General features: G+C 40.6%; 2 protein-coding genes across 3 annotated transcripts; both read left to right on the forward strand.

Annotated features, from left to right (window-relative positions):
• Positions 1 to 2,849: 2,849 nt before the first annotated feature.
• LOC143288410 (PHD finger protein 12-like) lies at positions 2,850 to 42,157 on the forward strand. Of its 2 annotated transcripts, XR_013056091.1 has the most exons (16): positions 2,850 to 3,197; positions 3,381 to 3,562; positions 6,888 to 6,963; positions 11,945 to 12,200; positions 12,973 to 13,084; positions 13,940 to 14,072; positions 14,470 to 14,640; positions 15,053 to 15,190; positions 23,179 to 24,028; positions 26,094 to 26,210; positions 26,595 to 26,762; positions 28,723 to 28,818; positions 33,111 to 33,193; positions 33,707 to 33,928; positions 36,101 to 38,313; positions 39,341 to 42,157. XR_013056091.1 is itself a non-coding variant. In XM_076596845.1 (15 exons), exons 1-15 carry the CDS (start codon positions 3,150 to 3,152, stop codon positions 36,335 to 36,337), a joined length of 2,889 nt encoding a protein of 962 aa, XP_076452960.1. In that variant the 5' UTR covers positions 2,850 to 3,149; the 3' UTR covers positions 36,338 to 39,323. The 2 variants fall into 2 exon arrangements, 1 of the variants encoding a protein (XP_076452960.1); XM_076596845.1 differs by lacking the exon at positions 39,341 to 42,157 and having other exon boundaries at positions 36,101 to 39,323.
• A 15,910-nt stretch (positions 42,158 to 58,067) lies between these two features.
• On the forward strand, positions 58,068 to 114,997 carry LOC143287851 (uncharacterized). The gene is made up of 5 exons (XM_076596089.1): positions 58,068 to 58,205; positions 63,320 to 64,409; positions 92,186 to 94,864; positions 97,184 to 97,226; positions 98,641 to 114,997. Coding segments are annotated over exons 1-5 (3,951 nt in total). The 3' UTR covers positions 98,642 to 114,997.
• Positions 114,998 to 122,475: the final 7,478 nt, after the last annotated feature.

Genomic DNA, 122,475 nt, shown 5'->3' on the forward strand with positions numbered 1-122,475 from the left:
TTCGGTCAATCAACAAAACTGATTAGCGTTATCCTCACAGTGAACAAATATGTAGGATTGCAGAAAAACAAAATGTAATAAAAGTAAGACTTTGAGAAAAAAACAACAACAAACAAACAACAACAACAATGACAACAACAAACAACAACTAAAAATAAGGAATTTTATTATTTGTGTAAAGCAGAACCAAAGAATATGTGTTCCGTGTCCGAATGTGACACCTGACTTCATCTCAAGCACTACTAAACGTGAAATGCTTCAAACTTAATTAATTTTAAAAAATTCATTCACAGTCAATGTATACTTTGGTTTTTCAGAACTTGTGTGATGTAAAATGTGGCTGTTCTAATCAAATTTTGCAAAACAATAAGCGTGTAGGGACTGATATTTTTCGGATACAACAATGTTTTTCGTTCCACACTTCGTCTGTCTTGTGAACTGATAAACTACATCATTTTGTGATAAAACTTCACCAGACAGCAAAAGCCAAAATCAAGGTAATTTAAGGGGGTGATTTTCTACTTTGAACTTTGTTGTTTGGAACTTTTGATGCAACAAGTCTTTAACTGAAAACAGTCTTACTAAACTACATGCGTTGACTTGGTTCGAAATCTTACGCCAGTATCCGTATATTACCGTATCTCGCCATGTGTCAGAAACAGTGATTGTGTCTAAACTTAATCGGATGAGGGATAAATGTACAAACAAACCATAACAACGACGAAAAATTAACATACACAGTTTTTGTTTTTTGTTTGTTTGTTGTTGTTGTTTTTTTAATATAGCAACCACGGGGTGCGAATGAACATATCGGAGATTTCCGTGTGACATATGTACATCTCACACGCTGTCGGAAACAACACATTCTCTGAATCTATGCTCAAACACACACGATTGAAGGGTGTTTGTCAAACCGATTTATACTTTCCCACGATGAATCCGCATGATTTATGTGGAAACAGTTCTAATTTTGTTTACATGTATATTTTTATGGGGTCGTTTACATGCACAGAAGTAACACAGAAAAGCAGAACTGAAAATTAATATACGACGTCGACTGCATTTAAATAGTTGAATAGACTTTTTTTTTCAGAAAATGAGTGTAGGTGCTGCAGAAGATAGATGTGTTGACCACCTGTTGCAAGTAAAGAACGTGTAGTGTATTCATGAATGTGCTTGCCTTTGAATGAATAAAAATACGTCAAGAGGAACGGGTTGTTTACGTCTGTAACGCGGATTTTTTTTTTTTTTTTTTTTTGCGTAATATTTCAAACTTAATGTACCATTTTTACTGATAATCAATGTTTTATTATCGCAACGAATGAATATAGATCAGGTCTGTATGTACTGGATTTTAATCAGATTTGTACTTATTTGTTTCTGACCACTTCATGTTCAGACACATTGCCATGTCACAAAATGGCGCCGAAATTTTGGATGTTTTTAATAATGTTCAACACATTTAAGACAAGAACAAACTATATTCTCACAAAATTGTTGCAGACATTTCTCTAATGAATTGCAATCCTAATAACATGTGAAACATTTGAATAATCATTGTAAACACATGTTTATACTGAATCAGACTGAGAGACCCCCATTTCCAACAAAGTTCTGGAGACTGACCCATTTCATTTTCCAGGCAGATTTTGTCATATCTGATGCACTTCATTTTGCCACCTTCATACTCCAGCCAGATACATTTTCTTTCCCACGCTAAACTGACCTGTCTACTGCGCCAGGGTTCGTGAGTCACATTTGCAAATACCGCTTCATTTCCAAAGAAAAATATATATTTCTAACTTTCTTTTTACATCAAGACATGATGTTGGTCGATTTTGCCATCATCTGCCTTCCATGCTTTCTGAATTAATTGTCTGGACAGTGCTCCAACAATGTTCATTGAAACAAACCTGGTTAACAGGTATTGAGATATTCATATACTACACGTTAATAAGCAGAGCATGAAGTATTTCCAAGTTGTCCATTGCGTAAAATGTCAACATGATTGTTCTTACGAACTAAATGATCCCGTGCTGCGTTCGTAAATTCACCTTTGCAGTCAGTATAATACCGATTTCATTCTTTATGAAATGTCAGGACTGGTAAGAAACTGTAAAACATTCATAAAAGCAAATTTGCGTTTTCTACCAATTTAGTATATAATAGATGAAACTAAAAATGTTTGTTTCCTTTTGACCCCGAAGAGTTCTCTTATTTTCTGTACGGTATCTGTCATCAGCCGCAGTGACCTACAAACGGAGGTATAGGACAGCATCAGCGCGGCAGCAGTCAGCCACAAGTACTGTACCGCGCTAAACGCGTTCCTCTGGCGACCCCTTATACCGCGCTTGCGTAACTCTGGCTTGCTCTTGCCTTGCGGATTTTTGTAAGGCGCTCTCTCATGGCCAGAAGTGTGACAAATAATTATTAAAAACTAAAATCTAATCATGTTCCCGCCACCTACAGCGGTCAAGTTTATATCAGCGTGATCAGTATGATTTATTCTATTTTATCGTGAAAAGAATGGTTTTGTTGCAGACATTTTGACCATTTTCGTATCTGTCCTGGACTAAAATACCGGGAAGTATGATGCGGAAAAGATGCATGGCGTAATAACCCAGTTATTTACTGTTGCCTGTTCCCTGACAAATCACCACAAAGGGTTGGAGAACATAGTTATGAACTAGAACCGTTATGTTCAGGTACCAAATGATGATTTCTATCCCTTTTGGGAGATACAAGGTATTTGTTTTGCTTTTGCATGAGCAGTATATGACCAATGTCAGTACGCATGCGGGGCGGAAGTTTCCCGGATGTACGCATGCGCACAATGTTCATGTATTCATTTGCGCCAAGTTTCTGTAGCTGGACAACAAATGCATTTGCCCACAGAGACACTGTGGACAGGAAAATGCACAAAACATCAATGATGAGTAGGAAAAATGTTAATATCATTCAGGCTTAACATGAACGAAAAAGAAAACTTCGGCTGTTTGTTTTTTCTTCAAGACATTTAGGTAGAAACTGAGGGATGAGTTGGCACATACGCACTGCTGTTGATTTATCTGTGTTGCCAATGTCAATCTTTTTAGTTTCATTAGGCGATTAGTAGTACCTCAGATGCAAAGTTAGTGTGAAACGGCACAATGAATCCTGTAGAGTATGACCTCGATACCAGTGGGGGCATCATGGAGGTAAGTGTTTGGTTATATTGGTTTTTGTCGCCTGCTGAGGCGTAGCGCTCGGTTCGTTGTTGGCCTAGTCTCGTACTCTCGCCTGATAAAGAGGAAACGTCACAACATCCACTTGGAACTGAAAATCGCAGTGCGAGAACAGGAATTTTTGTAACATTCCAGCCCTAGTCTGTGGTGTTTCAGCAAATCCAGAAACTGGTTGCCCCGCCGAGCAGTGACGATTCGGCACGAAAGAGACGTAGAAACAGGACAGATCAACGCCGGCACGGCAAAACGGTCAACCATGATTGTTGCGATAGCTGCAAAGAAGGTGGCGACCTACTTTGTTGTGATCGCTGTCCTGCAGCATTTCATTTGCTGTGTCTGTAAGTATTACGTTTAGATTTGAAGGCAGGTTTTACCCCTTCCTGAAAGATAATCATGCTGTTAGCGGTAACAGTTATGGCACAGTTGCACAAGATGAGGCTTAACGAAAAATGCCATTGGTTGTGTGCAATCAAATGATTGGATTGCCAAAACACAGTTTGTGATGTCAGGTTCAAGACTTAATGTTGATGACAGGATTCCAGTGTTAAATGACCAGATGGTCTTCATTACATTGATTTTTTTACAAAGATTGTGAATTGTGTCCAGTTTATGAAAATGCTGAACTCGGATCATATGATCGACGCAGTCAGTATCACTATCAGTATCAGTAGCTCAAGGAGGCGTCACTGCGTTCAAATCCAAGTCACTCTGGGCTTCCCATTCCACTTTCAATTATTTGTATGAGGTTCATAGTTTTTTGAATCATGGCATGTTAGTTTCCAAGCCTCTGGTTAGATGATAGCCACTGGAGAGCATGTGTCACAGCTTCAACTTCCATCGTTAGGCTGGAGGTTGTGACTTTGTAGGCATCATTCTCTTCCCTAATTGTTCTTCCAAATTGTTTTGCAGTGAATCCCTAACTGGATTGGTCTTTGATGACTGGGCCATCTGTGTATATGATGATGTCCTCTTCTTTTTTTTTCTTCTTCTATGAGTAGCTTCACTTCTGCATCAGTTTTGCCCTCTGGCCATTCTGACATTGTCTTCCTAGATCGGGTGAAATGGCTGTGTTGAATAGATAATTGAGGTTTTTGAGGTTTTCCTCTCATTCTTTTGTTTCTTTCAGGTCTTGTTGTCGGCATACAAGCTGGATTGTGTCTTCTGCTTGCCCCATCCATGGTCTTCCTCTTCCTAGACAGCTGCCTTTTGGTTCCTTGGCTGCATCATGCAGTGGGTTTTGAGGGTTTTCTGAAGTAGGTCTTAACCTGTTCTGACTTGTTTCTGGCCTGCATTGAAGGAAGTTCAAGCAGGTATTGCATGGTCTCTGTAGGTGTGTCTTTTGTTCTTCCAAGGATCAGCCTCATAGCTCCATTTTGAACTCTTTCAAAATTTAAGAGGTTGCTTTGAGACGGTGTTGTTCGCCCAAGTCCAGTGAACAAATGGTACAGTGAAACATGTTGAAAAATTATACACTAGTCATAGTGAAATGTTTTATCAATATCAGCCATATATAACACCAAACAATCACTATAGGAATACATTGTTGTATCTCATGGACTACATCCAAACAGTTGCTACTTGTTTATGATTTTTTTTAAGGAACATGTTTTTTGTATCACTCATTCTCAACCACGTAGAGTTACACAGGAAAATAAATTAGTATCCATCTGAATTTCTCACATGTACAATAACAAAAGTAGCATATCTCTTACTGCCTTACAGCTTGAGAGTATACATGTTATTAAGTTTTGTTTGTTGTTGTTTTTTTGTTCCAAAAGAAACTCAAGAGGAACAAAAAACATAATGTATCTATAGGTAACCGCATTTAGCCAGCTAGCCTCGTCAGCTGTGTTTATGAATGAGACCTTTCCAGCAATCTCCTATATGACAGTATGTTAAGCAGTGGAGATGTCAAGATCATTATTTAGCCCCCACCCCCACCCCCCACCCCCAAAGAAAGAAAGAAAAATATCTTATCAGAGCTCATCATCATGTCTTGACTGGTGACATGAGATTTTCAGTAAACTTTCTTATATGACTGGCCATGGTGACAGGATGATCCTTTTGAAATTTAAAGCCATATCCCAAAGCCACAACATGCACCTAATAAAGAGTAATATAAGGCCTTGTGTAAGATCACCATCAAACTTGGCACAGTGATCATGGTTGTAACAAAAAACCTGTAGAGTCAAGTTTAGAGATTAGAGTTCAGGGTCATAAGATAGCATAATGAGAAAGATATAGATGAGTTTGGTCATCATCCATTTATTATCAAAGTATTCAGACTTGGTATTGTGGTTCGCTGGGTTAGAATATAAATGCCTTCAAGTTCAGAAGACGTCAAGACCACAGTAGTAGAATTAAAGATGTCAAGATTGTATGCTTTATGCTGTTAAAGTGTCCTTTTATTTCTATTCTGTACTTAATTGATATGTTAAGTGGAATATCAAAAATGAGTCTTGGACTGTGAAGGCTGTGCCATTTTTGTTATTTTTTTTAGTAGTATATATGCATGTGTTTAAGGACAAAGACAAAAAAGAAAGAAAAGAAAAAATTAAAGATTGTGATAGAACCATGTCACAAGTATTTAGGAACTTACGGTGTTTACAGGTATTGAACACAAACACTCCGACACTCAAACTCTCTCTCTCACGCGGTGGAGTGTCCTTGGCAAAGAGTCAAGTTTAACTGTCATCAATTCATAGAGAGCAAAATATTTTGGATACAGCATGGCAGTGTTCACTGCAGACCTGTCAGTTTTGAACACAACTTTTTGAAGCTGTGAAGTGGACAGTGGATGCTTTGCCAGACTACAACAATGCTTTGTCAGGCCACAGCAGCAGTAAAAACCAAGTGCACAAGGAATTTGAAGCTGTTATGAAAAACACACAATGCAGATGAACTGCCCCTTTGAAAAAACAAACATTAATTGCTTTAAGAGTGACTAAAAATAAGATCTGTACATTTTTGTATTATCTGTACTTGGAACAAAGACAAACATTTCTTCTTCTTCTGCGTTCACTTGTATGCACGCGAGTGGGCTTTTACGTGTATGACCGTTTTTACCCCGCCATGTAGGCAGTCATACTCCGTTTTCAGGGGTGTGCATGCTGGGTATGTTCTTGTTTCCATAACCCACCGAACGCTGACATGAATTACAGGATCTTTAACGTGCGTATTTGATCTTCTGCTTGCATATACACACGAAGGGGGTTCAGGCACTAGCAGGTCTGCACATATGTTGACGTGGGAGATCGTAAAAATCTCCACCCTTTACCCACCAGGCGCCGTCACCATGATTCGAACCCGGGACCCTCAGATTGACAGTCCAACGCTTTAACCACTCAGCTATTGCGCCCGTCAAAGACAAACATAAATTGCATTAAGAGTGATTGAATATGAAAATTTTTGCATTATCTGTACTTGGGACATTGTGACATTGTTTAAACAAAAATTACTTATAACTTTTCTTCTTTTAAGTTCGCCCTTATTAGAATTGTGTTGTTGTTTTTAACTAGTCTTTAACAGTAATGACTGTCCGGGATTGCAATACAGAATGCATTAACTTGAGAAAGGTTTGTTCTAGTCAGAAAAGGATAGTGGACAAGCACTGTGATCTGAATTGAATGTGTCAAAATAATGCTGGGTATGTCCTTTGTTTAGTGACCCTCCACTTCATGAAGCTGATCTGCCACCAGGGGAATGGATATGTCATCGATGTCGAGTTACTCCAGCTGAGGTTGGTTAGCATTTGTCCAAATTTATTTAACCCAAAACAAAATGATCAAGTATTATACATGCTGATGCGTTTTGAAAGATGCTAGGGTGGGGTGGGGTGTGTGTGTGTGTGTTTGCCTTATAAAATAGTTAATAGGTTTTGTATGTTTTTTTACCCTACCTGGCTACATAGCAAGAAAGATTAACAATATAAGTGACTTATTAGACTTTTGAGAATAGAAGTGGATGAGCAGTAAAAAAAAAAAAAAAAAAAAGAAAACAAAAGAAAACCACCATAAATGCTTCTATGTTATTTGTCAGAAGTATTTAGAATTTGAGTTTAGAACTAATAGAAGTAGAATAGTAGTTAAAAAGAAATCTACCATTCATGCTTTAGGACTGTGTCTGCTGCTTCGAGTGTCTGTCACTGCACCAAAAAAACAAATCCCCCCCCCCCCACCCCCACCCCCAAAAAGCATAGTGAATTGATTTTTAAGGTAAAGAAATTCTTCTTGTGATATGTATGAAATGTGTTTTTTAAGGCATTTTCATTGAAGTAATGCCACCTGCTTCATTTATAAATGTGTTTTCTTGTGATGATTGGTTTGTTTACCGCCTGAGGACTGCTGAAGAAACTTGAATTTAGAATATGTTATTGTGTTAGATTTCTTGGATAGATCTTTAAAATCAGATGATGGTAAACTCCATAAATGACTTCAGACATATCAGTAAAATCTTTTTTTCTGTTCATGAGCTACAATACCCACACTTTTTATTTTCATCAGCGAGTGGGTTTTTACTTATATGGCCATGATTAACCCTGCCATACTGAGTATGACTTTGGTTACTGGGTCTTCCTCATGCATATTTGTTTCGTTTTTTTGCATGTGCGTACACATGAAGGGGATTAAGGCACTAGCAGATCTGCACATAAAGCTGACCTGGAAGATCAGAAAATATCTATACCTTTTTCCACCAAGCCCAGATGCTGGGATCAAACTTGGGAATCCAAATCCAACCCTTAACTGTTTGTTGCCTCCATCGTCAGCAAATTATATCTGTTGTATGCAAAACAGCATTTTAATCACACATACTTAACCGTGACCCAACTAGTGCAGACTCCGGCAGGGGTCTGACATTCCTGTCCTGTGCAAACTACTATCCGCCTATGCGGAGAAAATGAGAGAACTACGGCCGATAACCTCCCGGAAGTAGGTAACGTCCCCTTTGTCCCCCTGGTTATCGCCCTCTTTTTCCGGCAGCCATCTCGACACCTGTACCTGTGCAGCCAGCAGCTACCCTCCACTTCAGCAGGACACACTCAGAGCACCCAGGACAGCCACAATCATTCCGCATGGAATCACCTGCGTCAATCAGGGACTCCATCAGACAAGGCGACTGGGCAGTCTCCATAGACCTCACAGACGCTTACTTCCATGTCCTTGTTCACCCCAGGGACCGCAAGTGGCTCCGCTTCTCATGGGAAGGCAAGTCCTTCCAGTTCAGAGCCCTTCCATTCGGCCTGGCTCCAGCCCCGTGGGTCTTCACCAGAGTGGTCAGGGAACTATGTTTGGCCCTCAGGAGCAAGGGCATACGCCTGAGGGTCTACCTAGACGACTGGTTGATCCTCGCAGAGAGCAAGGCCCTCTGCCAGCATCACCTCAACCTCGTCAGGACCCAGTGCCAAGCACTGGGCTTTCTGATGAACACAGACAAATCGGAACTGGAGCCCTCTCAACAGTTCGAATTCCTGGGTATGGCGATCGATTCGGTATCAATGACCATACGTCCGGCCATGCCTCGCCTCCACAGGCTACACAGCCTCCTTTCTCATCTATCACAGGCAGCCTCGGCGTCAGCCAGGGAGCTTGCCTCTCTACTGGGCTTCATGGAGTCTCTTGCTGCACTGGTCCCCTTGGGCAGACTACACAAACGCCCATTTCAGCGCCACTTCCAGAACAGGTGGTCCCAGTCTTCTCAGACGTGGGACACCCAGATTCCTCTAGGCACATGGTTCTCACAGTCGACCCAGCGCTGGATGGACATGCAATGGCTCAACGCCGGGGTTCCCATCTCGAACCCAACTCCAGATGCAGAACTATACACAGATGCCTCCAACACGGGCTGGGGTGCCCACATGGAGAACCACACAGCGTCGGGGACTTGGTCCCCACAGCAGCAATCATGGCACATCAACAAACTGGAACTGGAGGCGGTCTCCCTTGCCCTCCAGCACTTCCTCCCCCACGTTTCGCGCAGGTCGATCTTGCTATGCACAGACAACACGACGGTAGCATGTTATCTGAACAAACAGGGGGGAGCTCACTCTCACCAGCTGTCCCTGCATGCGGAGACAGTCCTCCTCTGGTGTCAGGAGCACAACATCCACCTGACAGCACGACATGTCCCAGGCAAGCTCAACATTCTAGCAGATTACCTCAGCAGATCCCACACAGTGCTTCAGACGGAGTGGACCCTGTCACACTCAACACTTCAGCCGATCTGGGACCATTGGCACAAACCACATGTGGATCTCTTCGCCACAAGGTTCAACTTCCGCATCCCCACATACGTCTCCCCAGTCCCAGACCCGCAGGCCTGGGCCGTGGACGCCCTGTCGATCAGCTGGTCCAACCTTTCGGGGTACGCCTTCCCCCCACTGCCAATCATGGGAAAAGTCCTCAGAAAGGCAAGGCTGGAGAGTGCCGTCCTGATTCTCATCGCACCCCACTGGCCAGCACAGCCGTGGTTTCCCGACCTTCTCCACCTCACTCACGTCCCCCCACTCCGCCTTCACATCGGCAGACACTCCCTAGTTCAGCCCCGCTCAGGCATTCCCCACGGAAACCCAGAGGTTCTCAACCTACACGCCTGGCTACTGTGCGGGAATCTCTGTCAGCACTAGGCGCCTCTGATGACACAGCCGACCTCGTATGCAGGTCACATCGCAAAGGCACTCAAGGCGTTTACTCTGCACACTGGAATCGCTGGCTCTCCTGGTGCTCTACCCACTCAGTCAATCCCACACACCCATCCAACATGGACCTCGCCAACTTTCTCGCTTTCCTCTCCTCCTCCAAAGGCCTCTCCGCCTCTGCAGTACGCGTCCATCGCGCTGCAATCAGCTCCACTCTTCGGCAACTAGGCGGACCCTCTTTCTCAGATGACCCCCTGCTTAGGGCATTAGTCCGAGGGGCTTCCCTCAGCCACACACGTACATCCCCTCGGTCCCCTTCTTGGGACCTGTTTCTGGTACTACAATACCTCCGCAAGGCACCCTTCGAACCCCTTGCTATAGCTCCCTTCAAGCTACTCTCAATGAAGACACTCTTTCTCGTCTCACTCGCCTCAGGCAGACGTTGTAGTGAGGTCCATGCCCTCAGTGGCGTCACACAGGATATAGCCTTTGAGCCGGACGGATCTATCTCACTTAGGTTCCTCCCTGAATTTCTTGCCAAAAATCAGACTCCCGATACACCCTCTCCCATTCTTTTCATCAAACCGCTCTCTTCCATTCTAGCCCATGATGACGAGGATAGATTCCTCTGCCCGGTCAGGGCCCTGCGCATATACCTCAAAAGGTCGCGTCCTTTCCGAGCGTCCAAGCGACGCCTCTTCATTAGCTGGAACCTAGACCATCCACGTGACATTAGCAAAACGTCGCTGTCTCGATGGATAGTCAATGCGATCAAAGGTGCATATGCAGACGTAGGTTTGAGACTCGATGCCTCCTCAGCCAGAGCGCATGAAGTCAGAGCGTGGTCCTCCTCTCTTGCCCTGGCGCACTCAATACGGCTACAAGACATCTTAGATGCCGCCTACTGGAAAAATCCTGCCACCTTCATCGACTTCTACCTGAGAGACGTCGCACGCCTGCGGGATGATGGCTCAAGAGGCATCGCTTCTGTGGTAGTTGCACAGCAGGCTATCGCAGCACATAGACAGTAGAACAGGCTAGCCCGCCACCTTGTCGCGCTATTCTGCACTAGTTGGGTCACGGTTAAGTATGTGTGATTAAAAGGAAATTTTCTATCTAAAATTACGTTTGAATAACATACTTACCGTGACCCAAATTTAAGACCCTCCCGGCCTCCCCGCTTCCTGTTCTCCCTGCTCGCTGCGCTGCTGATGGCATATTGCCGTCAAAAGAGGGCGATAACCAGGGGGACAAAGGGGACGTTACCTACTTCCGGGAGGTTATCGGCCGTAGTTCTCTCATTTTCTCCGCATAGGCGGATAGTAGTTTGCACAGGACAGGAATGTCAGACCCCTGCCGGAGTCTGCACTAGTTGGGTCACGGTAAGTATGTTATTCAAACGTAATTTTAGATAGAAAATTTCCTTTTTCTACACTTGTCAGTTGAAATTACATTTGACCTTGTATTTAAATGTGAGGTCCTCAAGTCAGGCATGGATAAAGTTCTGTCATAACTTCAAAATGATGCAGCAAAAGCAGGGGTTATTGACCTTGACGTCTTAGGTTGGTGTCCACGTTTGTATGCCATCAGTTCTTGTATATTCTTAATGTTATACTTCTGTTGGCATTGTTTTGTCAGTTTTTATTGAATTTGTTGTACTTATTCAGCATTTTTGGACAGCAACTGTATGAGATTTTACTTGCATGACCATTTTGACTCTCATGTAGTCATCCATATTCCCATTTTGGGGTGTGCTCATACAGGGTATGTTCATGTTCCATTTCCCACTGAATGCTGACATAATCACCTGCATGTATATATGTACATATAATTTATATTATATTTACATTTACATATTTACATCTCCAGACCTCATTGTTTATTAATTACATGTGAAGGATTTGTTTTTGTTTTTTGCATAAGCAAGTCTGTGCATTTATTGTTCGGAGAGATTTAAAATACCAACTTCAGTCCTTAACCCGGCGCCTCACCCAGGAATTTAAACCCAGGACCCTCTTAGTTGGAAAGTCTAACACTTTACTGAGCTACGCCTGTTTATGAATTTGTACCAAACCTAACCTTGCAGGGGAAAGATGATGATGCAGAAAGCACCTCCAGCGGTAGTTCCAAGCGTTTGAAGCGGTCTGCTGGACCAGATGTTACCCCAGGTGCTGAACCGTCTGTCTCGACAGCAGTGATGCCAGTGGAGAAAGATGTGGATGATGCAGGGCCGGAGGGTGAAGGTGTGAACCCCTTGAGCATCCTCATCAAAGCTGCCCGCTTGATGAACCCTGTTCAGTTTGAACTGAGCAAAGACATTGCGTGCACCACTCCCTTGCCAGGTTGGTGGCTTGTTTAGGTCAAAGTGTAGTGAATGGATTTCATTGATGATATAAATAGCTGTGAAAGATAAGCACTTAACCCTTTTTCACATATATTTCACAGAGAAACTTACCCCGTGAATGAATGCAAGGGGGTTAAGGCATATGTTGAAGCCAACTGACAAAGCAATAATAATCATATTGAAATTGCCACTTTTTCAGCTCCATATGTTTTCAGTAGAAGTAATAGCATATTTAGGTGGTCACTGTTTCTGTTACCAGCATTATGCATCTAAGTATTCTGGTTTAAAATGCCATAGCCATGCACACATAGCATCCATTTCCAGTTCCTGTGTGGAAATTCCATATTTCCTGTTCGTGAATGTAAGATGAATTTATACCTCATGTGGGGAAAAAAAAGATGGATAATATGTTACTTTTATGGTTGCTAAACTTATGTTTACTGGTGGATAACTGAAATCAGGTAGAATGAATATAAATCAGGCAAACTAAACTATCTAGAAGTATTTTGAAGATGATCACAATTATATCACATTTGTCACAGTCATGCCTGCTGAAAATGAAAGCATGTTTGTAACAACACAGCAGTTTGAGGCATAAATGACAAACTGAGACATGTAATTGATATTGCAATTATTTTGATTTAAGGAATTTTCATGGGTGAAATTCTCTGTTCCTAAGCACATGACAAAGCTGACATTTTTTTCAATAACTTTATTTGCAGGCACTGACTAACAAGTGCATAAGCGATGAACTAAACTTCCAATTTCAGGGTCAAGTAAACATTTGTACGGGCGGAGGTACAGGCCGCCAAAGAAACAGGCTCATGAGCTGGATAATGGGATGGTGCCTTTGCCAGCTAAACTCTGCTTCACATGCTCTAAGTATGTTAACTGGCTTTTCAGGAATATTCAGGTTCTGACAGTGAAATTTTATTTTATTTTATTGTGTTGCTCATTTGTGATAATTGAATATTTTGAAATTAATTATTTTGAAATTCAGTTTAATTACACAGGCTGTGGCAACAATCAGCTGTTGATTAATATCTGCACATTTTAGATCAGGCTGAGGCAAGTCAGCTGATCATTATCCGTGCACTTTTTTTTTTTTTTTTTTTTTTTTTTTTTTTTTTTTTTTAAATCCACAACTGTTGTTCTTGAATTCCTGGTGTCATACACTCAAATTTAGACTTAATTCTACATGTATTGACAAATATTAAAACTATGAAGCTAAGTTCACACAAGACAAATCTTTAGAAATGGTGACTGTTGCTGGAAAACAGATACAAGATATTATCGGCTCTGGAGTAGAAAATAGTTGTTTTTTTGTTTTTATTTCCATCAGATGCAAAAATGAACATTGTTTAGCTTTTCACTCCCACATCGAAGAAGTGATAATGACCAAACCACCAGTTTTTGTTTTTTGGTAAATTTTTGTAGAAATCACACCTGTCATGGAGGTTTCTGCATTGATGAAGTGATAATGACCAAACCACCAAATCTTCTCTTTATCTTTTGTACAGTTATTTTTTTGGTAATTTTTTGTAGAAATCGCACCAGTCATGGAGGCTTTGCCTCTCGTGTCACACATGTATTGATTATTTTATACAAGCACAGATCAGTTTAGAAAAATTAGTTTTTACTTTTTTCTCCATTTTTGACAAAAATAAAGCATGTGCAGTAATAGTTGGCAGCAGATGAGCACACCAGTGATTGACCGGTGTTTGTGGTGACTGTCAGGAGTTGCCGCATTGGTCCATTGATCCAGTGTGACTACTGCCCTCTGTTGTTTCACATGGACTGCCTTACCCCCCCTCTCACGTCCCTGCCCTCAGGCCGATGGATGTGTCCAAACCATGTGGAACATTTCTTGGTAAAGCTTTGAAAGATTTGTGTTGTCGAAAAATGAAATGATTTAATTTGTTTTGTTGATTGATATTTCTATTGAAACTAGTTGCTGTGTTGTCTTTTTATGTATTTTGCTGTTCTGTTGAATGAAGGTTGAGTATTCAGATGCAGTTAAACTAAATTGAATATTCAAATACATTGGAAGTCTTTGTATGTTTGTGTGTGTGTGTGGTGTATTCTTTATATCTTCTTGATGTGTGATGTTATTTGCTATCTTTTTCTATGGTTAGCAGATCCTACATCTCTCTTTGCCTTTACTTATTTAAATTGGATAGAAAAAAGCTCTGGAGTTTTTGACATCTTTGGGGAAAATTGTGATATATTCTTGAGAAATGTTTATTGCATAACTTTTGTCTTTCCAGGATGAATATATGGTTCGTTCAAACAGTCTGACGGAACGAATCAAATTGTGGGACAGGTTCACAGGCATTGTTGACCAAGATACTGTCAAACTTGACTTCCTCAAACATGTGCATAGATTGAATCCACCGTTCCGTGTTCGGCGACCATTACCCCCTCGTAAGACTGTCCAAGTAAGTTATGTTGTCTGCTTAATGTGTGTAGAAAAACATTGTGGGTACTCAGCTCATATCAGATATTTATCTTACACATATGCTAAATCTTTTGAAGAAAAAAAATTACGCATGTGGATTTCATGGTGTTATATTTAAGACATACAGTGAAGTATGTTGACAGGAATAGTAAACAGATTTTTGAATCCTTAATTTGTGAAATGTTTGGAGGTTAGATACTTGGATCTGTAACAGTTTTTCAGCCATTTATTGTTAAAATTATATTAAAAATGCTTTTTCACAATAGTGGTAATACCTTGGTGGAGATGTATGTTCATGATGTTAAGTTGTTTACTTAATTTTGCTGTTGTGAATGTGGCGTGTTATGTGTGTTTTGTTGTTGTTTTTTTAAACAAAAACAGCTGGTTTACAGGTGCCGGATGCAGTCAAGGCCATGTACAGAAGCCCAGCAGCCAAGCTTCCCTTGGCTCCACGTTCTGCATTTACAACAGTGGAGCCAACAACAGATACAAAACATGCTATTGAAGTCTCACCAGAAGAACAAGAAGAGGTAAGTTTGGTCCTGATATTCTGTCCAAGGTTTATCTTCCCTGTATTGATAGACTGAGAGGCAGAAGAAAGTACCCAGTTAAAATATTAGTTAATGGAGTCTCCCGTTGGACTGACGGATGAGTAGGCAGGCAGGCTTATCTGTCGGTGTGTGTCATATGGGAGAAGAGGCTGATTCTGGATGCGCAGCACTTCCCACAGGTGTTGCACGGGAAAACATCTCCAGAAGTTGAGCACTGCTTCCTTCGCTCACGCTTCTCCTTAATGGCCAGCGTTCGATTGTTTTCAAACGTCTTTATACCACTAGAGCACACCATCCTCCAGCAAGAGTGGTCAAGGGCATCAGTTTTCCAGGAAGCGATGTCTATGTCACAGGCTTTAAGGTTTGTCTTCAAGGTGTCCTTGAAGCCCTTGCAGGGTCTTCCAAGTTCTCTCTCAACAGTACCTCAAACACCCTGGAGCTGGTGTGGAGTCGCCGCAAGTTGAAAAGTTTACCATCTGTGCGAAACTGAATGTAGATGCCCCGGTCACAGTCTTGGAAGGCGTCAATCAGCATGGCAGAGAAGAGAATGGAGAACAGTGTGGGTGCCAGGACGCAGCCCTGCTTCACTCCATTTACCACAGTGAACGGATCCAACATGTCAGTATTTTCCTGTACTCTCGCCTGCATGCCATCATGGAATGATGCAATCAGCTGGATTAGGCTCTCTGGGCAGCTGAACTTTAGGAGGATCTTCCACAGACCATGGTGGTTCACCGTGTCAAAGGCGTTAGTCAGGTCTACAAGACCCTGTGGAGCTCCTTTTTCTGCTCACGGCACTTCTCTTGCATCTGGCGTACAGCAAACACCATGTCACATGTCACATATTCCCCTACCTGAGCGGAAGCCGCACTGTGCTTCAGGGAGGACTGTGTTGGAGACATGGTCAACCAGCCTGTTCAGTATGATGCAGGCGAAGATCTTGCCAGCGATGCAGAGGAGAGTGATTACACAGTGGTTATTGCAGGATGTTTTGTCTCCCGTTTGTAGATGTGGACAATTGAAGCATCCTTGAAATCCTGGGGGACCTCCCCTCTCTCCCAGATAGACTGGAACAGGGCGGTCAGCTTCAACTGTCAGCACCTCGCCTCTATACTTGTAGATGTCAGCCTGGATTTTATCCACTCCTGGTGCTTTTCCTGATGTCAGCTTCAGGGCCTTCCAGGTTTCAGCCAAGGTGGGATGGGCAGCTTGTGAGTCATTGACTGGTAGCTGTGGGAGGGCTGCAATTACCTCGTCAGATACGGACGAGTCCCTGTTGAGGAGGGTGTTGAAGTGCTTTGCCCAGCGGGCAAGGATGTCTTTCTTGTCTGTCAGGAGGGTGGTCTGGTCCAAGGCTCGGACAGGGGTTGATCCTGTGATTCTCAGCCCATGCACAGCTTGGAGACCATCGTGGAAGGTCTTCATGTCATGAGCATCAGCAGCGGACTGAAGCTCTTCAGACTTTCTCTCCCACTAGGTGTTCTTCATCTCACGCAGCCTCTTCTGTACAAGTTGCCTGGTTTGCAAGAACCAGTCCTTCTTCCTCTGCCAGTCTTTATAGGAAATGTGATCTTGATGCCGTATGTGCAGTGTGTCCAGGAGCTTGGAGATTCCAGAGTCGTTCTCGTCAAACCAGTCTTTGTGGCTTCTCTGTATAAAGCCGAGTGTGTCAGCTGCTGCTGTGTACACAGCATCTCTAAAGGTACTCCATACCTCTTCTACATCGGTCGAAGCAGGAATTTCTTGGAGAGCTGCTTGGATTTGCTGCTGCAGTACGTCCTTGGTGATAGGGAGGCGGTGGATGTTCAGCTTTCAAGGGGGTTTCTGCCGGGTTGGTTGGAGCTGGTGTGCAGGTCTGATGTTCATCTTGCTGGACACCAGGTGATGGTCCAACTAACAGACTGCTCCTCTCATGCAGCATGTAATGGAAACATCACCTCTGTCCCTCTGCCGGAAATCACATAGTCCAGTATGTGCCATTACTTGGAGCGGGGGTGCATCCATGTGTTCTTGTATTTGTCCGCTTGTTGGAAGAGGGTGTTGGTGATGGTCAGTCCATGCTGCATGCAGAGCGAGAGCAAAAGCAGTCCATTGGAGTTGCGCTTGCCAGTGCCGTGCTATCCTAGGACTTTTGGCCACGAGGAGAAGTCCACGCCGATGCGGGCATTGAAATCCCCAAGGATGATTAGCCTGTCCTTTCTGTCTACCGCTGAAATGGTGTGGCTGAGCTCCTCGTAGAAAGCTTCTTTGATGTCATCAGGGTTGGTCATCGTCTGGGCATAGCAGCTGATGACTGTGGAGAAGCGATGCTCGGACAGCTTCAGATGCACGGTCATCAGCCTATTGTTTATCCCACGTGGAAGGCTGTCGAGCTGTCGTGCAAGTTTGGTTTGTATGGCAAAGCCCACGCCTGAGGTTCTTGGGGTGCCATCTGGCTTCCCAATGCAGTAGAAGGTGTAACCCCCTCCAACTTCCTCCAGCTGTGTTTCACTGACAAACCTGGTTTCGCTCAGGGCTGCTATGTCCACCTAGTAGCGATCAAGCATTCTATAAATGAGCACTGTGTGCCTTTCTGATCTGTCGTCTGTGTCTAAAAGGGTGCGAACATTCCAGGCACCCAGAGTCAGTGCATGACTCCTGGTTCTTTTCTTCTGTTGTTTTCGACCGCTAGTGTTGGATGTCCAAGTAGGGGCGGTTTCCTACTAGGTACTAGGCGTGGCAAGCTTTGTTTAGGGATCCTTTTATATCCCCTTCCCCATGTGGGGAGAGCAGTGCTGTCCCTAAAAAGGGCTGCTCTGACACAGTGGGAGGATACAGGCGCCGCATCTGTCCAAGTCTACGGCAGATGACCATCACCCCACAGCTGCCTGCGTGCAGAGTCGTGACTAGGAACTGCCAGCAGCATCCTCTGCCTGTCCCCGTTACCACTTCTCCATCGCCACAGGGCTTGGGAAAGCTGGGTGTTGAAGGGCTAGCTCGTCGTTCTGACATTAACCTGGTTGCCTGACCAGCACAGGTGACTTTTTTTTTTTTTTGAAGTGAAGTGAAGAGGAGTTGTGCAATCCCTTCCCCACTTTCTCGCCTACTGACGCTCACAGTCCCACAGGTGCAGATACTGCCACGTGTGGGACGGCCTCGGCAGGTGCAGGTTTTTTCTTCGGAATTCCGTCTCCTAGGAAGACTTCCAGCCAAGGATAAGAGCTCCCCCTGCCCTTTGGTCATCCTCTTCCGCCTTCACAGCCGCTGGGAAAGGTTTCCTCCTCCGCCTGATCCGTCGTTGGGAGACTTCACATGTGGCAGGTAGTACTGGGTTACATGGTACCAGTAGCAAGGACTGTGCCCCTGACCTGACCACCTAATATTAGTTAAAGTTATGTTAAAAACCAAGTTGCATTGTTTGGCAGAGTATTTACTGCTCTTTGATTTGACTCCGGTTTTTGATAGTGACCAGCTTGTCAGTCATGTGCTGCATGGTGACTGCGGTGATGTCTGGAAGTGGGTGACTGCGGTGATGTCTGCAAGTGCATATGCAGTCTGTAACTCACTCGGTATTCAACACCTGATGTGACTTGTGAGTTTAACCAGGAGAGTGCCTATAAGACGTCAGCTGATGTCCTACAAAAAGTATTGCCATAGTGGCTATAAGATGTCCACTGACGTCCTGCATATGTTCTGATTTTTCCTTCATTGGAGTTTGGTTCAATTCACGTGAACAGACTGAACAGTTAGTTTGATGTGTCCGGATTATAAAAATACTATTTTAATTAAATCTACTTAAATGAACATTAATCAGGTAGAAGACCTCTTTCCACTGGATAATAATTTGCTGACTGACCACGTAATACACGTGTGAAAAGGGGGTTGCATCATGTGCAAAAAAAATGCGTTGAAAACTGTGTCCAGTAAAGCAAATAGTCACTGTCAGCAGATATACACAATTCTGAAAGCTCTGCTTGTGATTATGGACAGCTTTCGCGATGGAGGATCTCTCTTGTCTGACGATTGTTTTGAAAATGAAAGTGATTGACAATGACAGTGACAAAACTGACAGCCTCATTTGATGGTAATTCAGTCCATCTATCCAATCAGACAGCGTATTTGAACAAGTGGCTATGACTGATGGAATACGAGCAGGGAGTGTTGGAAGAAGGGGAGGAGAGGGAGAGGAGTGATGTAAGATGATAGGTCGAATGTCAGCCAAAGTTCATGAAGGGGGCGTGGCTTTTAGGGAATGAGTGTGCTCACATTTCAATGCAGTCTGGGATCGACAACCGCCAATGCTCCACGATTTTCATGAAACGCAGGGTGGATCCTGCACTGGACGTGAAACACTTGCTTTTTGTTTTTCACGCTGAAACAGATGGTTGACTTGTTGTAGAGGTGGCAAGCTGGATGCACAGAAGACACTTTCATCAGCCCACATGCAACTTTAAAGGAGTGAATGTCATCAAAGAACTTCGCCCTCTCACTCCCGAACGCACTTAGCTGTCAAAAAGTCTGCCAGCTCAGTTTCTGAGACCATGATTGACCTTTTACGTTGACTTTACCCACCTTTGTCATTGTTGGGACAGTGATTTACTTACATGTCTGCACGAGCTGTGATTTGTTTTTTTTATAAACTTATAGCCTGTTTAAATTTCTTCTGCAGGTATGATCTGACAATAGGCATGCTCTTTCTAGCTGTATTTTGTTTCTTTTCTTTATGGATGTTATTATGTAGAGGTGGAAATGGACTTTGTTGCACAAAAAACATTATCATTATCTTGACTTTACATGCCTACAATCAAACTAATTGGGTAAAAGAGCCCAGAAGCAGAATCTACACTCATTTTTCTTCACAAAAACGTTTACTTTCTTTCTGTATCATCCATAGCTTTTGTGCTGGAATTATTTGTGATTTATTACCCCCGAATCCTCAGAATTCCCTGGCAAGGGGAGAGCACTTTTTTTTCTTTCTTTTTTTTTTTTTTAATACAAAATTATCTGGCACTTACTGGTTAACAAGACGCCATGACAGAAAAAAACGCTAATTTAATAATTTAATATTTGGTCATGTGTTTGATTACTCAGAAGAATGCTGCGACTCAACAGACAACAGCAGCAGAGCAGAGCACTTTTACGGGAGTGTGTTTTTTCAAGAGAAGTCGCCAGGAGCCTTCATTGTACACACAGGATTATTTGAAGGCTTTGTGGACATCACCAACAAACTCCATTGCAGACAAGCAGCAGTCAGGTTAACCAATGGTCCCAACCCCACCTGATAACTTTTCGATTTCTTGACAACACCTGCAGAATTGGCTCCAGTCTGCTTCACAGACGGCATCAGTCATGCTTGGCCCTCACCGAACAGTATCATGAACAGTGCAACGAGATCTACAGGCATCTGTCATTTTGGACATTGTCTTACACAACAGCTCTGTGGCGACTGTTATGCGCCCAGCAGCACTATGTTGGACAAGATGCGAGTGAAATCATGTCATCTTCTCTGAAGAGATCAGATTTAACGTTTTCTATGCTTATGGGCGACCCAGAGTTTTGTCTACCACACAACAGATGTTTGACTGCTTTGTCCTCAAACAGAACTGGGAAGATGACAACACTGTCAACATTATTGGAAGCTAGTGGTGCCGAAACCAGGACATCCCTTGTCATCATCCAGGATGATTTTGACAGGTCAGCGATATGGAGATGATACACTGCAACCTGTGCTTGTCCTGTTTCTTGAAGTAAAATCCACAGTTCACGGTGCTCCAGCAGGATAATGCTAGCTCCTGCATGCTTCATGTGTTGCTATGGATTTCCTTGACTGGAGCAACACTGTTGTCTTGCCTTGGCCCTCCTCATCACCTGACATGGCCCTGTTTGAGCATGCTGGTGATGAACATGGTTGTACAGTCACAGAGGACCCCATTCTAGGATGTCCACAATGTGGAGCAGTGTGTGGTCCAGGAGTGGACAGCCATTCCTCAGCCAGACAATTCTGTTAGAGGCTTGTACAGTCCATGAGGAAGCGTATCAGTGCTGCAGATGGCCACGCCAGGTACTGAACCCCACTGCCACTTGAAGAAGACTTGTGAATTTAGGTTTTGAATCCATTTTCTTGTCAGTCTTTTATGTATTTTGAAAATGGATCATGCCATGTGTTCCTGAACCAGTTTATACAAAAAAAAAGATTGTAATGCTGTTTGATTACGATTTACAAATTTTGAGTTATTTTGTGATGAATGGAGTGGATACTTTCTTTTGCCTCAGTATGAATATCCCTTACAGTTACATTGAAGTTGTAATTGAAGCCTATTAGTTTTCTTTTCAGGTCTTACATGCATGTGTACATGTGTCCATTGGCACATGAGTTCCCATTGTTTTCCTCCCATATGTTCACATTCTGCTATCAAGTTATTAGAATACATAGCTGTCTTTGGAAAAAGCACTTTCAAAGTGTGGAATTTTATTCTGCAGTATCTGTGTGAACTTTGTGGTTATTCCTTTCCAGTCTGGTTTATAAATTTGAAGATGAAATGAACTTCCTTGTTAACCCTCTTACCCCCAGGACGCTCAGCACCAATCACCCCTGAAATCCCATGTGAAGGCGAATAAACATTGATTGAAAATACATTTACCTTCTTTTGTTGCACATGTTTATTTTTCCTGCATTCTACACATAAATAAAGTTGCAAAAGAATTTTTGTTTCCAGGCTCATGTTGCTTTGTATTTACACACAAAAAATAGATGTGTCAAATTTGATGGTCAACTTTGAAAAAAATTCTTTTATTTACAGTATGATTTTCTTTGAAATAAGTTTATCTGGTCTGCAGTAACTTCTAACACATCTTCTTCTCTTTTCTTTTTTTTCTTACTCAACTTGAATTCCAACAATGAACATGCTGATTTTTATGTTCTTTTCATTTTGACGGATGATGTGTTTTCCTATGATGGTCAAGAGAAAAGCAACAGCAAACAAACAAAAACAAACAACAAATCTACCTCACATGTAATTTCTCCATAATGTAAAGAAGAATATAATCGATTTAACTAGCAAAATCAGGAAGATCGTGCAGAATGCCAGTAAGCATCAGTGCAATCAGTGACTGAGAGGATTGATTTATGATTTCGGAGGTCCGGCGATTGATTCACGATTTCGGAGGTCTGGCAATCGATTCATGATTTCGGAAGTCCGGTGATCAGTTCACACTCAAGTACCAACTACACTCTCAATATTGGCAAAACTCAGTCAGTGGATGTCTAGGTCACTCAGTACGATCGACTATTACAAAATTCTCATGCAGAAATCATCTTCAGAATAGTCGTTCGGATTACACTATGATTGACAGTCATCGAACTCATCTTGCAACTTTAAAACTTCAGAACTTTGGCAAAACTTTACCAAATCGGTAGTATATTCCATTGAACTAGCACAGTCAGGAAGATCGTGCAGAATGCCAATAAATATCAGTGAAATCAAGACTAACTCACTGACAGTATGGATTTCGGAGGTCCAGCGTTTGATTCATGATTTCAGAGGTCCGGCGATAGATTCACATTCAAGTGACCAACTTCACTCTCATTGTCAGCAAAACTTGGTCAGTCGATATCTAGGTCACTCAGTTCAGTCGATTTTTACAAGATTCCCATGCAAAAATCATTAAAACAGTTCAAAGTCCTCTTCAGAATAGGTGTTCAGATTACGCTAAAGCTCTCGGCAATCATCAAACTCGTCTTGCAACTTAAAAATTTTTACAACTTTGTCAAAATTCAAGCAAATCGGACTCTGAAAGGTGCAAAATGCATGGAAGGAAGTGCCGAAAACGATGCTGTGTAAGGACGTGTTTAGACGGCGGTACCGGGCAGGTTCGGGTGTTACAGTGCAAGTTAGGTGTACAATGGTTAAACCTTGTCCTGTATGAATGTCTTTTTAGAGATTGAAAATGAAAAGAATTGTGATTGATTTTACAAATTTGCATTCCAGTGGCTGTCAGGTATTGTAGCCTTGCAAGCAAGCATCGCTAAACATCTGACGCAGAAACAACTACGAAAGGACAGAGGTGCAGCATCTAATGAGAGCGGCAAATCTTCTGATGCACCCAGTTCCACAGCCAAACCTACAGCCTCTGTAGCGCCAGTGGTACATCGGGACTCAGACTCTGCCAGCAGTGCGCTGACATCAGCCACAGCTTTAGAGAGTGGAGAAAGTGGCACCGGTGATATTGTCAGTAGAGGGAGCCAGGAGTCTCTCAACGGAACATCTGAGCAGTCAGTGCCTTTCAGTACGCCCAAACCGGGAACAGTGTCGCTCCTGCATGGAAATGTGACTAGCAGCAGCAGTTCCATGAATGGCGATGCCGAGATCCTGGACGTTCAGAAAGCCAAAGTGGAGGCAGCAGTGAGGACTCGCAGCAACAGCGCTGACACTGCCAGCGTGATCAAGGTGTCGTGGCACGGCAGCGACAAGAGTGTGGGCCAGGTGGTGAACTCGACGGCAGCAACATCCTCAGGACCACCGGGGTCCCAAAGTGTGGTGTCTGGCCCTCCCCAGGGCAAGAACATTGTAATCAGCACCATCAACAAGGCCAACAACACTGTGGTGACCAAGGTGCTCCCCAGCGGAAACACCGGCACCAGCAAGGTGGTGCTCCCACCAGGGGTGGCTGCCCGTAGTGTGACTGGCAACTCCCCCACGTCCATTCTGTCTCCAAGGGTGTTGGTACAGCCGTCGGTACAGAGGCTTGGCGTCAGCTCCCCACAGGGTCAGGGGGGCCAGGTCATGGGGGCCAGTGGAACACAGACCAAGGTGATATCCGTGTCCACTTCCACTTCAGGTGAGTAGTTCTTTGGCTTACAGTGAGAACACTCGACTGTGTTATAAATCCCTCTTTTGTGTCTCAGACCTCCACTGGAAGCCAGTGCAGAACAGGGTAAGGAAGTGGCCAGTGGATTGTTGGCCCTGTACACACACACTCACACTCACTCACTCACTCGCTCACACAAAGAGTTTAACACACACATAGTTGCATTTAAAGCAGTTCATATACATGCACACACACAAACTTTAACTCTTTCCTCCCACATCCCTCCTGACCCCTATTCTCAATCTCTTAGTCCATCTGTCTGTCTGTCTCTTTCTCACATATACACAAAGTGTTGCATTGAAAACACACACACACGCACACACACACACACACTCACACACATGAGAAGATTTTTAAAATCATATCCCCAGGGCTGACGATTACAGGTTTGAACGCAGAAACACTTTAGGAAGAATTGGACTGATTTTTTGTCTCCTGTGGGTTGGAATACCTCAGCAGCATTGGTGGCCCGCAGGTGCAGATTTTATGGTTTGAAATTGAGAAAAACCTTCAGCTTCAGGGGGCTTCGCCCCCAGACCCCCACCAAGGGTGTTGCCCCATGGACCCCCACTGGGGGCCTTCTGCGGCCCCCAGGCCCCCACCTTTCAGACTCGATCACAATTTCCCAGTCTCATGCCTAAAAGGGGATGGGTGGAACTCCCACCGTCACGGCTTGCTGTCCCTGGTCAGAGCAGCCAAAAATTTTAAACAGAGAAATCTGTTGTGACAAAGGAGTAATACCATACAAACCAGTACAAAGTAGGTACATGCTTAATTATTGAAAAAGAGAAAGCAGATGACAATTGGGATAGCTGAAATTCTAGGCTTTTTTTGTGTGTGTGTATGTGTGAGTGTGACTAAGGAACATTTGGAAGACTGGCACAATTAGCATCAATATCAAGATCACAATTTAAGAGCAACGTCTTCAGCACATTCATATGGATCAGAACCTTGGAAAGTCACCAAGAGCATCAGCCAAAAACTTGGAAACTGTTGCCTGTATGGAACTGATTTTTTGTTTGTTTGTTTCTGTTTTGTTTTGTGCCAAACACCATCTCAGTCACTAAACTCCAAAAAGAAAAGAACCTCCATACTAGACATAAACTCTGACATCAAGCATAGAAGATGATGCTGGATAAGACACATCATTAGAAAGCCCACCAGACATACTTTCAGGAGTAGCCCTTCCCTGGACACCACATGGGAAAAAATTAGGGAAACGTGGCACAGAACAAGTGAGAAAGAACTGGAAAAGTGAAGTGGTCAATACCTTGGAAACGTTGTGACAGTAACTAAGACAGGCAACAGTGAAGATCTCTCACCATAGCCTTACATGCCACATGGCATGAAGAGGATTAAATAAGGAGTTTTTTCTTCCTATTTTCTATGCTTTTATCAAGGGCATAATAGTTAACTGTATCTATAAGCAAGTCAGGCACCAGCAGTCACAGGGAGCTGTCAGTACTGTCACGTGGTCACAAATTCCCCTTCCAGTGGCATTACCTGTTCAGTGTTCTGATTCAGGATTGGAAGCCCACACATCTAGAGCAATAATGAGTCATGGAACAAGCACTATTGTTGGAATGGACACCACACTGTCTCTTCCAATGTTCTTATGAACTATCAAAGGCTGAAGATCTTTTATTTGAAATCACCACAGGCATGGAAATGGAAGGGACCTCAAAACTGAGGTCATGATAGCAAGGAATCGCGGAATATGAGACCAGTGATCAAAACTGAGGTCATGATAAAAGTAAGGTAATATATGAAGAGTCACCAAATCATCGATAGGTGTCAGTGTCACATTGTCAGACACCATATTTTGATGGATGGGAGGGAAAGAGATGGGAGAGTGTTTTTTGGGTTTTTTTTTTTTTTTTTTAAATGGACATCCATATTTTCATATAATGTATAAAAAAGAAGAAATTATTGCTGCATTGGTAAGGCCAGTGTTTTTCCAAGTACAGTGTTATGTTTATCAACTCAAAGAACTCAGTCTTCAAATGAGAACAATTTACAACTGTGTTATGAACAGGTTCCAAAACGGCAACGGTGGTATCTGGCCCCAAAGGGGTAACCAGCAGCCTCAGCTCTCTTCCAGCCATTATCAGTCTGAATCACACACTGCAGCAGTGGATCGATGGCAGTGCCGGTATGTTTTTTGTTATTCTTGTTGTTGTAGTTTTGTTGATGTTGTCTTACTCATTAAGGTATCTTGTCTTTCTTGAAATAAAGCATAGACAGTCTTTAGATGATTGACCAGTTGATAGTGTAAGAATTCAAGATAGTTTATCGTCCACAAAAAAATTGAAAATAAAAGGTAATATTTAAAATGGAACTTGTACTTCTGCAGCACATGCAGACATTAAAATAGTAATGGTTATAATTGATTATATAAATCATTTAAAACGTATATAAAATCTGAAAATACAACAGAATTTTTTTTTTTCTTAAGTGGTGCTTTAATATATTTTAAAGTGATGCTTTAATATATCAGTAACAATATTGTAGCTGGGAACTGTCACGTTGTGAACAGAGAGTGTCCCCGACATGGACCTGAGTAAGGTGGATGAAACGCTGCTCCATTTACTGGCCTGGCAGCGCCTGCAGCAGCTTCTCCCCACGTCCACCTCTGCCTCCTCCTCGTCTTCCTCTCCAAGTACTGCTGGCAAGAAAGGATTGCTCAATGGGCTCTTAACTCCAGGTCAGTGCATATTTGTGATAGAAAATAAAGGGGAAAAAAAGATGGAGAGAGAATAGTATAGGAAAAGACATACCTTTAGATGCAGATATATGTATGTGTATATATTTTGTATTTCATATATATATATGGTGGGTGTTTTTAAAGACATGCCATAATTATATAATTCAGTAGCAGTGGGCTGTTAACTCCAGGTCAGTGTATAGTTGTGGGGAAAAGAATAGAAAAACAGTTCAGTGAAAGGACAAATCTTAATCATATGTTTCAGTGCTTCAGTTGTTTGGTGTGGTTCAGTATAGGTACAATACTTGGAATTTTTAGTTTAATCGTGGCTGTTGTTGAAGTGAAGAAAGACCAGGGAAACATGTTTATCTGTCTTTTAAATAAAAAGAATAAAATTCTTGGAGGTGTTTTTTTTTAACAGGCAACTGGCATAAAATGTTGCACATCAGTAACAATGTTGGTTATGTAAATATATATATACAAAGATTCTGCTGTGATAAACTTTATGTGACACTTATTTATGGTATATTTCAATGAACCTGCATCACTGATGGCAGTGTGTATGATATTTGCTCAAGGTTCATACAGTCACGTCTTAGTCTTGAAAAGTCTTAGAAACAAAATCAAAAAGACAAAAAGTGGTGAAAATTGATCATCATTATGGGTATATATATATCTGCTGAACTCTTTCGTCAGCAGTGTAGCTCTTTTTTTACCCCCATTTTTGCTTTGTGTTTGGTAGAGGAAATTTTCAGTTTGATCTGCAAAGGGTCTGGAAAAAGTTGAATTTTGTTTGGTCAGGGCTGTGGGAACTGTTTGTTCAATGCCCAGTAATTAATGTAATGATCTTGATGCAACATATAATATATGGGGAAAAAAGAGTACTTTTCAAAATTTGTTAAGTTTCCTTTCAACTTGACATTCTGGAAATTTGCACTTCAATCAATCAATTTCTGACAAAGCACTTGCCCACACATAAATGCAGTCTTGCACACACACACAGTCCAGGGCACAAACACGCACTCACAAAGAATCATAAATATTTGATCATTTTACCCCTGTTGAGGTGTGGAGGATGTGAAATGATGTTGTTATTGTACACAAAATCAAACAAACAGCTGTCAATTTAAACACATTAAATTGGTGGTAAAAACAGTTCAGTGAAAGGTCATATCATTTTGTAATCACACACACTCTTCTACTCAAAGATCTCAATACTCACTCAATTACTTACCATAGTAAAATACCTGTAGGGAGTATATCCTCTTGTAATTGCGCACACACTCTTACACGCTCACTCTCAATGTCTCATACTCATTCAGTCACCCGTTCTATGAAAGTATCTATAGGGATCATAATCTCTTGTGTTTGTGTACACACATTTTCATACTTTCTCTATAAAAGTACCTGTTGGGATCATATCCTCATGTAATCAAGCACACATACACACACTGTCATACTCAGTCATTGTCTCTGTTAAAGTGTTAAAGTTCCTGCAGGGACCATATCCTCTTGTAATCATGCACACACACTTGCACACTCACTCTTCTTCTGTTTGAGGGCCTCGGCTTCCACTTTCACTCGTATGTACATGAGTGGGCTTTTATATGTATGACCGTTTTTACCCTCCCATGTAGGCAGCCATACTCCGTTTTTGGGGGTGTGCTTGCTGGGTATGTTCTTGTTTCCATAGCCCAATGAATGCTGACCTGAATTACAGGATCTTTAATGTGCGTATTTGACCTTCTGCTTGCATATACACACGAAGGGGGTTCAGGCACAAGCAGGTCTGCACGTTTGTTGACCTGGGAGAAAAGAAAAATCTCCGCCCTTTGCATACCAGGTGCCATTACTGAGATTCAAACCCGGGACCCTCAGATTGCGCCCATCACCCACTCACTCATACTCTCTTACTCAGTCACTCACTCTGTCAAAAGTACCTGTTTTGTTTTTTGTATAGGTGACAGTGAGGTACGTGCACGTGCCGTGCTGTGTCCTCTGGCTGGCAAGGGGCAAGCTGTTTCCATGCCGTACCGCACACTCAGTCTGGGCACAGGTAAGAATTGTAGTTCGTGGCATGAATTTGTCATAAAATGCTGCATTTGTAACATCTTTAACTCACTCGCTGCCATTGTCCGCATATGCGGATTTGGATTTTAAAAAGTCGCGCTGTTGGAGTGACGTGTCGGATACGAAACTCAAAAGCAGAACTGATTCTTAAGCTATCTCCGGCCAACTTTTCATTCACACACACTGTGTGTGTATAATGACACGCTCGTTAGCAGACGACAACGAAGCATACCCTCGGTCAGCTCTGCAAGTTGTTTGACAAGATGGCGTTGGCGTTGCGTCGAAATGTTCGACACGGTAGGAGAGGTCAAACGCAATACAGCGTTGAAGCTACTTTAGAAATGATCCAAACTGAAGACTCCGATGTTGAAGGAGATAATGTTGATTCGTCGGACAGTGGTTTTGAACCATATCCCGATGAACTGGAAATAGATTCGGCCACTGAAGAGGGTGTTTACAGTGGAGAGGAAAGTGAGTCCTGACCATGTGCCACTGGAACGAAATCACTGAGGAAACGGACGACTTTGCTGGTGTTTTTACCAGTGATTGGACTGAAAATGGTGAGTGTGTATGTATTTTATATATATATATATATATATTATATATATATATATATCTGTGTGTGTGTGTGTGTGTGAAAGAAAACAATGTCACATGCTCAGGTGTACAACTGTGTGTGTGTGTGGTTGCATGCATATATTTACTTATTTTCTGTTTTAAAATAACATGGAGTTTATTTGTAGAACAAGGTGCTATAGAAATGACAGTAATAGTACTAATACTGATGATACTGTCATTTTTGTTTGTAATATTGTAAAAAAGGTTGTTTTATTTTACTACATGTAAAAAACTTACCACATTATGTTTCCATTCACATAAATATTTAGAATAAACAAGGGAATAAGCAAACAAATAATTTAAACAATAATAAGAAGAAAGAGTCAGACCTGCATCATCATTTGTGTGTGTGTATGGTTGCAGGTCATGTTGCTGTGCTGAAGTGGCAGGACAAAAAGCCAGTTCACGTGCTGACAACAGTCATGCTGCAAACTACCATGGTCAGTGTGACAACACAACACCATCCTGAAAGACAGAAGCCAGCTGCAGTACAAGACTACATCACCAACATGGCTGGAGTGGGTATGAGTGACCAGCTACTGCAAGTGCAAGGTCTGTGAAGACCTGTTCAAGCGCCACAACACACCAAGACACCAAACTGCCAACTGGTGTCCAAAATGTGTGTGAAGCTGTGCCCAGGACTCAACATCACCTGCCATGAGCTTTTTCACTCCAGACAAGACTATTGTCAGTGATAATACATCAGGTTTTTGTGTACAGTGAACTCCTTTTTTATGTAGAGACAATATTTTTTTGTGTGTGCATGAATTTCAACTTCCTCCACCATCTGTTCATACTTCATTGCATGTACTAGGTCTTCAGTTCCTCAAGTAGTGTTAGGATGTGCTGTGGAACATTTGTAAGCTGTTCAAGAACACTTGGTTTTCCTTTCTGATGGGTGCAAATATGCTACAAAATACACAAAAAATGGATACCGTGATCAACAACAAGATGGTGAGTAAATAATTTAATTTTTTGCACAAATATGGAACAATATTCACTGAATACACATACTAAATTTCAATTGTGTGGGTGTTTATTTGTTTTTTTGAGAATTTTTTTCCCATCCTATACAAACCCTGGGTTTTCTGGGATTCGCAAGGGCAAAAACTCTTGGCATGGAGTGAGTTAAAATGAAGTTGCAGTTCTCCTACCAAAAACTTACATGTAGTAATGATACTATCTTACACAAGCAACATTTTCTGTCATCTAAAAAAACAACTAGTAACATCTATTCATTTTATGTTGTATGATTTCACTTCAGCTTTTGATACTGTTCAGCCACACATTATTGCAGACAAGCTGTTACACATGCACACCAGCACTTCTACCATTCTCTTAGTTTTAGACTATCTCACAAACTGTTAACGGAATGTCAGACATATTCCTGGTCTTATCCGTCAGTTTAACCAATACTGGTATACAGCAGGGCTCAGTGCTGTCATCTTTTGAATTTTCTGTGTACACAGCTGACTGTAGGGCCTCACGTGATGTCTGCGTGATCAGTTAGTACAATGATGACATTGCAGTGATAAGACCAATCACAGATGAAAACACTACACATGACAGACCGTAAATAACAATTTTTTTTTAGTAGTGTGAGAGGAACTACCACGAGCTATGTGTTGACAAGATGAACGTGATGATTGTGGACTTCAGGAAAAACAGCAGCCACCCCAAACCTATTGTCAGGGGAACCAAGATAGAGCATGTAGATGCAAACAAATACAGGTATGTCCTCCCTGGCAAGTTCAGATGGAAGCAGGAGAAGAGGGGAGTCTTAATATGATGCCAACAGTTGTTTTTATTCTTTCACTGTTCAAGTGTCTTTCCTTCTGATCTTACCCGCTTGGGTGGCATTGTTTTTAAATAAGACAAAAGATAAGATTATAAAGAAAGTTGGGGGTGGGGCGGGTGGGATAATACAAAGGACTCAAGATATTCTGGGCATACTACACAACATACATAACAGGCTGACTAACATTCTACTTGACAAGATACATCTGCTGAAAAAAAGGGTTTGTCACCTGATTGACTACAGTGGCAGGCTGAGAGCACCAAGGCTAGGACAATCAGATGCACAAACTGGTTTGTACCGTGAGCCATCTCTTGAACAGTGGCTGACCAAAAAAATGTCCAAAAGAAGATACTCTGTATCGGTGTGTGTGTGTGTGTGAAAGTGTGAGTGAAGGAAGTCCAAGAACAGAAATCCTGGAGGAGGAGAAGGGAGCTGGGGGTTTGCAGAGGGGATGGGAAGATCGAGAGAAATCATTTGAATATACATGTACTGCAAAACGGTTTCAAAATGAATGTTGTTATATGCAGTACTTATCAATTTGAATATATCTTTTCGAGATGGCTGCCAGAAAAAGAGGGCGCTAGTCAGGGGGGCATAGGGGAGGTTACCTACCTCCGGGAGGTTATCGGCCATAGCTGCTTTCATTTTCTCCGCATAGGCGGATAGTAGTTTGCACAGGACAGGAATATCAAACCCTTGTCGGAGTCTGCACTAGTGGGTCATGGTAAGTATGTTATTTAAACGTAATTTTAATTACACGTACTTAACCGGGCCCTACATCCTAGCCAGCCCTCCCATGAAGGGGTGTCTATCTTTGCCGTCCAAGTTTTAGCGGACCCAAAAACTGCCCACTGGGCCGGAGACAATCACCCTAAGCCCATCTTTTCCACTCCTCTCTAGTAGCAGAAGGCCTGGGTAATAATTGTTTTCCTCTACACTTGGGAGAAAGGCATATTGACGAGGACGGATGCGTCTCACAAAGCACAACAAACCGTCCATTAGCCACAGGGGCGTACCTTTCTGCCCACTCATACCAGCATGGCAGATGCCGCATTCAAGCACATCAGTTCGCCCCATAACCTTGCTTGAACAGAGATCCAGCATCAACGTCTCAAACAATTGGCGTTTGAAAGCACTTTCTGCACTTGGTCTTCCCTGCCCGATCCTTTCAGACTCAGCACACAACCACTGCTATTTTAGGAAGAAAATTTCCTTTTTATGCCTGTATGTTTTTGTGTGCCTCAGTTTGTATATGTGTGTGTGTGTGTGTGATGAAAGAAATGAAGTGAATCTACTTGATTCAATTTTTATTTACTTTTATGCTATTTATATCTTTTGAAATGTTTCTATTTATACATGTATGTTATTGTGCTTTCATTTATGTGTAAATCGTTATGAGAAGACACAAAAAATTCCATATGAGGGATTAATGAAGTGATAATGTATTAGAATAAACACATGAAAGAGCAGAAATGGCTGTGGTCGTTCACACAAGCACATACTCATAGCCAGACAAATGAATGCCAACGATTTGTAATTTCACACTTTTTTTTTCTGGGAAAGAGTGGAGAAAGAAATTATGTGACAGATAAGAAAATACATTAGGAAAAGAATGGATAAAGAAATCCTGTGACAGATACAGAGTATATTGGATGTTTGTAACAATTAGAAATGAAAATTTACCCAGAAATGTGTTTGTGCTTCTGTACTTGTTTTAGATTGGAAACAGGAAAAGAATGGAGAAAGAAATCCAGTGACAAATAAATCAAAACTTACCCTGAAATCTGTTTGTGTTTGTGTACAGGTGTGTTTTAAGTTGATTATCATAATTTACCCTGAGGTGTGTTTGTGCTTATGTACAGGTGCTGACACGGATGTTCAGTTGAATCAGTTTGGCCACTGCAACTTCATCTCCAGCAAACATGCTGTTATTTTCTATGATGAGGTCAGTTGTTAATGGAGGCAGAAAAGTACTGTCCCATCATTCTACAAACCAAAATTTAGCGTAGATGTTAACAGGCACATAAACCACATAATAAGTCAGGTGAGGCCATGATTTCATAGAAATAAAACATGGAAATTGTGGTGTTTGAAAAATCCAAAGAAAATTTTTTCTTCATAATATTTATTATCCTTGATTGGAAGTTGTTGCATTGGCAGCAGACTGAGTGTGGTCAGCATGTCCATTTATTTGTGTGTTGAACAATATTTAGTGATGGGGGATATGATGAGTGGATAGGACAAACCCAGTATAGGAGATATAAGAACACATAGTTATACCACACAAAACTAGAAAAACTAACTGTAGGATACTAGGAGCAGCAGTATACTGTCCATAAAGTCAGGGTTGTTGATGTTGCATATTTTCTTGCATTCTGTTGGCAGATTGGTATTGGCATATTGAGAACATGTATTCAGATTGAAGGACAGTCAACAAAACGATATCTCTGCTTGGCAGATGACCAGACACTTTGAACTTCTGAACTACAGCGAGTTTGGCACAACTGTAGACAATGTGCTCTATTCCTGCGACTTCTCAGACAAGCCAGCCACCACTGCTCAGCCCACACCAGTTGTGGCTGCTGTCCGGGATATCATCGCCAAAAGCAAGAAAGAGAAGAAGGAGAATGAGGACAAGGCCAAAGACAAACGCTACATAATGTCAGCAAGGCCTCGAGAGGTATAGAAAATTCTTTTGACTTTTGTACATTTCTTATCTTCGGGAAGCTCTAGGAATAATGACGTGTTATATGGGTTTGTTGTTTTTTTTCTTTTTTTAGCCTGAACTCGGCAGACCTGACAGGCCAGGTGTGGGTGATGGAATGAAAATTTGCAGGTCTTGAGAATATTGCTCTCTGTTTCCAGTTTTTTGTGATCTGGGAAGAAAATGTTTGAAAATATCTGGTGAAAGGGGTGTGGGGCGTGAATGGAAAAAATATGGGAAAGGTAAATTTACTTTTGCCAGTGTGTGTTTATCTTTGGTAAGTTTATAAATATCAATTATTTTGAAAGCATTTTGTCAAATCAATAAAAAGAACTTTGGAAATGTAATCCAATAGTGAAAATGTGTTTGCATACACATGGTGCTCATATTTTTCAAATATATTCAACAGGTTTTGTTTTTTTTCCACATTAGATTGGTATCTGTTGCCAACTTATAAAGAATTCTTCTGTGTTGTGGGTTGCCATTTCCATGTTCACTTATGTCAGCAAGTGGGGTTTTATAGGTATTATTGGTTTGGTCTGCTGTTTAGGAGTGTGTGAACTAGGAATATTCTTGAACTTACAGTTTCCATAATCTGGATTATGGGATGTAAAATGTGCATGTTTTATGATTTGCATGTGCATTCATACATTAAGTTTTTGAGGCACAGGCAGGTCTGCATATTTGTTGGCCTGGGGCCGTATTCAAGAGCCCAGTGTGCCTGTGGGTAAATGTGTGCCTGCGGGTAATCTGTCTGAGGCAAGGCTAAACTGCCCGAGGGTTAGTAATATCCGGTATTCAGGAACACAGAAGCGTACCCGCAATTCTGCAAATCCAAAGGCAATTTACCCTTTCTATCTGCCAAGGGTGACTGCCCATGAAGTGAAGGTAAATATGGTGTTTGTTGCATTAGTCTTGTTAAGGGAAAACAGGTGTTTTGTGGAGAGACAGTGTCTTGAATACGGCCTCTGATAGTTTTATTTTATCCTTTGTTCGCTTCGCATTAAAAAATGACATATTGAGACTGGCAGACGTCATTATATTCGATATGAATTACATATCTAGCTGTGAAGTGAGAGCACTTGCAGACGATAAAGTATGGAATGCCCAAAGTTTGCAAGTCGAAATTTGTTCATTCCCGAGAAATATTTAAATCCGAACTCTGCTATTTTTTTTTATTTTTTTTTGCCATTATCTGAAAAGCAGGAAGGACAATGTGTCAGAGTGCAAAAGTGGCTAGATTTGACAGGTTGCTGACTCTAAGACTTTAATGGATGCTTTGCCATTGAAGCTTCTTCTTTTTTTCTTCTCTCTCTCTCTCTCTCTCTCTTTTTTTTTTTTTTTCATACTGTGGCGTGGTGCAAAGTAAAAGCATGTGCAGAAGGGAATCCCCAGGATTTTTATTTCTAGACCACGGGTTAGCTGCCTGAGTGCACTTTGTGTGTCTTAAATATGGAGATAACTTAGCCTTCAAGGTAAACTAGAACTGCAGGTCCCTGCCCTGTCAAGGGTAACTTGCCTTCAGGCAGATGATTTTTGTCTTGAATACGGCCCCTGGGAGATCAGGAAATTCTCCCCTTTAACCCACCAGGTGCCATTACCACAGGATAGAACCCAGTACTCTTAACATTGAAAGATCAATGCTTTAACCACTCAGCAGTTGCACCCGTCATTACACCCAGCTAACTGCTGGTGTGTGTGTGTGTTTTCTCAGCCTGGACGATAGTGTGGCTGCAAAACCAATAGCCTGAGTTGGATAGAACCCAGGACTCTTAACATTGAAAGACCAATGTAAATTATGTTTTAACCACTCAGCAGTTGCACCTGTGATAACATCCAGCTAACTGCTGATGTGGTTTTGTTTCAGTCTGGATGACAGTGTGGCTGAAAAACCAACAGCCTGAGTTGGATAGAACCCAGGACTCTTAACATTGAAAGATTAATGCTTCAACCACTCAGCAGTAGCACCTGTCATGACACCCAGCTAACTATTGGCGTATTGTTTCAGTCTGGACAACAGTGTGGCTGCAAAACCAACAGCCTGAGTTTGATAGAACCCAGTACTCTAACATTAAATGATCAATGCTTTAACCACTCAGCAGTAGCACCTGTCATGACACCCATCTAACTGCTGGTGTGTTGTTTCAGCCTGGACGACAGTGTGGCTGCAAAACCAACAGCCTCAGTTTGATGGGCAGCAGCGGGGCAGGCTGGGAGGGCACTGCCATACTGCACCATGGCAGCTTCATCCAAGTGGGTTGCCTTCAGTTCGTCTTCAGCATTGTCGATCATCAGTCGGCGTCCTCCGATCTCTTGCCTCCTCCTCGCTCAAGAGCCCCTGAGCAGATGTCCCTCCTGAAGACCCATTTGAAAGCTGCGCAATAGTTTCAGTTGTGTGTGTGTGTCTGTATCCTCTTTTTTGTGTGTGTGTTTTTGTTTTTGTTTCCCCTTCAGTTAGTTGTTCAAGTACTGAGGCAGCAGTTTTGATATTCTGAGGGTTAGATACAGTGTTTGGTGTTAAAAGTTGCATGCTGCCCGTTTATGTTTACTGACTGTAGAGGAGGGTTGTGGCAGAACTGTGTACGAAATTAGGATGCAGTTGTATATTTATGAACAAATTGGGGAGGCTGTATGCGTCTTGTACACAAATGCGTTTATTTGTAAATAAAATTAATAACAGAGCAAGCAAGCATTTTCTAGCAATTATTACAAAAATGCAAGCTCAAAACACAATATCAATTATGGGGGGGAAATGTGGTAAATTTGTTCCGTTAGGAAATCTATTGAAAAGCAATCAGAGATCGCCACATAGAAATAAACAAAAACATCCCATCTCTTGCATAGTCAGTCGATCAAGGAGCCTGCAGCTGATTCTTTTGATGTTAGCAAGCAGAGATCCTTGTGACCAGTTGGCATAATGCTGAAAACAAAGTGTGCATCCTACAATTTTGTGTTGAAACAGAAATTGATCTATCTTGTAATACACTATTTTTGACACTTTGAAACAGAGAAATTGATCTATCTTGGAATACACTATTTTTGACACTTTTTAACTTCCTTGTGTCATGGAGGCTAATGTATTTAAATGACAGAGCTGCTGACACACTGCAGAGCCAAAGAGTAATGCTTTGACCTTCACCTTGAATGCAGCTTGTCGGAAGAGGCTTGTTTACTTACCACATTCTGCAAATTTGTTGTTTTTCTCCTGCCTGGTTATTTGCACGGTTTCAGTAGCATTTCTCCTATCCTGATCATTCCAAGTTCCCCGATACACAGCCATACCCGAGTTTGTCTGTCATTGTCCCAGCACCAGCAGTCTAGAGGGAACTGTTGATGTCAGGCTGCCACAAGGCCATGCATATGAGGAGACTCTGCACTGCTGCTGAGTCTCTTTGGTGGTGTTTAGTCATGCCAGTTCTGATTTAGGACACAACCTACTAAGCCCCCATCTGACGACAGTAATCGCTTAGTTGTGGAGCCAGACTGAGGGAGTGTTCCCCCAGAGTGGAGACGACTACAACATCCCAACAAAGTTCCCCCATATATCTGCCGATACTGTAGACTACACCTTGAAAGGACTGACATCAAGCATGGAATCAAAGGGTAATCGAAACCAATCCCCATGCTGATGATGAAGGCTCACTGAACTAGTTCAGATTTCAGATTTCTCATGCAATAATGACAGTGATCGGAGTGAGGAAGTCTTTTCTCTTGTTTGTTTTCTTTGTTTTGTGGTATTGCAAACAGTACCATGTTAAAGGTTGGTTGGTTTGTATTTCTTTTTATCACACAGATTTCTCTGTGAAATTCAGGCTGCTGTCCTCAGGGAGAGCGTGTCGCTACACTACAGCGCTACCCATTTTTAAAAAATTTTCCTGCGTGCAGTTTTACTTGTTTTTCCTATCAAAGTGGATTTTTCTACAGAATTTTGCCAGGAACAACCCTTGTGATGTCATCTAGTTTCTTACAACCTAGTTGCGAGGTTACTTCACTTTCATCAGGTTGATCATCATTTGACTGTGCCTGATAGCAAGTGCACCCTATTCTAGCATTGTTCTTGAAATCTTGTAAAATTTAGGGGAGGTGTCTTATGCACAGGAGCGCCTTATAGACCAAAAATTATAGTATTTGCTCAGTCACTTGTAAGATTTTGACAGACATTATATATATGTGCCTTGGAGCCACAGAAAGTCAAAAAGATATGTGGGTTGCTACTGATAACATCTAACACTTAACATGTTTGTGTTAAGTTTTTGTTGATTTTTTGGGGGTGGAGGGATGAAACAATGGTCTTCAATAACACAGTTAAAGGGCTAAAAAAAAGTGTTTTTTTTTTCTAAGTGGTTGTTTACACTTTGCAGGTTAGGTTAGATGAAGTAACACATTTCAGACTGAAACAAAACTTGAATTTCTTGTTGTTGTTTTTTGTTTGTTTGTTTGTTTTGTTTTTTGGCTGCCCCATCATCTGCGCCGTTTCAGTGGCATTACTCCCACACCGCTCATTTAGATTCCCCCATACACAGCCACACCCGGGTTCGTCCGTCGAGCGTCGGCAGTCCACAGGGAACCATTGATGTTAGGTCACCTGGAGGCCACACACCAGAGGAGACCCTGCACTGCTGCTGAGTCACTTCGGTGGTGCCTGTTCTGATTGAGGACACCACTTACTAAGCCCCCTGCTAACGACAATAATGGCTTAGTCGCGGAGCCAGACTGAGTGAACGTCTCTCCCAGAGTGGAGACCGCCACCACGTCTCTCAAACAACAGCCCCCCATGAATCTGACGACATTGATAGGACTCGCCCCAAGCACGGAAGTGGAGGGGTATCGAAACTGAGGTCACCATGAGAGCAGGGCATGAAAGGCCACAGACTTTGAGACTGTTTTGTTTTATATTGATGACGATGAAGGAGGAGGAGGATGACGATGATGATGACGATGTTGCTGTGGAGGTCCATTTTGGTTTGGGACTGTGTGACAAGGCTGTACTCTATGCTTCCTGTCATAATGATATCCCGGCGTTAACCAGGCCTGAGAGATACAGACACTTGCAGTGTTGGTCAGGTAATTAGAGCAACACACCCAGAGATGCATCCTTGAAGTGGATGACACTCGACTGTGTGGTCCCAGTCTCCCCATTTAAGCCCACAGCATATTCAACTCTGGGTAGGAGCCAGCCACGGGCCGAAAAACCCACCTCTGCGGGGATTCGAACCCGCGTCATCCCAGCTGAAAAAAAGATGTGGGTTGCTACTGATAACATCTGACACTTAACATGTTTGTGTTAAGTTTTTTTTTATTTTTTAGGGCTGGAGGGATGAAACAATGGTCTTCAATAACACAGTTAAAGGGCTAAAAAAAAAAAAAGTGGTTGTTTACACTTTGCAGGTTAGGTTAGATGAAGTAACACATTTCAGACTGAAACAAAACTTGAATTTCTTGTTGATTTGTCTTTGCCTAAAGCAAACTTAAAAATAATTATAAGAAGAAAATTGATCAAGACATAGATAAACTAGGCAGAACTATGCACAGAACTTCAAAAAACTACAATTGCGATTGCTGTACTTTTTTCTCTCTTGTTTTTGTTTAGATAAGGAACAGTAGTGATGATTTATTCAAGAAAAGGCCACAGCCCTGTTTAAAGGTATTATAGAATTCACAACAAAAATGTATCAAACATATGTCAACCACATACGTATATTTCAGCATGCTGTCATTTCATAACAAAAGTACACCATCTTTGGATGGACTTAACGCAAATGCTATGCAAGATTTCAAATAATGTTTTCCTTTTTTCTTTTTTCTTTTTTAACCTTTAGACTGCCATGTAAGGCATTCCAGAACACCGGATAATCCGCTCACCTGCTACTGCCACGTAAGCTGTTCCCAAATGGTGGCTACATATCTCTTGTCATGCAAAAGGTTTTTTTTACATAGTGTGGGGCTTATAAGGTTAGTAGCTGTAGATATGCAAAAGTACCTCTGACTTCAGTAACTGAGAAATCCCCTTCATTTCTTGGGAGTGTGGTTTTTCAAATGATTTTACTGGCTGACTGGAGTGGAGCATGTCAACTCATTGTTGATGTGGGCAAGTGAAATAGTGATGCCTGGTCCAAGCTGATATGTAAGCAAAACTAAACGCTGTGACACATGGATTTAACTGCTGCTTAATGAAAATTAGAATGCTTGGGGAAGACAAAGATGATCTGCAATCTGACGATTCTTTGGAAGAGGAAGGTGAGGAATATCAGCCTCCAGTTCCTCTTCTCTTCTCCCAGAGAGCAGAATACAGTTTGACTTTGCTAACAGAAAACAGTACTGAGTTGATTTGAGAACAGAACACACTGTGTACGTCAGTCTGGCCCGCGAGGGGTAGGAGGGGTGGGGGAGGTATCAGATTACAGTGTACAGAGTGAAGCAGGACATGAGATGGAGTGGGGGAGGGCAGTAGTTTGGTGGAGGTAGTTTATTTTCAGGTCAGTAGGTTTGACATTGGGTTGGTGATTTTAATCCAGGACATTCATGATTTTAATCCTGACATTCTTTCGTTTGTAGATGTGTGTGTTTGGTGTATTTGTTCATGTGTATTTTTGAAAAATTCTTGTGGATCAAATTTTCATTTTGTCATGACAAAACACTTGTTTTCTGAATTTTCCATTCACTTTCAGAAAACATGTACTTTTAGCTGTGTCACTTAAAAGAATCCAGTTTTTCTCTGCACCCTTTTTTTGTGAAAATTCCCAAGCAAATAGAATTTGGTTATTTGCCAAATGTAGGCAGGCTAAGGGTTGAATAAGTATAAAACCAAAATGGCAAAATATCCCAGAATCTGCATTTCAGTCCGTTCCAGGTCAGTTTGGTGTTATTTGAGAATCTTCTTCTAGTTGACGTTATTCTTCAGTCATAAAAGTTTTATCTGTATGAAATTAGGGTGGCTTTTCCCAGGGAAAGATGATCACCATTTCTGATGGGTGGGGGGATGGGTATGTGTGTGAATGTTACTTTCAATCGGAGGGTGGTGGAGGATTGTAAATGTTACTTTCAAAGTGGTTTTTTTCCCCCCAACATAGTATTGGTAGATACTACACACTTATTGCCGTGGGTTGTTTTAAGAGTTAGTGCATGCTGCACACAGGATTTCAGCTGATCGTCTCATTTGAAAGAGAGACCTCAATCTTTGGGGAGCAGAGGGGTAGATGTTGTAAGAGGGTAGCGTGGGGGGGTACTTGTTGAGTACAGAGGATTTTTTTCCATCTTTACAGGATGAAGGAAGGGCACGGAAGACCCAGCGGATCCAATACTGTTCAAATTGTACATATCTTGCCAATGGTAGGGGAAGGAAGGTAAGGTAGGGAAAGCTTCAGTAATAATCCAGTCATTGCTCACAAATTTAAATGTCAAGCCATCAGTGTTCCTGATTACGTACATATGTGTGTAAATGACACACTGATTTCAATTTGACACACAATATTTTTGCTACATGCATCATAATGATGCACGCTTTTTCACTGAAAAAGAACTGCTTGTAAACCGGCAAGCACTGGAAGATGGGTCTAGCAGACAACAAGCCTGTTTAACACATTTACTTCCCTTTCTGGAGATGGAAACGTCTACGCAGAGCGCATTCACACAATCATGCACCATACAAACGCTAAAAATGTCACTGATGTGCTAGCTAGGGCACGAATACCCGTTTGTCAATTAAAAGCTGTACAAGCAGAAATTCTAAATTAATTATTGGTAAGACATGTCATCCAGTCAAAATATTGGCCGTGGGGTTTTCAACCACAGCAAATGCGGGCCCATCAAAACTAAGAATGAAGACACTGTGAAGGCTGCACGAAAAGGTATCAGGCGCAAGTTTTAACTGCATGACTGTAGGAGTTCTGCTCTGGGATACTTTTCTGCACAATGTGCATCTCAGGTTCACAGTAAAAAAAAAAAAATATATACATATATATTTTAAAAAAATTAATGCTTTTGAAAGCAGCTACTTGGCAACCAGTTTTGTTTTTTGTTTTTTAAGACAACCTGACACAGTGACAGAAGATTCATTTCAGAAATTCTGTCAAAAGAAAAAGCCCCTGAAGCTGGTTTCATGTAAATGAATAAATGAAATTAAGTTGATCATAATTATTTAGGTTATAACTGTCGGATGCATGATGCCTGACATGCTTAATTTTGGTGGTGGTTTTTTTTTTTGTTTTTTTTAATGTGACTTGGTACTTGTACTTCAGAGAAGATAGAAAATTTCCTTTTTTTCCCCCCTTCTTTTTATAGTTTTGTTTCTGACAGTGATACATAAGCCCAGACCATGATAGCAGTCATTTCGTTGTGGCCTCAAGGCCTGACTAAGCGCGTTGGGTTACACTGCTGGTCAGGCATCTGGCAGATGTGGTGTAGCGTATATAGATTTGTCCAAACGCAGTGACGCCTCTTTGAGCTACTGAAACTGGCATTGAGACATCATATTTTTTGGTTGTTACTGCAATCATTAAAGAAATAATAGTTAAGACTTTTTTTTCTTTTTTTTTTGCCAGTGTGTGTTTGTGATGTCTTAGGAACAAACAAAAAGCAACAAGCTGAAACATGGGATGATTTATAGTCTGATCCTCAAACTTTGACCCAAATCCCCCCCCCCCCCCCCCTTTCCCCTTCCCAAAATGAGACATTCATATTGACCCTCAAAATTATACGTGCATTGGGAACACTGAGCTGTTGAGAGTGTACCCACATCTCTGCTAGTACAGTGGTCCAGTTAGTTCCCACGACAAAAGTCCAGCCAGTTGTTCAGTTATTGAAGACAGTCAAAAGTGTGATGAAATTCAGGGTTGACATAAAATTCATACATATAATGCTTCGCCTCACCTCCACTTAAGTCCATAATTTTTATGTCATACTCCTAGACTAGCTGGCCTTTAATGCAAGACAGAAAAGAATTGGGGGAAAAAATTCAAACATGCCTAGTTACAAAGGGTGCAAACAACTGTAGGTTAGTAAATGTGAAACTACAAGATGGAATAATGTATATGATCCTTAGATAAAATAATGCATATGATCCTGCCACATGGGGTGCAGCAAAGATTCTGGTATTTTGTAGGAATCAAGCCTAAGACTCCCAGTTTGTACCCACAAGACTACTGCATAAAGAATTGTGTTTTCTGTATGTGTGCAGTTGTAGATCAGTCATGGGCTGTGAATCATTCATTTGAGAAGCTTGTAGACGTCGAAACTAGACTTTAAAAAAAAAGAGAGAAAAAATTAAGGAGTGCTTTTTAGAATTTTTTTGTCATTAAAACTTTTTTTTGTTCTCATTCACAATGCCATTTTGTTTTCTCTTCAATTTGTTTTTCTTCCCATCATTGACTCACATGTGTAAACAAAGTGAGGCAGTGTGATAACCCTGTTTTGTTTGTCTGTGTGTATCTGTGAGTGGGTGTTATGTATGAATGTCCATGGTGAATGTTAAACAAATTTATTTTCTCTGAAAGTAGTTAATCTACACCAAATGATGCTGAAAAATAGAAAGGAAATAAAAGCTCTTTTCACATAAACCAGTTGGAGCGCAATTTTTATGGAAACTTTTATTTTGTTCACCTCCTGATCCACAAGATTTTGTTGGTTTGTTTCTGATATTCTGCTGGATTGACAAAAACGATGTTTAATTACAGATACTTAACCGTGACCCACTTGTGCAGACTACGGCAGGGGTCTGACATTCCTGTCCTGTGCAAACTACTATCCGCCTATGCGGAGAAAATGAAAGTAACTACGGCCAGTAACCTCCCGGAAGTAGGTAACCTCCCCATTGTCCCAACGGCTAGCGCCCTCTTTTTCCGGCAGCCATCTCGACTCCTGTTCCTGTGCACTTCATACGGCTAAGTTTTTTCGCATTTTCTATCGATTCTTTGGCATTTCTGCTTTTTGTCCCATTATGTCTTCAGACAGGTCGCAAAATTATGTGGCTCGATTGGGAGATCAGACTAAAATTAAGGCACGATCACAATCGCTTCGCAATCACTCTGGGCCCTCTACCTCTGCCTCTCTCAACAACGCCAACCCCATGCCTCCTCCACTACCTCCAGTTGACTCCAGACCCCCGCTACCTCCTACGCCTCCTCAGGTGACTTCTAGGGGTTTGTTACCCCACACCCAGGTCAGTAGTGCCATTGATGTTATTAATTTCGACCCGCGAATGGACTCGACGCAGTTCGCGATTTCTCGGCACTGCCAGTCGGCAGTGCCCGAGTTGACCTCTATCCCTTTCCCCATGCCCACAGCCTCAACAATGGATTTTAACACAAGCCCTTTGGGGAAACAACACCATATGTTTGCTCTGAATCCGCACACTTGACTGGGACCTATGTGTGTTGCGGCCGTGACATCGGATCACGAGCCCCCCACGCGGCATGCCTCGACGGTCTCGGATCCATTGGCAACCGAGGTGCGTAGGGATGCCCTCCCCATGTGTAGGGAGGGAGGTGGACCACTAGGGGACACGCATGCGTACCTCCCCTTGTCACGAATTCCTGATCTAAGGGAGGTAACTCCTGCTTCGGCACCCTTACTGGTGACTGCCACATTTACTTCCCTTGCACCGGCACTGCCCCTCGCCTACAGTGCAGGTGTGTGCACGGTTCCAACAAAAAATGCAGTGATGACCCCATCTGCCATACTGCCGGTTGCTGCTGTTTCCCAGCCACTAATGGTTTCTCAGCAAGCTGCTCATCCAAACAACCAGCAACTCATTGTTAACTTGCTGCAGCAATTATGCACCACTCTGCTTCCTGGTGTCACACCTTCTACTACTACTGCTCCTTCTTCTGCTGCAGCAAATCAGCTTCCACCCTCCTCTACCACCTCCCAGCAGCTCCTCTCCCCTACAACAGGACACACTCATAGCACCCAGTGCAACCACACCGGTCACGTTCTCAGCACACAGCCTGACCCATCATCCTATGCCATAGAAGAGACATTTTCTGATGGGGATACAGATACAGAGCAACCACCTCCAGAAGATAATCAGCTGGTTTCCTTGCAAGAAGCACTAGCCCTCCTGGCTTCCTACACTCCAGATAGGGTGGAGACAATTCAAGCACCGGGCACACCTCAGACCCACGGTGCTGTGGAGATTATGGGCATCCACAAATCCTCCCATGGCCCTCACTATGCCTTTACACAGTCGCCCATGGTACTTGACGCCCTGCAAAACACACTGGCACGCATCAGGGGCCAACCCATCAGCGATGTCCCCTCTGACTCTGTCCCAAATTTTCCAGCCTCAATGGGTCGAGGGAAATTCTTGAAAACCCTCCCCAGACCCACTTCAAAACCCCCACTTTTAGCTCCGGGTCCTAGACCCCTGCCTCTTTCTCAGGAAGACCTATTACTCCTCCCACACAACTTGCATGGCAATCGCATTGTAGCATTGCCTGACAGATTCCTTATGGATTTGGAGGAAGCTGTCAGAATATCACTAGAATCGACTGCTGCCATAGACAACTTCCTTGCGGGCCTTGCCACAGCCCTGATGGAAACCCCCAATGATCAACCAGCCGGCCTTGACATCACCATCTTCTCCCCTTTTGTCCAGCAGATCAGCCAGCTTCTCATGCGATCTGCAAATATACAGTCGCAGGCCTATATAAATGTTATTTTGGCCAGGAGGGATGCTGTGCTCGACAGCTCCCCATACGTGCGCTTTCCACCAGAGCATACTTCCCTCAGAGCTCTTCCCACCACCGACGGTTCCCTCTTTGGTCAAGTCTTCCCCACTGCGGCCATAAAATTTCTTGCCAAAAATCAAACTCCCAGTACACCCTCTCCCATTCTTTTCATCATGACAACGAGGACATATTCCTCTGCCCAGTCAGGGCCCTGCGCATATACCTTAAAAGGTCGCGTCCCTTCCGATCGTCCAAACAACGCCTCTTCATTAGCTGGAACCTGGACCATCCACGTGACATTAGCAAAAGTCTCTGTCACGATGGATAGTCAATGCAATTAAAGGCGCATATGCAGGTGCAGGGTTGAGACTTGATGCCTCCTCAGCCAGAGCACATGAAGTCAGAGCATGGTCCTCTTCTCCTGCTTTAGCCCACTCAACACGGCTGCAAGACATCATGGATACTGCCTACTGGAAAAACCCTGCCACCTTCGTCGCACACCTGCAGGATGATGGCTCAAGAGGCATCGCTTCTGTGGTAGTTGCACAACAGGCCATTGTAGCACAAAGACCTTAGAACAGGCGAGCCCTCCACCTGTTCGTGCTATTCTGCACTAGTGGGTCACGGTTAAGTATGTGTAATTAAAAGGTAATTTTCTAGCTAAAATTGTTTAAATAACATACTTACCGTGACCCAATTTTAAGACCCTCCCGTCCTCCCCGCTTCCTGTTCTCCCTGCTCGCTGCGCTGGTGATGGCATATTGCCATCAAAAGAGGGCGCTAGCCAGCGGGACAAAGGGGAGGTTACCTACTTCCAGGAGGTTATCGGCCGTAGTTACTTTCGTTTTCTCCACATAGGCGGATAGTAGTTTGCACAGGACAGGAATGTCAGACCCCTGACGGAGTCTGCACTAGTGGGTCACGGTAAGTTTGTTATTTAAACGAAATTTTAGATAAAAAATTTCTTTTTTGTTCTGGTGCAATTTTAAGACTGTATGACATTCCTTGTCTGCAGGTAAATGAAAAAGAAAATTCTGGGCAGACCACACAGAATACCACTAACTGAAATGTTACTGGATAGACCATACAGAATAACATGATGATGATGTGTCTGGACAGACCACACAGAATAACACTAACTACAATGTTGATGTGTTTATTGCAAACCAAAGGGTATTCAGTTAAATAGAAGGAACTTGCTGAACATTCGAGTCGGCAATCTCTAACATTCTCATCTGTCATCTTGCCTTTAAAGTCCGTGTCTGTGGGAATTGTTCACTGTGTGATAGTTAGTTCTGTTTTGAAATTGTATCAAGCAGTTGAGTAATGGAAAAGAATATTATGTTTAGGCATACACAAACACATAAATGTAAGTTATTTTGGATGTTATTGTTTTTAAATTGAAGTATCAAGCAGTTAAGTCATGGAAAAGAGGAATATATTAAAAGTTAGGCATACACAAACATATAGATAAAAGTTGTTAGGAGGTAAGTGAAAGGCTGATCTAATGTGGTCCTGTCCAGTGTCGCCAGAACTGTTCAGCTCTGTATTTACATTTCAGGACTTTTCAATTCTACAAAAAAAAGTTTATTTGACAATGAGCAAAAGATATAATTTAGATCAATGAAAATATCATCTTGGTCATTTTTTTTTTTACACATTTTCTAACTGCAGTATTTCAAGAGGTATTGTGGAAGCTTTTTTAATTTTTCTTCTTTTATTTGTCCCATCTGAAAGGCTGTAATGAAGGCAGGGAAAGTTTATGTTAATATCTTGAAACATTAAAGACCAGTCGATTTGAACTGCAAACTGGACTTGTCTGGAGAATTTCTCCAGCTAGAATAAGGGTGATTCTTTCAAGTTACATCTGGAGGCCAGTGTTGTGTTACTGTTAAAACTATGAGTCTGTGCCGTTATTGTAGAGTAATTTTAATGTCTGTTGTTGAAGACAGATTAGAATTTTGCTGAGCAACACACTACGTATGTAAGGTCTTTTCCACAAAACTAAGGACCCAGGCAAGTTTCAAGTTGTGTAATAAACTGACTGACTGGGCCAGGAAATTCAGTGGTGAGTTATCAGAAAGGTGTTAAAACAGAGAAAACATAAGATGTGTTCAGTTTTTGGATAATAGAAACAGCTGATGTTGAATATAAAATTTTCTGAAACCAGCTTAGGCTGCTGAGTTTTAGCTGTATCAGTAAGACACTGTGTGCATGTACATAACAAAATAAGAAAGGGAAAAAAAAAGCTGTGGGAAACAGAGCTTTCATCTCTACCACAGTTTACACTGTTAAAAAAAGAAAAGAAAAAAAAAAGGCATTTTCTGCTTTATATTTAATTATTTTTCTCTTGTTAAGTATTGGAAGGATCCAAAGAGAATCAATGTAAGGATGTCACATGTATCAATACTGGGGGAAGTTCACTGTTGGACTGCTCCTACAAATTTTAATTCTTTCACCATTTACACTTTTCATCTCTTACCCATGCTCGTATTTTTCATGGTTATGCATTGAAAGATACATGAACATAAGATAATAAAATAAAATAAAAGGTACACTATGCAGTAACATCTTCAGCAGATTAAAAATGAATGTCATTTCTCAAATTTGCATGGCTGCCACTAGGTCAGTTGAGAGCTGCACAGCTTTTAGAAGGTCAGTTGTCAGTTGGTCCATTCAAAGTCAACTTGGATGTTCAAGGTCAGTGTCAGTGGTGGTTCTGGAATAACCTGTTAATTGAAAACAAAGCTATGCCTGGGCAAAAGCCTGCATTGCAATTACTTCAGGTTAACCTTGGGACTAAAAGGTCTAGTTCTGATCCTTAATAAAGTACTGCAAAAACAAGTTTAAAAGGTAATCTGATAATGCCTTTTCTTGTCAGGATTATGATGATTACTTTATGGTCATATTTTACTGCAGCAAACCAACCAAGAATTTACCTTCTTCTTTTTTCCAGTTTCTCCAGGGATTTGGTCAGCATTGTATGAGTGTCATTGATTTAACCCTGTCCCTAAGGCATTTTGGAAAGGTCTTGTAAGTCAAAGCAAATATCAAGATGTTTCAGCTGTCAGCAGGCTGTCATTTATCACCAGCATAATTTTTGGGGGAAAACTTTGCATGACACAAAAATGAACAATGGTTCTGCTTGGTTGCAGTGAATCAGTAGAGTGCTGGAGTGGTTTCCCTTTAGCTGTTGCAATAAGGGAATTGCACATATTACAGGAAATATGTAGACATGAAACCAACCTGAGAGCAAGGAGCAATTTTTTTTTATAAAGGAAAATTGTGATGTGGATATGCAGGTTCCTAGCTTTAGCAGTGGGGTGTAATATCTATGGATTGAGAAATCAACAGGCCAGTTACTTTTGTCAGGTTTTTACACCACACACAGCAGGACTTAACTCTTTCAGCCTTGCACCCATGCAGTGCTGTAGCGATGAACTTTGTTTCAGTAAAACAGATTCTTTGTTTCTTCATTTGCATCAAGTGCAAGTAAAGGGAGCTAACTTCTACAGTATTTTCAGCTGTGTCCACACGTCAGGAGGAAAAATTTTGATTTCAGTATTTTTCCAATGTTTTCCCCATCAGTATAGCAGGGAGGCTGCCTAGAGTTGAATGGGTTAAAATTTTCACTGTATGTTTTGTCAGTTGTTGTTGTTGTTTTTTTACATCTTGAATGTATCATAGATGTTCTTCTGTTCAGATTGGAAGGATGTAAATATGTATTATACCTGTACATACAGTGTTGAGATTTTTGCAATTTCAACAGAGCCTGTTATATCTAAGAGTGAGAATGTTGTGGTTTTTTATGCTGACTTGTGTGACAAGACATGCATGGCTGGTTGCTATTGTGTTGATGTTCAAATCTGTGATAAATGATTGGAGATTGTGTCTGATGTACAGTGTACTTCCTCTGATGCTTATAGCCTGCCTTCTTGTCAACTTTATAGACTTGGAGACTGTGCAAAGAAGGTTTTTTGTTCAAAGAAGGCTTTTTCAGTTGTTTGTTGTTTTTTGTTGTTGTTGTTTTAAAGCACAAAGAAGTCATCTTTGATTGGCAACAAAATGGAGAAAGAAAGAAATCTATTATGTTGTACAGTAGCAGCATACTCGTGCCCTCAGAATTTCACGCAGAGAAATCTGTCTTGTTTGTGCATAGGCTGCGACTCCCACGTTCACTCATACAGTGCACAAGTGGGCTTTTACGTGTATGACTGTTTTTACCCTGCCATGTAGGCAGTCACACTCCGATTTTTGGGGGGTGCATAACAGCACCGAACATTGACCTGGTTTACAGGATCTTTAACACATGTATTTGATCTTCTGTATGCATACACACGAGAAGGGGGTTCAGGCACTAACAGGACAGTACATCTGTTAGCCTGGGAGGTCGGAATGATCTTCACCCTTTATACACCAGGTGCCATGACCAGGATTCGAACCTAGGACCTTCAGATTGAAAGTCTGACACTTTAACCACTCAGCTGTTGTGCTGTCATCTATTGTGACAAGAAAATATGATATTGCTGTCATTGCCCTTCGATATTGGCCACAAATCCAAGTCCTGTAGGTTTGAGTGAAAGCACGAAGTGATTTCTATTTTGTTTCTACTTAACGTGCATGAAGACAGTCAGTGAACTGTCATATACTGTATGGTTCCAAGTGAATGGAGAGATCACTTTTATTTTTGTATAATTAAGTGTATGTGCCAGAGCAGTCACTTACCTTTGTTGCTTTTTAAAAGGAAATTTTTCATAACTTTTTTCCTCCAGGTTTGCCATTGATGGCACAAATGAAAACTTCCATTGGTTGAATGTGCATGATCAGCCTATCAATACTACATCTGATTTACTTCAGTGTTCTGTTCCTTTCTCTGGAGATTTTAAATGATGGGGGAAAACTTTAAATACAAAGAGAGCAGCTGAGCTGTCTTGTTTCCTGTTCCCACCACTAAAAATAGTTCAGAGCAGGATGAAATTCTCTTCTCCTTTCATCTGAGTCTATTGGTTGACTTCAGTGTGTGTAAAAGGACAGAGCTTGTGAGCTTTGCAGTTGTGTTATAAAGTGCTTAGAGCTTTGTCTTTTGACTGAGGATAGGCACTGTATAAGTTTCTGCCTCAATCTGTCTTTATGCAACCCAACCCACAATGTCTAGGTCAAAGTTTCTTCACATCTGGGGAAAACTTAAGTCAGAATTTTAAGGCAGTGGAATGTGAAAGAAATGTCAGTCGTGGAAAAGCCATATAATTTCAAAATAAAGGTCAAGAGAGAAGATACTGAAATCAATGTGTTTGCTTTATTCCCAGCTCTGACTCAATGGAAGCACTTTTCAGACTGTGGTGAAATTGAATGAGGTATTTAAAGTCTTTTTTTCCCCCGGAACAGTAACCTGGTAATCAGTGATAAACTGAAAGGGCATATCTAATGGTGTTTCCCCCCACCCCCTTCTTTTTCCAAATATATACAATGACAGACTTTGTGATGTTTTTGTTTCTGAGTTGGTATTTTATTGTTGGTTTTGCTTTTGTTTATCTCCCAGCATATACAATGACAGACTTTGTGATTGTTTTTGTTTTTTATTTCTAATTTAAGGCTTTTTTTTTTATTGTGGTGTTATCATTTATATCTCCCAGTGTGAAGAATGACAGACTTTGTGATTGGTTTTGGTTTCTAATTTCTTTTTTCTTTTCTTTTCTTGTTTTGTCTTGTTTAAATTTATCTTCCAGTATATATCCAGTGACTGTTTTTGTGATGATATTTATCGTTTCAATTAAAGTACTGTAAACTATAAAACTAAATTTATAAAGTTCCAGAGCTGCATTTATAGTTCAGATTTCTCTCATCTCGTGATTATTCAGTTTTTGTTTGTTATCACATTTAGTTCCAATATTGTGTGAGAGTAATTATAAATCTATTGGAAGTATTAGTACACATGGACAAGTGTTCAGATTTAATCGTAGTTCACATATACTGCAATTGTCAGTTCATTACTACAAGTACAGTTCTGATCCGAGATCAGTTTGAATTTGAACATAAGTGTTCGGTTTTCAAGTCGTCGTGAGTGAATCACTGAATGATCGAAGGAATTTTTAAGTGTTCTGGGGTGTTTTTAAACATAAAGAAGACATATACTATTAGTGTTGTAAAATGTGTTTATAAAATTATACTTGTAAGTGTGTATGTGTATAATATAATCTTCTACTGCAGGCATAATATATTATTTTCACATTGGTGTTCTAATATTTCAAAAGAAAGCAAATAGGAGTCACAAGTTGTTTTCATCGTTTATGAGAAAAGTCAGCTTCTTCCCCCCCCCCATATGATTTAATTATATGGGTTTTACTGTTGTTCGTTCGTGTAAAGATTAACATTTATCATGCTAATTTGTCTGACTGTTGATATTCTGTTATTTACTTGTCTGGATAACTACTTATACAAAAAAAAGTATGTTTATGTTTACAGCAGAATATGAAAGGAACTATTAAAACATGTTTTTTGTACATATGTATATATGTGAAATATCACTTACAACAGTGTGTATTATAAACCTGTATTATATTCTGTGGAATATGACATTCATAAAATTGGAGAAATGTCCTTTTGCATGACATGTTCTTACACGAAATGATAGTTTCAACTAGTGAAAAATGTAATGCACAGGTATTTCTCGTCATATGATGCGTTGTATATAGATTTGAGGAAGGGGGAAGTAAACAAAGAGTTGATGTTATGGTTTTGAAAATAAAAGAATTACAAGTTTTGTGGTGTACTTTGTGTATTATTTTCAGGTTCAAACACCCATTACTTCTTTACAGATTGCAAACCCTCATCAACATCTCTCTCCTGCCCACCCTCTGAAAAAACAAGAGATCTTTGTTCATGGGCTGCAACTCCCACGTTCACTCGTATGTACATGAGTGGGCTTTTATGTGAATGACCGTTATCCTGCCATGTAGGCAGCCATACTCCGTTTTTGGGGGTGTGCATGCTGGGAATGTCCTTTCCATAACCCACCAAACACCGACATGGATCACAGGATCTTTAATGTGCGTATTTGGTCTTCTGTTTGCATATACACATGAAGGGGGTTCAAGCACAAGCAGGTCTGCACATATGTTGACCAGGGAGATCAGAAAAATCTCCACCCTTTACCCACCAGGCGCCATTAGCGAGATTCGAACCCTGAGACCCTCAGATTGAAAGTCCAATGTTTTAACCACTCGCCTTTTGCACTCGTCAAAAAGAAAAAGAAATAATTGGGTATCTGTCTCTTGACATGAATGTGCTTGTGTGAGAAAGGTAATAATGTGGCACACATGTATTAGGGGGCATCAGCTAGACAGATTGAATGCCTGTAGATTCAGAATAATTTTATTTTCTCAGTAAAAGAAATTGTGGTGGAAGTCTGTGATACATACAGATTACAAGCAGACCGTAAACTTTGGCATTCAACATATTTAACACAAAAAATCAAACACAACAGTCACAGCAAAGCAAGCCCAAGAAAAGTATCACCTTTCCACTATTTAAAACAAACACACACACACCAATATCCACACAACCCTCCACACTTTTTGCATGTATGCTTGCACATGGTATTGAATAAGGTAGTGAAGTCCATACAAAACAATACCAAGCTGTGTCCCACATAATCGTTCATGGGCTGCAATTTCCATGTTCATGCGTATGTACACGTTTGGGCTTTTACGTGTGACCGTTTTTACCCCGCCATGTGGGCAGCCATACTCCGTTTTCAGGGGTGTGCATGCTGGGTATGCTCTTGTTTCCATAACCCACTGAATGCTGACATGGGTTACAGGATCTTTAATGTGCGTGTTTGATCTTCTGCATGCATATACACATGAAGGTGGTTCAGGCACAAGCGGGTCTGCACATATATTGACCTGGGAGATTGGAAAAATCTCCACTCTTTACCCACCAGGCGCTGTTACAGAGATTCAAACCTGAGACCCTCAGATTGGAAGTCCAACGCTTTAACCACTCAGCTATTGCACCAGTCTAATCTACACAATCAAGTTTAAATTTAGCCAATAAGGCACAGAAGCATCAGTTACATAAGTGAAATTAGCATCTTTATAGTAAAATTAACCTCGGTCACGGCGTCTGGTGGATTAAGGATGAAGGCTTTTCCATTCTCTCAAGGAGTCAACAGATGTACAGACCTGCTAGTAGTGCCTGAACCCCCTTCGTGTGTACGCACATGCAGATAAAATCCGCATGTTAAAGATCCCATAATCCTGTCATTTTTATCAAAACTGCTAGAAAAGATCATATTGTCTCAGCTCTTAGCTCATCTGGAGCAGAATGGCTTACTTAATTCCCACCAGTCAGCTTATAGACGTGGTCATAGTTGCGAAACAGCCCTTCTTAGAATAGTGAATGATTTGCTTTCGGGATTTGATGAGGATAAGATATCTGTTCTCGCTCTCTTAGATTTGTCAGCAGCTTTTGACACTATCGACCACTCTATCCTCTTGAACAGACTTAAAACTTCCTTTGGTATTCGTGACACTGCACTAGCATGGATCACGTCTTACCTGTCAGATCGTACACAGAAAGTGTGTGTAAATGGTACATACTCTAGAGTATCTGCCTTGAAATATGGTGTCCCACAAGGGTCCGTCCTAGGTCCTGTTCTTTTCGTGCTGTATGCGGCTCCTGTGTCGGATGTCATCAGTCATCATGCGATGTCGCATGAGAGCTTTGCTGATGACACACAACTTTATCAGTCGGCTTCCACAGCTGAATTTGATGCACTGGTGACTCAAACACAGGAGTGCATTGCTGGCCTAAAGGACTGGATGACTCTCAACAAGCTGCAATTAAATGATGATAAGACTAAATTGATGATAACCTGTCCAAAGAAGTTTCGTCAACATCCTTCCTTTCCTGACTCTGTTCTGATCAATAGCACACCTGTTTCACTTTCTCCCTCTGTTCGCAGTCTTGGTGTAATCCTGGACCAGTCTCTTTCCTTCCAACAGCACATTTCGAATATCTGTAAAGTTGCCTATTTGGAACTGCGTAGAATCAGCTCTATCCGCCACTATCTCTCAACCGATGCAACCAAGACACTTGTATGCTCTCTGGTTCTCTCAAGATTGGATTACTGCAATTCTCTTTTGGCCGGCCTTCCCAAATACCTGTTGGACAGACTCCAACGAATTCAGAATAACGCTGCCAGACTCATTTGCAGAGCTTCTAAATTTGACCATGTTTCTCCTCTTCTTCAGTCTCTCCACTGGTTGCCTGTTTCTGATCGAATAGACTATAAGCTATCCACTCTGACCTTTTCTGCAGTCAACGGATCTGGCCCAAAGTATCTTTCTGAACTCATCCATATCTATACCCCGTCTCGCCAGCTCCGTTCTTCCTCTGATACTCGACTTCTCAGGATACCTCACGTCAGAAGTAAGACCTATGGACACAGATCGTTTTCTTTTCAATCGCCAAAGACGTGGAACAAGCTCCCTGATAACCTCCGTCATTCTGATTCCCTCGCATCTTTTAAATCTCGTCTCAAAACTCACCTTTTCCCTCAGCAATAAGTTCAATTGTGGCAGGTCCACAACTACATGCATGTATATGAATGTGTATTGTGTGTGCGTGTGTTTATGTAAGTTTGTGCCTGCCTATGTGTGCGTATGTGTTAGGGTAGCTGTTAGATACACATGTATGTTAAAATGTATGTATGCAGTGTGTGTGTGTGCGTGCGTGCGTGCGTGTGTGTGTATGCGTGCGTGCGTGCGTGTGTGTGTGTGTGTGTGTGTGTGTGTGTGTGTGTGTGTGTGTGTGTGTGTGGTCACATTTTGGTGTGTGTATGTAACATAGATATAATGTTTTATGTTATCAAAAGCGTTTTTGTAAAGCACCTAGAGCAGATTTCTGGATAGTGTGCTATATAAGTATCCATTATTATTATTATTATTTATTATTATTAATCCTTGTCAGTGTTCGGTGTGTTATGGAAACAAAACATACCCAGCATGCACTTAGTATATCGGTGATAGTTCCAGATCTAAATGACGTTTACCAAACTGCAGCCATGAACTATGAAGTGCATTGCGCATGATCAGCTAACGAAATTTCGACACAAACAGCCTCAATGACCTTAAATGCCACGAACAATTTTGTTATGTGATGGTAGTGACGAACAGTCCTGGGAGACGAGCGGTGGAGATCGTGTGTCAGTGTGTGTGAAGACAGGGATGGAGATAGTATGTCACTCTTGTGTGTGTGTGTGTGTCCGTGCGCGCGCACGTGTATACTGTATGTCAGAGTGCGTGTGCGTCTGCTGTTGCCATGGTTCGGGTGGGGGTAGGAGTGTCTATTGTCATATGTAAGCAATGGTATAAAGTATGTATGTGATCTATTGTGCCATTTCATCCGCACACGTGTGTGTGTGTGGGGGGGGGGGGGGGGCATGGGCACATCGGTATACATTCCCTGGCAATTACAGGAATGAATCTTGTAGGGCTTTTTGTTTGGGGGGTGGTTTTTTGTGTGTTTTTTTTCTAAGCACGCTCGTTGTGATATTGACCTCTGGATTTCATCAAAGTGACCCTACTAATTAGCTCCCGACCCTAAAGTGACGCATAATATTTGGCACAAGAGTTTGTCAGATCAACACTGACAGAACAGAAGCAGTAGTGCTATCGGCAGTACGGTAGCGTCCGGCAACTAAACAGCTGTCGTGGGTCAGCTATGTGTTCCACCAGGTCTATGTTCCCCCCAATTTTTTTTCACCCAGGTCTAAGTTCCCCCAGGTCTGTTCCCCCATGTCTAGAACCACTCATTGCTGGCCACTATTGACTGCCGGACCCAAAAGTGCACACACTGTGTTATTTTGTTACATCTGTCTATTACAGATTAGTAGCAGGTGTTTCACCACTGCTTGACCACTACTGACCAATGTTGTACACTACCAGACTTCAACTTGCATCACTTTGTGGCGGAAATGCATTGATTTGGGCGTATTCGCAGGGCGGTTTGACCATTACTGAGCTGACCACTATATTGACTATTGTTGGCCATTGTGGTCTTCAAGTGCATCAGTCATAATTCTTTCCAGGAAGATGTTGAAGAGAGTTGGTGAGAGCAAACAGCCTTGCCTCACTCCGACTGTGGTTCTGAACCAGTCCCCTATGTTACTGTTGAAGTAGACTGCGCTGGTGGCTTTGTTGTAGAGGTTCTGTATCACTCGGGTCAAGTTGGCATTGATGTTATACAACCTCATGGTGGCCCATAAAGCTGCATGCCATACTCGGTCAAACGCCTTCTTGAAATCCACGAAGACGTGGTAGAGGTCTTGCTGGTGTTGGAAATACCTCTTGCACAGTATCCTGAAGTTGAAGATTTGCTCTGTTGTACTGCGCCCTGGTCTGAAACCTGCTTGTTCCTCTACGATGACCTTCTCCGCTTGTGGCTTCAATCTATTTAGCAGGATCTTTAGCATGACTTTGCTGGGATGGCTTATTAGGCTGATCGTGCGGTAGTTCCGGCACTGTTGTAGATTGCCTTTCTTGGGGAGATGGGGAGAATGATGATCATTGACTGGGTCCACGGTGTTGGCCACTCCCCTGTCTGCCAGATCTTGTTGCAGATGGTTGTGAGGGCTGTGATCATTGCTTCTCCCCCTGCTTGGACCAGCTCTGCTGGGATATTATCCACTCTTACTGACTTGGGGTGGTTGTCGTTGTTGGTTGCTGGAGGGACGTTCAGTACCTCTGGGTCTCCCGTGGCTCTGTGACCGTACAGCTCGGAGCAGTATTCAGTCCACCTCTTCAAAATGTCCTGTTCTTCAGTGAGACATTTTCCGGTTTTGTCCTGGGTGGTGGTGGTTCGCTCTTGCTTTGTGCTGGTTAATTTTTTTTTCCTGGCATTGCTCTTTAATCCAGTTTTCTGTTGCCTTTATCATGCTTTTCTTGATTTGTTTCCTGACCACTACAGACCACAAAATGAAGGGTTCCTAGTTTACTTTTCTGAGTCATTGCAAGGTTGATTTTAAACCGGCAATGGAAGGATTGTTTAGTTGTCACATTTGTGCGCCTCAGTATTTCCCTCTATTTTATGTTGTTCACACACACACACACACACACACACTCACATATATATATCGTCGCGCTTGGTGTCAACGCGTTTCCTAACATTTTACGCTGTTTTCTGTCACTGATTTGATTGTTTTCATGACTGGTTTTACACAGTTTTTGTCACAATGTTCACAACAACATAACATCAACTTGAATTTTTCATTTTTTTAAAATTATCAATATTTCAGACTGTGTGTTTGTGTCGCGAGAGCTCAAGCACACACACACACACACACACACACTGCAAAACATCCTGGATATAAGCTTAATCTCGTAACTTCACGCGTTGCCAAATCTTGCTTGGCGACCGAAGAACATTCAAAATGGCTGGCTAGCAAGATGGATTTACAAGCGGAGTATCTTGCCGACAACGACAGATACGCATTTCTCCTTGGTTCTGCTCTGAGAAACGACGACTCAGAACATTTTTTTTGTATATATGATTCTATAATACCCAGTGAACTCTCGGATATTCAGGTAAGCCATTTCTGATGTTGTAAAGAACGCGTCCATGAACTTTACATTGAAAACACGTCCTTGTTTTGTTTTGATCTTAGACGCTGGAATTACGGCAAGGAAAAAATTAACAAAAAATGTGAAATATTCTTGCTTTTTTTCATTCATTGTTTTGATCGATTGATCCGTCAATAACGTGATGAACATTCCTGAAGACAAGATTGTCAACAAGTTCGTGTTCCGCGGGGTGGTTTGTTTGGAAAGTTACTTCCCTTGGATCTTTTTTTTTTTTTCTTCTCCACCCCTCCCCGCTTCACCACCTTCAGCGAATGCTGGTGTTTTGTGTGACCCAGATGATTTGCATGGCATAGATTACCTGCAAACGTACGCTTGTGATATAAGATAGCACCTTTTGTTTCGAAGGATGTGTTTTGCTCTTGGTTGTTTGTAGTTGTAGGTCGCATGGAAACTTTTGCATTTATTGAGGACAAGCAGTAGGCTGTTTTCGTTGAACGGAGGCACAAGGACTTCGACGAGGAAAATCAGTGTACGTGCCAGGTGAGGTGTCTCGGTTCGCGTCGTTTTGTTTGTGTTGATACATGTACGTCGTGCATAGCTTTTTCCATTTCGTGCGGCGAAAAGTGGGACTGTTTTTGCAGCATACTGGTTGTTGGGATAAGAATACCCGTTGAAGATAAACGAGATTGTGATGAGGCAATGTCTGCAAACGATTGGCTGCACGCCGAAGCGTGCTGACCTTATCAGGTCAAGTTGCCTGTTCTGGCAATGGGACGAGCACGCGCCTTACCTCCAGTCATTGCCAGCTTTGTTGTGGAGTTTACGTGTCACACCCACAACTGACCAAAAATGGATGTGTGTATCTTACACACACACACACGCGCGCGCGCGCGCGCACAGACACACACACACACACACACACACATACAACACTATACAGTATGTTACTGGAAAGTAGAATACAAGCTTGCCAAACCACAGCAGGCATCACTTTATCAGTTGCTCCTTTTTTTTCTCTCTCTCTTTTCTTTAATGTTGGAGAACAAACTGAGGAAATAACATTGATAAGGGCTGCAGTGAGGTTTTTTATGTTTATTTTTAAAGAAAGAATTAATTGAAGGAAAATGTTAGGGCAATGTGTTAGAGGGAGAATGAGTGAGGTAGCTAATTTGAACAGTATCTTTAGAATGTGTAAACAAAAACTGAGGGACCAGGGAAAATATGGGGACAGAATTTAGGCATATTGATATAACCACTGCCTTTCCTGTTGTTACCTGGTATTTCAAGCCCAACATGAAACTTGGAAGATGAATTTTTAGTCATAGAATTAGAAATTGGTCCAGAAAGTGATGGGCGGTTTATTTTCATCTGTTTTAGAACATGTGACATTGTGGTATTGAGTATTGATTAAGATCTAATTTAAGATTTTAATAATGTTTAATGGTTTACCTTGCCAAAAGTGGTACATTTATTAGAATGCAGTTTATTATCTACTGGGTTATTTTCTTCTAGCACTGGGAAAGACTAGCTTAGCCTTTTCGCCAAGCTGGCACAAGACACAATGTACTGCTTGATAATTTGATTTTGTACAGTGTGAAAATGTTTACTGGTGGAAGCCCAGCAGACCAGACTTAATCCAACCACACTATGAAATTGTCATGTTCTAGGAAATTTACTCTGCTTTTTGGATTGAAATATACCCGGTCTTCTGAGAGTTGAGAAAACACAGACAGATGGTCCACCATGTATTCCCCAGTACAACCACACCTGGTCTTATATGTCTCAGTCCCAGCACCAGCAGTCCAACAATAGCTGTTAGTGTTGCATGACTGTAGGTCACTTTCCAGAAGAGACTCTGCACAGGAAACATGAACTTGTCCAGCCAGCATGTGCTGTTCCATTCCCTCCAATCCTTTCACACCCATCCACCCTTCCCTGTCCACCCCTTCTTCCTGAAAAATGGATTTGAAAGGTCAAAATTTAAAAGATCAAGTCCAGTTCTGGTCCATGAAATGTCTCCTGTCAAGAGGGTGCTGGTTTTGTAATGTCTGTGTGTGGAGTTTGTTTTTGTTTTACTCGTTTAACGTCGTTAGGTTTAAAAATGTACTTCGAAGCAATTATTATTATTTGTTTTGTTTAAAGATAAACACACACACTTGCACATTTACACGCTTTTATGCACACATACAGATATTTGCATGCATGCATCATCCATGTAATGATGTATACACACATGCATATTATTTACATGTACACACATGCATCACATACATGCTCATAGACACATACATACATGCCATGCATTCATAGATAAACACACACACACACACACACACACACACACACACACACACACACACACACACACACACACCTTACCAGAAAGTTATTTATATGGTCTTGTCCATAATTTCCCAACAACCACCACCACAACAAGAAGAGCTGTAACAAAAGTAAGAAAAGTTGTTGAGCAGCATGACCATAATCTGCCTCCACAACAAAGGCTCAAGACAGTGATCCTATCAACTGTGCATGTCCACACAAGGGGTTAGAACAGAGCAGCTGTAGACTTAAACAGTAAATGGCCTTGGTCAGATTGCAAGTCCTGACAGGACTGTTGGATTGTGGTCAAAGGGAATTAAGTCCTCAGCACTGAAAATACAGACTGAAGAAGGTCACTTTGTGTATGTGTAACTTCAACTTGAGAACGTTAGGCTTTGATGTGTTGGTAAGGTTTACTTATATTGTAAGTAGTGTTGTTCAGCACTGAAAATACAGACTCAAGAGACGCTTGGTTTGTGTAAAGAGTGTTTGACTGTTACATGTTGGTATGGTTTACTTGGAAGTGTATCAGGAGTTACCCAGTGTTGACTTTTGCAGAATATTATGTGAACATGTCACTGGAATAATTTCAGTTATGCTCAGGAAATGATGTTTAGGAGCTGAGTGAATTGTAACTGAGATGTTCCTAAGGTAGCACCAAAAAACAGTGTATGTTACGTGTGTGGAGACCTGAGTGTATACATTACAGTGCACATTTGTTTTTCGTTGTTACTGTTGACAGAGATGAGTACGGTGTGTTGAGCTTTATCAATCATTACATGTATAGATTTTCTTCTTCTTAGTTATTGGTTGTGATGGTGTGTATGTCTTGTGTGTGCAAGTATAAAAGGGTCATTGTTATTATTTATATATTGTTATTATTGTTATTATTATGATTAAGTGATTTTGAATTATCTTCTTGTTTTGATTTAGGTAACAGGATATTTTTCCCTTTTGTTCTTTGTCTTTTTTCTGGTTTTGACACTTTCTTTCCTTTTCGAGTTAAAGGTATAAAAATAGTTAATCCTCACACTGTCACATTTTATATGGCCCAGCATGTTTCTTGGGTAAAAAAACACAAACTTCAGACACAAGCTGCAGTACAGTCAGTATAGCTTTCAATGTTTGTTGTTGTTGGTTTTTGGGTGGGGGTGGGGGATAGGGGCGGACAAAAAAGAACCACATTTTTCACAGAGGGTGTTCCTGTTTTGTTCATGGGTGGCCATAAACCTGTACATTATTCATTGTTGTTTTTGATCTGTGAAGCAAGGCAAGAGACAGTTAAAAAAAAAAGAAAAAAAAAAAGAAGAAGAAAGACCTGGAATTTTTAGCATTTGTAACTCCTTTCAGTGAAAGTTAATGTCAGCTTCAAGAGAAGTCTTTGGAATTTATTCACAGCTAAAGTTAATATTAACTTCAAGAGAAGTCTCTGGAATTTATTCATAGCCTTGGTGAATGACTTGTAAGTTAATACTCAAAAGTGCAGTCATGTAATATTTGATTCCACATTACTCAGTAATGCACACTCATTCAGACACTGTGTATTGTGCAGTTTTGTTTATGATACGCTTCTTCTTTAAAAGAAATATTTGAAATACCGTTTTGAAATTAAAATTACATCTGTGACTTTGACACTGTGGTGAAGCTAAAAAAGATATGATGGTGCTGTACACTTGTGTCTTTTTATTAAATTTCTAGTGTGAAAAGTTGGAACTTTTCTGATCATTATCATATATGATTTACCTTACCATTCAGTTTAGATTATTTTTTTAGACACTTTTCTCAGATTTGACAATGGAGAGACACAGAAAGAGGCAGTGTCTCTCTGATTCGTTTGTTACAGTTGTATCACAAAGAAACAGTTCCAGCATGAAACAAGGAAAAAACATGTCACCCTTGCCATTGCACAGTTGAATGATTTCTGTGTTGGGAGCACAGCAGTGAAGGCTGCTTGTGTTATATTGAGTGACCTTATTGAGCTGGGTCGTGAGACATACATTTGCAAACAACTCATTGGGTGAATGTCAATGTGAACTTCTTGTTCCCTTGTTTGGCATTTAACCCATCTGATGCCATTTTCCCAGAATACTGATGGCAGTTTGTGTTATAAATCTCTTTTGTATTTTCACATTCTATCGTTATTATTATTTTTTTGTTTTAATGGTTAATTTTAATAAAGATTGGAAAGTATTTGTATGTGTTTGATTGTTTTTCTGATTACTCCTGGAATGACATTAAAGATTGAAAATGCCATGTCACAACTTCATGTTCATTACTGGCAAGATTGAGTGGGAATGTTATTGAAGGCATTTTGCAAATGAGATACACACTATGAAATACACACAGTAAAAATCAAATCAGCAAAGGGAATTTGGCTGCTTATGAACTTTTTCTTCATGATAAGACAATTTTGCTTTTGTTGCTCTTATATAAATACTTTGTTTGCCTTTTGAAAAAAAAATGTTTGTTTCAGAAAGTTTGATGCACAGTGGATTGCTTTCACTCTGATGTAATGATAGCTGATGCTTGTTGTGTAACCTGAATAGATATTATGGTCATCTGTTTCAAAAAGAACAAACCAAATAGTTCTGGATTGTGATATAATTTTTTGGTCTGCTTGTTTATTTTGTTTGTGTTACGATGATGATGATAATATTATACTATAATAGTTTATTTCTATTGCGCTTTCCATGGAAACAAAATTCAAGGCACATAATTGGGGTTGATGGACCAGACTTGGCGCTCAGATCATTTCGGTTATTAATCTGCAGATATATTTGTTCTCTTTATGGCAGGTGGAGAAAATCAAGGAACAAGCGCGAGTTATCGCTGACCTCCCTGAAGACGAGTTCAACGAGCTGGTGTTAAATGCTCGAGACTATAGTCTGGCCCGTGGCCGCCCATCCCCCTCCCCAATCTTGGCCATGAGCACCAATGGACAGGAGGTACTCCGTGATCACAGCGATGAAGCGGATGGTCAAGTCTCCTCTCTGGTGACGAAATTGGACTTCAGCACCAGTGCTTCCAGTCACAGGTTCTTGGTTTCTGGAGTGAAAGATGATGACTCCGGCTTGCCCTCTTCCACGAAGACAGGGCGGCATGCCAGCTTGTCGTCAGACGATACTTTGGAAATGGAGGAGAAAGACCATGTAGAGAGCATCTGCCCTTACTCACTTGTGCGCAAGGAAAATGATGTGGGAGAGATGGAAGAGGAGAGGACTGAAGTGCCGAGGTTGAGGGACCTGGTGGTGGTGAGTCATTCCTACAACCCAGACTATGACGAAGAGGTGCCCGTGGAGCATGACGACGAGTCCATTGAGTCCCCTCGCAGTGATGCGTCAAGCACACGGGAGTACGACCTTCCTCAATTGGATGGGGAAGATGCTGTGGAGATGAAAACATTCAACTCTGAGCAACATCCGTGCTATTACGATGACGAGGACAGTGATGATGGCATCCGCTCTTCACTTTACACTGGTAGGAACTCATGGAGAACGATGGAATCCTCCCGTCCTGCCTCCAGTGCCTCGTCGATTAATTTCACCAGGTCTTCCAAGTACCTGGCAGAGGGCAAAACGATTTCCAGCCTTCGTAGCAACACAGCCACCTCTGCCAGCACCAAGATTAGCAACGTAGATGAATCAGTGAACTTCTCACTGGGCAGTTTCTCTGCCCAGCCTAGATATTCTCCAGACCGTGGGGGTGCCTTGTCAGGTTTGTCTCTTTCACCGCCTTTCGGCACTGGGAAAGACTTGCTGAACAAAGTCGGGGAATCGGTCAGTTCCTTGATGAAGATCTCTTCCCAGGATCCCTGTCAAACAAAAGCAGAGACAGATGGAGACACATGGGACAAGAAGAGACAGAGACAGAAGAAGACAAACAAAGGTAAGGTTATGATATTTTTAACACTCCCTCTTTTGCCATTACAGGTGATGTTAGTCAACAAGACGGTGCACTGCTGTTGGCCACTATAGTCAACATTGAGGAGTCCTGTTAAACAGACCGTTTTTCACATTGTAACAAAGCTTGACAGCTGCATGCAGCCACGTTTCCTGCACAACAGGAAATTGACTAACCTGCCCCCCCTTGACCGAGTTTTAAGAGAATATGACCACTGTGTTGTTTTGACATGAACTGTATAGTGTGATTGAGAGCTTCAAGTCTAAAATATATGGTGATGGGGAGTGTTTTTGACGCAAGAAGCTTTTCGACATAAAAGTTAAAATGGTGTTTATGCGTTTGCTTAATACAGGAGTTCGTGCAGAGGTATGTTTCTGTGAATAATGTTGAAAAACAGGACGGTCTTTGTGTATTTCAACTATGTTGAATCATTTCAGCTATGTTGAATCAAGAGCCTCTGCACCATGTTATTGTAAACCATCCAACAAGCAGCAACAGACATGACAGTTAAGTGATTACAGAGTTAGGGGCTTGTGGGTCTGTTTGGTCGGTGGTTCACATCACAACAGCACAGTTGATTATTAAGATTATTAAGGTTGGTGATGTTTCAGTTCATTAGTTTGATGACCCCACACCCACACCCCTGCACTCCTGCTCCCGCTCGAGACCTGACAAAGCGCGTTGGGTTACACTGTCAGTCAGGCATCTGCTCAGCAGATGTGGTGTAGCATATGTATTTCTGGATTTGTCTGAACGCTGTGACGCCTCCTTGAGTAACTGAACTGAACTGATGTTTCAGATTTCTCAGGACCATACATGTGCAGATCCGTTAGTGCCTTCACCGCCTGATTCATATATACAATCATACAGAAAATCCAATGGGCATATTATTAGGATTCCATAACGAATTTTAAGGGTATGGAGGATTGTGGAAATGGAATGAACCCAGCTTGCACACACAAAAAATGGAGTGTGGTTACCAACACAGCAGGGTAAAAGCAAACACATAAAATCACACTTGTATTAATGACTGAACATTTGAGTGATATATATATATATATATATATATATATATATATATATATATATATATATATATATATACCAATACCGCAGAAGAATGCAGCAGAAGAAGAAGAAAAGCTGCGTCTGCTGTGGATATGTTTGAGTTAGAGTTAGAATTGGAGCATGTTTCAGTGGCTTAAAGCAAAAAAAAAAAATGGAACAGTGGAACTTACTTTTTGCAGGACATTGTGAGACCAGAGATGCCATCAGGGTATCAGTTAAGTTTACAGTGCTTGATCACCAAGCATGGAAAAACCAATACCAGCACCATAATGGTTTTTCATTTTCCATGAATGTTATGATTAGCTCCATAAAAATTTAACTTTCAGTCTGGATGATTCCACTGTGGAATTACCAATCACAAATTAAGGTGTTTTTTCCTCATGGAAAATTTTTTTCCTCATTTTCCAGACAGTTGTCTTTGTCTTGTGTGTGTGTGTGTATGTGTGTGTGTGTGTGTGTGACTGAAACCAGACTGAATGACACAGGAAATAAATGATGAGCATCCCAAGGCAGCTCTCAGTCGGTTCTAGCCAGGTAGGCAGCCTGATGTGCAAATGACTCCATGTTTGTAAAGTGCTTAGAGCTTAGTCTCTGACCAAGGATAGGAGATGTGTTAATATATCTTAACATTTCATAAATAGACTTCATGACTAGAAGTTTGGCTTCAGGCAGAAAACATTGTAAGTATGCCGTGCAAGTTTTAAGCTCTTGACAGTTTAACTCTGAACACTTTATATTGTTTTTCCAGATAGTGCAACATGACTGTACTTTGTTTACTGACATTTCACTTTTTCATCTCAAATCATTCTGTATAGTTCTGTATCATGTGAAGTTATACGCACACTCATAAACACTCACGCACACACACCAGAACAACCACCAGTAAAGGTGGTTTTTTTTTTAGATTACTTTATTTTGAATTTAATTGCTTGTAGATAATGTATACTCACATGCACACACAATTATATAATTAAAAAGTCTTTGTTGTATTTCATTTCAGAAGTCTTCAAATTAAAAACTTATTTCCTTTTTTGGTTTTTGGCTATAGTGTAAAAATTAATGTGTGTGACAAACTCACAAAGTGTATTATTTTAATCTTTAAGATGCTCATGTACAAAGTATGTAGTGTGTGCAACTTTGTTTAGAAAAAATAGTTTGGTATTTCATTTCATATGAAATAGTTAAAGCTAACTGGAATTGCAAAACGGTGCGCTGTCGACAACACTAAAGAAGCAGCCATTGGTTGTGTGTGTAAGAGCTAGTCTTGCACCAAGAAAGTCAAAGTTATGGATATTGCAGGATTAGATTTGAACAAGGGCAATTGGTTTCATTTATTTTATTCAGGATTACATTTTGGAGAGAGAAAGGAAGGCCACATAGCTTTGTGCCATCCCGTTGATGGAAATGGCTGTTTTTGTGACTTTTTCATTCCCGTTTTGCGTTTCATTTTGGCATTCCCGTTCTACTGTTTTTTTGTGATGCCACACACCAAAGTATCCTTCCTTCATTTACACCAAGTGAGAAGAAAGGATATAAGTCATCTTTTGTGTGTGAGAGTGATTTGAGAGGCACGAAACAGTAGGCCTACCTTCATTGATGTAATCACTAAGACTTCAGTGCTACACTTCAAAATTAAGAAATTGACAGTGGTGCGAACATCTCCCATACCCCAACTCACTACTTTTCTCTGTTTCTGTCTGGGGAAAGGTCTGGTGTGTGAAAGGTATGGCTTGACGGCAGAGGTAAATTCACCTGCAATTATTTGGGTGAGCAATAAATGATGGCTGTGTTACATGCAGTTTATACCTAGAAATTAACTCATGGGCAGAAGTAATATATATTTGCATCCTAAGGTACACTGTGCAGTTTACTTGGTACACTTTTTTGTGTTTACTTTTTTTCAAAATCTGTGGTCTTTTAGCCTGACATTGACTGATTGAGTGATAATTTTTTAGGTAGATCTTGTAATGAAACACAACTTGTTTACTAACGATTAGCGAATCTGACAGTGGAGTTTGTTGGGACTTTTGTTCATTTCTTTCACTTGTTTCAGACTTCCTTTGTGACAATGTGAGTATCCTCTATCAGGTTTTGATTAAATAGTGGGGATTGGGTAGGTGGGTGGTGCTGTTCTGCAGCGGCTGTTGCCTGAAAGACATTTTTATTTTATGTGCAAATAATGTCAGGACCAGTTTAAAGTTTCATTCTGGTTTATTGTTGACACCACCTACCTCTGGTGGTAATGGGTTGAAGGAAATTTAATACTACTCTGACACCACCAGAAGGCTGGCAGAGGGAATAAGTTAATTTTTAGTATGGATGCACGGGGACTGAACTCGCAACAGAATGGTGCTGTAGCAACTGGGGTGTTGAGCACAGGCACCCAATCATCTCCTAAGTGTGGTCTGGCCTCATTCATCCTTAGAGTGATAGAAACACACACACACACACACACACACATATATATATATATATATATATGTATATACATGTGTGTGTGTGTGTGTGTGTACACACACACACACACACACACATTGGAAGCATATCACAAATAGATAGGTGTAGATGTGGTTTGCATGGCATGAACAGAACCGGTAACCCTTTGTATGGCTTGACCTTTTGTATCTGGGATGAACAGTACCGGTGTTTCGTGTTTTCACAGCTGTGTCAAAAGAGCGTGGTGAATGTTTCTCACACACGTGAGGTTGTGTTGGTTGTGGATTCTGCGTGTGTCACTGACGTCAGCTTGCGCTCAAGGCTGTCAACGGTGCACATTCCAGTTATCTCGGGGACGAATCGATAATGGACGACCTTAGTGTAGTCGGCGAACCAAAGACGGCAGAGTCATTGTGGGTCTTTTGACCTGTCCGGGGCTAAAGTAGACTTCAGATGTGCATGGCGTGTAACAATCAAAATTAACTAAAAACAGAAGCTGTTAGCAGGTAAATTAGCAGGGTCCTGCGGAATCGAAGTGGCCAGTGAGCGCACGCATAAATCATACCGCAGACCTTTTGTCCCGCCGCAGGTGACGACCAGTCTCGAACTGTGCGCAGCGTGTGGCACAGTGACAGTGAAGAAGACTGCCATTATCTAAAACTACCTGACAGCAGAGTGTGTCTGTCAGTCGCAACAGTCGCACTGACTTGGGAACAAGCCTGCTGCCGACTGCATCACGATTGTACTGTGACAGCCCTCCCACTATTTGTAACGGACTCAGTAGTGTGGCTTCCGAGGTTTGCGAGGTGGTTTACTATGGCATGTCCCACTCGAGCTCTTCTCGTTCCACCCTCGCCTCGCCTCGAAACCGCTTCGTCAGAATGAGAAATCCATAAATTTAGCTTGTGCTGAACCAACCTGGTATGCTGAGCGCTATTGTTGTAAGCATGGGAAAAGAATAAACTAGAAAAGATGTTCCCACCAGAAACATAGATCTGTGCATTTTAGTTGTCGCTTCACAAGAATCTAATGGAAGCATTCAATTCGACCGAGAGTGAAGTGATCAGCGTCGTCTGCTTCTGAAAAGACAGCGGCGGACCCGTGCACATTGACAGTAGTTGTCAGTCACGGAACAGATTAAAGCTATTAAAGAGTTACAACACAAACAGTGCCGGCCGACGTAAGAATAAGAATGTAAGTTCGGCCAAACCTGATCTCCGTTTTTATCAGAAACGGTTCAGGAACAACACGACCATCCGGCGGGTGTGTTTCGGCTTTTCCACGCCATTTCCGCCGTTCAGTCGGCTGCCTTGACACTTTGTCAAGCGTTTGGAGACTTTGGTGTGTCATTTCAGATGAGAGTTCGCCAAAGCAGATACATGTGTAGTGTCAGAGAAGTATGTAGAGATAAATCGATGGGAATCAGATACTGAGAGAGCGAGACCAAGGTGAGCGGGTGTGTGATGAAGGGCTTGCTGGTAAAGCCGGTCAGTTGATAGAAGAGGGAAGTGTGTTGATCGAAAGGGGCGTGGCAGAGGAGAGCCGGGGAAGAAGATGGGTCCTGTGAAGCATACAAACGGTGCCAGCTTTCCACCTGTCGAGTTTTTCCGCTATGGCTTTGACATTGCCCAGCTCTTCAGAATGGCTACCCAGGGTGAGTGTACTTTGGTCACACTGAGTGCTCTAAGGTCAGTCGGATACAGATCTGTCACTGCTGTGTCTTTCGGTGTTTGGAATCAGGTTATTCATTTTGTGAAAATCTCTGGTCATAAATTGTGCATGTGTATCAAACTCTTCACTTGTACACACACTTCCACCCATGTATGCACACACACTGTTCAATATCTGAAAAGTCATTTGTTTATCTCCTCTCTTCCCTCAACCTACCTGCGTCCTAGTGTGTGGGAACGAAACACACATGTATGTGCACATGTGGTTGCAAACCGGCTAAGTCGTTAGCTGTTAGTTGTTGTTTTTCACTCAAACCTTCATTCACTTAATTGGTTTTAGCTAGACTGCTTTCTTAGCACCTCTGTCAACCAGTCTACTCAGTGTATACATGACAAATATATTTTTATGCCCGCTCTTTGTGGTTGTCTCAGTCCCTGTTTCCTTTCAAGGCTCAGTCTTGTTCTAATTGTAGTTGGTATTTGGGTTCACACTTCCCTCTCCCCTGACCCATCACCAGTTGCATCTGTGTCTCATGTTTCCTTATCTCCGCCCTTTCAACTAGCCTTTGTTCAAATGAGACTGTAACACCAGGGAATGAATGCGTTTGTGTCTTGTCTTCAGTTTCATGTTTTTCAAGTCTTCATATTGGACAAGGAAGGAAAAATATTAGGGAATGTGTTGGTGGTTGAGCAAGGCTGTTTGCCTGCTTTCTGTAGGCATATATATATATGCATGTGTGTCTATGTGCGGTTCAGCGTTACTTCATGGGGGGGGAGGGGGGGCAGATGGGGGGGGGGGGGTATGAAACAGCCAAATGATGAAATGTGTGTTGATATAAGAATTGGTCTGACTGACTGTTAGATACGGACAACCACACTCCCTCCCCACCCCCACACACACGCATGCACACACACACACACACTCACACACACAGAGATTTGTCCCATGACCTTATCACATTGTCTCTATCAGGAAGCTGTAGACTAGTCATTGTTCCTGCTGAGAACACAACAGTAACCTCATTTTTTATGTTTATAATTAATTTACATGTAAAATATCCGCAGGGTGGTTAGATGGCAGACAAGAATACTAACAGTCACAATAGTTTGTTGAGGATAAATAATCCACACAAGATCAGAGCTTCTGTATATGTTCATTCACTGTTGTTGAGAATTCGTTCGTTCGTTCTTTAGTTTGTCTTTTCACTGTAAGTGATATTAGACGAATGTTGAGAATGCTTATCCCCATATTGTGTATATAATATACAGTTGACTTCTTGTCATACTAAAGTCAGTGGATTATTTAGTGATAGATTGTGAAATGTTTGTGTTTGTGTATCTGTGTGTGTGTGTGTGTGTTGTGAAAGACAAGGCCTGACTAAGCGCGATGGGTTACGCTGCTGGTCAGGCATCTGCTTGGCAGATGTGGTGTAGCGTATATGGATTTGTCCGAACGCAGTGACGCCTCCTTCGAGTCCTTGAGCTACTGAAACTGTGAAAGAATGTGTGTGTGTTTGTAATTGTTTTGACAGCATGTGTACATAAAAAACATAACATGTGTCTATAATTTAGTATAAATGGTGTGTGTGTGCGCGTCAGAGAGAGAGAGAGAGCGTGTGTGTGTGTGTGTCTCTCTCTTCCACTTTAAGTGATATTAGGGGTGGTGGTGGGAACAGTATTGGGCAGAGGGTGAAGAATGGTGTGTGTGTGCGCGTGTGTGTGCATGTGTGTGTGTGGTGGGGAAAGATACAGAGCATTGGGAAAAAATAAAACATTAAAAGGGGAGACATAGGCATATAGAAGGAAACACTAACATCAAACAACTGTAACAACTATAATGTGTGTGTGTGTCACTGTGTGTGTGTGTGCGTCATTCTGTGTGTGTGTTCAGTATTGTATTATTGTTCGTCACAACCATATTTTTTGTGAAGTTTGGTCTTTCTTTTTCTTTGCAGTGAGATGGTTAGAAATGTAGAACTAGAAATGATGATCACTAAACATGCAGTGTGGATCCAGATCACTAAGTGACTCACACATATCCCCAGTGTTACCTGTACTTGTAACACACACACACACACACACACACACACACACACATATGATATTTGGTGTTGAAGATAAGGAGTTAAACATTTCTCTGTCATACACAATATGCAAGTCTTACGTATACAGAAATACAAACAGCTTTGTTATACTCAAATATTTTTTTCTTGGATACCTCCCTATTCCCACTCAACAAGTCTACTGCTATGACTTCCACTCCCATATTAGCCTCTTTCTGTCTCTCTTTTTGTCTCTCTTGCCAAGTTACTGTCTCTTTCATGGTGTTGTTTAGGATGAAATATTGTACTTTTTTTTTTCTTTTCTTTTTTTTTAAATGTTTACTCTCTGACACTTATTCATGAGGGGCTATGGCCAATTACTGAATAAACCTTCTCTCTTTCTTTTTCGATTTCCCTCTCTCTCTCCCTCTCTCTGTCTCTCTCACACACACAGACATGCACACACACTGCTCCTGTCTCCCAGTCCCAGTCATTCAGATGAGACGACAAACCAAGTTCCCATGTGCAGCATGCACTTAGCGCACGTTAAAGAACCCACGGCAGCAAAAGGGTTGTTCCTGGCAAAATTCTGTCGAAAAATCCACTTTGATAGGAAAAATAAGTAAAACTGCATGCAGGAAAAAATACAAAAAATGGGTTGCGCTGTAGGGTAGCGACACGCTCTCCCTGGGGAGAGTAGCCTGAATTTCACACAGAGAAATCTGTTGTGATAAAAAGAGAAATACAAATTTCTTTACACTCTGAGTCTCTCCCTGTCTTTGTGTCTGTCTTTTTTTTTCAAAAATCAGACAGCACAACCTGTTTAGATATTTGTTAAACTATTGGGCTCTGAGTCTGTTACCATATATATATGAATAAATAGATGAATATATGTGTGTGTGTGTTCACTATTGTGGCAGAAACAGTGCAGTCATTGAATCAGTGGTGAAGGTAGTACAATAGCAAAGTGTATTTCCCATTGTTCACCAGGTCTTACTGTGAAAGAGAGATAGATCATAGAGCGAGAGAGAGAGAGAGAGAGATATGGGAGCTGGGAGAGGGTGGGGTGGGGGAGAGATAAAGTATGTTAAATGAGTGGGCAAATGTGTGCACAATGTGTGCCTGTATCAGTGTATGTGAGGGAAAGAACTAGTTCTGTCCCTGAAATTGATGGAACACATCTACTGTATTTTATTTAGTGATATTATTTCAGTATGATTATAATTGCGTAATCTTGATCTTGCCTTTATTCATTACTAGCAAATCATATGACTGGAAATCATTTGATTAATACTTTTATTATCAATAATTAAGTCAAAACACACATTTTAAGGTCCTTTCAAAACACCAGGCTTTATTTGATCAAGGGAGGGGGAGGGGGTGAATTGATTAAGAAATTTGTATAAAAAAATATAAAAAAGAAAGTGTGTGTGTGTGTGTGTTGTAATCGTTTCTTAGTAATGTTAGTTTTAAACAAGTGACTCATGATACTTATTTAAAATCAAGTGACTCATGCAGTTTATTTAGCAAGTGACTCACACACTCTCAGCAGATCAGCCTTTAAGTGCTTGCTTATTGATATATTGTAGTGACATTTTAATGAACAGCATGACTGGATGAGATGAAAATTTAAAAAGGCATATGGATTTGGATTTGGATTTTCTCTTTTTATGGACATCATTATGCATTTTCAACTGACACTGTTTGGAAAAAGACAATGTATGAGAAATAAGTTAATAATCCATAAATTGTTTAGCATTATTTGTGGTATATAGATATATTATTTGTAAGGGGGTTTTGCATATACAAATTAACACTTTAGTGGTTGTGTGTGTGTGTGTGTGTAACACCATATGCAAATGCATAGGTACAGAATTTTAAAGAATATTAAATATTTTATCACTTGTAATTTTTAGGCTGGACTTGGAGAAGAATGTGATTCGAGTATCAGTATCCGTATCAGCAGCTCAAGGAGGCGTCACTCCGTTCGGACAAATCCATATAACATGCTACACTGCCAAGCAGATGCCTGACCAGCAGCGTAACCCAACACACTTAGTCAGGCCTTGAGAAGAAAACCCCCCAATAAATTGAAATAAAATAAAAAGACAATAATGATGATAAATAAACAAATAAAGGAAGAGGAAAACAGAAAAAAAGGTAAACTAGAAAACTACCATAAAATATACAATTAACATGCAATTACGTTTAACAGTAACAGTTCAATAATAATAATGATAATAATCAGAAACCATTAACACAATTCTTAAGTGCAGTAAAGGAATGTAGAAATAGGGCTATGGACAAATGCCTGTGAAAGTTCGACCATAAGAACCTCGTCAGAAATAACTTTACAAAAATCATCTGCAGAATTATTCTTCTCATTGAAATACTTGGGCAAGAAGGTACGTAACTGCTGGCATTGAAACAAACAATGATGCAAGCTGAACTCTGTGTGTGTGTGTGTGTGTGTGTAATTGTATATGCAAATGCATAGATACAGAATTTTAAAGAATATTAAATAGAATATTACTTGTAATTTTTTGGGCGGACTTTGAGAAGAATGTAATTTGAATAATTACTCTATTGTGAATAATGCATTTTTCTCATGTCCCAGCAATCAAGAGAACTGTGGTAAACAATAAAGGTGAATAGATAAATAATTAGAAACCAAAAGAGTCTAAAACTGGGTTGATAAAGAAGCAAATAAGAAAAATACTAAGTAAAAGTCATAAGACCATAAAACCTTCTTTTTTTTATACTTGAAAGTTACGAAGAGCACTTCCCGTCAGCTTAAAACAAAAGAAGGGGAAAAAAAAGTGTCACCATTCTCACACCACAAGTCTGTGCAGTCCTTTGAAAAATTAAAAATTAATGCAGTGACTGTGAGGTGAGGGTCAGTAATTGATAATTTATAGATCAGTTTTGTTAGCTTTGTTTCCCTTGTCGGCCCCTTCTGCTTCATCATCATCATCATCACGCCACGGCCACAATCGTCATGTCCATTACTCTGCCGCGACTAGAGGCCCCTTCCTTGCTGTTGAAAGATTTACTCTCAGCAGCAGTCTTACGATCATACCACGCATCCATCCGCCCTTCTTCATGAATAATGCTGCGTAGAACAACTTGGCTTGCCATGTTGCTCAGCCTTCACCTTCAAAATATTCCTGGCCTGTGTTCCGATGCTTTTCCTGACCTTCATAATCACACGACAGTGTCGCAAACAAAAGGGCCCCTGGTGATTTTTTAACCCGGGAATAATTTGTGAAATGTCAGTCACACTCACTGGAATTCACATGACATATCGGACCATGAATAATCTCATCCTGCCTGTCTGCACCATTATGTTATCATAGTTCTGGCCAGCAATAAATGCTTAAACTGTGAAAATCAAGGGTTATTTTTTTCCCTTCAGTTGATGGACTCAAGAGATTTGTATGAAAGAAACAAACTGTAAGTGCAGAATTCATTTGTTGACTTATTGTGACCTTGGGATAAAACAAAAGTAGAAAGTTATAAAAGGAAACCCACATGTAACTGCCTTTACCTGATACAGACATAATTATTTCAACATGAAGTACATGTATTCTCAAAATAGGTTGTGTGCCACACAAAAGTCAGAACATTCAAATCATTGCTAGTGAAACCAGTCAGGTTACTTTGTGAATGGTAGCCTGTCTTTTCTTTCTTTCTTTTCTTTATTTGTCTTTTTAAGTGATTCTTTATCAGAAAAAAATTACACAATATATATTTTTTAAGTGTTAATTGACTGGCACTTAGTAGTCCAGTAGTATGTTTCTTTGAAAGTGATGTGTCCTGACTCTCCCCAGCACTTTAAGAAGAACAAAAAACAAAATCAAAGCAAAGTAATCTCCCGCAGAGATTCTGTTGTAGTCATTCTCACCAGCTATTAATCCATTCTTTTAGTCTTTGCAGCCAGATTTAGTGCAACCCAGATAATGAAACTGAAAGTAGACAAGCTCTGTACCAGGAAAATTTGGTGATTTCAGAGAAAGCTAAAAGTCTTATAAAAGATTAAAGAGGGACCAAACAATTAAAATCTTAACTCCAAACAATGTTTAGCTTACTCTTGAAGACCTTTACAAGGAAAGTAACTGTGGCTGATTGCAATCAATGGCCGTTCCATCCTTGAGGGGTGGGGATGTATCAAGCTTGCGATTTCTGGTGGCCATTTCTGTTCACAGTGCTTAAACATTTTTACTCCTTGTTTAGAGTTGTCTGGAAAGACTCTGAGGTGGAGTTAACAGCTGGTGAGAATTGCAGAATTGCTTGAGACAAGATTCCGCAGCATTTGTCTGCTTGTTGTTTGTTTTTTCTGACCATTTTATGGAAATATTTTTGCACACTCTCACTGTGTCTGCAGATCAACTCCTTTTGTTCTCTTCATCACAAAATGATTTTCATGGACATTATGAAATACCCCTCATCCTACCCCTTCAAAATAAGAATTTTGAGATTTTCTTTAACGCAGGGGAATAGAGCAGTTAAGAATCATTTTCAAATGAATGAGAATGTCAGAATTGCATCCATATTAACTTTTGACTTTGCATTTCATTTGGCTCCTGGATTATCTTGATCTTGCAGTGTGGGTGGCAGATGACGTTACTGGTATTGTTTCATCATTTAATTAAGTAAAGCTTAGAATGCATGCATTTTTTAAACTTTTTGAAGGGGAGAACATTAACTTGGGAGGGTGCTAACCGTGGAGGAGGATTTAAAAAGAAATAAAAAAAAGAGTTGAAAATGGAACTTTGTGACTCTGAAGGGTTATTGTCATCAAGATAGGTTAGTTGTGTTGATATTCCCAACATTTTATTTCTCCATGGGGATGAAATGAGAGGGGGGGCGGGGGTTGAACCATGTCAATACTTCTCAGGATTTTCCTTGTGCAGTGCAGGGCTGTCTCCAGGGACTGTATTGTAGAGCTGTGCTCTCACACTCACAGTGTCTGTACTGTCAGCTTTGTGCAGACTGGCTTGTGTAGGAGGGGGTAGGGGGAAGGGAGGGGGGAAGGAGTGGGTTGGGTCAGGTGGAAGAGGGAGGGGCAGGGGTGGGGTGGGGGGTTAGTGATGTTAGAGTACAACAGGGCGCATTGCTCACTTTCCCTGATACAATTAAAATATGACTGTGTGTGTTGTGCTCTGCGTGTGTGTGTCACTGTGTGTGTGCGTGTGTGTGTACTCTCTTGATGAGCAGTTGAAATTGATCCTTATAAAAGGACCTAGAGATACAATCAACAGTCACACATCATCATTCCAATACCACATACACCATGCAGTGGTACACCAAAAGAAAAATACTTGTGGGAAATCTGTACTTGAATGTGTGCAAGTTGCCTCTTATCTGAGATTAATTTTTTTTAAGTAAAAAAAAAAAAAAAAAAAGAGGGTGTGGTGCAAACACACCTTTTCTCCCTTCCTTTGTCATGTCGAGATGTCTCTCTTTTTTCCTCAGTAGCTGGTGTGATCAGAATGTAGAAGTTTTTTTTGTTTTTTGTTGTTCATTGGCTGCAACTCCAAGATTCAATTGTGTGCATGAGTGGGCTTTTACATGTATGACTGTTTTAACTCACAGTACGACCAGTCCTCTCTTCTCCTCTACACAGACCCCTTGGATGTCCAGTGGGTGTCTGAATGACTCAACCTTTAGCTTCCGTCATCAGAATTGTGGTATTCTTTGTCAACATTCACGTTTTCAGTATAAGAGCCTTCCGCTTGCAATATTTTGATGATGGTAATTGGGGTGAAATGCTGTTAACGTCGTCTCTTTCGCCGTTCGTATGGAGAGAGTTCACCCTGGAATGTAGGCAGTCGCACTCCGTTTTCAGGGGGAAGGGGGGGGGGGGGGGGCGGTATACAGAAGATAATTGTCAGCTCATAGTATACTAGGTCAGTCAATATGCGGATCAGCCAAGTGTATTAATTTTAGGCAGCTGTTTATTCCAGTCCTTTATGCATTCCTCTGTCCGACCAGCTGGGCAGATCATTGTCTGCCTGCCTCTTGGTCAGTTGTGATGAGGGCCAGATCTCATAAAGGCTGCAAGTTAAGCATCTTTTTCGCTTAGTTCTTAACAGTGGTCATATTTCTTCACATGTTCGTTTGGTCAGCCACTGCAGATGAGGGAAAATTGAAAGACCACTGATTCAGACACACTGTAGAATGATATAAACCTGTCGAAACAATGCGCTTAATGGAGAGTGGGTAGTGCAGTGAGGGAGACTCTCTGGGATATTTAATGCAGGTATGTTTCCTAGAATCTGCACAATGTGAAGTCTGGGTGTTATTTCGTTTTAAGTTCATTGGACATTTAGGTTGTGTTCAGTATTATATAATTGTTTTCAGTTCTGCAAAATAATGTCAGCCCATCGATTGTCCTGACTTTGTGATGCTGTAATTTATGTGATTACTGTGACACTGACATTAACAAGGCTCAGAAATAAAGATAATGAAATAATAGAAATAATGACAAAATTTGATCTTCAGAAGATTGCTGTCTTTCTCTGATGAAATTAATGAACTGGTCAAGTATCCTGCTGCAGAAAATTTATCTGAGTGGATTGTGTAGCAGTGTTGGAGAGAATGAGACAACTGCTTATCTCTTATTAACATACCTTCATTTTGATGAGGTGGAACATTAATGGTGCATCCCTGTCCCACATGTTGATGCAAAACTGATAGTGATATTGTTACATTTCCCGCAAATACATGGTGCTGGAATATATTGTTCATGCGTAACCTACACACTAAATACTGCTGGCAAAAATTGAAAGTAAAAAATTTAAAATGAACTAATGAAGGAAACATTTGACATAAACAAGTGATATTCCAATTTATAATGATACATTGTTTCCTGGGTCCTTTGTGCATGTGTACAATGTATTGGGAGATTGTGCGAATACAAGCTACACAGACACTTCATGCCACTGACATATGTGTACATTGTGCACAGCTGGTATGGCTTGACTCTTTATGATTTATCAAAAAAAAAAAAAAAAAATAACAACCCCTGCCACCCACACACAGGTAGATGATGTGCTCAAACAGATGTTACAGCAGCTTTGGCAGTTTCACAAAAGAGAGAGAGAGAGAAAGAGAGACAAAGTGAGAGAGGGATCGCGAGAGAGAATGTTCAATGCAGATGAGATGTGTAAAACATTGTTATGTTCGAAAATCAATTACAGACAAAAGCACTTAGAGTGGGTGCAAAATTAAGTTTTCGTCAGCAGATGCAGGCAGCTTGTCAGGTTAGGTATATATATATATATATATATATATATATATATATATATATATATATATATATATGGTCAGTATTTCTGAAGCTATATATATAGTCAGTATTTCTGAAGCTAAATGTGGATTTGATTCAACCGGGTGTAGCTGCAGCAAAGTAGATTATCGTGCATATGAAGTGCATTATTTCCAGGCGTTTTTGCTTAAAGTTAAATTGTCTGTTTCATTTCATTTTTTTTTTATTTACTGCCTTGCTGCATGGCAGCAGTATCAGGCATGTTTGTATGCTTCTTTTTCACTAAGGACTGATGTTAACTGGCACCTCAGTACAACTAACAAGTTTATATCATGGGTTGTAAAACTGACTTTTAAATTGTCATAAATCAGTAGCTGTTTCAGCTTGTAAATTGTCAGAAATCAATCACTGTTTCAGATTAATTCCAACAGATTACAATTTAAATATGAATCCTTAGGTATTGCTTGTGACTGTGAGTGTTACCAGTTCTGTTGTCACTTTCGTCTGTATGTGAAAGTACGCATATATTCGACTGTTTACTCATTCATGTGATTATCAGTAAGTGTGTGTGTGTGTATTGTGGATGTGCAAATCCACACACAGGGTAGGCACACATCAGTGTGTATCTTTGTGGTATGTGTGTAGTTGTTAATGAATGTTAAGACTAAATTTATACCAATTCACACTGAATGCAAGCAAATAAAGAAAAAGATGAAAGTGTCCCCCTTTGAATAGCTAACAGACTGACAGGCAGAAACAAAGGATGATATAAAAGACTTTTTTTAAATGGAAAAGAACAGCAATAATAGATTGAATACCAGCATCTCAAACATGGCTGCAGTGTTTGCATACGTAGGTTAAATGCCAGTCAGTACCTGTGATGCCAAAAGTTTATTAAAAAAAAAAAAAAAAAAAAATCTATGCATGTGTCAGTGAGGAAAAGAGAACTTTGTAAATGATCAAATCATGTACTTGCATAAATTTATTTACATGCTTGAATCTGTGTTTGAACATTTAATGAAGTATCAATATGCAGTCACAAAAAAAAAAATGCATAGTTGCAGAAAGCTTGCATGCATACATTTGCACAAACCACACGCACACGTTCACATACACATTTACTCACGCACATGCACTTTCAAGTTACTTTCTTTCCCTCTCCAGTGACTGTGTGTTTGTATTATACATACCCCGACACCTTGTCTCATAGCACTTAAAGTAGCAAGACTAAAAGAATGAATGAACTTTCTCATAAGCCGTATATGCAGATGTTATAAATGTGAACTATTTTTATTGAGTGGCAATTTATCTGTTTTGGCCAATATTGAGAAACACAGATGCGGTGAAATACTTTGTTAATGGTGATGTACCTGCACACCCATTTCTTTCTTTCTCCAGTCTCTCTGACATGTAGTGCTTCTGTCTGTGTGTCGGAGCATGTGCATGTAAGTGTGTGTGACTTGTGTGTGAGAGAGAATTTGTTCAAATCAGTATATTGTTAAATCATTTATAATTGTGTATGTTGATGGCCAGTGAGAGGGGTTTTCAGAAGAGACAGACCAGAATGAACGCTGTGGCTTCCTATCAAACCAGTGCTTTCTCTTGGAGGAAAAATTGTTGCAAGAAGTACAACATATTCGTTCATGATACTAAAACAGTGGTTTTCACACACACACACACACACACACACACACACACACCACACATACACACATACCCACAATATAACGGGAAAAGCACAGCTTGTAGGTTCACATCAAATCAATCCTCCCTCGTGCTCCGAGACTTATCAGCCATCCATCTGTGTTGGGTACAGAAGCAGGGCCGATCGATCACCCTTGTCTGGTGGAGGTTCACTATAACAGCACCCTGACAGTAGAAATTGCATCATCAGTCTGGTGTCATACTTCCCTGCCAGAGGAAAAGTCCTCATATCTTCCCAAAAGTTGTGTCAAACAGAAGCTTGGAGGAGAAGACGGCAGTGTCTATGCATTGTTGGCCTGTGGTTATATTCTTATCCATTCAGGCTGCTGGTGTCACCTGTCACATAGGCAAAGACGTAAATAGTTTTGTTGTTTGTTGTTGTTTTTTAGTAGGAGATGCTTTGATAAAATTCTGTTGAAAATGGGTAAAGGTAGTGGGGATTTTGGGGGCTTTTTTGTTTTCTTGATGCCCCTATACCACCACTGTCATATTTTGTTATCTTTGATAAAGGCACAGACATGGTGGGATTTTTCCCTGACCAAAACAATGATCAGTGATACGAAAATAAGATGATAGTTATGCAATATTTTGCCAGTTTATGACATCAAATTCAAAGTAAAAAAAAAAAAAAAATCAGTACACTAGATTTGTGTGTTGTCAATATGGCATACATCTTTGGTGGTATTTGTTGCCACAGTCATGGCTGGACCAGTGCCCTGGATGCCAGACATGTTTAGATTAGCCCCCTTAAGCCCACCCCGACCCCCTCTTCTCCACAGCCCCCACAATTTCTTTCTGTCTGGAACCTCTCTGTTTCTAGACCAGAGGGGCCCATTCTTTCCATGCTGTCTTTTTAAATGTCTGGCTGTTCAGTGATCTGGCTTGCAGGATGCTATTGATCTGCGAGGATCAATCAGCAGTGCTAGGGTCTCTCTCCAGTAGCTGTGTGGCAGGCAAGTGAAGACACAGGCAGATTGTGTTATGAAAGAGGGAAAGGTAGGGTTAGGGAGTGTGTGGTGAGAGGGTTTTTAGGAGGAGTGGGGATGGAAGGGCAGAGGGTTCTGATCCTGTGAAGAGGGAAGAGCAAGGCAGAGGGTTTTTTTTTTATATTCAGCACTGACTTGGCTACTGTCCTGGTGGTCTGGAGATTGTCCAGAACTGGCAGGCACTACAGCCCTGTGGCTTTCAGTCTGTGGTTCCTGGGTTTGGATCCCAGCGTCAGTGCCTGGTGTACTGAGGACGGAAATTCTTCCAATCTCTGTGATCAACACAGGTGCAGACATGCTAGTGCCATATGCGTATACACTTGCGGAAGATAAAAAAAATGTACAATAAAGATCCCTCAGTCTGTGTCAGTGTTTGGTGGGTTATGGGAATATCAACCTAACCAGCATGTACACTTCCAAAAACAGAGTGTCAGCCTTAAAAGCAGGGTAACACTGGTCATATATGTCAAAGCCCACTTGTAGATTATGTGAATGAAAGAGTTGCTGCAATCAGCAAGTCAAATCTGGCAATGTTGATGTGGTAAATGAATAAAAAGTAAAATTTACACATCTGGGAGCGTAATTGCATACTTATGCTCACATAAATTTGCATACACATGCATATCATCATGCTCTTGCGCATATCTTCATTGTAATAAATCATTACTCGTCAGATTAACATCAGGTTGTACTGACATGTATGTGCGAAACATCCAAAGCATGAGAGAGAGAGAGGAGGGGGGGGGCGGGGGGGGGGGGGGGGGTCATTTCCTGTAGAATCATGCGAAACTGACCCGTGTTTGTGATAATGAAAAATATTTTTTTATATCTGTCTATATATACATTTGTACCATCTGATCACTGCATGTCACAGCCTTTCCATAAAACTGGTAACGCCTCACCAGTAATGGAAGACAGGGTGAAGGGTTGGCCACTCAAAGCACTGAAAGCTTCCCCATGAACATTTGGATGATCACAATCTTTAATATCACAGTTCACGTCTTCAAGTTCTTGCTCACAGAAAGGGTTTTTAAGCACATGAGGTCAGGGCTGTTGATTGAAAGTGAATACCTAAAGCACTGACTTTTAGGGGCACAGTGTACCTGTTAAGATAATGCTGATGATATGTCATTGTGTGTTGTATATCTCTTTTTTTTTCCTGCTTGCTTCGTATGTGTGTGTGTGTGAGAGAGAGAGAGAGAGAGAGATGCATGAGTGAGAGAGTGAAAGAGGGTGAAAAGAGGTTTCTGATTTCAAAGTTCAAGCACAGTTGCTTACACAGTTTTCAGAGGCCTTGTCTTAAGCTGTGCTGTAAGAGAAAATAGTCCATGTTACTCTTGGTTCATGTCCTCCCCAGATGACGCTGTTTAGATTCTTTGCTCTCTGAAGGGGAAAATTGGGTTGGGGAAGGAATTGTTTTCATTCTAATTCATCTGTGTGGAAATTGTTTGTGTCCTTGCATCTGTGTCTTTGTGAGGCATCATTTGAGAGTCCAGCAAAATAAATGGATTATCCTGCATTCCTTGGAAGAGTGTGTGTGTGTGTGTGTGTGTATGCGCGCCCATGATTGCGTGCGTGCGTGCATATATATATATTAGATTCACAGGTTTTGTTTTTCAAGGAATAATTGCATTTGATTAGTTTTACAAATTTCTTTTTCTTCTTCTTCCTTTTTTTTCTTCTTTTTTTTAAAAATTCATGCTTAAAGCTGCATACTGGAATAGCAAAAAACCTTAAAGCAAAAAAAACAAAACCCAAAACAAAACAAAAAAAAAAGGTTTGGAACATGCATCTGTCATATGTAAAAGTTAAATTTGAGTGGATATGAATAAGTATGTAGCTTTTCTTTTTATCTAATCGAGAAGATTTTAGAAAACTGTTGATGAGGTTTTTATTATCCAGTATATGGCTTTGGGTATAAAAAGATAACAATAATGAATATTAAAACAACAACAACAACAGAATGGGAACAAAAGCAATTACAATGCACACAATAAAATCAAAATAAAATTGTGTCATATCAGATCTCACTTGGAAAGAAACATTGAGAAGAGGAGGGCTAAGGAATGAAGGGCAGTGGAAAGTGGGTGGGGGTGGAGTTGGCTGTGAGAAAATAGGTCAAATGAAAGCTGTTGTGGCATGATTATGAATGCAGTTTTTTGGGGGAAGAAAGTGGTAGGGCTTAACAGGATTTGATGGTGTGGTGCACGTCTTGAAGATTTGTCCTCTATCTTACTGAAAAAAATTGTGGCTGCTTTCTGGACAATCAGAACTGGATGACATGGATAAACTACAATTAAGTACTGACAAAACGGAAACAAAGCTCATGGGAAAGAAACAAACAAACAACTCTCAACTATCACTAAAAACTCGAGCAAACTCGGCAGTACTTCTATCCCTCATTCCAGCTCCATCAAGAATCTTGGTGTTGTCCTTGACAACACACTGTCCATGCAAAAATATATCAGTCAGACCTCTCAAAACTGCTACTGTCAATTACGACACATCAGTTCTTTTCAGAAATTATCTGTCCACCAACACATCATCTACACTTGTCGCTCCACTCATTCTCTCTTGCCTGAACTAGTGTCTACTGTCTGGTTTGCTTGGTTTATCCATTCACTCCATTCAACACATGAAATATCTGCCACTTGACTCGTCTTCAAAAAGAAAAGATGTGAGCACGACATTGGTCTCTTGCGATCTCTCCATAGTCCATGGCTCCCTGTCTCACAGAATAAAGAACTGTGCAGTCCTATCTAAGTAACTGCCTTTGAAGACCTTTACATCTCATCTCAGCCCACTCTGTTTCTATGTTCCCAAACACACCACAGTTGGCCACTGTTGCTCTGTCTCTGGGCCTTACACTTGGAATGATCTCCCTCTTTCCCTCTTCAGATACCAGCACTCAGCTCTTTCAAATTCAAGTCTGGCTATACAATCTACTATCTACTGCTGTCTCAAATAGCTCCTCCATGCCCTCCCATTTTCTGTTCAAAGGATCATTTATATTAGCCCATTTTGTCAAATACTGGCCCACTTTATCAAATAGTCACTACCAAAGGCTATGTGTCTGTTGCCAATACACAGAATATGCTGGTTAATTATTGAAAAAAGATATATTGAAGTAAAATTTAAAACACACTGCTTAGGTGTATGTGTGTGAGGGATTGTGATGGAAGTGTTGTAATTTGCTTTTAAGATGTTATCAGTGTGTGTATGCATTATTTTTCAATTAATAAGTAATGGTTCGTAATGACAAATTATCTCAATAAAGCTCTCTCTCTCTCACACACACACACGTACTCTCTCTCTCTCTTACACACACACACACACACACACACACACACACTAAAGCTTTCTCTCACACACACACACAAGCACTCTCTCTCTCACACACACAAACACTCTCTTTCACACACACACACACTCTCTCTCTCTCTCACTCACTCTTACACACGTATATCCATGTATAGCCATTTTGGTCTTTCACTGTCCCTATCTTCTGGTATCTTCTGCACTGGTATTCGTAAACATACTTTTGTACAATACAGCCATGCGGCAGGAGATGCATGCTTGTTCAGCAGTTCCACTGACCCATGAAGAAAGCTAGAATCCTCCCTGCTCTTTCTGTCTTACACCGAACAGATGAAAAGATCAGTAATGGTATGTCTGCCATATGGGATGTTTCATAATATCCCATAGGGGCATGATATTCCTCTCTCGCAGTTTCTTCTGGCCTTTTGTACCACTCTTTTGCTGTATTCGCATAAAAAGTTTCCTGGGGCATTATATCCTGGTCTGATATTTTATTTCTAGTTAAACTGGTATGCGAATGAAAGTTTAGTTTATTGCCTAAGACAATTTCCAGGTACTTCCACTCATTCACATTCATGACATTCACAAACTAGATTATGTCTTGGATCACAGCACAAGGTTTTCTAAATTCAGTTATAATTTCCTTTGTTTTACTAATGTTTAAGTCATTGTGATTTCCCTTGGACCAAGGCATGACATCAGTCAACCTGAAAGCAGTTGTTTTTGCATTTTCAGTATTAAACAAGAAGTATCAAGCCAGTACCTCAGTAGTCAGTCATACAGAGGGTGAAGAGAATAGGGGATATAACACTGTAGAGTAGTATGTGAAACATTTTGGAATCTGACAGTCTGGGTGACTTTCAGTTTCACTGAGAAATCCCAGAGTAAAAAAAAAAAAGAAAAGAAAAAAAAAGCCTATTCCAAACTTTAAAATTTTGATGCCAAGAACTGCAAAAAGAACAAAAGATATGCACAAACTGTTTTGGGATTTTCCATGTTTGGTTTTCTCGGTTTGTAAAAGTGTTATTTACACATCATCTTTTGTTGGTCTGCTTTCCTTTGCTTTGCTAACAGAAAAGGATCAAGGTGTTCTGTGGTTTACATGAGATGATATTTACATGAGATATTAGGGGTAAAAAAAGAAAAAAAAGATCACATTTCATCACAGTTAGCGTAACTGTAATATCACATTTCATCACAATTAATTTAAGGCCTGTAATCATGAAAAGGAGGACTTGAGTGGAGGCATGTTTTGACAGACAAATGCATCAAGAGACTAGGATTGGACAAGGTGTCTCTGAGGCCATGACATTTCTTGCAGTCTTGTAAGAAAACAAGGACTTGACAGCATTTCTTCAACAGCATATGAGCATCATTCCATTTCAGACATGTTGCAGTGAACGCATTGGTGTAGTTTCCTTGTGTTATGCCAACATTATGTTGTATTGTTTATAATTGTTTACAAGTCTAGGTTTTGAAATGACAGGCGCAATAGCCAAATGGTTAAGATTTTACTTTGTATCTGCGAGTCCTGAGTTCAACCACAGTATCAGCACCTTGTGGTGGAGATGTTTCCTGTTTCCTAGGTCAGCATTTGCACATACCTGCTTGTGCCTTAATCCCTCTTATGCATAAAAACACATGCAAAAGATCAATCTGACATGTAAAAGACCCTGAAATCCATGCCAGTGTTTGGTAGATAATGGAAACTGCAGCATACCAGCATATAATTATGCACATAGAGAAGTGGAGTAAAACCAGTCATACACGTATTAAACGCCCTCTTGTAGTTTGTGAGTGAGTGTGGGAGCTGCAGCCAGTGAATGCAGAAAGAAAGAAACAACAGGGTTTTTTACTTTTTTTCTTTCTTTTTTTTCCATTTAATATAGAGTGTGAAAAACTTTTTTCTCCACCGAATCCAGGCACGCAGGGAGACTGGTTACAGCACAATCAGTTTTGGTTGGTCAGTCGGTCATTGACTTGCTTACTCTGACCTGTCTCCAGAACAAGGTTTGATTTAAACAGGGAAAGTAGTTTAACATTGGTTATCTTTATCTCAGCTGGGTCAACCAGCGTCTAAAACCAAAATGTATCCCCCCCCTCTCCGGATGCCTGGGTGAGGGTACCAGTATGGTGATGATTACAACTGTCAACATTATCCCTACCTGATGGAAGTTGCTTATTTGTAATTTCTGCTGTACTGTTCCACTTCTGTTTTGTTAACTTAAAAGTTTGTACTGTCCTCCTCCCCAACCTTATTTTTTTTCTTTGTCAGTCATCTGGATTCTTCCTCCAGCTGCCCCCTCTCTCCCCAAAACACACACACACTCACACACTAGAACCAACCAACTAAATAAAAAACAAACATGCTTCTTGTCGCAGTCCAGATTTAAACTATTCCGTGCCCTCCCACCTGTCGTGTCACCCCCACGCCCCTGGTCCCTTCAAAACCATCTTTCCATCCAACACCGAGTGGTTAAAGCATTGGACTTTCAATCTGAGGGTCCTGAGTTTGAATGTTGGTAACCAGCCGAGGATAGGCGCTATGTAAGTATCCATATCATTCATTCATGGTACAGCTGTTCATTCAGTTCATCATTATCAGTAAGACCTGACAAAATAATTTGTCATTATCGATGTGCAATCAGTGAATTTCCATACCATCTTGTAGGTGTAACACTTTGTGTCATGAATGACTGCGCTTGTGAGTGGTGATAGCATGTATGTGTGTAGGTGTGTTGGCAAATTTGTTGTCAGTATTAAGTCATATTCTCTGAAACATGGGTGAGTGGGCAGCAAAAGAGGAAATAGAAAGTGTGTGTATGTGTGTCTTTCCATCAATGTAAAATTATAAAATTATGAATCTGGCAGGTGAAGGATTAGGCAGTGATATTTCTGTTGTGTGTGACACAGCACCATACCTGTATTGTAAGTTTGTGCCAGGGTTGTTTTCTCATCGATATTTGAAATAAGAGAGAATACATAATAGATGTATGAATAATGAATACACCTGACCATGAATTTAAAACACTTGTGTTAGATAGCAACTGGAGCACATTGAAAACACAAATGCATGTTCACACACACACACACACACACACACACACACACACACACACACACACACTTGTTCACACATCATCAACACATTATCAACTGATGTGTTGTGAAGAAAAACAAGAGAGGAAAATCAGCTTGTTAGTTAAGGATGACTGGGCATAGATTAAAGTTGTAAACATCAGGATGGTTCCCAGTTGATGTGATTTCAGTACGGAGATCATAAAAATATTCTGGTGACCATGACCTTTCTGTACAGTTACGTGGGCGCGTCATAGTTCCATGCTCAGACTGTTCATCCTCACCTGAGAGTAACAATGCTATAATTGTTGTTCATGTTATGTGCAAAGCAAGCCATTGTCAAACCATTTGCCTTGCAGACCTTAGATCCTTCGTACCTCACCTCACCCCTCCTCTCCACACACAAACCATTTTTTCCTTTCATTTTTGTGTTTTTGTTTGTTTGCTTGCTTGTTTGTTTCTCTACCCTCCTGACTATTTTTTTCAGACAGAATTAAGCTTTTGCAATAATGTCAGGTATTCTTTGGGTCTATTACCTGTTAAAATCAAAATCATTTATATGGGTTGATCTTTATATGTGTGAGACCTTGGCTTCATCATTTTACTTTTCTGCCATTTTTGTATATAAAAGAATGTGCAATATACAGATACTCAAGACCGATTTTTTTCTTGAAGAAAGGTTGTGAATGGTTTGTGACATTTTTAAAGAATAAGAATTTCACTAAACAAAATGTAAAATAATATTGGAAGTACAAAAACATGCACCCACACCCATCACACCCATACACAACACACACATCTACACTCATGCACATCTACACTCATGCACACACACACACACACACACACACACACACACACTGTATTGTAACTTTATTTCATTCAGGACTTGGGGGGGGGGGGGGGGTGAGGGGGGGGGGGAAACACATTGGAAGACGGTTACAATCTGTTGGAAACACCCCACAACCCTACTCATATATATCTGTTATAAATAAATGTATTTTTTAATTTCAGTCATGATAGGCACATGAAAGAATAAACATACTGACTTTATTTTAAATTGATGTGCATAAGAATCACCATAACAGTTTTTGCCGCTTTTTCTATCTCTTTCTCTGTGTGTGTGTGTGTGTGTGTGTGTGTGTGTGTGTGCAAGGACATACTGCTCCAGACAGACTGTCATGTCAGTTTCCTTAACATTGATACAATCTGTGCCACTGACCCACAAATACCTGTTGACAACAAACTTGAGTTGAATCACTGAGGTGTCATGTGTTTATGGAAGGGGTGTATGTTTTTACAAGTCTAAAGTGTGTTCATATGCTAAGATTTTTGTTTTAGTTAAAAAGTTGATTCAGTTTTAAAACTCTCTCGTTTCAGCGTGTGGTTGGTTTGTGTGTGTGTGTGTGTGTGTGTTCTGACAGTTTGCTCAGTGATGGCTCAGTTGCGGTTAGTGTGAATTCTGGTTGATTATCATGTTTACATAACCAGTGATGGGGATCTTTAACATTTGTATGTATATGATCTTACATGAAAGTGGATCAGGCATTAACAGATCCACACAGTGGTTGACCTGGTAGCTTGGGTTGGTTGGATGTGGTCTTAAATGTAGTTTTTGTCAGTTGTATTGAGCATGTTTATTACACTTATTGACAGCAATACTGGTTGGCTGAAAGGAGTCATTGGAGGGACCGGTTGGGGATTTGGGGAAACTTTGGGGTGGGGGAGAGATGTGACTTATGTTCATCAACGTGTTAGTACCGGAGTGCCAGAGACTATTTACACGTCTGTAGTATAGTTCCGAACGAAATCGAAGTGAAACTGCCAGCCACACGGTTACAGTTAATGGGTTGAACGCCGAGTTAAACGTTGCAACAGCCTCAGCCACAACCATCGTCATTTGCTTGCGTATACATTACACAGATAGAGCGGGGACACAGCAGAGACTATAGAGTGTTTTCGCAATAATCGCAGCATTGCAACACGTGTAGTAGCGTGTATAGGCCTTAGAACTGTGTCGAACCTTCTGGGTTCATCACAGGTCACAATACACGGGACGAAGACACGCCCCTCTTACACACGCGAACTTTAGTGCAAATGTCCTAGTTTTGTGTCAGCATACTTCTGAGTTTATTATTTATGTTCATTTTGGTCTTGCCATAGGCAGATTGCCAAGGTGGTTTTTTTGTTGTTTAAAAAAAAAAAAAAAAAAAAAAATTAAGACATGAGTGAACGTTAGACCGTCGGTTAAGGACGGGAGCTACATCAACGCCATGTTACTCCCTTTGACCAATTGGAAAGCGCTTTAGTTTGGTGATGTCAAGCAATCGACCAATGAGAAAAAAGAACACAACAAGAACTGTACGCAGTCTGGTCGTCGGATGATGCAGGCCCGAGAGTGAAATCACAACGCCGTTCACCACCCCGTGTCTTGCCATCTAGCCTGATCACTGCTGCCACAGTCTTTTTTGAAACAGCATCCAAAACAACCGAAAACTTAGTACGGTATCCCAAAGAACGCAGTGACTGTCAGCCATTACAGAGAGGAGACTGTTTGATCGAACACGTTGCGGAACAGGCAGAACCGGTGACGGCTGGTATGTTTCCCTGTTTTTATTCTAAAGACCACCCTCGAATCGCATTCAGGTTCGTGTTGTATATATCTCTGAAGTCAAGTTTCGTGTCTTGATATGTCACTCTGATCATACATTCGAAGGGGGTCGATCTGTTTTATATATGTCAATATGTAGATAACATTGAGACTCAAGGCAGTTTACAATTCGTGAAACTTACGCCCTGTAGCTGTTCGTGCCCGTTATAATCGAGTGACGTAGTTTGTAAACCTAGTATGTAAGTCACTAGGGATTTATATTATTGTTATTCATATAGTTTCCGAACTGCACCGCATTTAATTGGTCATATTTCGCATTTTTTCACTCGCTTTTGGCAAAAGCGAATAAACATAGAAATCAACTAGTTCACATTGTTGCTGTGTAAATCGTAAGGATTGACTGACAAAGCAGATTTTAAAGAAAGGAAAGCAGAACCCGATACTACATGGATAAAGAATGAGTGACCCCCACAGATCAACAGGATCCATGTTGTGCAAGCCTTTTGTTCAGTCTTTCTCTGTGTGTTTTCTGTAGTCTTACTAATGCCCATTAATGTGCTTTTGAATCACTTTATAGTGAACTGTTCCTAGGTTTAATCAGGCATAGTGTATACTACATTTATATCTGACTCAGTAAAGATTTAAATCGGTGGAAAATACATGATCCTTTAAAGTTTTGTCAATTTCGTTTCTGAAGGCGTTTACTGATGATGCATGGATGGTTTCATTGTAATAAAATGTATTATTTATAGTATTGCACAGTACTAACTCCACAATGAAATATGGGAAAGTTGATTCGTTACAGATACATATATATATATATATATATATTTTTTTTTTAAGACCTGAATACCTGGAGACAGCAAAGTATTGTTTACATGCATTGACAGAAGTTTAAGGAAGTTTTGAACCATGCAACATGCATTTGTAAACAAGATATGTATGTGTTCATGCCGATGGAGGGGCAATACATTGTGAACAAGATCATTTCTGCATGTGTGAATGAAGAAGAAAGAATGCTATTCCAAATCTTGCTGCTAAATAATTGAAAAAAAAACCTGATTTTCCGTTTGCTTCTGTGGACCTTAATGAGAACTGACAGCTTCTGTGTGTTTGTGTGTGAATTTTATCATGTGATCAACTTGTTACATGAAAATTAACACAACAGTTCTCCTGATCCAGCTTATTGCATACCTTGTAGTTGTGCCCTCACACAGAGTAATAAAGGAATGAATCGATGCTCAAAACTAACACAGTAGTGAAGTAACAGCATAAAAAATAGGTAGCATTTATATAATTCCACAGAAAAAGAGAATTACCATTCACATGTTGCAAGCAGCTGAGTAGCATATAACCATAATCAGCATACTGAGTTTTGGCCCACACACTGCCCCTCTCTTTCTCTCTCTTTCTTTCTCCAGTCTCGTTTCCTCCCTCCTTTGCATCTTGGTTTTTGTGTTAAATGCTTTGACATTCAGGATTGACAGTAAGGCAACTGGTTACCCAAAGTTAAGTGACATGGCAAACTATGGTATTAACGCAACAGTGATACATACCAGGTTGTGCTTTTGTGTGCAGATGATGGAACACGGGAGGGTGGAAACAGTGGAAAAATTCTAACCAAAGACATCAACGGAAATCCTGCAGAGACAGAAGGTTCGCAACAGATGCGAGAAGCACACCCACTGGATGATAAGAGCTCTGTGGTATCAGTCAGCGGAAGGCCAGGCTCCTCTGGCACTCACAATCATGAGATGGGACACACACAAGGAGAGGACCTTGCAAGCTCCCATAACAGTAGCAGAAGACCAAGACGAAAGAGGAATGCTCGTCAGCAAGGCATAGAAGTTCATCCTGATCAAGATGAGAGTTACGTTGGGAATGTGTCAGACATTGACAATTTAGTCAAGTACATAAACAATGATATCAGTGCTAAAAATTTAAAGGAGATAGATGGCAGTAATGGAAGCAGCCTTCCTTCGGGTCCTCCCTCTACCGTCCATGTAAAATTACCCAAAAAGAAAGAACGCAACAAAGTTAAGACTGAAATACCAGGTGTTGCGGGAAGCTGTGACACTTCTGACACACCTTGGGCTTCATCACAGAGTGAATACTCCGCTGCAAAACAGGCAGAGTCAAAGGAACTGACTGGAACTCTTGATGATAAAGACAAAAAGATGGGGAATTCATCTACAACTGAAAAGTTAGATGCCAGTGAGGATGGGGTGGATTTTTCATCCTCCAGCATTATTGTCAAGGAGTCTGAAAATAATAACAAGAAAATCCCCAAACGTGAGCTGAAACGTGAATCTGGCAAAAACCAGAAAAACCATGTAGTGACCAACAGCAAGATATCATCCAACACAAAACAGACTAAAAATAATGATGACAAAACAAAAGAAAAACTGAAAGACAGTAGCAAAGATGCCGATGCAGAGGAAACAAAAGTGAAGAATTCAAAGAAAGGGAAATCCAAGTCCATGAAGAAGGACTCGCAGGAGGAGCCAAAAAAGAGAGAGGGAGCCTTGCCATCACCACCAGCCATGCCAGAAAATGATGAGCTTTTTGGAAGCACCCAAGGGCAGTGGTGCACTGTTTCCAAGAAAAAGAGGTCACAGACCCAGGCATCAGTTGTGCAGAACTGCTATTCCCCTCCTTTCCCCCATCAGACACGTTCCAAAGACCTCCAGGTGTCACCTTCTCCATATCCTGTTGATGCATCTCGCAGAAACCAGCAGCAAAATGCTTCTCAGCACCCACCCATCAAACCGGTGTCTTATGCACAGGCTTATTTCAAAACAGCTGAGTCTGACAAAAGAGAGAAAGATCTCAGCCCCAGTGATTTCCCGGTGTTGAATTCAAGCCCCAGAGATCACCGACTGTCACTTGAAAATGTCTTTGAAATTGGTGCGCTGGTCAGTGACAAAGACAGTGACAAGGAGTCTTCAAAGTCATTCCCTGCTGACATAAGTCTGGGTGGTAGAAGCAGAACTAGCTTTCCTGTATCTTATGCTTCCATGGCCTCTGGCAATGCAGCACATGAAAGTATTGACTCATCCAAAGCTGAGAGTGTAAGCTCTAGTGTGGAAGATTCAAGCGTGGAATTTTCAGCTAATTCTTCGTCTTTGAAGTGGAAGGGGTCGCCACAAGAGAGGCGCCATTCCTTTGGATCAGCACCTAAGGAGCTGTCAAAGAATATTTTGCAAAGATCTGGGAGTCAGGAGATGCTTCCATGTGATAAGGACTTGATGAGTCCATCTGTGACCATTCCTAACAAAATAGTTAGTTCTAATTGTAAAAACTTGGTTTCAAGTGAATCAACAGGCAGTTTCACAAGTTCAGATGCTGACTCGGCTCGTGGTAGTGAGGTTGGTTCAGAAGGCATAGGAGAGGAGTTCACCACCATAACACCGACTAATATTGACACCACAACTCATTCAGGAACCTCTGTGGAAACAAAAAAGACAGCTGTCCATGCTGCAGAGACCATTGAAAATGCAAAGATGGAGAGTGAAAAGGCAGTGAACAAATCCATTCCAGTAGACTCTGTTCATAGATCTCAAACAGTTAGAAGTGAGACCAAGACAAGTTCTTCAGGTGCTAAACAAGTGAATAATGGACGGAAAAAAGGGGTTGTATTTTTCTGCAACAAAAATGAAAAGAGCACCCCTATCACAGGACTTCATTTCGGTTTTTTCCATGAAGAGGAATATGCCTCTATCATGACTAACTCTGCTTCAAACAAGCCATCCGTGCCAGTTAATGGTGAAGAGGTCTCACAATCTGACAATGTAGACAGTTTGTGTGGCAGCAGTCTTTCCAGTTTCCCCCAGCAGCCACCTCATGCTGCTACTGCAGCAAGTTCTAGTTCAACTTTTGGTGATCACTGTAGCAAACCACCTAAAGGTCCTCACATAGCAGGGCTGAATGGACTAGTTTCACCACACACCCCAGACAACAATCCTGCCTTGGTGCTACAGACCTCTTCCAATCCTGCAGTCGTCAATGAACAGATCCCCACCCAGCTAGAATCAACAGGTCCTGCCACTGTATGTTCGGTTTCTTCATCTGATGTTTGTCCAGCAGCTCTGACCTCAGAACCAACTCAACAGTTACAAGATAGAATTATAGTCACATATGGGGGGCAATATAAGAATGAACCTCTGAAGTATGCTGTGTATATCCGTCCACCTGAAGAGACTGTCAAAAGAGAACCTTCCAAGGATTTCATCATGACGGAGAACTACCTCGCAGGAAGTAAGTGTGGATTTTCTTTTGTTTATAACCTGAAGATTGTATTATAAGTTCTACACTGTATGCAGGTTTTGTTTACTTCTTAAGTTCTATTGGGAGATTGAAAATCCTGACATATACTGCAGCTTGTGTGTGATGTTTGTTAGTTTTTATTCATTTGTTTTGGACAAATGATGTATTTAACTTTTTTTTCTTTGAAATTGGAACAGTGTGGGTTATCGTAGCGTTTCTTGTTTTTTGTGGGCTTTTTTGTTTTCCAGAACAGCTTGAGAAATACTTTTTCATACTCGCATTTTCATGCCCCGAATCCGATTTTGGATGCCTATTTGGGTGGTAAAAAGGAAGAATTGCTTGTATTTTCAGTTATCAGTATAACCTTTTTTTTTTAAATCAAGGGAAGTGTATGAGGTAATTCTTGTTTTTGAAATTTGCGTATGCATCACAACAAAGCGAAGTTAACGTGTGATTACCAACTGAAACTGAAAACTGGTACTGGGATAGGCTCCTGAGTTAACTTAGATCAAGACAGTAGGGGGTCCCTGCCCTGAGCTCAGTGTGCTGTGGATTCAAATGGGAAGACAGGGACCACCCACTGTGCCCCAGTCTTGTATCGTTCATTCTACCAATGTGTGGTTGCATAAAAATACTATTGAGAATGAGAGCCTGGATTTTTGAAAATGTCAGTCAAGTTTTCTAAAATTTCTGCAAGTACATCTATATATTTCATGGGCCAGGCTCGTAAGAAGCATGGAGTAGTATATGATCTACTAATCTAGCCTTGTAGCTCAAGTCCCAAACCAAAAGGGACCTCCATACTGATTATCAATAACACTAACAGTGTCATTTTCATCTGCATCCTCCTCCATCATTTTAAAGAAGAAAAAAAGAGACACAGAAAGGGAAAAGACCAAAATAATGTGGCATTTTGTGCTCTACTGTCATAATGCTTCAAGTTACAATTTCTTATTCACATTCATGCTCAGGGTGAGTTTGTGTCAAAGTCTTTGTTGTCATCAGATTCATGAGGGTTGTCATTGGAAGGACCTTGTGGCAGTATCTTGTTCTAGAACTGAAGGGGAGGTGTTCACTTGCTTCCAAGTTGCATGGCTCTGCAACCGAGTGATTATTGTCATCAGGAGGTGGTGTCCTGTGCCTACTTAATAGGAACAGATGCTACTGAATACAACCAAAGTGACTTAGCAGCAAAGCAGGGTCTTATCTGATAAATTTATGGCCTCGTGGTGGCCTTGAGCAGTAGATCTATATATGACAACTTAATGTTGACTACCCGGCCTGACACTGAGACCAATTGAGCTTTGAGTGGTTGTGAAAGGGGTGGATTCAGGAGAAGCACTAGACATGAAGATAATTCCAGTGATCCAGCATGGGGGGAAAAAAGAAAAAGAAACTCAAGAGTCTTAGAAAAGTTCACTGTAAAATCTTCATTCTGAAAATATTTATAATTTTGATTTTGCTCTGTTTTCATTTTATTTTGTGTTTGCTGTTTTGCTTGGTCCTACCAACTTTTTTTTGTTGTTATCAAAAAGACTTCAATCTTTGTTATATCTGATAAAGCTCAGATTGAGGACACTGATAATCAGTAGTTTCCTCAGCAAATTGGCAGATTTAGAATCAGTCGGTTGCTTAATTCAGGACTTAAGCTGATTGTAAGGAATTGAGCTGAACATAAATAGTACAGTTTAAAGTATGAAGAGACCGACTCACAGAGATAGAGACATGCATATAATGATGAAGAGACAGATTGCAAGTGATTGAAGGCCCACAATAAGCCTCCAACCAGCTTGGTTCAGCAGCAGTTGCTATAACCAGCCAAGGATAGATGATTGAATCACTGAATGGCATAAAACAGTAGGCATTAATGTAGTCTTTGCTGCTTTGAGTTCTTTAGAGAGCTGAAGTGATTGAGTTTTGATAATGTGCTTGATGCTGTTACTGTTACCAATCCTAATTCATGATTTATATGACGTCATGATGATCTGATAAGAGTAGAGTGGAAATGTGTATAATTATACACATGTTCAGATTAGCAAAAGAACATGATCAGAAAAGAATCCAGTTAAAAGCATACCAAATAGGTCTGCATGAAGGTTTCATGCACAGTTTGAGTTTGTATCTGTGTCACATTGTGAGTATGAAGATGAAGAACATCTACTCCTATTATTATTTACCATATACTCTCCCCCCCCCCCCCCCCCCACCACCACCAATTCATGAAATTGATAATCACTCACGTGTATGAACTGTACATTTTTTTAAATTCTAGTGTGTGAAGTTGAATTAAAAATAAGCTATTTGTTGCAGTGTGGAAGTGGAACAACAGCAATTGGGAAAGAGTTGTTGATTGGTAAGTGTGAATACTAATAATATAGTATTGTGTCATAATAAATGCATGTGAGCACATACTTATACAAGATTTGTAGAACATAAACCATGCTTGTGAACATGCTTGGTTGGCGCGCGCACGCGCACACACACACACACACATTTTAGGCCATCTGATTCAAATGTAGTGTCCCTACCATTCCAAACGAAATGGGACAATAAACACAAATTATAAGCAAATCACGCAGCTGGATCAGCTTTTAAAAGGGATTTCTTAAAAATCTGAATTAGATTTTTTAAAAATTAGAATGAAAAAGGTTTTGTTTGAAATGGATAAATTTAATTATAGAAGTAAAACGGATCTGACACAGCAGATCAGACTTGTCACTGTCAGTGAGGTGATGAATATCATTCATTATTATTGTCAAAACTGGAATACTACTGTTGATGATTCATTTTATTGTCTTAAAATTGTTTTGTTATTTTGTTGTTTTAACTTTTAAGATTAATTTCAGCTGATGATTGTTAAAGATTGATGTTATAGTTTGCCCTGTTGTCTCCTGCATATTTTTTTATAATACATGATGGGTTGTTCCTTGTTTTGGAGAGCAGCTTGTATGTGGCAACTAGGGATTGCAAGCCTGTCTGATCAAAGGACAAAATTGCCGTCACTTTCTTCAGTAGCAAATGCTGTGGTGTACATTTAGAGGACCTGGAAAGAAGTTGAGCTGCTGCTTTTACTTTCCTGTTCACCACAGGGAGGTGCTGGTTGCCTGCACAAAGTCAGTAGGCATCTGTGTCCCCGAAAAGGTTGTCTCTCAGCAGAGCTTGGGTCTGGCTTTTTTAGCCTTTCATGGACCAGTTGGCAGTGTTGCAGGAGTGTTCTGCTGTCATTGGTGAAATGTTTAAAAAGGCGCCTCTCAAATTGTCCAGTCTTGATTTTGTTTGTTGGAAGCTGTTTCGTTTGGAAATTTTGTTTAATTGTCGTTGTTTCCCTCTTTTATGTGACTTGTGTCATGTGACTTTTTAATTCAGCATCAAGCTATGTGGCTCAAAAGCACCTTTTCACTTTCATGTCTTGGTTTATGCCAGCTAAAAAAAAAATGTCTGAAATGGGAGTTGACAAGTGGTGAGAATGACTGGAAAAGACTGCCGAAAAGAATGAATTTTTATATGTGTGTGTTTTGCACAGTTGGAAAATGAAAGCCTGTTTGCAATGTTTGCAGTGTCTATTTGTTCTAGACTGGCTTGTTGGAGTTTGATTTGACATGTTTAACCTGATGTTTTTGGGTTGTTGTTTTTTTTGTTTGTTTTCTCAGCAGATTTGGTTTAGGCATGTAGCATATTTATATATGGATATACTAGCACACTCTGACAACTCCTTGAAACTGAAAGTGAAACTGGTATGAATTCTAATATGACTAATTCTTTTTCAGATGCATAACTTGTGGTGCTGTACTGGGACAAGCACAGAGGCAAAGAGCGTATCTCAGTACAATGTTTCCCTCGTCCAGAAGATGCAAAATCCACGAGCCACGCTCAGCGCCAATCTGCCGCCAGTACACACCTTCACACTCAAGACGGTCCAGTTGTGAAAGCATGGTGCGCCGTCTCAGTGTGCATGCTCTGCAGAGTGATCATGTTTCGTGTTGCTCATGCTGACATAAAAACACCGTACAGCACATTTCATCACCTGAACAGTCGTGTGCCCTCATCTCTTGACAGGTGCGAAAAAACAAACAAAAATCCTCAGCGTCAGGACAATAGCTCCTCTAGGAAAGACGGAGAATGGTGGTTTATCACGTTGTCTCTATCACAGTGTGCACTACTGTGTGACGGAACACAGTGTAACCTACTCTCAAAAGGTTGATCTTGAACATCCCCAGATTAGGCAGAGTCATTACTACAGTGTGTTGGAGACGAATTGCTGTGACTTTTTTTGTTGTCAATTTGTTGTTTTTTATGTTGTGTAATGTGGATGACCATCACAAGTTGGAAGAAGAGAGGGCTTTTCTGTGAATAAGGGAAATTATTACTAGTGTCACCCGAGTACCTTCCTTTTTTTTTTTTTTTTTAAGTAAATAAATAGATATTACCAATGTAGAGATACATTTGTTCATTAAGTTTTAGATCTTAGACCCGGAAGAATGGAAAGATGGTCATGTCACATAGATGTTTTTCCAGTTCATGTGATACATGTAAACATGTACAAGATCTATCCGAGTGACCTTTAACTTATATACATTGTTACATGGAAATGTTTTAACTAGTGGTATTCATCAAATTTCTCCAGAGAGCAGGAGTGTACGTTAATATCATCTTCCGTGTCGTAATTTGTGGAGCTGAATTTGCAACCCAAGTCCGCATGCAACACACACACGCACACGTGTGCACACACACGCACATGCACACACACGCACACGCATGCACACACTCATACACGCACTTACATTAAAAAAATAATAATAATTGCATATCTGGTACATGTATACAAGGACCTAACTGTTCCACATTGCAGAGCATTCAACTTCAGGCGCAACACACTGTTCAGTTTGATGCCTACATCTGCATTAGGTTGAGATCAGGTTGCACTGACATGCTGTATTTGTGAAATCGATAAAAGTGTTACTGCCTGTCAGCATGAAGATAAATTTGTTCTCAAGCTGGGCTCAGCGTGTACTCCTGGGTTGGACAGATGGGTGGTGAGTAGGATATAGTCCCAGGCTAGTATCCAGGTAAATTTTGTACAGAACTCACATGAATTTTTTTGGTTCTTTTCCAAATTGAAAATTTTTGTTTACAGGTTACTGAAGCAAAAAAACAAACAAACAAGAAATGCTTTTGGAAATATTTCATGTTTGTACACCCTATAAACAGAGGTAGGGTTGGGTGTAGGATTTACAGATTATGTATGTCATCAACAAAGGATTACTGTAATATTCATCCTACCATGATTTGTTTCTCCTTGGCTGAGTTCCATTTCAACCACAAGCAGCAAGAGAGAATATGTGTTTGTGCTTAGAAGAGCATGTTTTTGTTGTGTGCAGTGTTAAGGTCTTGTGTTCAAATGCATACATGCATAAAAGTATAAAGCATTTCAGTCAGGAAGAAGTTGAACACAGAGAAGCTTTTTAAGCTTTAAGGAGGAACCTTAGTGGTGAAGCAAGACAGCAGGAAAGAAAGATTAAATCCTTGGGTGGTAAGGGGATTATTGGGGGGGTTCATGTTCTTAAACAATGAGTATGTAATCATTCTTGTTTTTCTTTGTGTGTCCATATGCATGTTTGGGTATGCACCTGTGGTAAACCCTAATGTTCTCTAAGGATCTGGAGACAAAAACCTTTGCATCATCAAATAGATCAACATGAATTTGATAGTCACCCCAATAAGAATGACAGTACAGCATAATAAGGCATAATTTTGCCACTGGGCAATGCCATTTCATAACAAAGAACTGAAATGACTACAGCAAGTACCAGGTATGCATCATTCAGTACTTTCAGCTGTGTACAGGACTGCTCAAATCATGAATGTTGGGGTGTGGTACACTGGTTTGACTGTCCACCTGCCAAACGAAGTTGCGATGAAAGAATGATATGTGAAATGCTAACACTAAATATCTATTAAGATGAATTATAAAAGAAAATAAAGTAACTTTTGTCATAGCTGCTCTTGAAATTCTTCCTGAAATTAGTCAAACAGTGCCCCTTGATTGTGCGCTGACTGACAGAGGAAAAGTCTAATCTTTGATTTCAGGCACACACACACACTCACACTCTCTCTCTCTCTCTCTCTCTCTCTCTCTCTCTCTCTCTCTCTCTCTCTGGATTCTAACACTTATGTGTGGAAGTTGTTTTGTGAAGTGTGCTGCTTTTTTGCTGTGGCAGCGGTCATTATCTGATGATAAAAAATGCAAGTGTATCCAGATATTGTGTACTGTTTTGATGAGGTGATGTTGAATATTAATTTTGTTTGTGCAGATGCAAGTCATACCATAAGTTCCCAGTTGATGTGATGAGATATCTGTAATGGTGATCACCCACCCACCTCCCTCGTTTTTTTCTCTCTCTTTTTTTTATTTATTATTATTATTTTTTTAAATCACTGTATGAACTGATGTGCCAAGACGACAATATCCTTTTCTCTATGACAACATGTTTGGGTTAATGTTTTAATGTGTGTGTGTCATGGGTTTGGTTTTTCTCTTCCACAGAAAACTTAAACAAAAGTCAAGTGATAGAAATCGAAGCGTCATGTTCACCACTGTAATGTTTTGATGCTGACTTTTGTACCATTGTTTGTCTTTCCTGCTTTCCTACCTTCCCCTTCTCCCTCTCTTCATCTTTCGGTCGGTCTGTCTGCTTTCCATTCCTGTTCGTTACCGGGGTTTCTTCTCCGGCACCCATCATGCACCTGTTAAAAGAAAAAGTGATACTTCACTTGTTTGATGACTTGCTTGTGTGATGATGACCTCCAGTGTTTGGCATACATTGCAAAGTGAAGTGATATATTTATATACTTACTTAGAATCCCCTATGTTGCCTGCTTCAGGTTTGCTTTGTGCCTTGTTGATATGTATGATGTAGAAATTGCCCCTCCTGCCCCCCCTCTTTTCTTCCCTCTGCTCCAGAACTGGGTGGCGGTGGTTTTTGTTGTTGGTGTGGGTTGTTTTTTTCTCTGCAGTCTTTTTTTTTCTGTTTTTGCTTTTACTTTTATGTTTGGACTGATCCATTTGAGAAGCAAATTGATGCCATCTTCGTACCTACTTATTTGCGCTTCTTTCAGTTTTAGTTGTCGCCCTTCCAGAGTTAATTGTTGCATCAGTGCTCATGCTTGTTTTGGGTGTTGTTGTTTTTTTATGAAGGAATTTATATCCATACTTTGATACTGTATGCGTATGAATTTAGTTGCAGTTGCAGAGCATTCTGATAAGACTGGTCTTTAGTGGCATATAAATACTTGCTTTACAGTTTGGTGGAAGGGCTGTGGTGGTTAAACATAGTTTGGTCAACAGAGTACAATATTTGCTTTATCTACAGTATCTTGTTCTGTTGGTATTCGTGGAAGGAGAGCATGGCAATAATATGAACATGCAAAAAAAACTCTTTTTTTTTCCCCCCAAAGAAAAAGAAGCGTCTTTTCTTGACCATTTTGTATTGAAGTTATTGAACATCAGAAGTGATGGCACAAAAGATGGTGCTAATAATTCTCATACATACTGTGATGCCTGTCAACGCATTTCAGGACAAAGTTTTGTTGACATGAATACATTGCACTTTGAAAGCTAAGTATCTTCAAAACATGATGGCGATCATGTTTGTCAGCTTGCATTTTTTGTATTTTCGAAGTACCTTAAGTTCCATCTTTGCATTCAAAAACAGACTTTGCAGAGTTGTCTGTTAAGATAATTCCGTGAAGCTAACTTGACTTTTTCTTTGTTGTTAAGTTCCAGACAATAAAACCACATCAGGCATTATCAACAGCACTATATGCACAGTGTACATAACTTTGCCCTTTTTTTTTTCTTCTTTTTTAAAATTTTTTAATTTTTTTTTTTTTAGAATAAGAGGTCAGTTGACACAAACTTCCAAAACTGACTTAACATGAACCATTTGAGCATAAGTTTCAGGTCATTGGACTTTTTATTAATTTTCTGCCAGGACTTATGTGATTTGATGAACAGTGGAAATAAGTTTTCTGTTTAAAAACAAAACAAAACTTGTGTGTGATTTGGTAAGCATTAGGAAAATATTTTTCTGTTGAAGACTTGTGTGACTTCGTAACCTGTGGAAATTCTCCACAGCTGTGTTAGTAACATGTTTGCTGGAACATTTGGCTCAGGGGAAAATTATCCATCGGAAAAGTGCTTTGCTTTGCATGTATGTGTGTGTGTCTTCTTGCTATTGTTACTTTCCAATACACCACTGTTGTCTTTGAAACAAATATGTGCATACTTGATTCTGTGCTGTCGCTCAGCTTTGTGTTGGTAAATTCTGCATCCAGTGCAAGTGTACAGAGTGAATACTTTTCTCCTGTAGTTCTCAGTTTCTTAAATTCTTTGAAATAATGGGTATTGTCAGTGTGCTTGTTGAAGGTTTACAGCTTCATCACCCCTGTCTAGTACCGGTCCTCTTTTCTTTCAGTTTGCCTTGATTAAAATGTCAGTTCATAGTTGGGAAGGGATTGAGCATGGATCTCCTTTCTTTGATAACTGACAACACTGTCCAGCAGACATTGGAAAGCATCAAAAAGGAAAAGTCTTCTTCCACCACACTCTGCCCCCAAGAAGACACCGACATGCACAATTTGTTCCCTCTAATTTTAGTGAATTTCCAGGGAATATGCCCTTTACCCTCATGGCTTGTTGTGCCTTGGATGCTTTTTTTTTTTTTTTTTTTTCCCTCCCAAAGCAATGTTCATTCTTTTTTCTTTCTTCCTTTCTTTGATTCTTGAAGGGGGCGTTTCTTACTTGTGATAATACAAACTTGCCCTAGCTCAAAAAGTGAAGAGCGCTCTGTATTTTGTTTTTATTGAAACAGGATAAATAGTCAGTTTGTTGATGTATGTCTTCAACACATAACGTTGAGCAGAATTCCACACTGTTTACCACGTAGTCTTGTACAGTTGCAATTCATTTTTTTTTCTCCCCTGTGTGACATCAAGAACAATTACCCTGTGTACATTTTTATATTGTCATGTTTGTCATTGTTTAGGTGATTTCAAACAAAAAAGTTCAAATTTTGGTAATGGGGATAACCAGACCGGTTTTTTAGTTTGGTTTGTAAAGGAGACATGAGTGAGCAATGACAGTTTCCCCTTTACTGCTATCCAACTTGATGGTAAGATTTCAAATGTTGGATTTTGTTGTTGTCTGGTCAGGAAAATTATGTGTGAGTGTGTATATAAAAGTATGCTTATGTTTTATTGTCTGTTTATAAATTCATGTGATATGTGTATTTTGTGTGTAAAGGAAAGGGACAATTGGGGGTTCAAAGAAACTCACAATCTGAGCTTCATTATCATCCAGTTTCGGTTTCCCAAAATGATTGTCAGTATGATGTCTGTTTACTTTCCTTAACGACTTGAAAAGATAGCATTATTTTCTCACAGTGTTGCTTGATTGATATATATATATTGATATATATATATATATATATATATATATATATATATATATATACACACACACACGTGCTTGTAGGCTTTTTTTTTTTTCAGCTGGGGATTTTCATTTATAATGAATTTGGTGTGTTTCAGAGAAACAATGCAACAAACTTTGAATTGGATAAAACGTTTTCTTGTGTTTCAAGCATTGCAAGCCAGTTTACAAATGAGAGTAATGAGGTAACTGAAAATACTTACCAAGATGAAGATCACTGTTGTATTGTCATAAATTGAATACTTCTAGCAAAGCTTAATAAAACACACACCGAAGAGAAATATGTTTTTTCATAGCTGTGACAAATCAGGTTCCTTGACCTAAGTTGCTTTGTATATATTTTTCTGGATTTGAAATGCTCTGTTGCTTTTTTTGTTTGTGAATAGAAAAAGGAAATTGAAGCCTGTTTACTGTGGAATCTAAGAACTGCATACAAAAAAGGGGGTGGGTGGGGGAAGGGATTTTCTTTTGAATAATCCATCAACAGGTCTGTATCAGATTCAACAGGTGAACTTAGAATTTATCCAGTTAGCAAGAAATGAACAGCAAAGAATGTGAATCAGCGTTAGAGCAGCCAGTTGGTTCAGAAAACCTTCACGCAGACTGGTACAGTAATCCGCTGTTTGAAATTGATTCATTGTGACAGAGGAGGTCTCTTACAAAGGAAAGGGAAAAAACAAATATTTGTTACTCTGCTTTCTCTGTTCTATGCCTTGTATGTTTAAAAACACACCTTTTAAAAGTAAGTGTTTGAAATATTGTGCTTAAAATTAATGCAGTTTCAGTGAAATTGTTTTTGAACTTCATCATACTAGCATGATTATCATCATTGTGATTATAACTGTTGGCAGAAAAATAGTTGAGGACTGAACGTCAAGGCTTTACACAGGAAACAGATTTAGGGCATTTAGTGTTATTTGTTAGTACTTTTTAAGCAAAACCAATTGATGCACATCTCTGTTATCCATTCGTTTAGCAGTTAATGCTGTAAAGTGTGTATGCACCTCAAATATTTTTAAATTGTTCTGTATTTAGTCTTGATATGGGTATATTTACAGTGATATGTCAGGACAATCCATACAAGTGCATTTGTTTGAAAAAGAATGACATGCACCAAGGAAAACTACATATCGGATCCTTGAAATTGATGTGTGTGGGGTTCAGCCAGTAATTTGACAAATTTTGCAACAGTCCCTCAAATGAAGCAATTTATTAGGAAGGAGTGTAATTATGCAGTTTTAGTTATACAGTCATCATATATTCTGGAAATTTGTTTGCTTGAATGCATGCAACCTGGACAAATGAACTTAAAAATCATTATCTTGAAGTTGGAAGCTGACATGAACTGTTGCCTTAAACTTGTCAGGTTTTTTTTTTCTTTTCTTTTTTCTCCAGAGAAACAGTTCATTAATAAATAGACAGGGAGTACATAGTGGCAGCCGTCTGCTCACATAGAAAATAAGAAAGCTATGTACACAACATCAAGACTGGAGCAGAATAATTGTTAAAAAGTAGATCTCAGTTCATTGTTTCGTGACAGTTTTAACTTGATTTATCTTTCTTTCAGATGATGATGTGAGATTTGAAGCATAGAAGTTAAGAAAGTCAACAGAACAACATCAACAACAAAAACTGATGTGAATAAATGTTGTGTGGGTTTAGTGGGTGGGGGAGGTAAATTAAAAAAAAAAGAAAGAAAAAAAGTTTGTACTACTTTCTCAGTTTTCATCAGTCAATAGTGAGAACGGAATGGCCATTTATTTCATAACTCAGATAATGTATTATGTTTGTCTCACCATTTTTATTGTTTCAGTGCACGTAGATAATTTCTGTGTTGCCATTTATTTGAATGTGTGTCACTGGGATGTGGTATTTATTGACAGCATACTTATTTCTGTATTCCATTCATACCATTTCCTGCCATAACATTTGGCTTCCATGTTCATCAATGCCCACATGATTATAACCAGTTGTGTCAGCAAAGTAATGTAAATACTATTGCGGTGAGTTGGAATTTTGCCTTTGTGTGTTTGTTTGAATTGGTACAGAAAATGTCTTAAACAGTATGTGTGATTCTGTGGGATTTTGAACAGAAAATGTCTTTAACAACATGTGTTTGTGGGATTTCAGCTCAGAGGAGTGAGAGGTGGTTCGATGTCATTGAATGTATTTTTTGTCTTCCAGAAGCAGTTTGTTTGTTTCTGGTAAATGTTCTGTGAGTTGTAGGAGCAGCAGCAAATTGAAATGAGTTATTGAACATTTATACACATACTCATGGCATAGATGGTGTGTGTATATTTTATGCGTACACATGCACACATGTGCGCTTATACACATGCACACATGCTCACACACACATACACATACACGCGCGCGCGCACACACGCACGCACGCGCACACACACACACACACACACACACACTCACTCACTCACTCACTCACACTCTTGACTGTTAGAAATATGCAGGTTATGCAATTCTATTTTACTATTGTTTAATATGTGAATTAGAAAAACACATACATGCAAATAGTGCACATGCATGCATGCGCACCTGACACATAAATAACACGCTTATTTTTTTCCCCTGCAGTTTGGGAAGAAAGAAAAACTGCAAAGCTATTAAAGTTAAAGAAGAAATAGGAGAAAAAACCCCAACAACCATGAGATGATGAATGTCGGGTGACAGCTGGGCTGATTGTAGGATCCCAGCATCTTTCTCTCTCTCTCTCTCTCTCTCTCTCTCTCTCTCTCTCTCTTCTTCTTCTTCTTCTTTTTCTTTTCTTTGCTCTCATGGTAATAAATAAATGAAAGCACAGAAGTTCTGTGGCAATGTGCTTCCATCAAAGATATCTCATGCAGAAATGTTGGGTGGTTTAAACCAAAATCCTACTCCTTATGGGTCTTGTGTTCCTTTTTTTTTCCCCATATATATGGCAGACTCAATACAGGTACCTTTTTTTTGTACATGCATTTTTGAAAGGTTTTTCAATTGTCAGTTTCCATACATTTTGATTTTAAATACAGTGTGAAATTGTTTACCCTCATGTACTTTTGATTTTTCTCTTCTGCATTATCAGTCTATCAGTCCGTAATCAACACATTAACCGGTTTACCCAGCGATAAATTTATCAAAGACTGTGCAGAGATTCAAGAAGAAACCTTGTGTGACTAGTCATTGGGCATTTTAAAAAACTGCAGATGCCTGTGCAGAAAATGTTATCAGTGAAAACAGGCAAGTGGAAGTTACTGATTCATTTTTTTGTGAGAACAGAATTAATGACAATAAAGATTGTCTGGACTGATTTATGTATTGTACATTTATTTTGTGTGCCTAGTGTGTATGTTCAGGTCAGCGTGGTGTTGCTATCTGTGTAAATATGTGAAAGACTATTAATCAGAAAACAATTATGTATGTTACGTGCTTATGTATGTACAAACGGACTTATGCATGAGTGACAGTAAGGTGCAAAGAAGGGAAATCTGGAGGATTACAGGTTATTGACTGACGATCATCATAGGACTATGGAACAAAGCAATGTCATTCTGATTTGCAAAAATTACAGTTTGTTTTTTGCAAGGATGTGATCTAGTCTGTGACAAAACTAGTTTCATCTCCTAGTTTCTGGCTTAGACCATATCGTAAAAACCTTGATGAAAATCCAAGAATCCGATGCAAATATACTTTTATCTTAACGCATAATCAGTTTGAACCACCAGCTAGTAGTATCTACCGTAAGTGAATACAGGCAGGCAAACTCAGTATGTGCAATGAGATTAGTATGAGGTCTTGTACATGATATACCAGTAGTTGATTTATGATCATGAGCTGTGTGCAGTTTATCAGTTTGATGTCTTTTTCCCACCTCTTAGCAAAGCCTCCTTACAAGTACTTAGCATTTCTGAGAATCCTCACAACACCCAGTGCAGTCAGTGGTCATCAGTGACTAATCATCTTCTGTTTACCTGTTTCAGCATTCAGTCTTCTGCTTTGTCATAAAGGACAAAAATAAACCCTTTAGAAGTTGACTGACAGAAAATCACATGGTCTTAAAGTCCCATTGTGAGATTTATGACGGGAGAAAAGTCATGAGAAAAGTGTTAATTTTGATTAACAAATAGTAAAGAGTGGTAAGAGTGTGCACATGTCAAATGATTGGTATAAGGACGGGCCCGGCGCTTCCTTTTTTTAGGAAGTGTCTGGGTTTATTCCAATGTACCTTTTATTTACCTGTGTGCTAGCTGAATCGGTAGCGTAAGCATCACTGACTTGAAGTTGTGTACCTTGTGTAATGGAGAGAGTTACCACTCTTTACTATTTGTTAATCATATCGTCTCCTGGCCTCATTATCTGTATAATTTCCAGTGGATAAACTACCGAGGCAACCATGTATTTGTTCTGTATTGTCCATGTGTTCTGTGTGGCTTATTCAGGATTAAAGAGGCTATGCCAGTCTTGAATAAAAGCTAATTTGTGTTTGCACATTTCTTCTGTCTTTGCTGCTGTGTGCACATGTCAAATGATTGGTATAAGGACAGGCCCGGTGCTTCCTTTTTTGAGGAAGTGTCTGGGTTTGTTCCAATGTACCTTTTATTTACCTGTGTGCTAGCTGAATCGGTAGCGTAAGCATCACTGACTTGAAGTTGTGTACCTTGTGTAATGGAGAGAGTTACCACTCTTTACTATTTGTTAATATCGTCTCCTGGCCTCATTATTTGTATAATTTCCTGTTAATTTTGAATTTACAAATTCTCAGTGAATGGGCGTCATTGACTGGTGTGTGAAGTCGGGTTCAAATCCTTCCATGACATAGTCTGTCAAGAATAGATATTTTGGCATTCTCACAGGTCAGCTTAAAATTTGGTGTTTTTTACAGACTTGCTGGTGATTTGACACTTCTTGTACATACACACCTACAGGTCAATGATGGATAAAGATAAAGCTATCCATGCCAGTGTTTAATGGGTTATGGAAACATGATCACACTAGAACATGCCACTCCCATAAAGTACCAGCCCACTCATAGAAACAAATGCAGGGGAAGAAGGTCTCAGAACTGAATACTGTTTCCTTTCTTTGCAATTGAACATGCTTTATGGGGAGGTTTTCCACAAAGATGAGACATAATGATGTAGTGGCTAAGAGGATTATGTTCCTACCTGGGAACCAACAGGATCCCAGATCATCCGTCAAATTTCAGTGCACAAGATTCCCCATCCCAACAAAGATCTTGTAGTGGTCTTGATGTGAGATGTTAGCCGTTTGACTGCAGTAATGAATTGATACCTTGTGTGCAGTATGCTATTCGCATATGTTGCAGAGCAGTGGCAACAAAATGGTTGTCCCAGATTAGACTTGGAAGAAATGTCAACTTTGTTGTGCAAATAAATGTATGTATAGAGACTGAAATAAAGTCACTCAAAAATGTGAATGGTCGGTGCCAGACCACGACATTCTGGGCTCCTATAGAAGAGTAGTCCAAATTTCTCACATGCTACTTTCATAAGACACAAAGTGTACACAACACAGTAAAATATGCACCAACTTCTTAACTGTGTCAGTGTGTAGATTACAAACTGTCCTCTTTTGAATACACTGGTTGCTGTTATGAACATCATCAGTGATTCAATGATGATGAGTGCTCTACATACATAAAGAGGCCTTCATAAAGCAGACAGATCATAGGTGGTAGCTATTAGTGGAATTTGAAACAAACTTGTCTAACAATGTCCTTATTCAGTTGGGCATTGGACCATAGTTAATTTCACATGAGCAAAATCCTGCCATTGATAGCTATGCGTGTACAGAAGACTTTACCAATGAAGAAGTTTCCAAGCTTTGAAACCAGATCTATTCAATTTTAAAATTGTCCCAAGTAATAATATGTTCATAATGGTATTAGATCTTCTGCTTCAGAACTCTAAAGGATCAGGGAATGGAAGCAGCTTTGAAAAATAGCTTGGCAATGTTAGTCTTCATGGCAACAGTTCCATGTTGTTTGCCCTTACACCCTTCTGTCATCTGCAAATAAGGATAAAGTATAAATCACAAATGCAGTGTCCAGTCATTTCCTTTCCTCTTTTTCCCCTTCTCTCCCCATGGAAAAGACTATAGAAATTGAGATTTGTTTTTGGTGTTTTGATGATATTGGACTTGGATGATGATTTTGCTACTGTGGTGATCCATTCAGGTGTTTTTTGTTTGTTTTTAGACTAATTTGCCAGAGTGTACTCAACACTCCCTTAGTTACTTGCAGTGTAGGTCAATAAATTTGAGCATTTCTCTCATATATGCTTTCTTGAGCCAATGAATTTGACCGTGTGGTTCAAGTCATTCTATTGAGCCCGTGTTGCACTGAACTGTGGGATGGAGTTCATACCCACAACTTCCCAGCCTTCAGTCCATGGCGCAAACGTTGACACTGAATATTTAATTTTATGTAAACACCATCTTTATTCATTCAGAGCAGTCTAAAACTATTGGACAGAAATAAACAGTTGAGTTGTTTATTTTTCACTGTGGCATATTCTGTACCTTCCCCTTGCAGTATATCTCTCTTTTCCTCTCCATTATCTTGTTACAAGACTATTCTCTTACATTTAGCTACAAGTGCAGGACATCCCTCTCAAAAGATCAGAACGATATTCTTAGGTTTTAAACAGTTTAATGACCAGCTGGATAGGATTTTAAAGAAATACAGATTTTCCTTGTTACGACTGGTGTTTGTTTTAGAGCAAACAACAGAATGATGAAGCACTTTTGACGAATGGTTTGAATTGTTGCAGCCAAATGTATGCTTTCCTTGTGATGAAATATATTGTTTTGATGATTCTAATGACTCATTTTTCCAACTTGTGATCAAAAAGCGGTGGTCCTTGCACTTGAAATTATTATATTCATGCAGTTTGCCTAACTGTACTCCTAATCCTTTTCCATTTAATGATAAATATATTACTATGGCTGTACATTTTGAATGGGTTTAATTCAGGAGCTTGTCTTTCAGCTTTCATGTTGTTTTCTTCCACACCTGACTGTTGATGATGAATTTGGTTGAATGTTTTTGAATTGAATGGGGGTTTTGTGCATTGTGTTTTGATACTTGAGTTGAAATGTGATAACTGATCTTTCAAGTTCCCAAAGGCTCACCCCACGCTTAACATTGAGTGCATGAGGTTGTTTGGATCAAACGTTAGTAACCAACTGAATTCGGTGTGACTTTCTGCGGGTTGACAGTAAAAGAACAACAAACCATGCAGTTATGTTTTTGACATGCATTTGATGCCCTGCTTTTCTTATATATTTTCTGTCTTTTTGTACCCACCATCTATTCTCTTGTTCTTTTGTGGTTTTTCTTCAGAGTAATAAAGATCTCCTCAGGTGCATCGTTACATGATAGTTGTTTTTAGTTGTTCTTTTAAATGTAATAATTTTGCTTTTCAACTTCACAGCTAGCGTGCCGATGATTCAAACTAGCCTGCGACTGACATGTGTGTTTAGCGTGTGCGTGCATGCTTGCACATAAATAAGTGTGAATGAGAGGCCAAAAGTATGTTTGCATTCAGCATGAATCTACTGGTGAAAGATTGCATATCTCGCCATGTGACACATCATAAATGCACAATTTTGTTTTTGTATGGCCTGTTTTATCACAGATTCAAAGGGTACAATAACCACGGAAGTGCCTGGAATCTGAATCGCTTTCAAAAAAGAAGAGTGTGGCAGTTTGGTACTAGCCATGTCTACTTCGTAGATTTAATTGGTATTTATTTTATCCATTAATTTTTCTTTGTGCTAAAAGTTACATGTTAAAATGTCCATCATTATAAACAGTTGTTCCTTAATTTTGATTGATTGTATAACTTCCTTACGTAGAACAGCACAAGTCGTCTTGTGTATTTGATAGGCATTGTCTAGCACATAAATTACTGGGTAATATATCAGTCAGAAAGATTGATACTCAGTTTAAGTCTTTGTCTGTTTGTGGATAGACCAGTATTAATATTTAGTCTTTGTTCAACCTAAACATGAAAGATTCATTGATGGAAGGTTATTGGTTCTTCATCATACACTTGACTTCATTATGCAAATGAAGCCATGGCCGATCTTCCAAGATCACTATCACAACAGCATGTTCTACAGTATGTAAAAAACGAGATTTTTTGTTTGTTAATGACAACACCTTCACCATTCAGTGTTCTCTCGCGTATTTAATTCACTCTTAAGGAAAAATGGAGACTGGTTAGAAGTGCAGGAAAGGTGTTTTGATTGCATCTCGCTCTCTTTCTCCTCTCTCTCTCTCTGTCTTCTACCCATTATCATATTTGAATCGAAGGACTTCATTTTGTTGCTTACAGCTTTGGAATTATCTTTTTGTGTGTGCCAGCATTTTGATTTTGTACCACATAACTACTCCCCTTGTCATTTTATTGACTTTGTTTCTTCTTGCCGCAGCAGAAGAGTGTATAATCTTCAGAAGGACTAACACCCTCAACCCTGGCTTTTGTGTACCTTTATTTTTTCTTTCATTTTTAAACAGAAACTGATGATGCAGTGTGCATCTCTGCAAGTTCATATCATTCTGGGTTACTTTGGCTGGTGGGTGTTCCATGCTGGGTTTATTATCCATTTCTATGATACATGCTTATGTTTTTCTTTTCTTTTTTTTTCCCCCCCGGAATGTTTGTGTGAAAATACATGTGACTGAAGTGAAGCGGGGTAACTGTCATAGATTTAAGTGTTTGTTTCTCCTGCACCTGAAAGTTGCAGTGCTTTTTTTTATTTATTTTTTTTAAATTATTATTATCCTGTTGTAATAATGAAATTGTGTCAAGCCCAATAAAAGAGAATCCTGAAGTATGTTTCATGAATGAATGAACTTGCAGTCATTAAAATAAGTTAATAAATTGGAACTTCATAAATGAAATGAATATACTCATTAAGTGAAGGGAAGGGGGTGGGGGCAGGAGTTCATGTGATAAATTTGTGGGATCAGGAACTGTGAAGTCATGCATTATAGTTTTTAATTTTGATAATAATCTAATGAGAATATCTGTGACTGTGGATAGATACAGCTGTTTGTTTGGGACAGTAGTTTTTTTACTTCGCATGTGGTCATCGGGACTGGAAAAAAACAACAAACAATTTTCTTCCAAGCTGTAGGTGCACATTATACTTCTAATTTTTTCTGTCTATTCAAAGAAAACCACTTTCTATGATTTAATCATTAAGTAAAGGCATACATGTATATGTTGTGCTGAGGAGTTTGGAAATACATCAGTGTCAGTTATGTGACCAGAAAAAGTGAGAGGGGGGACAGGGGGATCACATCAGCTTGGAAAGAAGAGTGTGTTTATCATTGCATTTAAATGGGAAATCGGTTATATCCAAAGAGTCAGTTAAATGACTAGTAAAATGGGGGTGGGGGAGAGAAACAACCATTTCAAAGGAGATAGTGTTTATCATTGTCTTTACATGAGAAATTGGTAATTTCAAAGATGTAAATGAGAAATGGGTTACTCCAAAGACACACGCACACGCACACACACACGTGTTGGGTTGCATTCCAGTTTATTTATAATCTTTTGAATCAGTTGAAAAAAAAATTGTTGGGACTTTTGATTTTCTAGATGACTTCATTGTCCAAAATGTCATGGACAGTTCAAAGCTATCAAAACATTTTGTAACTTTTTCTCATTCGGTCTCATACAGAATATTTGTTTGAAAGTGTGTTGAATAAACAAATGTATGAAATAATTTCAAATGGAACTGTTCCTAATAGATAAATCCATTTGGTTGGCAGCCAGATTCATTTTAGGGTTCAGTTCAAATGTCAAGGAGACTTTTGGGGCAGATAATTTTGTAATGTTTTCTTTTTCCCCCCATGACCCTTACAGTTTAAAATTTTCAAAAAGGGGGCTGGTATCAGATGACAAAAGAAGTAATTATTCGAAGACATGCTTCTTCATTTTCCTTTAATTTTAGTTTCCTCTATGTCTGATACATCAATGAATCAATAAAGTAAGAGAAAGAAAGGGGTAGTATCTAAAAGATTTGGTCATTTCTTGGGGTTTTTACAGCTGTGATAAGAACCATTGTAGACAAGTAGAGAGAGAGCGGGATGAAAGTTAAAGGTCAGAAAACATCCTTTTGGTGGAGTTGAGTAATGCTTTTTTTTCCTGGTATAATTGGTGTTTTATGGGTTGTTTTTTTTCACCACAGTGTTTATAATCCAGCCAACCACAGACACCCTTTCTGTGCTATCAATCTCTTAAGTTAAAATGTTCAAAACTAGACTGTGTTTAGGCCATTTCAAACTATTCTGACATGACCTGATCGATTGTACATTTTTCACTGTTGTTAATGTACATGTGGAAAAACGTTATTATGCAGGAAGTTAGTATCACTATCTGGCTTCAAAGATTACATATGATTGGTAAAGCTTGGCAAACGTTCACTTAATTTAAAAATACTGTTGAGAATTATGTGTGGGCATGTAAGTTAATGTCAAGAACATATGAAACTGAAAGATGATTACAGTGCAGATGAATGGGAGAAAATATGTAATATTACTATGATAAGCTGAGCTGCTGTGTTTGGTCATGTTTGAGTGCAAATAAACTTTTTAGTTGATGCTATGTGCAGTACATGTGTTTGTGTGTGACATAGAATGTTATGCAGTGTGTTTTGTGAATGTTCCAACACAGACCCACCAGATTCTCTTGTAACTTATGACGAAACTCTCTCTCTCTCTCTCTCATATACTCATGGACACAGATGCACGTACCCACATGCACTTGTATGGACACATACACTCTTTTTCACACACACACCTACACATGGATTTATACATATGATCACAGACGCCTATGGCACCCATGCACTCGTGCATTCTTGAACCCTCTCTGTGTATCTTAAACATCCAGGTCATGCTGAAAAGCCTGCAGTCCTCACAGCAAGCCATCATATCCACACACCGATCCTTGTAGACTCCCTAGCCACACACAGTTAGGTCAAGACAATTCTGGAAAACGAACATGGAGACTGTCATCATGAGAATGCGTGCATTGATATCATACGCTGATATGATATGAATATATATATAATAGCGTCTTTCCTCAGTTTGAGACCAAGCTCTAAAGTGCTCTACAAACTTGGGATCATTTGAACAACAGGCTGCCTGACTGGGTAGAGCCGACTAATGGCGGCTGTTGGGTGCTCATCATTCATTTCCTGTGTCATTCAGTCAGCTTTCAGGCATGCACACTCAGGCAAACATGTAACATTTTATGTGTATGACCGTTTTGTTTATTTACCCCACCATGTAGGCAGCCATACTGATCTTTGACATGTGTAATTGATCTTCTGCATGCATATACGCACAAAGGGGGTTGCTCTGGTTGAGAGCAAAGTAACATCATCCAGGCCAGACAGCCCTTCACTGGACGTCAGCAGAAAGTAGACATGAAAAAGGAAAGTCAAAGAACATCCAGCGCAGAGCAGTTGAAGAACTCCAGACCCAGAAGCACACCTGGGTCACCGTTCAGAGACTGGCCCAAAGCAGACGAATGGCAGTTCTTTGTTGCTGCCCTACATGCCATAGGGCATAACTGGGTCTTACAGGAAAACACAACAAGCATCTGGGGCCATTGCACAAGCACACTCATCCATATGATGAGGTAATAGATAATATCAAGATAATATGTTTACCTGGGAGACCAGAAAAATCTCAACCCTTTACTTACCAGGGGCTGTATTCAAAAGAACATCGTGCCTGAGGGTAAATGTGTACCTGCGGGTAATCTGCCTGAGGCAAGGCAAACTGCCCAAGGGTTAGCAACATCCAGTATTCATGAACACAAGAGTCTACCTGCGTGTCGACAAACCTGAAAGCAATGTACCCTTCCTACCTGCCAAGGTGACTGCCCACGAAGCAGAGGTAAATATCCTTTTGCAGCATTTTTCTTTCTTTTTTTTTTTTAAGGGAAAACAGGCATGCTTTATGGATAGCACGAGTTTTGTGAACTCTCTCAACAATTTTCTGAGCTGTGGTGCTATGAGAAGTGAAACTGAGAGCGTGCGCAGACGGGAATCGTCAGGATTTTTAATAAAAGATGATGGGTTACCTGTCTGAGTGAACCGTGTGTGTCTTGAATACAAAGATAACTTATCCTTCAAGGTAAACTGTACCCGCAGATCCCAACCATGTCAAAGATAACTTGCCAGAAGGCAAAATGAATTTTGTCATGAATACGGCCCCAGGTGTGTCAGAACTGGGTATCTGTCTCAGGAATTTTGGGCAAGAATCCAGTGCTCTAACCATTCAGCCATATCACCCATCTGTAAGTATTTAGTTCATGTGGAATAAGTCCTAAATCAAAAACTCATGACACTTGAAATAGTCTGTTTCAAAGCAATGATCCAGGAATACAAATGTGTCTGCTTCATGTCTTCAAGAATAAGTAAACTACTCAAATGTTTTCCTTGTGACCTTAGTGCAGATAATGATTCTACTAGGGAAAAGGTTCATACTTCAGAGATGTTCACGATGACAGCAAAACAGTCATTTAAGATCTACTGACATGTTTGAGAGAAGTGATTGAGTTGGTTCAGTTGCTGATGTTGTACACGATGTGTGTGAGTGTGTGTGTGTGTGTGTGTGTGTGTGTGTGTGCTTGAATGTATGTGTGTGTGTTGTGTCAGGGTGTGTTTTTAACCAACACCAGAATGAGCAATTATTTGAATAGGGTGTTGAGAATCCAAACCACAATGAAATATTCAATACATTAAAAAAAAAAAAAAAAAAAAAACACACACACAAAAAAAACCAAAACCAAAAACAACGAAAATAGAGTTTTGCTGTCTACGTGACATTCATAAACATCAAAGCCAACATACAAACGCGCGCGCACACAAACACACACATACATATATGTACACACACACACACACACACACACACACACACACACACAAAAACAAAAAAAACCGAAGAGTTTTGCTGTCTACGTGACAATGAAATATTCAATACATTAAAAAAAAAAAAAACAAAAAAAAACGAAAATAGAGTTTTGCTCTCTACGTGACATTCATAAACATCAAAGCCAACATACAAACGCACGTGCGCGCGCGCGCGCGCGCGCACACACACACACACACACACACATACATACACACACACACACACACACACACACACACACACACACACTAAAAACAAACAACAACCGAAAATAGAGTTTTGCTGTCTTCGTGACATTCATAAACATCAAAGCCAACATACAAACGCGCGCGCGCGCACACACACACACACACACACACACACACACAGACTTATATATATAGATTAACACCCATTGGCACGTTTGTGTCAAACCTGTTCGAAAAATCTGAAATTAATTCAGATGACGTAGACACACAGAAGACCGTAAGTCCATACCCCATCTGGGAGATGAATAAAGCACATTTTGATGTTAATCATACTGACATTAAAAAGAATGAAAATCCGAATATCATGGCAACGGAAGTCCGAGTACACCTTCAAAATAGATACTGTGATCATTTACAGATCTACACAGATGGCTCACTATTAGACAATGGCCAAGCAGGTTCAGCTTTCGTAATACCAGAACTGAAAACGGAAAGATCATACTATATTGGTAAAAATCGTTCAATATTGACTGCTGAACTTACTGCTGTTCTTATGGCTCTAAATCATATTCTTGATCATCCAATTTGCCTTCTACAAGTCTTGTTTTGCGTTGATTCCAAATCTGTATTATGTGCTTTAAACTCACCAAATTGTAAGAACAAATCTAAAATCATACTAGAAATCAGCCACATTTTACATCTTTTAAGCTTGAAAGGAACACATATTACGTTTTTCTGGGTTCCTTCACATCTTGGTATTCTCTACAATGAATGGGCTGACAGGGCTGCAAGAAAAGGTGCAAAGAACGAACAGGGAACTATAGAACTTTATGTGCCTCTGTCTGTACAAGAGGCTTATCGAATACTATAAAAAAAACATCGTGGAATAAAGTCAGAGAATTATACCAGGAAAACGGCAAAGCTTTAAACCATAGTGTAATTAATGTTCAACAACCGGGAACTATCAATCAGTCAAATACATACAGTAATTCAATAAGATTAAGGCAGATTCAGACATTATCAAACAGGATAAAACTGAACGCTTTTATAACAAAGTTCAGCAAAGATGTCAGATGCATATGTGGAGAACATATTTCTAGCAACCATGTAATATTCGAATGTCAGAATCTAAAACGTTTTTTGCCAGACTTCACCAAAAGTTCTTTTGAATGTGTTATTAACAATTCCAATATGTTATTTGTTATTGCAGAAGGTTTGCTGCATAGTCCTATAGGACATTTGTTATAGATGTTACAGTTGTTTGATGTTGGCGTTTATAACGTTTCTGTTTTTCCTAGCGTTGTCTTTCCCTAATCACCCTCTACACATACACACACTTTTACCCCTCCCCCTCCCCCACGTTTTTTTGTTTTTTGTTTTTGTTTTTTTCCCCCCCGTCTTATATCACTTCAAGTGGAAAGACGTTAAACTGAAGACAACACAGATATATGTATACACACAGTTTTGCTGTCTACGTGACATTCATAAACATCAAAGCCAACATACAAACGCACGCGCGCGCGCGCGCGCACACACACACACACATACATATATGTACACACACACACACACACACACACACACACACACACACAAAACAAAAACAAACAACAACCGAAAATAGAGTTTTGCTGTCTTCGTGACATTCATAAACATCAAAGCCAACATACAAACGCGCGCGCGCGCGCACACACACACACACAGATATATGTATACACACATTCACAAACTTTTAAACAGACAGATAGGATTGAGAACTTTTCAATGACAAAACAGTAGAATGTTAAACTACGATTCACGTGAACATACTAATGGGGAGACAAAATTATTGTTTTCTGTTACGGGACTTCATGTACCGTCCTAGACCAGAACGCATTGACAACAAACACCAAAAGAGCTGAAAAAAAGCCAGGTGTCATCCCATGAATACGAAACATATTCTGTCGCCAATCATAGACACTAGAGATACTAGTGTCTTTGCGCCAATGAGATGTTTATATGCAGGTCAATGGTTTGTATGCATGCTAATGACTGTTTCGTGGCTGTCTACCCAGGGTATACAGACTTGACTTGACTAGATGACGGTTTAGGCCTCTCCCGAGGCCTGTTCGTGTTCCTAAATAACTATTACTGAAATAGTAGCATGCGTGGCGAGCGCGGCTAGACCAGATCAGTTGTCTGACAGGCTGGGTTATACAGGCCAGGTAGGCCCCTCCAGTGTTTATCTAAGCGGGTTTTGAAGGCGTTGACTGATGGCGCCAGGACCACGGAGTCTGGGAGCCCGTTCCATTGTGTCACTACTCTGTTAGAGAAATAATTCCCCCTGACATCAAGGCGAAAGCGTTGTTTTTGGAGTTTTAGGGTGTTGCCTCTGAGGTTCCCACTAAGTGACGACTGGAACACTGGCCTCTGTGCGTCGTAATGCCCGTGAAGGTATTTGAATAATTCGATCATGTCCCCTCGCAGCCTCCGGTGTTCCAGACTTGGCAGCCCCAGCAGTTTCAGTCTCTCGGGGTAAGGCTTCTCCTTCAGTGGGCCCAGGAGTTTTGTTGCTCGCCTCTGGACGTCCTCGATGTCACTACATAGTGTTTTGTGAAAGGGTTGCCAGACACAATGGCCATATTCCAACAGTGGTCGGACGAGGCTCTTGTACAATTGAACAAAAGTTGTCTCTGTTAAGAAATCAAATGATCGCCTTATGAGTCCAACCATTCTGTTTGCTTTGGATGTCAACTGTGCAACATATTCCTTGAAATTCAGTTTGTCATCAATGAGTACACCCAGATCCTTTTCACTTGCAGTCTCTTTTAATATCACCCTTGTACTGTCGTCCTCTTGATTTTTGCTTGTCATGTAATATGTTGCCTCTGACTTCTGCCCCCCCAGTTTCATTACGCTACATTTCTGTGGATGGAACTTAAGCATCCACGTGTCAGACCAGTGCTGAAGTTGGTCAAGGTCGTCCTGAAGCTCTTTTGGTCCCGTCTCTGTGTCACTTCTGTTGAACACTTTGGTATCATCCGCAAACATTTTTACTGTGCTCTTAACTCTAGCTGGGAGGTCGTTGATGAAAATAACGAACAAGACTGGCCCGAGCACGCTCCCCTGGGGGATGCCACTGCTCACACTGGCTTCCTGAGACTGCGTACCATTGACTATCACATGCTGTTTCCTGTTGGTTAGAAAGTCCTTGATCCATCCCAGCACTTTCCCCGTGATACCGTGGGCTGCGACCTTAGACAAAAGTCTACGATGGGGCACTGTGTCGAATGCCTTCTGAAAGTCGGTGTACACCACATCCACACTGCCTCCATCGTCTACAATGCTTGTCCAGATATCCATGACCTCTAACAGTTGGGTAATACATGATCGTCCAGGGACAAAGCCATGTTGTTCTTCAGCGATCAGGGAGTTTTTCAGCAGGTGTTTCATAACGTGGTCGCGTACGATCTTCTCCATAACCTTGCAGGTTATACAGGTTAGGCTGACAGGTCTGTAGTTACTGGGCACCATTCTGCTCCCCTTCTTGAATATAGGTGTGACATGGGCTTTCCTCCAGTCTTCCGGGATTGTTCCGCTGTCCAGTGTCAATCTGAAGAGATAGGCCAGAGGCTTCGCCAGCTGGTCAGCTGCTTTGGCGAGTATCAATGGCGTCAATCCATCGGGTCCTGCTGCCTTGTCTGTATGTAGGTTGACTAAGTGCTTCCGTACAAGATCCTCGGTGACTTCCAAGTCTTCCAAGGCTTCTGTGAAACTGTAGTCTGGTGGGTCTGGGAGTGGGCCTGTATCCTCTACTATAAAGACGCTCTTGAAAAACTGGTTCAGCAATTCTGCCTTTTCACTATCTGTCTTTGTCTTTGAACCATCTTCTTTCTTGAGGTCCCCTATTCCAGTCCTTGTTTTGGTTTTTCCTCTGACATAATTCCAGAACGCTTTTGGATTGGTTTTCGCCACTGATGCCACCTGTGCTTCCAATTTCCTCTGTGCCTTTCTGCAGGCCTTCCTTGACTGATTCCTTGCTTTTATGTACTGATCATAGTCCTTGCCATCTCTTGTATTCTGCCATTTTCTGAAAAGTTTGTGCTTCTTTCTGACTGACGCCAGTGTACCCTGATCCATCCAGTTCTTTCCTCTTCTACCACTGGTTCTGGTCTTTGGGGTTGACTTAGAGATAGCAGTGTTAACGTGCTCTTTAATGTTTTTCCAAGCTGCATCTGGTTGCAAATCCCTCAGTTCCTCTATCCAGTCGATTTTTCCCAGTTCTTCTTTCAGTACATCAACATCGGTTTTCTTGTAGTTGAAGCGTGTCACTCTGGGTGGGTTCCCGCATGTACATGACAGACTAATGACAAGTGAGAAATGGTCGCTTTTCCCAAGTCCTGCTTCTACTCTGATCTCATTGATCATGTCTTCTCTGTTTGTGAGAACCAGGTCAAGTACGTTGGCTTTCTCTCCTTCCCTGTAGCGTGTTGGTGTCTTTTGGTGCTGAATTAGAAATACATCCTTTATTGTCTTGAGGAAGTTTGTGTGTTCGGATCCACCTTTGCCTGTAACTTTCTCCAAGTGCCAGTCGATATCTGGGAAGTTTAGGTCCCCCATCATCATTACATAGGAAAAATGTAAATTTGACACCTCTGAAAGTAGTCCATTGAGCTTTTCAGTGTTGTCCTTCGTGGTACTTGGGCTTCTATATAACAAGCCTATGAGGAACGTGTCCCCTTCATCTACTTGACATTCTACAAATATGTGCTCTGAGAAATCCGATGTCAGTCTGTCGCAGAGGGATGGTTTCAGTTCCTTCCGCACATACAATCCCAAGCCTCTCCCCTCTTCATGCATGTTATGGAACAATTCGTAATCTGTCAGAGCTATCTCACACTCCATAATCGAACAGCTACGATGTTTCCACTTCACCTCTGTTATCCCAATGATATCAGGCTTGTAGAGATCGACTGCTGCCTTTAAA

The sequence above is a fragment of the Babylonia areolata genome, chromosome 12 (assembly GCF_041734735.1).
Source record: "Babylonia areolata isolate BAREFJ2019XMU chromosome 12, ASM4173473v1, whole genome shotgun sequence".
Classification (NCBI taxonomy): Eukaryota; Metazoa; Mollusca; class Gastropoda; order Neogastropoda; family Buccinidae; genus Babylonia; species Babylonia areolata.

What these genes read in the sequence shown, in the direction of transcription:
- LOC143288410 (XM_076596845.1), top strand. Translation starts at nt 3,150, where the DNA reads ATGAATCCTGTAGAGTATGACCTCGATACCAGTGGGGGCATCATGGAG. An exon ending in CACCAGAAGAACAAGAAGAG is followed by an intron (nt 15,191 to 23,178) that starts GTAAGTTTGGTC and finishes TTTGCATTCCAG; the next exon opens with TGGCTGTCAGGTATTGTAGC. An exon ending in CGTGTCCACTTCCACTTCAG is followed by an intron (nt 24,029 to 26,093) that starts GTGAGTAGTTCT and finishes TGTTATGAACAG; the next exon opens with GTTCCAAAACGGCAACGGTG.
- LOC143287851 (XM_076596089.1), top strand. Translation starts at nt 58,068, where the DNA reads ATGGATTTACAAGCGGAGTATCTTGCCGACAACGACAGATACGCATTT. An exon ending in ACAGAAGAAGACAAACAAAG is followed by an intron (nt 64,410 to 92,185) that starts GTAAGGTTATGA and finishes TTTTGTGTGCAG; the next exon opens with ATGATGGAACACGGGAGGGT. An exon ending in GGAGAACTACCTCGCAGGAA is followed by an intron (nt 94,865 to 97,183) that starts GTAAGTGTGGAT and finishes TATTTGTTGCAG; the next exon opens with TGTGGAAGTGGAACAACAGC.